Source organism: Denticeps clupeoides, unplaced genomic scaffold, assembly GCF_900700375.1.
Source record: "Denticeps clupeoides unplaced genomic scaffold, fDenClu1.1, whole genome shotgun sequence".
NCBI classification, from domain to species: Eukaryota; Metazoa; Chordata; class Actinopteri; order Clupeiformes; family Denticipitidae; genus Denticeps; species Denticeps clupeoides.
Genome location: NW_021629737.1, coordinates 1 through 126,135, shown reverse-complemented (window position 1 = coordinate 126,135; position 126,135 = coordinate 1). Strand labels below are relative to the sequence as shown.

At 47.9% G+C, this 126,135-nt stretch overlaps 2 protein-coding genes across 3 annotated transcripts; both read left to right on the top strand.

The window, feature by feature from the left end:
* Positions 1-11,865: 11,865 nt before the first annotated feature.
* On the top strand, positions 11,866-88,885 carry LOC114773136 (carbohydrate sulfotransferase 8-like). The gene is made up of 3 exons (XM_028965667.1): positions 11,866-12,054; positions 84,401-84,438; positions 86,258-88,885. Exons 1-3 carry the CDS (start codon positions 11,889-11,891, stop codon positions 87,350-87,352), a joined length of 1,299 nt encoding a protein of 432 aa, XP_028821500.1. The 5' UTR covers positions 11,866-11,888; the 3' UTR covers positions 87,353-88,885.
* Positions 88,886-100,827: 11,942 nt separating this feature from the next.
* LOC114773137 (BTB/POZ domain-containing protein kctd15) lies at positions 100,828-114,028 on the top strand. Of its 2 annotated transcripts, none has more exons than XM_028965669.1 (5): positions 100,828-101,433; positions 102,620-102,795; positions 105,540-105,684; positions 110,455-110,760; positions 113,284-114,028. In XM_028965669.1, exons 1-5 carry the CDS (start codon positions 101,425-101,427, stop codon positions 113,440-113,442), a joined length of 795 nt encoding a protein of 264 aa, XP_028821502.1. In that variant the 5' UTR covers positions 100,828-101,424; the 3' UTR covers positions 113,443-114,028. The 2 variants fall into 2 exon arrangements, with proteins under 2 accessions (XP_028821502.1, XP_028821501.1); XM_028965668.1 differs by lacking the exon at positions 100,828-101,433 and adding an exon at positions 101,494-101,574.
* The last annotated feature ends 12,107 nt before the right edge of the window (positions 114,029-126,135 follow it).

Genomic DNA, 126,135 nt, shown 5'->3' with positions numbered 1-126,135 from the left:
TATATATATATATATATATATATATGAATATATATATATATATATATATATATATATATATATGAATATAATTTAATAATAAATATTATAAATAATAAATATATAAATAAATGTATTATCTTGCTTAATTGACCTCTTAATTCATAGCCAAACAGCTCTTTCTAGGGGTGCTTCCTTATTTGACAGTGACAGTATTTGCATGGGGAGTATAAATAATATAATAATGTCAGCTTTTGATATTTATTTACATAAATTCCAAGCACAGATTAAATTTCATTTATCATCCTCTAGGTCAATGGCACTTGTGACAGCTTCTCCTTTTACTTAGACCTTCCACTGATAACAAGATTTACTGTTGCGACAACAAGAAGTCCGTCCAAACCCCCCACTCTCTGTTCCAAGAGACGCACAGCCAGAGACGGCCGTCCTATAGAGGAAGAGGAGACGGGACCCCCTGCAGAATTCACCTTCAAACATCTCACCTCACTGATATTATTATTTTCACTGCCAAGCGTGCAGCGATCATTAAATCACAGACGCTTCACAAATTCCACTGTTTCATTTTTCAAAACAATTAAACGGAATGTTCCGCCAGGGAGTAAGAAACGGCAATAACCCGCGGTTCCGAGCATCTGCAGGCAGAACAAAACACGCTGTAATTGTTTAAACTGCGCCGGCGGACCCCGATGTCCCCGGCCTGAATTTATTATCTGTAGCAGCTGAGATCAGCACATCATCAAAGGCTCGTGACCTTTCAGCCCGAGTAGATCCGGACCGTGAATGCTGGCAGTGGTGGAAAACGATCCGGAACGCGTTCTTCCCTGAAATGGAGAAAAAAAAAAAAAAAAAAAAAAGAGTTCCCAGAATGTTAAACTCGTCCGAAATCCTCACGAGAGGAGCAGATGATCCGACGTCCCAATTACACCTCATATCGCTGCCAATGTCACTTCACACGGGCAGATGCGCAACAGTCGGTACGACGTGAGTTCCTGTACACATCCAGGAGATCCGGCGACCTACGTAAACGATGGTACGGAAGTCCTGGAGGTTCGCGGCCTTCAGCTGCTTGGATGGCGGCGTGCATCTCCTTAGAGAAGCGCGGAGAACAGAAGCACCATTTGAAAAGCACACAAAGGAGCTTTTGGAATGGGGTCTTTTCTTCGAGCACCTCCATTAGTGGCAGGTCTGTGCGCTATTATGAGCGGAATAAGACGGCCTTTCTGCAATGAAGTGAGATAAAAACATAACCAGGAAAAGAAACATTCTAAAACGGCATACTGTACCCAAATCACCCGAGGAAGGCCTTAAACGTAATTTCCCTTTTCCTGTTTCCTATGCAGTGTCCTGGAAATGCACTCCAAGTAGCCTCAGTAGACCCAATGACCAATAAGTTGTATTTTTTAAATCCTGCGTAGAGAAACGTCCTGTTAACGTCTCCTGGATCTGGTCAGTTGAAATGTACGGGAAAACGAGACACTTTTAAATTGGAGCTCAAACATGAGCCCGAGAAAAAGGGTGCAGAAACGATGATGGGCCACAGGGAACATTAAGGAGAAAGATTTTTTTATTTTTTTAAAGGTGAATGCGTGGAAGCGAATTCAGACTCCGTCTGCATTTTAACACCCGTCCGTTCCCGCGGCTTATCTAGAGACGCATTAAGCCCACTTACATCCCCACAGGAAATCAATTAAATGCAAATAGGAAATGGAATTCTCAATATCTGCTGTTAAAATAGTGTTTCTAAGACCACAGGATGCCAATCAAACAGTCGTCTAACCCGTCAAGAGAATATGACTCACTGGAAAAACTTTACATTTTAGAAGTTATTGTGTGGTTAAACTCTAAGCTCAAATTTTGGACCAATGCTGCCGCTGCATCATATTTCTTTTCTTAATCTCTTTATGACGCAAGATCCCATGCCAGTGTCCATCCTCACACCGTACGTGACAGTCGTGTAGCTCAGCGCTTGTGCTAATTGTTTTTTCATTTTTGGGATTCATCACTTGTTTTGTGAACGTCCTGATTGTCATCTAAGTGTGACAATCGTAAATCAGAGTAGGATGTTCATTACAGTGAAAGAGGTCAAATTCTAACGTGCACGTGACAGTTTAATAAAGCTGTTATGATCATGACTGCATGAGTTTGCATGTGATCTTATCACCAGTTGATGAAGACAGCATCAGAATTGTCCTGAATTGCGGATAATTCTAGAATCGTTCTCGTGCTTCTGCTGGTCCACTGGATTTTAAAACCTCAGAGCTGCAAAGGTTTCCAATCTATTACCATGTCCAATAAATAATAACCACTGTTCATCCTTTCGATATATAGTTCATTTCATTCCTGTTATGAAAAGCACAAAAGGATGTGCCTTCTTACAGAGCGAAGAATGCTAGTTTGTGAGGACCGTCCTTAACCTTGCCCTCTCACACACTTCCCGTCCTGAAAGCAGCAGCAGCGTCGTTCCCGACTCGTGGCGTCTCGCGATTGGACGGGCCGGGGTCCAGCGGTTCATCATTTAGGAATCCGCGGGCCGGCTGCGACTCGGAGACTATTTATATCAGCCTGGAAATGCCACGTTCACACGGAGCGTCTGCACGTGCCATCATCAACAGAATCATTCATAAAGGAAGGGAAATTGGATTCAGCGCGTTCACGCAATCACGTTTCATTACAGTCGATTAATGTGGAGAGCAACAGCCACCGTCATGGCACCATCAGGACATTTCCATGTAATGTTACAATACAATATTTTATACATTACATACATAACTTACATACAACTTTTCAGCATTATTATTTATATTGATTATATAAATTCTTCCTTTATATGGAATAATGGGTGTTTGCTGTAGGGAATTTAACTTGAATTAAAGTTGGCCTCAATTTTCGCTTGAAGCGTACTGTTTCCTGTTAAAATGCTCGAGTTTGTCCGGCCTACGATCGCCCTTGATTGGTCCGATTAGCTTTTATTTCCACCTGGAAGGGAAGCCAAAATAAGAAACTGATCTGTGAAGAGCTGTAATCAGCGCAGCAGAAAATGAGTGTGTGCTCGGCCAGACGGGTCAAGGGCATCCAATCTAGTCCAGTAATCCCAGGTCGAAGGTCCATACACTTGTTCCCGCGCTTTGTTATAAAGCCAGGCGTCGGGCCTGTCAACGTGCCAGATTGCTCCATAAAAAAGCAGGAGTGAGAATCCCGTCACGTCGGGGTGTGGACACCGTCTGAATCGGAATGCCAGACTTGCTTCCTCTGACGCTTGACATTCTTCTCGCTCCTTCTGCACCCCCCCCCAGGATCCGTGCACTTTAACACCACAGCCGTTGCTTTTGCCCCGGCATTGTCGATTACACCGTGTGTTGCTTTCCCCTCTGTTTTCCCAACCTTCAAATTATCCTTTAAAGAAAGAAATACTAAATAATGTAAAGGCTAATTTGGTCTGTCGAGAGGTTTAAAATACAACAGACTGGATCTGTGCATCCTGTAGGAATTCAAAATAGTACCTAATATAGCCCTAATGCATATCAGCATATCATAAATACCAAGAATAAGGAGCTTGCTGAAGTGAAAAAGCCCCGTCCACAGCAGACTGGGGAGGCGTTTGCTTGTTTGTCCACATTCTGTTTGAGAGAGACTTTGATACGTCGACCGAGGTATTGATTCTTCGTGAGCTTTTCCCCATCTGTCATGCTAATCCGCGGCAACGCCAGACACCCAGCCGTATCTTGTCCAGACAATTCTCATGCACGATTGTGGCACATTTATTTAAGAAGAGCTCATAAAGAAATTACACTCTATCAATTTAAGAGTTCATTAAAGTGACTTTTCTATAAAAAAAAAAGTGTGATCTGTGGTATCTGTTTTCATTCAAAAATACAGATTTCTAATAAACCAGAGATATTAAACAAAGCGAAAAATGGAATAAAAAAAAAAAAGTGTGAATGTGATCCCTGTGCAATCCCATTTAAGTCCTAAATTTATAAGCGGTGGCCTAGTGGTTAAGGAAGCTGCCCCATAATCAGAATATCAAGCTGAGGTCCCCTTGATAAAGGTCCCGTCCCCACACACTGCTCTCCGGGCGCCTGTCATGGCACCCACTGCTCACCAAGGGTGATGGTTAAATACAGAGGACACATTTCGTTGTGTCATTGTGTACTGTGCTGCAGTGTTTCGCAATGACAATCACATCACTTTCACTTCACTTTAAACGGTTAATTTCACATATTCAGTCTTAAATAAATCTTAATTAGGCTGAAAACCACAGGATTGTAGATTGTTAGAACTTAAGTAGGTTCACACGGTCATGGAAGGTTTCTACAGAAATAAGTCTAGTCTGTCATTCAGGGCACTTCAATGCACGCTTTAATGAAAAAACTGTCCAACTTGGCCATTTAATCTGGCTAATGTCCTTGTCCTGGTATACATGGACCAGAGGGAAATCTATTTATTGACTGGTTTACACTCGATTGACAGGCGACGATTGGTTTGTGAATTACACCACAGACAAGCAGGTGAACTATTCTTTTTACAGCTGGTGAAATGCAGAGGACACATTTCATTGTGTCACCGTGTGCTGTGCTTGAATCCCAACGACAATCACTTTGCCTTCACTTTCATATGATGCAAGTTATTGTTTATGGTTTTATTATAAGGGGAATACTAACGCTTCCAGGTTTCAGTCAAAAATAATAATAATAGGTTTCCTCTACTGGTCACCAGGAGTATGGCACTGTCATGGAATTATTTTTTTTAAATCCTTTTAGCGCTTTTGTTATTTAGGCTCTTATATGATGTATATTAATAGATAGTGTACAAAACAAATAGAAGAAGTCTGAATGTGGTTGGTGAGTGGAGCCGTAATAATGGAGCCCATCATTTCATATGGTTAATTGGCCATGAGCAGAATATCTGCATGAAATTTTATTCTAATACTTACGTCCCACTTGTCAGTTTTCTGTGCGGCAATCGTCAATATTCTTGGCCAATTTGTTCTGTTGGACGTCTGAGACAGCCATTTACAGACACCCAGTGAGCGTGACGCACCGCAGGTACCAGAATCCTTTCGGATTTGCTGCTGCATTATGCATCGTGAGTTCATTAGGTCCTTGTGGCTTCTATCACGGCACAACAGAACAAAACAAAGCATCAAAGAAAGCGTTTCCCCCTCGCAGGACGCAACTCCATGTCTTTGGCCTTGTTTGATAATTGGCTTTGGATGCAGTTCCTTCATCTTTCGGCGAAGGACGCGCGTTCTGAACAACATCTGCCGTACGTACGAGGGCTCCATCTGCGTCAGTCCACGCGCAGAAAGAAGGGGAATGAACCGCCGGGCCGTGTGATCAGCGGCAGAGACTCGCATTACACCACCAGATTAAATGGGGCTGTGAAAGAAATTTAATTAAAGTCTAATTAAGATTATTATGTTCGTGTGCTGCCATTATTTTATTGAATATGGATTGCGTAATTCTTTCCTGGACACAATGGAGAACCAGGGCCTCGGGACTCCCTCCCCTTTAATGCTGCCTTGTTTGTGTGGAAATGAACAGCTTTATCCAACACTGACCCAGGGACAGAGAGCTCACATCCGCTCCTGCCCTGTCAGGTTCGGTCTCTTGACCGTGAATGAAAATGGAAAAGTGCATTTAACAGCAGGTACAGCCCCGACCATTTCTCTCCTCCAGACACACAGCTTAAAAGTACGACACGACCATCAGGTCACACTAACACTGGTGATTTGGTGGTGCTGAAACTGTAAAACCGCAGCCAGCCAGCAGAGGCGCTAGACCTGAAGAGGCGTCACACAGTCCCTATTCAACGTCACTAAAAAAAACATCGTATTTTGCTGGAATTTTAAACGCTGCCCCAGTTTTGGCTCCAAAATGTTTCAAGGGCAAAAAGTTGAATGGAAGTTTAAAAAAAACAAGTCTGAATAACTCAATCTTGAGAGAGAAGTGATGACAGACAGACTTGCACAGGCGGGGGGAGGATAAAGCGGGAACGAGGTGTTCAGAGAGATGAATGTCAGGATCACCGCTGGCAAGGTTGCAGGTAGACGTACAGTATCGTATGAACGGGGCGGCACGTGCCACGGAAACGGCCGTTAATTGGCAGCTCACCTGACGTACGTCTGCTTTGATCAAACGATGCTAGTGCTTTTGCATATTATTTGTATGCTGATTTTTTCCTTCTTTTAATCGGTTTGGAGCTGTAAAACCTGACCCGTTGGTTTTGGTAGTCAGGCTCGGCTCTGCTCGACCTCGTGCGGAAATCGTGGTGTGATCGGTCAGCAAACATAAACTTCTGGTCTATAGTATCTATATTTTTATGATTGGTAAAATGTTTGTTTAAATGCTATTTTTCTAAGGAAATGGTTAATTCAATTTGCAATTCTTTGCCTCTTTCATCAGGTGATGCATTAAAATGATGTATAAATTCGCTCATTGCACCGTACATTTCCTTTCCCTCTTACCAATGCAAAGAGAGCTTTACATGTCGGGTCAGGTCGGCTCTAGTTTAGTTCATGCTCTGCTTTTTCTCTATTCTCTGTCCCTTGTTCTTCATGAAATAATGTTTCTCCTGAAAGGCCAAGCTCTGAAAAACAACATGTCCCCTAGCCGTGCCATTCAGCCTGCAGACCCGCAGAGTAGATGGGAAGGTAGAGGACCCGGTTTGTGTGGGTGGTGGTTCTCACCGAGGAGTGTGAGAGACACTGACCAGCCCATCAGAACATCTTTTAAGAACATCTTCATTCCTCCCACTAAGTGTGCTAAAGCGAGGGATCCCTCTCATCTCTTACTCCCTTCACCCCGATTGTTAGAGGTGATTATTATGTTATTATGTGATTATTATATTATGTTATATTATATTTCACTGGAATTGAAGTGCTTTTGTTCAGTCCTGGAGCTCATGAATCGCCCTCTACATAAACAACACAATTATACCATATCCCATAGTCCCTATACATGTCTCTAGTCAAGGAGAAATGTTCAGACTGCTGTCCTGGAGGGACTGGTAGATAAACCAGGATCCCCCAGGTATAATAACCCACCGTCCGTGCCGTGCAACATGTCCCCCAAGACTCCGGTGATACTGTGGCAAGCCACTTGCCCCTTCGGTGCCATGCGACATCTCTATGGCAACCTGCGCAGCCATGACTTGTGTGCGTAGCGTTCTTTGAAGAACCTTGGCTGCCGGAGTGTAGGACTTGCCTTTCCCTCGGCCGCATGCTTCATGGGAAAAGCAGCTCATGTTTGTGACACTGTAAGTGACCTTAACCCCTGTGGGCAAACTGAATGCATAATAAATATCAAACTGTGTGTGTGTGTGTGTGTGTGTGTTTGGATGTGTCTTGGTTCTCAACACTCAGCAGTCCTTCCCTTTATATCCCTTTATTATGATATTATGAATATATAGAAATGCCTTATACGTGAACAAGTTAACCAAGCAACCAATGCAGCTAATAAATATGAGTATTGTGAATATGGTCATTTGTAGTAATTATTTAATGGGTCATTATTTATTCTGTGTCTCCTAATTGAGTGAAATATTAGCTACGATCGATCATTAAAGGATTCCTAATGTAAAAAATTAAACTGACAATCAGTCTATGATGCTGCATGTTGACCTGGTTGCAGTACTCTTTGACTGAACAAGAATAAATGGAACAGTGGCTTTGCAGTGCAGTTGTGCATCTGTGCATTAAACAGCTCATTGTGCATTATCATCCTGCTTATGATGATATGAGAAATTGTATAATGCACAACATTACACCCTGTTAAAGTACCTTCAGCACTACCAGCATTTGGGTCTCTGAATCCCCAAGGGAGTCAGTCAGTCTGGAGGGTTATATTCTCCAGGAAAAGGAGGAAAAGCTTGAGATTTATCAATAAGATCTTCAAAATGACAGTTTCCAGCATGCGGCATGCAAAAATCTTTTGCAGCTCTTTTAAGTTGTTGTATCGTATTTGGGCGGGAATCTTTCAGCGGCGCTGCACGCCTGTCACCATGCTGAGGGGCTGGAATGACAAGGCGGCAGATAAAACGTCGGGCGGAGCAGCTACTGGAGCCACAACGCCGCATTGTTCCCCGGCTTTTTGTTGCATTTTGTATTGCTGCAGACTCTTACCCACAATGCCCTCTGTGTCCGTCTGAGGATAAAGGCGGCGGATTTCGCAAGGCCGGCGGTGTTGCTGTTTATAGCTCCTTTTGCCTCAATTTCATCGTTCAATAAGGTCTCTGAATTAATTGACAGCTCATGATGCGACACGTTCATTAATGAGCTCCCGGTCGTTAATGAAATTTGGCCTTTGCTTGAATACCAATAAACAGAACTAATAGAATTCTGCACCATGCAGCAAAACATTCTGCATTCTAACATCGTACTATATCTGCCACAAGCAGCTACCTTCTGCTGTTTAGGGTGTTTTACATTCTAAAGACTTTACAATATCTAAAAAAGCCCAGCTGAGGAACGCCCGTCTCTTCCTCCAGCAATCACCTTCCTCATGTTGTCACGGGTAACATGGGTTGAATTAAATCACTACAATCAACTAATAACCACTCTCCTCATAATAAACCTCTCCTCCATCGTGGTTCCACAGCTGCTTCACAGCTGCTCTGTGTCTATTGGTTGTTTATTTCTACTTTGAACCGCAGTGTGTGGTTCTTCAGAGCTTCTGGCTTTATCATTTCTATCATTTTACACAAACTCACACGGTAAATGCAGGGGTGTTAGTAGGCTAGTGTGTAACACACTCGCCTGTGAACCAGAAGACCCAGGTTCAAGCCCCACTTACTACCATCATGTCCCCAAGCAAGACACTTAACCCTGAGGGTCTCCAGGGGGGGACTGTTCCTGTAACTACTGATTGTAAGACGCTCTGGATAAGGGCGTCTGGTAAATGCTGTAAATGTAAATGTAAATTAGTGATGTGAAAACAGATGCTGAGAAGGTGAAACTGGACGTGGTTCAGGTAGTGAGGGCAACAATTATGGTTTTTCCTCGCATCATGCATTTTCCATCTCCAAACACACGGAACACACTTCCTTAAAAACACGCCCCTCCCGTCAGCAACGCCGCATGGTAAATGCTTCCCCCTCCCTTCTTAAGTGAGAAAATAAAACGTATGTAATTTGCAGGCGTTTCCCTGCCTGCAGGGTGAAGTAACACATGGGGGCTTGCCTATGACAACTTCAACACTGATAACACACACTAGATTCAAGAATCATCCAGATCCATTAAATAACTCATGAGTCATGAATCTGAGGTATCCAATGAACCGAATCTTTTGAGTCCTAACTACACCATGTCTAAATAATAATCATTAAAACATCAATTACTACCACAAAAAATCGCGGCCCCGGTCTGGTTTGCCTTGCGGCGTTACCTGCCGGCTGGAGGAAATCTGGCTGGAGGTCCGCTTGGCGTTTCACATGTAAACTGACGTTCGGTTTTGGTTAGACAGGACTAGAGTTCCAGTGGCTTTCGACTTTCCTGACGACATTCTTTTGCATTCGTTTTCTGGCGAAAATGGGTAAACGAATCATTTTTCTTCTCCTGCTACGTTCTTTCAGGGGTTCATCTACTGGCTTTTCGGATAGATATCGAATATAAAGAGTGTTTTGGAGGTTGGAATCGGGGTTGGTCCTCTCATACTGAGTCCAAATTCGTCTGAATTAGAGTTTTTCCTCCTTACCTCACCTTAGAACAAGGGTCAGATTATGACGCCGTGAAAATGCGATTCTTGACGCATATGAGTTGGTTCCTGCGAGAATGGCGTCCTTGCTGGAAGAAGGACTGTTGCGTCCAGTTTAAGGTGAAAACCTTGTTCCACTTCTTCGAACCCGAACCGGGACCAGCGGCGCTTTTCTTGTCGCCTTATCACTGTTTGTCCGGGTCCTGTCCTGTTGGCGAGTCGCTGTCCCACCGCCGGCGGTGCTGATCCAGTCCCACAGGAACGAGGGTTCCGACGAGGTGATGCTGTTCAGGCCAGAATTTTGACGGTTCAGTCCACTTACTTTAAGGGCTCAGACTGACAGATGGAATTAATTCATGAGCCACCAAATAATGGCATAATTAAATAATAATGAAAGGGGCAGCGGTGGCCTAGCGGTTAAGGAAGCGGCCCCGTAATCAGAAGGTTGCCGGTTTTGAGTCCTGATCCGCCAAGGTGCCACTGAGGGTGCCACTGAGCCAAAGCACCGTCCCCACACACTGCTCTGCTCACCATGGGTGATGGTTAAAAGCAGAGGACACATTTTGGTGTGTGCACCGTGTGCTGTGCTGCTGTGTGTCGCAAATGACAATCACTTCACTTTAAGATAAGAACACTGTTTCAACTTCCAGTTTTTAAAATTCATGTCGTATTGAGCTTTAATTTCCCATAAGGCACTTTTAGCACTAAAACATCATTTTTAGTCATGTTGCAGGGATTGAAACGGTTTTGTTTGTTGTGGTGGGGATGCTACGTCCCCGTACATCTCGGCCCGGTACGTTACCTTTTTTGAGAAAGTGAAGTGATATGTCATTATGAAACACCGCAGCACAGCATTTCTTTTATATTTCCATTACAGATGAAGCCGCTGTCAGCAGAGAGCACATTTCATGTTGAGCTTTTGAAGAAAGTCTGAAGGCCAAGCGCTGTTCGGAGCGATCTGTGGCAGGACGGATGTAAAAGTGTAAGATCTCACGCCGGGCAGATGTGTTAACAGCTCGGCATTGTGTGGTGCTGTGACTGTTTCGCCCCAAAATGGAAGCCAGCTGGAGGTGATGAACACAATGTGTTGAGGCGTGTTCTGGTGTGGGCCGCTGTGTATTGACTGTGTGTGTGTGTGTGTGTGTGTGTGTGTGAGAGTTTTGGGGTCAGAATCAGGGTCTGATGTCTAATCTAGTAGGGTGGTAGTAGCCTAGTGGGTAACACACTCGCCTATGAACCAGAAGACCCGGGTTCGAATCCCACTTACTACCATTGTGTCCCTGAGCAAGACACTTAACCCTGAGTTGCTCCAGGGGGACTGTCCCTGTAACTACTGATTGTAAGTCGCTCTGGATAAGGGCGTCTGATAAATGCTGTAAATGTAAATGTAAATGTAATCTGCTCCAGGAGAAACAATGGCAGTTAACAGCAGAATGGCTGGCATCCGAGCGGCCACGGCGACGTTTACTGCCCCCAAACATGTACAATTCAACACAAGGGCCTCTGGCTCTGTGCTCCAATGCGAACGTGATCGCAGGGCGGGCTCTTCACACTAGAGGAAGGAGTGAATATGGCTCGCCGGAATGATTTATTCAAAGCGCCCCGCCGTTGGCTGGCTTCGCTGGCGTACTTCCCTTTATCTGTGGTCGTGCCAGGGTGGCTTTATGCTCCATGACAACAGGAAAGGCAATAATCATTCCAGCAATACTGTATAATCAAGGAGCAAATATTTACCGCGGTGCAGTCGTCATGTGGCGAACACACACTTTTCATCAAGTGCCTTTCCCAGTTTATCCTGTGTCCCATACGGCTAAATATTGGCAATCAGTCTCATTAGGGGCGGTACAATAATATGCACAACATTTTCCAAACATTTCCACAGCCCCGTCGCTACATCTCTGGTACAGTAATTGTCTTATCAATCAGGTTCTTTCAATCAATCAGTTACATTAAGGTCATGGACTTTAAAAGAATTCCTAACAAAACAGGCGGTTTGTCCCCATATCGTGTAGCCCATGGCGATTTCTGGGGTTTATTGTTAAATAATGGGGAGAACTTGGTTGGCAATATTGTCCATAGTGGATCGATTCTCTGTTGACTGGTGATAACTAGGTTTGAACATTTCTGATCTGCACTGATCATGATGATATGATATTGATGATGATTCCGCAGGTGACCCTCCCAGGCCGACCCAGCATGCCCTGGGTGGAGTGCAGGGTGATGGACGTACTCCGGCGGAGGAGGCGGCTGAGGGCGAACCTGCCCTGCTCCTTCTGGTTCCTGCTGCTGTTCGCGGCCGGGGGGCTGGTGCTCTTCGTCCACCTGCAGGACCTGTCCGAGATGGTGCAGCAACAGGTCCCAGGTCAGTTTAAAAAAAACGCTCCTGCAGAAGTTTCATTATAGAGTAAAACCACTAAAAGGTTTTTTTTTTTTGCCCTCCTCGTTGCTTTTGCACCGTGAAGAGATATTTTTACTTCCGCCAGCCATGCAAAACACTCCAAAAATGGTGACTCACTTTTTCCGTAAGTCGCCAGCGAAACGCAATTACTGCCAGTGACCCAGTTAAGATACCGGAGTATCATGGAGAAATAATCCTCGCGTCGGTTGACGATCGCGAGAACTGCGAGGGAGGGAGGCGAGTGGCGCCTGTCACGTGTCACCGGCGCGGTGGCAGCCTCTCCATCAATAAGAGGCACTTACGGGGAATGGGATCTCTCCGGGCCCTAATATTCCCCTGATTGCTCAGGCGGTCTGGGGGATACCGTCACTCTGAAGAGCTCGGTGGTGGCTGGAGATGAGCGCCGTTATTATTCCGATAATAAAGTGCCTCAAGTTGCGGCCGCGAAAACTTTGTGGCGGTTTCTCAAGTCACTGGCGCTGGTGGGTGCATTTGAGAAACAAAAGGGAGCGCGATGGCTTATTTCTTCCGGTCCAATCCTGCTTAAAGGACGGTCGATCTGCCAGGGCGCCCTGCAGAGCTCATCCGATTTATTCGGGCCCGACGGTGAAGACTTGCACTTTCCAACAGCCGAGATAACGGCTCACAAAAGCGGCGTCTTTTCTTAGACCCAGCCGAGGCTGCGGCGAAGTGAGAGCTCTCGCGTTAACCCGGGCCGGCCGCGCCGGAGTCCGGCAGGCCCCCTGTCCCCAGATCTGCCGGGCCTCGGAATCTGGAGCAGCGCTCCCGCTGACTGATTGGGACCTTTATTTACCCACGGCAGGGACGCCGAGCAGCGGCTGATACCTCTTGACCGATCTGGGTCCCCGGAAGCCCCCCCCCCGTGCAGGGTTCTCGCGTTACCGTCCATAATTGAACAGAACTAATCCATCTCTTTATCCTGTTTCCGTCCCGGCTAATCATTGCATGCAGGGGGACCATATTGACGCTCCTTAGTCACAGCGTGTAATCCACCCCGATTCCGCGTTTACTTCTAAAATGGCACAAATTGGACAAAAGGCAAGACAACCATGCAAGACAAATCCTATCAGAGTGCTCCTGACATATCTTAATGATCCATCGCCTGGCGCCGGGAGCGGGCGGGAGAGCCGGAAAGCCACCTGCCCGGTACCGGCGCGGCACGCCGTGACACGAGCGGGGAACTGTTTAGATTTCATCGTACCGTGGATCTAAAGCCGAGCCGAGGTCCAGTCCGGGTTTTCACTTCTCCCGAGCTCGGGCCGGTGCCCGTAACTGTGGCGACCAGTGCATATTGTTTCCAGCTGGAATGCAGAATTTGATCTTTTCCGCGCAGGGCTCCGGTAATCCCTTAAGCCACCTCTGTTTGCACAGTCTAATTTAGCCGTCTCTTAATGTAATTAAATTGTGCCGATGACCCGGGGCTCGGGGAATCGGTAATGCCACCGTGCGCATCCGCCCGACGCCCCCACCTCTCGTCAAGCCCTGAACTGTGAAATGAAACAACGGCTATTTGTCTTGTCTTGCTTCAGAGCCGATCTGGAGTTTCCTGTGTTTCAGCTTCCTGGCCTGACCACTGAGCTACGTTCCGTAGGATTTTTTTCTCCGTAGGGATTGTCAGTAGGTCCCACCACGTTCCCACTCCTGGATTTGTAAAGTCCGAACTCCAAAACGCAAATAATTACGTTGCTATGATCGGTTCTCCATTCGCCCGCAAATAACGTTGCGTTCCACTAACATCCCTGCAATCTGCCGGCCACCGTAAGTGACCTTTGACTTCCGAAATCCATTTAATTCACCCAGACAGCCCAAGTAAAACGATTCTTGAGAAAAGAACGGGACAGACGGATGGCTTATCATGAACTAATCTTGTGTAAATATCTCATGGACACGATCGTCAGGCTCTGTAGGGTTTTCACCGCATAGAGCAAAATGTTTCATTCGGCGTGTGACCTCTGAAGTCTTCAAAAAAAAAAAACCAGGAGCTAAAATCTGTGCTTCTGTTCAACTGGACTCAGATTAAAAGCGAGGGATCCCATAGCAACGGATTTTCATTTTTTTTATGCCTAACCTTGGTTGCTCAGCACCTTTTGTTCGGTAATTCACTGGCCTCATTTCTGTGCTCTTGCTTCGTCCATCTATTCATCCATCACAACATGGACAGTAATGTTGTGTTAATCATATTAACGGCTCCATCACATCAGATCAGACGGGGGGGGTGAACCTGAAACAATCGGCATCGAATCACGTGGCGACGGGCTGGTCTAATTTCTAAAGTCACAATAACTCTCCTTCATACCATTTGTGGTCTCACAGACTGAAAGAAAAAAAAAAAGCCCTCATCTGATCCGGTGTCACCTTCCGAGCCACCGAATAAAAAGTTCTTTCAAGATGCAGCATGAAAACGGCCAGAGATTATTTAACAGAGAGCTGGAGGACGGTGGGAGGCAGCGGGGGACGTTCTGATCTCCCCCTCTCCGCCATCTGCAGAGGTGAAATAAAAGGATCATCTCTGCCCGTCATACAGGCGCGGTGACCTGGTCGGGGTGGGCCGTGTCTGAGATGACCCCAGCGTGGGTGCCGAGGGCCCAGAGGGCCAGTGCCGGGTTGCGCAAAGAATGAAAAGAGGACGCGGGCGGGACTGGCGGGCGGATCCAGCTGGGAGGCGGCCCTTTGAAAAGCCCCTTTTGAAGCGGAGCTCCCGCGCCTAGCGCCGCTGGCCTCGTCCAATCTGCCCCACGCTGAGGAAGATGCTCTAGCGTCCCTCAGGCCGACGGCCGCCATCCAAATCCATCCTCCACCCCCTCCCCCAAGCATTTGTCCTCACTTTTATTTTACAGCCTTACTCCAAAATGGATTTAAATGGATTAATATTCTTCCTCAGAATTGTACACACAACCCCGCGTAATGACAACATTTTGCCAAATTTACACATGTACATGAGTATTCGCAGCTTTTACTCAGTACTTTGTCGATGCACCTTTGGCTGCAATTATGGCCTCAGGTCTTTTTGAATATGATGCACCGATCCTTGGCCAGTTTGGCCCGATCCACTTTGCAGCGCCTCTCAAGCTCCATCAGGTTGGATGGGAAGCGTTGGAGAGGCCATTTTAAAATCTCTGATGGTTGCCCTTCTAGAAGGTTCCTTCCCCAGATTGTCTCGGAGGTCTACAGACAATTCCTTTGACTCCAGCTTGGTTTGTGCTCTGACATGAACTGTCAACTGTGGGACGGTATGTAGACAGGTGGCGTGTCTTTCCAAATCATGTCCAGTCAACAGTTTTTTTTCCATTGGTGGACTACAATTAAGCTGCAGAAACATCTCAAGGATGATCAGGGGAAAGATTAGCACCTGAGCTCAATTCTGAGTTTCATTGCAAAGGCTGTAAATACTTAAATTCATTTGATTTCTCCATTATTTCATGTTATTAATGGTTGTTGTATGTCGAATTCTGAGGGGAAAAAATGTAATCAATTTTGGCATAAGTGGAAAATTGACAAAACGTGGAAAATGTGATGCCCTGTTAACGCTGAGGGGGATGATGGGAATCGCACACAAAACACCCGAGGGCTCTTCCCTCCCGGTCACCCCGCCTCTTTTCACGTCACCTACGGAAACGCATAACAGCCACCTCCACCGAAGAGCTCAGGCGCATCAGTTCATACACGCTGGAGTCTGTAGGAGGGTGAAGGACGGGGAGATGCGCCACAGCCTTTCAGTGCAGGATGAAACACTGCGCACAGGCACTGGACGGTTGCCATGGTGCACCAAACTGACAGGAAGTGGAGAGGAGGAGGAGGAGGAGGAGACGTATCAGTGGGTCAGTCTCTCTGTCTTATCAGGCTACTATCGCCATGGTGCAGGATGTGATCTCAGCCACTGCTCCACTGTTATCTTACGTACTGGCTGGAATCGCCTATAGCCGTGATTCGCATTGTTCCGATAAGAAACGATAAGCAAAGTTGTGCTCCTTTCAAGTCCTGAGTTGTTGTTTTTTTTCTTGCATTTTTCACCAAGATCTTGTGTTGAAGCACGCCGCCTCCCGAAGGTTTTCTGTAGGGTTAAGGTCAGGGCACGACTGCTGTTGTCATTTTGAGATATACCCGTGTCAGCGAGAAGATGCAATGATGGATAAATGTGGTCAGACCTGACATAGTTGAAGAGACGCCCCCCCATGACCCTGACCTCCTTCTTATCCTGATGGTCCATCACTCTGGAACAGGGTCAGTTTGACGTAATCAGACCTCATGACCTTCTCCATTTCATCCCAAGTCCAACCCTTCTGCGTCCTAGTAAAGGTGATAAAGTGAAGTGATTGTCACATGTGATACACAGCAGCACAGCACCGGTGCACACAGTGAAACGTGTCCTCTGCATTTAACCCGTCACCCTGAGTGAGCAGTGGGCACCATGACAGGTGCCCGGGGAGCAGTGTGTGGGGACAGTGCTTTGCTCAGTGACACCTTAGTGGGACCTTGGCGGATCGGGATTCGAACCGCCAACCTTTTGATTAACCGCTAGGCTTCCTTAACCGCTAGGCCACCACTTAAAGCGGTGTAAATCAAAGCATTTTTTACAATTAAGTTTAGTTGTTGAGTCACTATCCTCCAGTTCTGGTTGCATAGTGCTTGTAGAAAAGCTTTTATTGTCAATATTTCTACAAATCAGACTGATTGTTAAAGTTCACAAAGCCAATTGTTCAGATTGTCGTCATTTTTTCCAATGCAAAAAAAAGCTCCTACCACCAAGGTCTTCACCGCATCTGTAAAGATTAAAACACAATAAATGATCTGTTTAACCACGTTCATCATCAGGCCAGTGAACCCGTGTGCGTGACTGCAGCCTCAGTGGAGCTAACATGGGCAGCGATCAATACAGCGATCCTACAGCCAGGTGCGACGGTGAAGTAACCAACCCTGTCGCATCTGGAGGGATTACAGAGAGAAACGTTCCGCTTATTGAACATGACAGGATTCCGGGCGTCGTTTCCGCCCGACGGCCAGTTATATTCGGCCACACGGGGAGCGCCGATTCACCTGCGCTGGATTGGCTATGAACGGCCTTCCAGCAGGTTGCAGAGCGGATTGTGCGCTTCTCCTCCGCAACGGCTGCAGTGCGAGAGAAGAGTGAGGAGAGGGAGAAAAACCGCCATTTGGAGGCGAAGCGGCATCCGCTGGTCACGCAGAGCCGCCATCAGAGTTCCCGTCCTGTCACAGAGCCCGTCGTCGGCACGCTTGGGCGTGGCGCCGTAGCCGGCATCTCCCAGCAGGCTGGAGACAGCCGAGCGTGAGAGATGTCTTACATAAGCACCTTTCGCCGCCGCCGAGCGATGCCGGAGTAAGAACGGTGACGAGGGAGAAGGAGGAAGAGGAGAAGAACATGCAGAATTATTCATGGAAAAAAACAACAGCAGGACATTTTAATTGGAGATGGTTTCGCGTTGTTCCATACCGTAGAACGCGGTGGGCCACAAATCAAGCTTTATACGGCAGGTAAAGCGGTATGCTTGATGCTCCATGCGTCCGTACACGGGTCTCGTAAATCCACCTCGGCCGGCGAGGTCAGACGTGACCCCTCGGCCTCCCTCCGGAGACAATGGCGCACTGCAGCGCCGGGGATCGGGATAATCCCCGAGCAAGACGCTCTCAAAGGTGGCCGGGTACGCGAGGCCTCCGCGGAGAGGGAGAACAAGAGATGAAGCCCTCCTGCCATCTTGAGTGATAACAAGCTGTCAGCCTCTAAAACGTAATCTGCTGACTGCGGGAGGAAGTGGCCGTGTCACTGGAGTGGGCCGACTGATGCTTATCTCCTGAATGACGGAGAGGAGACAGCTGGGAGGCAGAGAGAGAGAGAGAGAGAGAGTTCCCCATCCACAGTCCACAGTCCACTCCTAAACGGCCGAGTCACAACGCGGACTCTGTCACACACCCACTTTCGTGTTCGCGAAGCCACCACACTCAGTCATAGATGGGGGGACAGGAAGTGATATAATATCCGGTGAGGGATGGACACCAACACATATTAAGCTTAGGGTCATTTACGAATGTCCTTGTTCGGGCCATTAAAAAGTCATCAAATGGGTGGAAAGCATGCAAAGATGAACTTTATCAGAAACTACTGGTCACGAGTTCCAATGCAGTGGTGCTGTGTTCGTTTCTGTAAAGGCTTCATTTATTAATAGAAATAGAATCCTATTTAATGATTTTAGAAGCAATAAAAACCAGATACTCTTCACACTCCTAAAGTATCTAGTCCATCAGCAAATCATTCTTTTAAACTTTGCCAATGGTGTTTTTTCACTTTTCTTTCTATTTTCTTTCTATTTTCTTGGAAAACCAAGGACATTTCTGAACAGCCCTACACTTTTGCATTCTAATGGCACGAGGAAGGAGGCAAGGAGCCAAGGGCAAGCAACAGGAGAAGGGCTCGCCCCAAAAATGACAACAAAAAATTCCTCTTTGCATCAGCGCTCTGACGTGAACCGTGTAAGACCGGACCCTGATGGGTAAAAAAGGGGCAGTGTTGGCCTAGCGGTTCAGGAAGCGGCCCCGTAACCAGAAGGTGCCACTGAGGTCCCCTTGATGAACACTGCTCGCCGGGCCCCTTTGCAAATGTGCGGTGTATCAGTAGGCTGGTAGGAGGTGACTGACTGGCGTGATGTAGCTGTGGATATCCATTTTATCATCTGTTTAAATTATTATTGCAGTCTATTCGAAACGCAGAGAGAAGGAAAGAGGAAGGAAATTGCTTTTTGGCATTTAAAAAATATATATACATGCATTTAATTTATAACAATGCAGCACTGAAATCTTTTTGCATCGACCAATTTTCATCTTTATTAGTTTATTTATTGCGTGTGCTTTCCCAGAAAATAATCTAGCATCTACCTACTTACTGCCAACTGGGCATAATTGATTTCTAAAAAATATTGAATGGTTTCTAAAGGGGCTCTGGCTCCATGGTCATGCTTTTCGGTCGGCCTTGACATGGAACAGTTAGTGAACTGCTGTCCTACACAGAAAGCTGTGCTGCTCGGCCAGACCGACATGATCAGAACAATCTCAGCAATCCCGGGGGGGGCGCTTTCGGAAGACCTGAATGTGTAAATCACGCCAGCCTAGCTTTTAGCCAGTCTATAACAAAAGGGACTGTCACCAGGCTTAATTGGTCCCACCTCTCTTTCACACTGATGCCCTCACAGCTCTTTGTTTCTCCAAAATGAAAGAGGGCTGGAAATTGCTCGAAATGACCCATGCGTGGTAGGTAGGCGGTTAATAAATTGTGCAAAGCCGCGTTTGATCACATTCTTTAATAGCATCCAGAAGCATGCATTTCAGCCCTGTGTGTGTATGTGTGTGTGTGTGTCTATCACTGAGCGAGTGTGTGTGTTGCTGTATGAGGTTATGTTTCTAACAGGGTAGAGGAATCTAATTTTCTGGTCCCCTCAAAAAATGCTACTTAGGGTCTCAGCAGTGCGGGCATGGAGGATGAATTATTCACGGCGTTCACACACAGGTCGGCCCAGTGCTCGCTGTTTTATTTCTGTCTGGAGCCAGAGCGGTTCCCCCGAGGATCTCAAGCTATCGATCCATAAGCAGCGGTCGTAAGAAATGAAAGCGATACGTTGCCAGCACTGGGCAGATTCTCTCCGACTCTTCACGTTGGGCGCGATGAAGGGTTGTCATGCTGTGAAGTGTGAGGAGAGGCTCCTCCCACCTTGCTTGAGCGCCGCCGTTGAGGGCCGCTGACGGCATGGTGAGGCAGCTTAGCGCGGTCCCGTTTCATGGTTCCTATCGGAAATCTGGTGAATTATAACTGGTGGTTTCCTCAGGCCGCACCGCTGTAGTTTCACCGCTCGTAATTGAAAACTAGGACTGTTTTTTTATATTATTATTATAGACACAGCACTGATTTCAGAGGACCTGGTCAATGAGTGTTTTTACCGTAATAGCCGCATGGGACCAATTACGGCGCGCTGGCCGTGCAGTGAATGCCTGCGATCGTTTTTTAACTTTGCACTCAGCTTCCTCTTTTTAACTGCAACATTTGCTTAAAGGAGCCCTGCTGAGCAACGCTATAGAGCAAAAGTGCAGCGGAATGTTTATCATTTCAAATCCGATAAAAGAAACATGACACACGAAACACAAGCGCGCCTCCAATTTCTCCCCGTGTTTAGCAGTTGGAAGTGCCGGGCTGGGCCTCCCTTGCGTGGCACAAGTATTTTATGGACTTTTGCAGCAGTGTGGGTGTGTCACCGATGAACAAAGTCACATCTGCTGTGCTGTTTTTCTTTTTAAAGAGAAAGTTGTGCCGTTGTGCATACGTGAGAATGCATCTTTGTGTGTGCATGCCTGTCTCTGTAAGCGTGTGTGTCACAACCATGGTGGCATGACGAGGCAGGTGAATGGAGATGATGATGATGAGGAAGACGAGGAAGAAGGACGCATTCACACGACGTCAGGAAACCAGGGTTTAATGAGTAAAGAACGGGACACGGTAAACATACATTATAAACATACATTTATACATTAGACACAGGTGAAAACGATTAGGGAACATTACACATGACTGACGGATCCCGGACCGGAGTAACCCCTCCCGGACCGGATCATGACACTGTGTATGTGCATGTGTGTCAATAAGCGTGTATGTATACATCTCAGTGTATGCATACGTCTCAGTGTATGCATGTATGCATGTGTGTGTTTCACACAAATCTGGTGGTAGTAGCCCAGTGGGTAAAGCACCTGTCTATAAACCTATGAACTAGGTTCAAATCCCACAAATCTCCCTCAGTGAGTATATTTGCATGTGTGTATATGCATATATATATATATGCACGTAATGCAGCGACAGTAGCTGCTTATTCATCAAGCACCCGCACTGGCCGAAACAGGCGAGCTTCCCACCGCCATTCCTACCTACAACCTCCGTAAACAGGGAGGAATTACAGGGCAAACTAACTTCAGCATTTTAAATCCGATATACCAGCGCTGCCCGATCCCAGCGTGCCATGCAACGTTTAGATTCAGGCTGCACACACAAAGTTTATTCTATTTTACACTCGCCGCTGCCTGTGCGAGTATCTCCGGCGCCGTTTTAACCTGTAAAATCTGTACCAGCTACACCGGGTTCATCATAAACTCACCTCACTATAGACCACAATCAGCCACAGGGACGATTTTATACAAATTACAGCGCGATTTAGCGTGTTTAATTTAAGACACAAAGGTTCTGCTAACTTTAAAAAGTGCAGATTACATTCATGTATAAAATAGAATAGAATAAACTTTGTGTGCAGCCTGAATCTAAATGTTGCATGGCGCGCTGGGATCAGGCAGCGCTGGTATATCGGATTTAAAATGCTGAAGTTAGTTTGCCCTGTAATTCCTCCCTGTTTACGGAGGTTGTAGGTAGGAATGGCGGTGGGAAGCTCGCCTGTTTAGGCCATTGCGGGTGCTTGATGAATAAGCAGCTACTGTCGCTGCATTAAGTCTTCCACGGTGAAACATAAAATAAATCTCCATGCTGGTAGAATTGTTAGAAGTGTTACTGCAAGCATTAGCCAGAGCGTTTATTATGTCGTCTGTGCTTAAAACTGCTGCCACTGGGTTTGGTGCAGAATCACTCGTGTGAGGAACAATTCACCTGTTTACCGAACTAACATTCTCAAAATGGCACCAATGGCTTGGTGACGTCAGATTTCATTCCATATATTCAGACTTTCATTCCATATATTCAGAATTTCATTCCATATATTCAGACTTTCATTCCATATATTCAGACTTTCATTCCATATATTCAGACTTTCATTCCATATATTCGGATTTCCTTCCATATATTCAGACTTTCATTCCATATATTCAGAATTTCATTCCATATATTCGTGTTTCATTCCATATATTTGGGTTTCATTCCATATATTCAGTTCCCTGTCAATATATATATATTATTTATTTCCTGTTTGGCTTGCCATAATATATATATATACACACACACACACACACACACACACACACACATATATATATAAATATGTGTGTGTGCATGCATGTGTCCATGTGTCAGTGTATGCATGGCCATGTGTATCAGTAAGCATGCATGTCCCAGTAAGTACATGTCTGTGCATATATGCATATGTTTGCACGTATGTACGTGATTGTGTGTGCGCAGCTATGCATGTGTGTAAACATGTCTCACTATGTGTGTGGGCGCGGCTGGCTGAGAGAGGGAGAGCTGCTGTTGCTGCCGCTGCTGCTATTGTTTAGCAGTCTGGATGACAGCAGCAGAAGGAGAAAATGAAGCTCATCAGCCCATCCAGCATGACTCCCTGTTTAAGATTGGGAATTGTAAATTGCTCACTCTGTATTTGGAGCCATAACTGCGCTACGCCCCCTCCCCTCATTGCACTCTTGGCCCTGCCTTATTTAACCAAATATAAAGAAGAGGGGGGAAAGGCCCGGGGAGACTGAGAGGATGTCTGGGGTACGGCACCTGTCACGAATTCACTCAAGTGCAACTGAGCAATTAGAGAGCATGTGTTGTGTACTCACACACACATACGAATACTACGTGAAAGGCAGCGTGGAGGGCTGCCCTGCGAGGCGACGTACGCTTGCTGAGATTTGACTCCTAATATCTTTGCGTGCACCACCGTTCCTGTATTCTGACATGGATACCGGCACCGGGCGTTTAGGGCCGCGCATCTTTAATGTTTGATGAGGCAGCTGTGGTTTATGGGCAGCTTCTCCCAGCTCGTGGTTTTCAGGGCAATCTTAAAAGCTTTCCAGCTGCTGTGTCCTCAGCTTGAAAGTGGGTCCACAGGAGAATAGAACCCATAGAAGGCGTGGTGTTCAGTAATGTCACAGCATGCATGTCCTCTGGATTTACAGAAATAGCCAGATAGAAACAAGAAGTAGCTGCCTGCTGGTCATCTGTATGTTGGAGAAGGGGAATTATTTCTGACTACCCATTAGATGAAATTTAATGATGCTTTTATAAACAAAGTTTTAAAAGGGGAGGAGCCTGTAGACATGATTGACAGCTCTGACACACACCCTACCTCCTCATTCTGGACGATGTAAACCCGATGATGCCAACACGTGACACGCCCAGGTCTAGTGCAGCGTCCATCTCCTCTCTTTCCCTCCATTCTCTATGCTTTAAATACCCCATGTACACAAACATGGCCACGCCCACTACCAACACCTACATGCAGGTTATCGGCACCTTAATTCCAGCGTTCTGATGGAAGAATTAGTGAATGAGATCTGTGAACATTTTATTTAGTGCTTTGAAATTATGGTCCTGGACACGAATCCTCTTGAATCTGCATGCATCTGACCCGGCGTGCACTTTTCAACACATCTTACTGAAAATGCCTCATGTAGTTGTGTTGTGCTTGGACCATCTTTCGTTGGGAAGGAGGCACCCGGAGGCAATTTCACACTCGCTCGCTAACAAGCATCCAGAGCAGCAGATTTTCATGCACCTCACCAGCAACGTATTCCACTCATTCAGCAGTAACCCCCTCCCGCAGTTTATCAATTACGCATAAATACACTTTAGAGAGACGTATAGAAGCAAACTTATTGGAGTAGAACTCCAATGTGGGTGTTTATGTGCAAAGCGGATTGTGAAGGATCCATTGGAAGGAGAGGAGCGGACTTGAGAATTAAGCCCACTTCAATGGAGGGATTTGTAAAAGCCCACTTGGACGTGGGAGGGAGTTCTTCAAATCCACCCCTTCTCCGCGGCAGCAGTGCGCTGCGCGCCCACAGAACCCCCCCGGTTCAGCGGTCTGACACACTCTCCTCCACTGCAGAGCCGGGGTTTCATTTCGCTTTCTCACGGGGAGGGGGCGGGGCTGCTTTGTACCTGGATGAGGCCAGCTCAGGGCCGCATCTCACCATGGGCTCCTGCAAGACGCGGCGAGAACGTTGTTCTGGATAAAAGTTACAGATTGAAATTCCAGACAGATTTTAAAAAAAAGAATCCCGTCTTTTATAGTGAACTCGTCACCATATGGTTGACCCCTAAAATGGCACTTCCATCAATTGCGTGCTGGCCCCGGCGACGCCCCGGATCAACATGGAAGTGATGCGGCATTAATTAGCCATCGCAGAGCTGAGAGCGACAGCTAATCTTTGCCGTTTGGCTCCCTGGGACACGGCGCATATGCCACCCGGTCCGCAGCCGGGCCGCAGCTCTTGACCCCGGGCGGGCGATGTAAATTCCGGTCACGGCGACGGCGCAGGACTTCACATGTGCGCTCACGGAGGAGGGCAGGGTGCCCCGGTGGAGAATGGGGCGGGCTGGGAATCGATCAGCAGGAAGGGGGGGCGGAGGCTGCGCACCACACCCCCAGCCATGCATCGGCACGTTAGGGCCGGGCTAATGTTTCAGCTAATGCTTAATGATGCGTCTCCTTGTCCCTCTGCTGCCGAACATAAATTGCAGCTGATATCACTTAGCGTCAGTGGTGCAGTGATATTTTCACATGAGCCGATTGCCGCTGGCGCTGTCGGGGAGACAGAAATGACTCGCTAATTATTTGGAATTGGTATTAGTGTTTAAATGACACCTGCTTGTTTTATCATGTGCCATCGTTGCCAAAAACATAATAAAGTGCAGTGTTCTTGAACCCGGAGTCAGGAAATGGGCTTGAGATTTAAAATATATATATATATATATATGGCCATTTATTCACACACACACACACACACACACACACACACACACATACATTTAGCAGTTTATGCTTATGCAGTCATTTTATTTTGTTTTCATGTAATATCCTATCCAATAAAAAATTTAACTTAACTTAAACTTAACTTGTAACTAGAACTTGCTATACATATATAATCTGTATCATATCATATTAAGGGCAGCAAATATATTCTGTCATTAAATTCCACAAATTGAGCTGTTCTCAGGAGACCTTCTACTGGCCTTCAAGAACACTCTGAGGTTACTGGGCTCCAGTGAGACCGGCCTGGGCCTGTATTTACCCCTTCTGCACATTCACAAGGGCTGATGGATTCACACCGCAGCCAGGCGACAAAGCAGAGCGGGCGCGCAGTAACAAACGCGGCTTCACTCAGCGCGTTCTGACAGAACTGGGCCACGGACTCCGAGACGGATCCTAACCTCGATTAAGAACGGTGACCTTGCAGCACACCAGCAAACGGCATCGGTTCAAAATCAAGGATGCATCACACCTCCACCAAACTCGCTAAGCAGATGCATTCTTTCCACAATCCATATTGCATGAAGCTATGCAAATGAAGCGGGTCTCTGCATGGCGTACATTTGCACCAGCATATCTGTTGTAAACGATGCCGTCACAGGCAACACAGACAGCCAGAGTTCCTCTGAAAAGGATGCAATATTTACAACATTACACATAAAAAGAAAGATGCAAGGTCACACGTCAACGCTTTGCATCTGACGGTCAGTTTCTTGCATGCACAGTGTCCTTTTTCGAATCAATTAATTCCGATTAAAAGTATTTAAAAAATCCCGGCACTTGCTGCTGCATTTTAATGCCGCGTTGTTGAGTTGTACGTGACGAGCGGCAGAGTAATGATTTATGAGGCAGGCAGTGTACGGGACACACCTGCCTGGGGTTGCAGCATGTCTGGGCGGGGATTGAGGGCTGCGGGATGCCCCCGGTGAGTGGCGTCCGTGGCCCCGTGATTAAGCGACCAACGTCGGGGAGGAGGTGTCGGCTGGGTGGAGTTCAAAGCCGGAGCCTAGATCCGCCGCGCTCAGCGGGAGAAGCCCAACAGCTGCACCATCTGGAAGCCCTGCGCTTGCCGCAGTCTCCACGGCAACGCCCTGGGAGTGGCACAGCGGGCGAAATCACAATGATGAGAGAGGAGAGGGACTGTATGTGCCATTGTTATCACAGAAATGCTCCAAATCGGTCATCAGGTAACTCTAGAAACTCTGCTGTAATAAAAAACAATACAATTATAAAAATGCACATGAAACAGTTACAAAAGCCTTTTACACATTTATATCTATTACTGTACAGGTTATTCTTTACTATCCAGGTCTCTGCAAGGTAACAAAAGTTTGCAAATGTACACGTTCTGCATTAAATTGCTTCAAAATTATTACCACTAATTTAAAAATAAAAATTCAATGCTCTCTAAGAATCATTTTATAGTAATACATTAAGGAAATGAACGTGGATGTTTTACTGTATTGTTTGTGAGATACATCGTGGACCTGCACTTTAGTTTTGGCTTTTACTGCATAGTGAAAAAGATTTTAGGTTCTAATTTCTGTCCGTTTCCAAATGCATCTTTTTTCTTACTTAGCCAGCAAATAAACACCGAAACAATTTAACATTCTGTTGCATTAAATTGCATAAAGAACTGTCTGTCGCTCCGTCATCTGCGTTAAACAGGATGGCGGAGGCTCCGTGCGGCATCCACTCACTCAGCTGCTGTCTAGTGTTTGAACAGCAAGAGCCAATACCGGCAGATGTGCCTCCTTCTCGACCATGAATTATCTGTGAGTGGAGTGACACCGGAAGCCGCTTTGTGGTCTTCGGCGTGTTTGACGTGTCATGACCCCTCCGGAGGGATTAATGGCGCATTACCACCTGAACGTGGTGGTGGCGCTGTCCAAATTTAAACGGGCGATTGCGCTGACGTGGCTATTTGCACTTGTGCTAATGAGGGGTACAGAAAATCCCTCCCACCGTGGCTGGTCGAATCGGAAGCTGGTCGAATCGGACGGTTCTAGCTAGTGTTAAATCGAAGCCACTCAGTAGGACCAGACCTCACCCACCTCGTCTGCAGGTCACCCACATCGCAAAGAAAGAAATATTTGATATGTGATGTGATATTGCTTCAAATCAGAAAGTTAGCTTGTGTAAATATATGTGTGTTTTCACCGTTATGAACTACTGTGATGGTTAAATACAGAGGACACGTTTCACTGTGTCACCGTGAGCTGTGCTGCAGTGTTTCACAATGACAATCACTTCACTTTACTTTATAAGGGTGATGGTTAAATACAGAGGACACATTTCGCCATGTCACCAAGTGCTGTGCTGCAGCGTTTCACGATGACAATCACTTCACTTTACTTTATAAGGGTGATGGTTAAATACAGAGGACACATTTCACCGTGTCACCATGAGCTGTGCTGCAGTGTTTCACAATGACAATTACTTCACTTTACTTTATAAGGGTGATGGTTAAATACAGAGGACACATTTCACCGTGTCACCAAGTGCTGTGCTGCAGCGTTTCACGATGACAATTACTTCACTTTACTTTATAAGGGGGATGGTTAAATACAGAGGACACATTTCACCGTGTCACCATGAGCTGTGCTGCAGTGTTTCACAATGGCAAGGAACAATCTCTTAAATTTTTTTTCCACTTCAAATGAATTCCATGAAAAGCTGAAGAATACATCATGTGTCTGGATATTTGTGCTTTATTTCATGTTAGGCAGTTTAAGGAAAAAATCATCATTTGTCTCTGATGCATCCATGTGGCAGATTGGCCTCCTCTGCTTGCATTATTGCTCCATGGTGACATTTCTGAATTGCAACAAAGGTGATCTTGTGTGTCGGAAAGAAACAAGCACATCATTGCCCAATGCATTATGGGTAATGTTGTGAGACCGAGTTGCTGACAGTTTGTTTTCTTGCATTCTTGATCTAGACAGTCTTGATGTACACAATACTGTATCTGAAGTCTCAGCCTTGGTGCAGAATTACAGCCACTTGGATCCAGTCCCACAATGAGATTTCCCAGGACGCAACGTTTCGGTGTCTGTAGCTAAAATGCTAATGAGAAGGAGAGAGGCGGGACGAGGAGGAGAGTGGCCTATAGAAGTGAGTGGGCATTTGCAGAAATGGCATCATCAATACTTCCTCTTTGCCGCAAACAAGTCGTGTCGGTGTTTTTACAGAAAATGAACCCGTTGGTTCCTCAGTCTCATGTGACAATCACTGAGCAACTGCAATGCTTCACACGTTTGGAAGCCATGACGGTCGGTGGAGATAATGTTTTAGGGGCGGGGCAGGAAATTCTCTGGGCAAAGCAAGAGAAACAGGAGGTAACCTTTCCCCTTATGACATCACAAGGGGACAAATTCCATATCGGACCGTCTGAGCTGCTGCTCTCTGAACGGTGAAGCAGAATGACCAAAACACTCTTTACACCGATCGCCATCTCTAGCCACTGCAGGACCATAAACAGGCTCAGGGAACGCCTATTAAATGTTAAATAATCTCACTAAGTGACATTTTTATGATAGGGGACCTTTAAAATAACACTGGGTGCCCAGTATTGCCCTCATGCACACAATAAAAGACCTCCGCCTTACACCTGTCCCCACACGGAACAGGATGTGCACACCTTACACAGCCCGATGGAGGGCGTGGTCATGAGTGACACTGTGCAACATGGCACATGACAGCCTTGCAAGTCTGTAGCAGCTGTAAAAGGCGCCTTTATTCCCTTCATCCACAGGATAGGCGGTTTTTAAAAGACGTGAGCTGCAGTACGCGAGACTAGTGAACCCCGTCTCCCATTTTTCACCACCAGGTTTAACAGAACAGAATGGAACTGATTCATCTTCCAAAGCCGCTTATCTGGGTCACGGTATATCTTGCACAGGGAGGAGATGCCAGCTCCATGCGACTGGAGCCCAGGTCTCCGTGTAGCACGGCAGCAGCGCAAACCACAGTGGCAGTGCGAGTACTGCGGAAAAAAAGAAATGACTTAACGTTACGTTCTTTTCCAGAATGACGAACAATCAAGATTTAAGGCAGTTTTACTGGCAATAAAACCACATTTGAAACAGCATTTCGATGAGGCTATAAATACGGCCCGTTTGTGCAGCAACTCGGGGTCTAGTGCACTACTCAGGAACTCAAAGGTAGTAAACGGGGCTCGAACCTGCAGTCAAACCTGCAGATCTACTGTCCCCCATGTGGGAAACTTGTCCCACTCCTGGACAAGGAGAGGAACTCTTACCAAATGAAAGTCTTTTCAGCTCCTCCACGTCTTTTTCAGATGAAAGGGAAACCACCAGCCCGAGCACTTCCCCTCACAAACACTTTAAGCCTGATTAGGAGCGGCCTGAATAATGTATGAAGACGGAGAACCGCCCCTCGCCTTACCCCATCACTCCCCACCCGGCTCTCCTGGGGACAAGTTGTGTCTGTTGGCCGGTGATAAATTATCAGTCGGGTGAAAGTAAAGGAGGCGATAAGTAATGCGCCTCCGAGACAATGATGTATATGCGTGCCCGGTGATCGGGCGTGGTGGCGCGGCCGGGTGGGCGGGGTCGGATTGCTCCCACCCTCGGCGGCTGCTTTTTGACATTTGGATTATTGATCCTCGGTTGTTTGAGGTTGCATGACTGCTTTCAGGTCCGATTTTTTTTTTGCTTTTTGCACTCCGGCTGTTAAGGGATATTGGGTGCTTTTTAAAGGTAAAACACTCCCTTTAATAACTCCCAAAGGTCCTAAAGGCTTCTTAGTGGATAAATAGATGGACGTCTTGTTTAAAGTTGAACTCCTGGCCCAGCAGCGCGAGCCGTGACAGTGACGAAAGCCCTTAAAAATAGATTTCACATCGTCGCACCTACAGTCATCACAGGGGGCGAAGCGCAGCTGTCTGGAATGAGTGAGCTCCGTCCGGCACGTTTATCTTCTACCGTGCGGAGGAGAGCAGCCATCGCGGAGATGCGGCAGCCGCCGTCCCCGAAGAGACGCTTTGCTGAAATCCTCTCCGGTCCGCTCCGCTGGAGGTTTGACGTGATTAATATTGTCACGGACGGTATTAATGAAAGTCTATTTTTAAAACCTGGGCAAACGCGGCGCTCCTTCCCGCACAAATAAACCAGGAACATCTGCTTTTTGTCCGGATCAAGCGAGACGTGCAAAGAATTTCTGCATCAATGTTAAATGAGTTTTGCAATAATGCCTCTGCATAAATATTTACCTGCCTGGAACACGCCTGTGTGCTTTCAGAGGCAAAGAGTGGGACATTTCTTGAATGATGAATGCCATGTTGCTGCTACCACTGGGACAAGAGGAGGAATATTTTACATACAAGTTCTTCTTATTTCACCAATAAAGCAACTTTATTGGTGATATTTAACATTATTAAACAGTCTTTATTTTCGTGACCATTTACGTTGGTAGATTCTCACTGAAGGCATCAAATCTATGAATGAACACATGTGGAGTTCTGTACTTAACAAAAAAGGTGAAATAAGTGAAAACATGTTTTATATTCTAGTTTCTTTGCTCTGATTACTGCTTTACACACTCTTGGCATTCTCTCGATGAGCTTCAAGAGGTCGTCACCTGAAATGCTTCTCCAACAGTCTTGAAGGAGTTCCCAGAGGTGTTTAGCACTTGTTGGTCCAGCTCACCCCAAACCATCTGGACTGGGTTCAGGTCCGGTGACTGTGGAGGTCAGGTCTCCACTTTTTGTTAAGTACAGAACTCCACATGTGTTCATTCATAGTTTTGATGCCTTCAGTGAGAATCTACCAACGTAAATGGTCATGAAGATAAAGAAAACACGTTGAATGAGAAGGTGTCCAGACTTTTGGCCTGTAATGTACATTTTACACACCTGTATTTCAATTACATTAAAACATCAATATTTATAATCAGTAATACGCCTTTTAATAATTAGCATTCTGCGGCTGAGTTCCTAAACCTAAACCTTAGACAGCTAGAGGCATTTATGGACGAGCGCCGGTGTCACTTCCGGTTAAACAGTGTGGTAAAACAGCTTCATAAAGCAACCACCTTCACTAGCAATTCATCTGCAATTACCGCCAGCCTGTTTCCCGCGTTCCCCTGAACACAGTAATCACGCGCGATCCCTGACTGACAGGCCCGGCTGCTGAACACCACCCACGACCACCCCGCCCGCCCCCCTCCGCCAGCATGCATGGTTAGCTGTGCAACCGTCCGTTCAAGTGGACACTCACTTGCAATGCATGGTCAGCTTTTCAAAGAGGGAAGCGTAATGGGGGCTGTGGAAGTCGAACTAACGCGCGCTTCATGACTCCAGGGGCGTCAGACGAGACCCGTGAGATCTGTAGATTACATGTGATTGTCATCAGCGGAGATAAGGGGAGTGATGGATGAAGAGATCCAGAGGGGGCGTCGGATGTAACGCATCATGGTGTAGCCAAGCGAGACAGTCCAAGCGGGGCGGTCCAAGCGGGGCGGTCCAAGCGGGGCGGTCCAAGCGGGGCGGTCCAAACGGGACCGCAAACACGCCCCCCCCCCCTTCCTCCAAACAGCTGCGGTTCAAAAAATTAATTAGTTCTACACACTCCGTGGAGGTTCATTAATGTTCATTTTCCCAACTGCCATGCTAGGGCTCACTGGCATGTCCTGTAATGAGGTCTTCATGATAATTACAGTTTGCATGATGTCTGCTACTTCTTAAAGTAAATCTGTAGAACATTTATTTTCCTTGGTTCCATGTAAGATGTTGAGCATGGGGCGTGTTCACTAATGTCACAGTGTTGATGCATCAGAAATTTACAAGAATAAAGAGAAACAAGAAGTGACTGCTTGTCGCTAGTTATCAGTATGTTGGAGAGGAGGAATTTTTGTTGGTGTGTAATTAGACAAGGAACTTTAATCATGGTTTTATAAACAATGTTTAAAAGGGGGAGGAGCCTGTATGCATGACTGACAGGTCTCATACCCCCTACTTCCTCATTCTGGATGATTTAAACACCTCCTGTCAACACGTAACATGTCAAGGTGTAATGCATCTCCTCCCTTTCTCCTCTATTTCTCTCTGTTCTCTACACTCATCATACCCCTTAAACATAAACGTGACCACGCCCACCACCAACACCAACATGCAGGTTATTAGGCGCTTTAATTCCAGTCAACGTGACCACGCCCACTACCAACACCAACATGCAGGTTATCAGGCGCTTTAATTCCAGTCAACATGACCACGCCCACTACCAACACCAACATGCAGGTTATCAGGCACTTTAATTCCAGTCAACGTGACCACGCCCACTACCAACACCAACATGCAGGTTATCAGGCACTTTAATTCCAGTCAACGTGACCACGCCCACTACCAACACCAACATGCAGGTTATCAGGCACTTTAATTCCTAGTCAACATGACCACGCCCACCACCAACATGCAGGTTATCAGGTGCTTTAATTCCAGTCAACGTGACCACGCCCACTACCGACACCATCATGCAGGTTATCAGGCGCTTTAATTCCAGTCAACGTGACCACGACCACTACCAACACCATCATGCAGGTTATCAGGCGCTTTAATTCCAGTCAACGTGACCACGACCACTACCAACACCAACATGCAGGTTATCAGGCGCTTTAATTCCCAGTGAACGTGACCACGCCCACTACCAACACCATCATGCAGGTTATCAGGCGCTTTAATTCCAATCAACGTGACCACGGCCACTACCAACACCAACATGCAGGTTATCAGGCGCTTTAATTCCAGTCAACGTGACCACGCCCACTACCGACACCATCATGCAGGTTATCAGGCGCTTTAATTCCAGTCAACGTGACCACGCCCACCACCAACACCAACATGCAGGTTATTAGGCGCTTTAATTCCAGTCAACGTGACCACGCCCACTACCAACACCAACATGCAGGTTATCAGGCGCTTTAATTCCAGTCAACATGACCACGCCCACTACCAACACCAACATGCAGGTTATCAGGCACTTTAATTCCAGTCAACGTGACCACGCCCACTACCAACACCAACATGCAGGTTATCAGGCACTTTAATTCCTAGTCAACATGACCACGCCCACCACCAACATGCAGGTTATCAGGTGCTTTAATTCCAGTCAACGTGACCACGCCCACTACCGACACCATCATGCAGGTTATCAGGCGCTTTAATTCAAGCGAACGTGACCACGCCCACTACCAACACCATCATGCAGGTTATCAGGCGCTTTAATTCCAGTCAACGTGACCACGACCACTACCAACACCAACATGCAGGTTATCAGGCGCTTTAATTCCCAGTGAACGTGACCACGCCCACTACCAACACCATCATGCAGGTTATCAGGCGCTTTAATTCCAATCAACGTGACCACGGCCACTACCAACACCAACATGCAGGTTATCAGGCGCTTTAATTCCAGTCAACGTGACCACGCCCACTACCGACACCATCATGCAGGTTATCAGGCGCTTTAATTCAAGCGAACGTGACCACGCCCACTACCAACACCATCATGCAGGTTATCAGGCGCTTTAATTCCAGTCAACGTGACCACGCCCACTACCGACACCAACATGCAGGTTATCAGGTGCTTTAATTCTAGCTAACGTGACCACGCCCACTACCAACACCAACATGCAGGTTATTAGGTGCTTTAATTCGAGTCAATGTGACCACGTCCACTACCGACATGCAGGTTATCAGGCGCTTTAATACCAGTGAACGTGACCACGCCCACTACCAACACCGACATGCAGGTTATCAGGCGCTTTAATTCCAGTCAACGTGACCACGCCCACTACCGACACCATCATGCAGGTTATCAGGCGCTTTAATTCAAGCGAACGTGACCACGCCCACTACCAACACCATCATGCAGGTTATCAGGCGCTTTAATTCCAATCAACGTGACCACGGCCACTACCAACACCAACATGCAGGTTATCAGGCGCTTTAATTCCAGTCAACGTGACCACGCCCACTACCGACACCATCATGCAGGTTATCAGGCGCTTTAATTCAAGCGAACGTGACCACGCCCACTACCAACACCATCATGCAGGTTATCAGGCGCTTTAATTCCAGTCAACGTGACCACGCCCACTACCAACACCGACATGCAGGTTATCAGGCGCTTTAATTCCAGTGAATGTGACCACGCCCACTACCAACACCAACATGCAGGTTATCAGGCGCTTTAATTCCAGTCAACGTGACCACGCCCACTACCAACACCGACATGCAGATTATCAGGCGCTTTAATTCTAGTCAACGTGACCACGCCCACTACCGACACCAACATGCAGGTTATCAGGTGCTTTAATTCTAGCTAACGTGACCACGCCCACTACCAACACCAACATGCAGGTTATTAGGTGCTTTAATTCGAGTCAATGTGACCACGTCCACTACCGACATGCAGGTTATCAGGCGCTTTAATACCAGTGAACGTGACCACGCCCACTACCAACACCGACATGCAGGTTATCAGGCGCTTTAACTCACGAACATGCAGTTTATCAGTGCTTTAATTTTAGTATTTGATGGGAAAATAACAGTTTTGCTGTTATTTTGAACATTGTTCCCCAACAAGTCTAAGCTGCCTCAGACAGCCATTTTTTCCCCTTGTCTTTATAAAATTCAGAGTGGCTCATTACGTGCTGACCTCATGCTCTTCTCCGCGGCGAAATCTCCCTTGCGTGATTCTGACAGTCGTGACTTTGACTGACAGCCAGGCCGGCCGCGGCTCGCAGAGCCTCTCGTTTCCCCGCCCGGCAACCACTGGCATGGCAACGGCAGGTAGACTGGCGTGGAGCTTGCTAATGAGCCCTGTGGGTCTTGGGTTTGAGTAGACGACTCGTCGCTCTCGACCACCTTCCCCTTCAGCCACGTCTCCGAGTTCCGCGAGCGGCGGAGGACGTTTCTAATGAGGACGCCTGGCCCAGCCTGACTGAGCAGGTCACCGGATCAGATTAGCATTTTAATGGGGGGACGCGGGGGAGCGCGGCAGGCCGACCTCGCAGGTGACAGGCAGTGTTTGTAAATGATTAATTACGTCGAATGCATTAGGATTGCGACCTGTTGGACTGAAAGATATGATATATTGATAACATCGCGCAGCGCTGTACAGGTCTGTCAGAACAGGGGCCTTTGGCAATTAAAGAGGAATTAATGGGATTTTCTCAGGTTGACGTTGAAGAACAAAGAACACCGAGTAATTCTATTAAGAGGCGTCGTCCTGTAACAGGAAGGCGTAATATATGACGCCGTTAAACCCCATTGCAGCTCCTGTAGTGCGCGTTGCACCACGGGTTCCCGTTCCCCCAGAAATTCATATTCCCTTCATCTGCATGCTTGGCAGGCGGCGGCGGGGATGTTCTTACAACATATAATTACGCCCATTCGCCACTCCGCGCCGCCACACGTGTTGCCATACAAAAGGGTCCCTTTTAATTGATGGGGAAATTAACATGATCATCTCGCGAAATGGAGAACTGTAATCAACCAGTCACGGCGCTGAACGACGGACATTTAAGGGGACAGCTGTTAAGGAACACAACTGCCGGATCACGGCGTGGAAATGCACTCCAGACAGCGAGGGATGAAAGAGCTCATTAGTGCGCCACTAGACGAACGCGCATTTATTCCATACGGCCCGTTTATAGCGATGCGCGCTGCATCATGAATATTTCACCAAACTCATGAAGCAACCATGATTGACTTAGCTTCGTTGTTTACGTGTGTCTGACCGTCTCAGTCCGGTCCGTGGCATATCATGCATAAGGTTCATGATGAAAAGGACTTTCTATAATTTATTTAATCTCTGTGGAAAAGTTGCAGTGAAAACTGTCCTGATTCCCCCCCCCGCCAGTGTTAGATTATGCGTGAAATATATTAGCTATCACTTTCCACGGAAGTGAATACTTGCAGAAAACAGTTCCAGGATGCTTTCGTACGATATTGCATAATTTCCCTCTTGGTTCGGTTCCTTTCACGCAGGGAACGGTCCAATAGACTTCATGAACACCTGATCATGATGGGAGGGGTTAACTGATGTTTAGTGTGTGAAAGGTGCATTTAAGATTTGACACGTCACTGACGGTGCGCGGCAAAGGCGAGACGTTTTAACCGAACAGGCCCAAAATGCTTTATTATTTAAAGTGTGCACGACGGGAATGTAAAGTGGACGTTACTGGAGTATTCCTCAGCAAAGCACAAAATGTCATTTCAATAACGATGAGGTTATTACTGTTCAAGGAAACTATGCCACACATACTAGACCTTAATTTAGCAATGGAAGAGACATACGATTATATTTTCCTTTATTAATCGGACTTTTGGACTATATCCGCTTTTTCACCCAGATGCCATCATGTGTCTAATGATATGTACCAGCTAATGGGTAATGCAATTTGTTGCAGCTTTTATTTGAAAGTTGCAATTATTCTGTATTTTTTGGCATGTGAGTTTAAAAGAAACATTCCACAACCATAATACTGCCAGTTATAATTAGCATTACAGTTATTTTTAGGGTGAAATAGCCACCAGCCTCACTTTCTGCTTGGCGCGCGAGCCAATTAGTAGAAATAGATCCACGGCCAACGTGTCCTGCAGGTAGGAGGAAGGCCATTGCGCCTCACATCCAGAGACGATTAAAAGTGTGACGTGAAAGTGAAGTGATTGTCACATGTGATACACAGCAGCACAGCACACGGTGCACACAGTGAAATTTGTCCTCTGCATTTAACCATCACCCTGAGTGAGCAGTGGGCAGCCATGACAGGCGCCTGGGGAGCAGTGTGTGGGGACGGTGCTTTGCTCAGTGACACCTCAGTGGTACCTTGGCAGATCGGGATTCGAACCGGCAACCTTCTGAATACGGGGCCGCTTCCTTAACCGCTAGGCCACCACTGCCCCGCTAGGCCACCACTGCCCCTGACGTGGCGTAGTCACATCGGAAAGTGCATCCCCTCCTTCCGATACGTGTACATATGGAATTACCGCCCAGGGACGGCGCTTTCTTAATTTGCACTAATTACACTTTTGATTACTCACTCGGAGAGCGAGCCAGTGGGAGACGAGCGTGATTTATAGGGGTTTTACCAAAGAAGTGTCCCATGAACAAAGTCCTGGAAGCGAGCAGGAAGCAGTGTCCTGTGTCCCACGATCGGCTGGATCAGGAGATCCAAAATTCGGAGGTAAATGTATGCCTCTCTCCAACACCCAGAAGCGCGGGATCTGTTCCAGAGCGGCAGCTGATTAGAAATGACTGCCTAACGAGTAAAAGGTGGTATTTAAACGAGCCTCAGTGATGGAGCGACATAAATACAGACATCTGGGCCCTGTTCTCTCCATGCCCAGGGTGTGAGGCGGAGCACGTTCTGGATATCCGCTTGCATGGGGACGGGATAATAAGCTCAGACCGGAAGATAACAGGACATCTGCCAAACGCGCTCTGGTTGCTTCTCCAGATTGCTGTAATAGGACAGTGCATCGCTCACCGGGGACCAGGGACTGGAAGGAGCCAAATCATCTAATTAACTCTGGGTCTAATCTAACTGTCTGCAAGACAAAAGAAGGGAAACGCAGTGAGACTTTTGCACTACGCTTACTCCCCTCCTCACATATCTTTTGAGTAGCCTATACTTAAATGGAATAAGAGTGGACTCCATTTCTCACAGATTTATTCAAAGTGAAATTGGCGTGGTCATGTTCGCTGGAATTAAAGCGCCTGATAACCTGCATGTTGGTGTTGGTAGTGGGCGTGGTCACATTTATTTACAAGGCATGTTAGGAGTGTAGATTACTGGAAAACAGGGGCAAAATGGAGGAGATGGATGCTGTGCTAAACCTGGGCGTGTCACGCATTGACAGGAGGGGTTTAAATCATCCAGAATGAGGAAGTAGGGGGTGTAATTAAACGGCAACAAATAGGTCTGGGTGGATAGTTTGTTACCTGTGTGTGTGTTTCTATATATTGTGCCGGGAAAAGAGGTACACAGCATTTCGAAGAATAATTAATCCTGATAAATTGAGATCAATTAATTGCAAGCAAAACATGACTTTGCAAGATAGTTGCAGAAAACACATGTGAGTGTGCACCATGAACAGCACCATGAAAAGTGAGTTGTCAGGCCCCGAGCATGTGGTGGTTTCATTCACGGGCTTCGCCAGTAAATCACATGATCCCCTGGGCCGATAAGCAGCTACACGACACAACGCAGGTAGCGTGTCAGTCAAAAGCAGGCAGCTGTCACGTCGGCCCAGAGCTCCTCCACCTGCGACGCCAACCCGCGCTGATTGAATTAGTGCCGCTCTGCACCCGCCTTGTGAGGAGAACCGGTGGTGGGAGGCTCAGGCTCATTTAAATGGGCTTCCCGGTCGCCATGTGGCATCCTGCCTGTTCGCCGAAGCAGAAAATAACACCCCCTAAATAATGAAATAAGCTCATTTAATAAAAGATTCAGGCTTCTTGTGCCTTTTCCCACATTAAAATAAAAAAAAAGGGACCTGTGGAGGCAGCTGACACCGTCTTGGCAGAAGCTTCCAGCAGCATCCGCTGACAAGGAGCGGGTGAAATGAAAAAAAAAAAATGTAAAAAATGCCCTTCTCTCCCTCTCCTCTTTAAACTCTCCACATTTCAGCGGTAGTTCCGCGCCCATGCGCGGGTTCATTAAGAGCCGGGATCCCCCGGGGAGACAGAAACAGTCATTAACACTAAAACCTTATTACAGAAGCTCCGCTTTGTTGCCCTCGTTATTTCCGGACGCCTTTGTTTTGTGCACTTCAGTCTGAGGGGGGGGGGGGGGGGGGGGATGCTTTCGAGCCGACTCTGTCTCTGGCGTCCCACGCGTAATGTGATTTAACCAGCGACGACATAGGTGAGCGCCATGGCAACCGCCTGGGCTCCCTCGCCGGCTGTCCTTACGCGGAGCCATCAAATGGCCACGGATGGTCTGTGCGCTCGGCGGCGTCCCGGATCCGTGAGGAGTGTCTGGAGGTTGGCTGCAGCTCTACATATTGAACATGTATTATATACAATAGCGTATTTACATATAACCTGGATCTTTGCAATGTACCGTGCACGGTGGGGCCTGGTGAAGCCCCAGTAGGCTCCCACCCATGCAGGGTCACGTTCTTCCGTGGGGGATCGGTATTGTCTTAATACTCATATTACTCATAACGAAACAGCAAGCCACATTTTAAATACCTTTTACATTCATTTCATTTTAATTAACAACATTTTGAAGATAAGCTAATGCACCCCCTACAATTTGGCTTGAATTACGCAAGGCAAAAAAATATTGTGAAACAAACTTTGGGTGTCAGGGAGCATTCATGTATTCACATAGGCAAATAATTTAATGCGTTTAATTGGTTGAGTTACCAAAAAGTCTGGATTGTAAACAGGTTACAGATTATTAATTCTGTGGCACATCCCACACTCTGCAGAGGTTCCTTCGGGGCGAAAAATGAAATTTCACTTCTGTTTGGATTCTTTCATCTGTGTGTGTTCAGCCTTCCCAGACACCCCCTCACGGATGTTGCCAGGTGGGATTGTTTTCAGTGGGTGGTGCAGGTGTAGAGTGCTTGCTGCGTGTGCAGTTGTGATTGGGTGAATGAGGCCAGGGGGCGTGGCCATTTGATAAAAATGTTATAAATTCACAATGTGTATTCATTAGGGAATCCACTGAGATCGACCATTCTGCAAGTTTTGCATTTTAGAAAGCCCCCTATTTAATCTCTATGTAAATGAAATGTAATTAGTTGAAATAGGAAGCATTCAAAAACCAAGTAAAATGCAGAGTTCTTTCTTTAAAGATGGGCACAGGCTGCAATGAAACCTGCGGCCGGGTGGGCAGTGGTGATACTGAAACGCCCTCCCACACCCATTACACCCACCCCCCTGCAGCCACAGGCGGGGATATAAAGCAACGCGGCTCTTCAGCGCTGCTCACTGAGCAAACGAAGACGGCGCGCATCAAGCAGGAAAAACAGAGACGGCTTCAGACATAAAAAAGGAATGGAAATCGCATCCCTCCAAATGGAGGTCAGATATCCTGAGACTGCAGCACACTCGGCTGATTGGATTAGCCCTCCATTCAAGCAAGAGCACTTCTTGGCACACGAGTGCAATGCGAGCGAATGCAGAGCGGAGCGCCAGAGGAGGCGCGGCGACTGCATCAGACAGGCTGAGCAAAGGCACAAGGAGAGAAGAAGCGGTGATGTGGGGTCTGGACACAGAGGACCCTCTGTAAGCCCCCCACCTGCCCGCCCTGCACGTGGGGAGCCCCGGCAACCCCAACAGCGCGCCCGGTAGTCGGAACAGTGGCGCGTCTGTTATCCGCGCCCACACACCTGCAGTAATGGCCGCTTCTCCCAGAGCCACTTCTCAATATCAAACTTTAATTGGGCGATGGAAGCAAAGCCCTTTTCATCCCATGAATAGCTGCTCCCCGCAATAAATTAAACTGTCAATCAAAGCCTCATGCCCAACACTATCCCATTTCCCACCGCTGCTGATTAATGGGATGAAGTGCGTTTATCAACGTGCCATATGCAGAGCGGAATTAATTAAACAGCCGCATATCTGGCGTGTCGGGAAGCGACGCCCGTCCCTGTTAGCATGCTAATGTAAATATGACTCCGGCGCTGTGATGTTTGCTAAATATTTGGCCCCGGAAACCAAACACCAGCACCGCAGATGACAGGCCCCGGGGACGAATTCCGGCCCAGCCATTAATCAAGTGGTGCAGGAGAAACCGAGCCACCTCTCACCGTGACGCCAGGGACGGGAATGGAATCGTTTCATCCGGCTATGGCGGCCGCTGCTCTACACTGACAGCAGATTAACACAAGTGGTGTGTTTTGCCGTATGGACGCCCATACCCGTTAGGCCACAGCTGCCCCTATTTGTATGGACAGATGTACATTTTAGCCAGTCATGTGTTGCTTTTATGCTTAAAGTAGTCCATAAGACGGTGATCTAAAATTTATAGGCCTCACTTACGTATCACGAATTTCTAAAGGGCGAACCTTCATAAATTCCGAATGTGCAAAAGGGCTTTTTGCTCAATTTTGCATGTAGGTTTTTCTGAACCAAACTGAAATGTGACTAAACAGGATAAAGAGGCAACATTTACATAATAACTTTTTTCATGTTAAAAGAGTAAATTATTATTATTTAAAAAATCATATATCCAAGATTGAAGAAGATATTTGTCATGTGCATAGTTATTCCAGTACAACAAGCAGTGAAATGCATCCCATTCTGTAAAATTTATACCATTTTAACTGTTAGTAAAGTCAATGGCTTACCTAAAATGCATTTTATTGCTTTTTATGTTTATTTAAGGTTGATGATTTTACCTTTAAATATACAATTGCCTTTTTCAATTAAATTACTAAAACAAATGACCATCTGTGTTCACTTTCAGGAAGCACCCTCTAGTGGTGCTTCCGTATAACACTGAAAGGTCTGTGCAGGTTAAAGTGAGAGAAAACAAATACTTTAATTCCAAGCCTACACCCTTCACCTTTAAACAGCAACAAGAACAGAAAATATCACAAAGGTGCAGGGAAAGTTTTAAAAAACAATTCTGCGTCCACTCAGACCGGGTGAGTAAGAGTTTGAGTGAGATTCACTACCAGGCAGTGAATCTCAGTTTCTCCCGGAACGTATCCAGGATCGTCACGGTGAACGTGGGTTTAACAGGAGAAGCTCTGTCAGTGTTCTCTGGATTGGGCTCTTGAGGCCTTGCTCTGTGTTGGCCTGCCTGACGCCCCGAGGAGGAGGAGGGGAGTCGTTGTAGAATCCACGCCGCTAATGCAGAGACACTACCGTCATACGGGAACACGCGGTATGGAACCCGTAGAAATGAGGTCCATTTATTTTCCTCGGCAAGGGAACATACAACAGAGCATTACATGAGGGAAATTACTTCCGATTACAAACCGCCGTTTCTCAAATAAGTGCCCAAGCGCGTGCCTCATTATTGTCAGAATGAGGTTGGTGATCTCTGGTGATCTCTGCAGCACCAGCTATTACTTCTTAATCAATTTGCATGCAAAATGAACGGGGGGCATTTATTCATTCGGGGAGGGGTGGAGAAGTGTGCAGGTTTGTTTCTTTCCTTTCCTTCTTTCCGCAGCAGGCCGAGCCGTGCCTTCGCATTCATTTACGCTCGGCCACGGAATGTAGACGCCAGGAGAATTGCTTCACTTGGTGAGATCAGGAACAGGACACACAGGGAAATATCATGCGGAAAATGACAGAGAAAAACATCCATTGCGAAAGGTTAAAATATAATCATGTTTTGAATACATGGAATGCATGAATTTCTGTTCTGGGCTGTGTGTGTGTGTGTGTGTGTGTGTGTGTGTATGTGTGTGTGAGTGTGTGTGTGTGTGTGCCAGCCGGCCATTTTTGCCTGGCAGGAGCAGGAGTGATAGAGAGATGTCCAGGGGAGGATCAATAAAAGACGCCTTCAAATGATGAATCCATCTGCAGAATGCATTTAGAACCCCCCTGACATTAACAGTCTAGTGTTTTTAAGACTCCAGACCCACGAATCGAAACGTTCAGACGTAAAGTGTAAATGCATGAGGGCCACCATCTGGCGAGCGGGCGTGGCGGAAAGTGCACAGTCAGGTGTGCAGGTGGAGGAGGGCGCAAGAGTGTGCGTTTCCTCTCAGACGCAGCACGTCTACGTAGCACCCGGGGAACAATGAGCGGATTCCACCTCACTGTGCACCATCAGCAAAAGCTCAGATCTTCTCAGAACTCTCGTAGCCGTCGATGGTCGGGCCAGCAGTGATTGTCTGGGGTCTGGCAGACATGCAGAGGTCTTCAGAGATCTTCGAGTACAAGAACAAACTGGGGTGAGGACGGTACAGTGCTCACATTCTACATACGCCCCTGATTAATGATGAGGAGGAGGAGGAGATCCCTTTATTGCTGCTGCAATATACCATGTCAATAGTAACAAGTCCTACGGAAAAGCATGACCATATTATACCCAACACAAGGTGGACAGGTCAGGAAGATGGGGGATAAGACCAGAAAAGCAGGCAGGGTTACACGAGGAGAGAGGTGGAGACGAGCCTGGACTCCAACGGGGAGTATATTGTGCATCACGCGGCGGGGGGTACGAAGCAGGCGGAGGGGGGCGGGGGGTGCATATCAGTACGCGTGTATACGTGAGTGTGAATCCAAGTGTCCTTGGCTTGGGGAAGGAGTGGGAGAGTTAAGCTGCCCCAACCCTGACAGGGAGATAATGCAATAATGCAATTTCAACCAATTAACTAAGACAAAGTCAAGCAACAATATTCATTGGCTTCAGCTTACTTTGCATTTACAGAATTACCTTCATTCAAAATGTACGTCGCTCTGGATAAGGGCGTCTGCCAAATGCCTTAAATGTAAATGTAAATGTAAATCAGTTCTGGTGGACTGACCAGGAAGATCAGCATTCCAGAATTAATACTGGGTTCTAACTATAGAACCCCCTGTTTTTATAGAAATAACTCTTGTTTGTCGGTCCATGCCACGACCCTTAACACTGATCCTCTGATGCACACATTTCTCATGTTAATAACACAACTGAAGAGAGCAGCTCGTGGTTTTCGAGAATTGAATCTGCTGACAAGAGTCTCCCGGTGATCCAGCAGACTAATAACTGTCATACATGACAGTATAATACTAATAACTGCCATACATGACAGTATAATACTAATAACTGTCATACATGACCAGCACAATCTGAAGAATTTGACTTTCTTATGTAAAATTGTTCTGGTAAAATGCACGCATGCCCTCTAACATTTCCATATAAGTGTGTGGGTGCCCCACCCCTGAAACCTTATACCATGTTTAAAGTACGTATCAATATTGCCCATTACCCCCAGCCAGAAAGTGGCAGCAATTTTGCTGCCAGACTCCTGGAACTCTATCAAAATAACTTCTGGAGCAAAGTCGTAAGTCACGCCACCCGGATGGCTTATATAAACTGACCCCTCTGCGCTGTGATTGGCTGCTCCTGTCAAAAGCCCGTCTCAGCGGAGCGCTTTTTACGAGACAGACTCTGAGTCAATGTTTGATTTTATGACAGCCTCCCTTCAAATAAAACCGTAAGAAGCCCCGTTTGCTTTTTTTTGCAAAACGCTGCGCTGGAAATGGAGGCCTGCGAGCACCGCGGCCTTCCCCCTCGCTTGGACGTCAGTGGAACGGCGACAGATGCGTCGTGGCAGAGCTAATTTCACATGCTGACCACTGCCCGCTTTTCTGCAGAAATTGATTTTAGTTCCACTGCTGTAATTTTTTTATACTAGGACAAATGCTCTGTTTCACTAAACGTTGTGGGTAAAAATAGGTTATGGATGAAATAAAAAATGAAACGTGACTTTTCCAGCCTCACGGGCCCCTAGAGAGGCGAGCGAGATCCACCTTCACACACCTCAGCAGACGGCTCAGAAACGTCCGTACGTATCCGGATCTGTTCTGTTCTCTGTTGCTCAAGATTCTTCATACAGCGAAACGTATCCTGAAAAATGATGGAAACAAGTAGGTGAATATATTAGGGCTGTAAATCATTTCAAAACATGGCAGACACACCCACCCTCAAGCGTCGATGCATGTGACCAATTTATGGGGGGGTTAGAGAGGTCGTGACCCCCACAAACATCAGATCCACTTAATATATCCACCCCCCAATGTAATCACTTTATTTCGATTAATAAATAGATGAATTATCTGCCATTGATAACTTGTTGGTTTTCTTTTTTCGTGTCATTTGCAGGCAAAATAATAGCATGTTTAATCAGCTGGTTATGTTGCTCACCCCCCTGCCGAATACTTGGTATTTCCCAACTCCTCTTATTTTTTAGGTGATTAAACATTCTCCACATCATGGGCTTCCTGATCGTACTCGTGGATTTTTTACACAAAAATGCCGTCCTGGCATTTATGGTATTTTATTGTTAAAAAAATAAAAAAATTGAATGGCGCTGTTTTCGAAAACGCACTTCATAAGTTACGCCTTTGCATGTGACATACTGCAAACAAAGTCCAGCCGCATTAACAATATTCATTTATTTTTACATGTTAAATATTTAAAACGAACCTCAGCAATTAGAGCCCAGATAAATAATGAAATCCAGAAATAATATGTAAAAATATGAAGTATGTCACATGTATATTAAATAGTAAAAATTGAAATTGCCCTGCGTAACCTGCCCTTCCCCAGGCCCTTCCCACCTGACGTGGGGCGCCGTAATGAAGAAATATCATGGCGGCGGCAGCAGGTCCCGTGACAGCTCCGTCCCGCTATAAAAAGCTTAAAAGGAGACAAAGTGAAGGCGGGAGCGGCGGATTAAAAATAGTACGAGCCAGAGTGTGGACACGCGGCAGTTGTGTGCTGATGGAGACTCGAAAGGGATCAGAGGCCCTGGCAGAAATTCATTCCCGTCGGGCTCGGATCGCTGCTGGGGGGTCAGGGGACGCTTTGTGATACGACCAGTTTTGCTGATTACGGGTCAACACGCCTCATTTTTGCCCTCGCGCAGAAAACACCGATAGCGCACACGCGCCGAGAGGAGGAAATACTGCGAGACGCCCTTTGGTGTTGTGTTGCCATAACAACGCGGAGGATGAAGGGTGGTCAGCATCCGCGGGAAGAGGCTCTCCAGAAAACTGGGGGTACCGTCACCACTGATATCATTCAGAGAATAGAGCGCCACTTAAAGCGGCAACTGGATCTGACATCAAAAGGTGCTTCTCTTCAACCGAGACATAAAAAAAAAAACCTCACAGCGCGATCCTGCGGGTAACAAACAGAAAATTGCGGCCTAAAACACCCGAGTAAATACATGTTGTGGTGAATTCAGCTGGTTTCAGTCGGTCGCATGTAAACCACTGGCTCAGAGAAGAAACATTTCACGATCATGTGCATTTACATATCCAGAGCGTCTTACAATCAGCAGTTACAGGGACTGTCCCCCTGGAGACACTCAGGGTTAAGTGAGTGGGGTTCGAACCTGGGACTTAGGGGCAGAATAGAAAAGGGGCAGTGGTGGTCTAGCGGTTAAGGAAGCGGCCCCGTAATCAGAAGGTTGCCGGTTCGAATCCCGATCCGCCAAGGTGCCACTGAGCAAAGCACCGTCCCCACACACTGCTCCCCGGGCGCCTGTCAGGGTGATGGGATAAATGCAGAGGACAATTTTCACTGTGTGCACTGTGTGCTGTGCTGCTGTGTATCACACGTGACAATCCCTTCACTTTAGATGAGTGTGTTCCGGGATGCTCCGGGCCACGCAGACTCCGTTTCGCTTGAATCAGGGGACGTAATTGTTCTGACCATTGCATCCAAATCCAAGTGCTCGGACATTTTCACCGTCTGTTCCTGTCATGTGACAGTTTTTTGGCAGTGTCCCCAGTGACTGGCCACCCTGCTCGCCTGTAAATTCTCCCGGAAGCCATGGTGCAGTTCGACCTTTTTCTGAAGCCCTGCTGTTCAGGCAAATTTGAACACGTCGCATAAAGAGCCCTCCGTGACGTGTGATATTTGGACAATATTTTTATGCAAAATAAATGTTTGCACCAAGAACAGCTGCTACTGTGAACAGAGGGGCGCGGTATTCGCCTTAAAATAGGGAGAGATTTGGTGTCAAAATTAATGCAGGAATTAGTCATGTCCTCAGATAGAGAAACATATCAAAAGCAGGACCATGTCCCAAAAACTTCACACACGAGACACGCTTTTTCTATTTTCTATTCTGCAATTAAAGACCTGACTCTCACACCGGCAATAAGAATAGGTGGTAGTAGCCTAGTGGGTAACACACTCGCCAATGAACCTGAAGACCCAGGTTCAAACCCCACTTACTACCATCGTGTCCCTGAGCAGGACACTTAACCCTGAGTGTCTCCAGGGGGGGACTGTCCCTGTAACTACTGATTGTAAGTCGCTCTGGATAAGGCCGTCTTTATTCACAATAAATGATGAAACGTGGAAAGTCTCCCCATGCGAGGAGCCGCTCCGCCGGAGCCGCATCACATGCACTCGGCCGCAGAAATCCGACCCGCCGAACCGGAGGGCCGGAGCGTCAGGCCTCGTGCTCCGACAGGGGAGAAGGGAACCCGCTCCGCTCCCGCGTGGACCGTGCTTTTCACTCGTAATCAGCCTGCTTATGTTTTAATGAGTGGGCTGCAATGCCGGAGAGGATATGCGTCCGTTTAATCAATTTCCCTCCGCTTTCTCTCTCTATCTCTCCGTTTTTTGGGTTTTTTTTTTTTAAACCTAATTGCTTGATAACTTCAGCCGGCTTTGGTTTCAGGTAATTGGCAGGCTGCTCTGCATCAGGGCACACAAAGGCCTCCTCCGGCAGCGGGGTGACTCGAGCAGATTCCCGCTCATTACCTCGCTCCCGCCATTCACTGGCGCCCGCGACGCCAATCAGTTTCCCGGCGTCGCGGCGGGCTCAGAAGATACCGCGCTCCGTAATATGACACCTAATTATTCCCCCCGAATCTGCCAGTTGGTATTCCGGAAGCTTGGCGCACAACAAGGGGAGAAACGGGACGCCGTGGCGGCGGTGACGTGGCCGATCGAGGCTCGCCTGCAGCTAGTTGGCGGCGCAACAGGTGTGATGGAGAGAGAAGGTGGCGTTTAATGCCCCCCCGGCCTGTAAGGTCACACCGCCGTGCCCCCGCATTCGTCCGGTACCCGGGCGCAGAGGACGCCACGATCTCCGAGATCATGCGAGGCAGCGACCTTTACGTGGATGGTTAATAAGATAATCAGGTCGTACGTAGCGCTGCAGCCGCTCGGAAACTCGATTAAGCGTAATTAGCAGCCGAGCCCCTCCACATGCGCCGCCGGTTGCGAATTAACGCATTACATTTCTATTAGGGCGAACGCAGCTGCACATGTTCCTGCTGGCGTCGCTGCTGTTATGGGAAATATGGTTTATTTCATGTGAATATCGTGAGATATTTATAGTTGCAGATTCAATACTTCCAGAAGTGTGGGACACCGTCAAGGTTGAAGGCCTGAATACGTCGCTCCCACAAAACGCCTCTAAAAGCTCCGAGCCCAGAAATCGAGCTCAACAGGTCAACAGCGCAAACCCGGCTTATATCTACAATTCATAAGACGTCGGGAAACGTCAGCCTTAAATAATGAAAACCTACTCTACATTCAATCAAGGCTCACCTTCTCAAGGAGGAGACCACAGCCTTGCTTCTAAAGCCCCTTTAAAGGATACAGGATATGACTTTTTAATGGCTTCATGTTTTATGGAGGCTTTCATGAGATATAGATATATTCGTCTCCACCGGCCATCATTTATGCATGAAGCCCATCCCGTCCCTGCTTTCGATTGGTCACTGGGGCTTTAATTAGTCTTTGGTTAAACACAGAGTTGTTCCTGTGCTCAGGTGGACTTTGAATTATTAACTCTTTTGCTGCCCTCCTTGTATCCCTCTTAGGGAACACGAATGAATCATTAGCATGGCTTAACTGAGCAGCCCGCAAAGTCACAACTTTCTAACACCACATAACAACTTTATAATTCATCCTTTTGTTCGGTTCTTATTTATATGAGTCGGTTTTTATTACATTTTTTATGGTATAATAGGTTTGTATGGCCTTTGGCTAGAATTTCATTATCAGCAAAAATGGAAATAAATGTGTAGAAAAGTGGTAATGCTGCTTAATGGTTTGAAAAATGAGAATTTTTGAATTTTTCCATGAAGACTTTCAGTAGCAGAATTTTTAGAAGGTCTTGGGAAATGTCCGACATACGTTCTGCTGTATTTGTAGTTGTGAGCTTGGTGTAGAAACATGCTGCAATGATTTAAATCTCTCAGCGGGGTTTGGATTTAGCGTTTCCAGCTCGGCTGCATTTCCACTGCGGTGAAACAGGGCCATTCGTTTAAGTGCCCGGGGCTAATTTGCTGGTTTTACTCCACGGAGATAATTCCACTTGGGTTTGAACAAAAAGCACCAGTCAGAAATGCACACAGATACATTACTCTGTCTGGCCCAAATTAATGGGTCCACACCAGCACCTTACAAGATATTCAGACACCATTCAATGCTCCAATGTGGGTCTGAATGGACTTAGTGGTTAAGCGAAAAGCATTAGAATGGTTATATCATCTGCGTCTTCATTCATATGCTTGTCTTATTGGGAAAAACACTTATAATATAAAACAATAACTAAAAAAGCATCTAGCTGGTTTCATACAGGGTTTCTTACTTTATCTATTTTTGTGGCACGTGCCTAGAACTTGTCTTCCAGGGTTTAGTGCAGTTCTGTTTTAGTTCGGTTCAAAATTGCTCGAATGGCCTGGTGGTCCATTCTGGTGACCTGGGCCTGGACAGGGGTCAGCCACATTCAGGTTCAAGCTCAGTTATAAACGTCCAGGCTTATTGTGGGACATTTGCTATTATAAGTATGGCAGAAAGCAGCTAAATAAGTTTTTGGTGTTATGTGTGTATGTTTTCCCTCTAACAGAATTTTTCTCTCTTTCCCACCATGCATCTGGACCAAATGACGTACATCTGACAGGTAAGCAGCAAGTTTTTTTCTTTTTTTACCTTGAAATAATTCAGGATCACATAGAAATGAATGAGAAGAAATCCAGGCCTCGGCAGGAGAATGTAACTTTGAGAGTCTGAACACTGTTATCGTGGCCTTGACTCCTCTCTGAATGAAACGGCTGAAAGCGTGACCGGATTCGCTGTGTTATTCCAATGTGATTTTCTGTGTTTGCGTCAGGTTTAGAAAGTCATGATCGCTCTGCGCTGACGTTCTTAACACACTAAACATATAATAAAAAGTAGCTGTGAAAGAAGAACGTTCTTCTGGTGGTGAGATGGATACACACAGTGCCCACCTAACGGCAGAGATTATTTGAAATCTTCTGAAGCTCTTTGCTTGTGGAAATGGAGAGAAATGCATAAGAAATTGGAATAATAGATCCCACTGTATCCCAGCATGTTTGAAGACATCAAGGCAATTACTTCACTTCCCCTGGAGAAATCCCGCTTGTTTGAAGAGGACACTGCTTCTGCATTGTGGCATCATCTTGTATTTGTACTTCTTTTTTTCGGCACCAGATGGAAATGCATAAATTCAGCAAGCAGCACTGGTAAATAAGACAGAAAAAATGCATTCTCTGCAAAAAAACGAGACGCTATCAGCACAGCAGTGAATGCAATGAAAGTAACCATGCATATATCTGATTAATAAAACAGCGCCTTGCCTCCGACATTATTCAGCTCTGCAAGGGCCATGCAAGTTTATACATCTCAATAATGTGCAGTCATAAAGCGCAGTGCCGCAGGAATAGGCCATTATTTGTTCTGATGAGACTGCCGGACACCCAAATGTAAATAGGAAATGGTATCATGCCTGATTGGAGCTCCAGTCAGTCTCGGCTGCAGCCCTGCTCCAGGTTTGGGGGAGTTTGGCCATCCCGGCCGGTATAATTGCGAGCAACACAGCGAGATCGTCGCTACAAAACATGGCCGCGCAGCCCCACTCCCAGAGGAGATTTATCGGGGTCAGCCTCCCACGGTTCTTAGGATGATCAGCATCTTCGTCCTGGTTACAGTCGCCTTCAAGGTCAGCATGCAGATGGAAGGTGGATTAGAGTTGTAAATCTTGGCCCGGGCCAAGGTTGAGTTCAGGCTCAATTTCGATCGTTTTTGTCAGGTCAGGTTGGCATGGGTGGGGTCGCGCTCGTTCTGTAGTAACTATCCTTTCCATATGATTCAGGGCTTGTAAATTTATTTCAGTGATTAGTAAAAGTGTTTTGCATGTTGTAAAATTGTTTTATTAAATATAATTCTTTTAATGAAATGTTTTTAATGAATTTGTTTTGGCCACCGTCGTCAAGTGATGTGAAAATGGATGCTGAGGAGGTGAAACGGAGGCTTTTAAAAAGCTGCTCAGGTTGGGCTGGGTTGTTAGACCCGATTATAGGTCTAAGGTGGATGCCGTGTTTGTGTTCACGGCTCAATGGCAGGTGACAAGGCAGCGTCTTTGTGAGCCATTACATGCATGGGAATCTTTGAAATGATGACATGCAGTCTGAGGGAGTGGCCGTTTCAGGTTCCATTGGTAGTTGACAATGAGATGCGGCATGAAACATTTATGTGCTGTTATACCATCTTCAAACAGAACCTCTGCAGCAGCTGTAATGTGTCTCTGTGGTGCTGTTTTGATACGGACTAGAACAAGACCATGTTCTTCGTTGTTGTCTCTAACAGTTTTCGTACTTCTGTTCAACGATTTTTGGCCTCATTTCTCTAACCAGGGACCAGTGAGGAACAACCTGAGCCTAGCCATGACCTTGTGAAACAATAGAGGAAATATGGAAATGAATAAACATATGTTCTGCAGAACCTTTCCAAGAGTTCAGGGGCTTAGGCAGACTGATCTCATTCTTCAAAAGGATACGTACTGTGGTCTCGAACAAACCCTTCGCAGGCCTGGATTAGGTGCGGGAACATCCCAAGCTGTCGCCCGGGTCATTCCTCAGCCGAGATGCTTTCAACAAATCGTTAGTTACGTAGACATGGCCGCACGGAAAGTTAAAAAATGAGCTTAAGCTCCAACAGTGTGGTTTGGTTTAGAATCGAACTGAATTATGAATTCATTTTTAAGTGTTGTCTACATGGATAACTGTTATCTTGTACTTTGTCAATGTTGCACACGGTTATTTTACGTCAGGATGTAACGTTGTTTAAATGTCACATGTAGCGGCAGCTTCCGGGGAAACGCTGTTTCGTTGGCAATAAAGCTCAACTTGAAGACGCTTCCAGCTGACCCGGCCACGCTGCTCCAGGCTTTTACATCAATATTAGGTTTTGCCTTGATGAACTCAAACCGAATGCTGAAATGAATCTTTTTCTGTCATTGATTCAGTTCAAGAATCAAAGTGAATGCACCATAATTAATCGAGAAAAGTTACATTCGAATGACATGATTTAGTTTGTTTTCAATAAACCACCAGTGCAGTTTGTGATGAGATTAACATTTGACGGCGACTTCAGCCAAATGTGAAAAAATAAAATGATATTATATAATGGTACAGGACTGAATTGGGAATTGTAATCTATCCATTTGCCCCAACTTTGGGTTTAAGATGCAGCAACAAGAGCAACTTTTATGGCACCTTTTTCTAAGAGGATTGATTTGCGGCGAGAAAGTGAGAGTAGATGTGAAGTGATACAGTGGATATTGTATTCCTTTATGGTTCTGCTGGCGTTGATTAGTTCCCATCAACATAATCCCCCCATGGAGAGGCCTGGCTAACACTCCGAACGCATCGCATCTCATATCACTTCCCAATTAGCGGCAGACCGAATCCCTTCTGTTTTAGATTGGGGGCTGCATTCATCCAAAGAACTATTCTTCTTCTACTCTCCGTCCGATCCCATTTATTTGTGCTCTTGCATGTAATGTATGAGAAGCTTGTAGACCTGTGGACTCATTAATAGGAAAAGCTCTCAGGGTGACTTAAGGAGTTGACTAATTAAAAGAAAGAATGCTATGAATGCATACTGGCTTCTTTCTGAGTTAGCACCGCGCCCCCACAGTATTAGTTTTCTGCTGGTGATTGATGCTTTCATGCACTGAAGAACATCAGGCACCACCGGTAATGCTGAAAGTCTGCAGAGTCGAGCACAGCAGGTCCTCTCAGGAATATTGCCCCGCCCGTTCGAGAGAGCATTGTTAAATCACGCCGTGCTTGCAGGACGCGGCACGGGTGTGTTTTTCGCTGTTTTATCAGACATCTCTCTCGCGATGTGGCAACAGCTCAGTGGTGGCCTGTCAGATGAAACGAAACTCAAGGCATCCCTTGAGAGGCTAATTTGCCATATAAATAATAAAAAAAAACACACACACACACACAACAAAGATCTGCAGAGGATTTCTGGAGCGTGTTGCTCTATTTTTGTCGTCTTGCGCAGACAAGATTTTTATTTTGGGAGATTTCACACTCACACGCTGCAAATACACACACACTAACACCCACATCCACGAAAATGTAATAAGTGTTATATCGATCTAATAATATTTCTCCAAGTCAGGACAAGTAGTTTATAGATGTTGGCTTAATAACATGTACATTTTATCTCTTATGGTGAATTTGATTGTCCCCCAGCCGCCAGACGCATGCGGGGCAGGTTAACTGCGGCAAAATCAACTAAAAAGTTCCTGGGAACCCGTGGCTGAGCTCCGGTTTGATGCAGCAACCGGTCAGCCCGCCTCAGGCCACAACCCAGCGGCCCGCCTCACAAACTGGAACCCCCACACCAACCTGCCTGAGGGCAGCGCTGAAGGTCACTAGCCACCGGTGATCAGCGGAATTGAGTCTTTATCCCACAGATACATGGGAAAAAGCAGACCTCGGTGACACATTTACTACATGATGCAACCAAATGTAAAACTGTCACCTCAGAAAAAAAAAAAAAGTTCCTTTTTTTGCTCCAGTCAGTAAGACAAAGACATATTTCCCAGCAGCTATATAAAATGCGGCGTGCAGGGTTCAAGCAATGTCACACTCACAAGTCCCCCATCTGGACGCTTGTACTGAAGCGTGAATTATGAACGTGGGCGTGGCCACATTCGTGTACAAGGGGTATGAGGGGTGTCGAGCATTGAGGGGAATGGAGGGGAAACGGAGGAGATGGATGCCGCGTTACGCCTGGGCGTGTCACGTATTGACAGGAGGGGTTTAAATCATCCAGAATGAGGAAGTAGGATGTGTGAGAGCTGTCGATCACGCCTACAGGCTCCTCCCCTTTTATAAAAACATCATTAAGGTGCTAAAGCACTAGCAACCGGAAAAAAAAAAGACCAAAAAAAACATAAAGATGCTCTACCATGAGGGAAGTGGTACAATCAGTTGTAAATCTTAAGGTGGATCTTATCATGATGCATCTGCTGTGTAGGACTCTTTGTTTGATTAATGTCTCCTTGCGGCTTCTGCGCTCAGATGCTTAGCAACCATGCGGCTGGTGGACGGAATTCGTCCAACCAGCAGCAGCAGCAGCGCTGACATTTGCTGGTAACTACCGGTGCCTTTGGAGGATAGAAAGCACCGTGAGAGGATCGGGAAAAGATTCTAAATGGGTGGGTGGGGGGTGGAAAACACTTTATATGCAAAGGAGGGCTTTAAAAATGGCCTTAAAAGATCGGCCGTGTCAGTGGAAGAGATCTGCTGTTCACATTGTTCATTAATCTCTGCTGTCATTGCAGACGAGTTTTCGTCTCTTTCTTACGTTCATGCGCGTGTCTCTGCTTTAAAGCCTCCTCAACTGATTGACGATCAGCCAGATTTCAACACATATGATGGCAATATACGATGATAATTAAGATTACTGGAGAGGTGAAAATGTGTGGCCTTGATAAACCTACTTGAATGAAATGAATTAAAATGGTTTAAATGTAGTAAAAATGAGACGAGCATCACGCGAGTCGAGGCTTCAAGGAGAGGAGACGGGGTGAGTCTGGAGCCGGTGCTTCATTCGTCATCCAGCGCCTCTGTGGTTCCTGATTAAACGAGGGGAATTAATAACAGGTGTCTGGCGGGGGGGGGGGGGGGGGGGGGGGTCCTCCTCGCCGGGGACGGCCAATCTGCGGCTCGGCGAGACCTTGGCCTGTCGCGCTCGCCGCCCCTGTGATGCATCGCGTGCTTTATGCAGCTTCTGGGCCGCAGAGCGTGCCGCTGGCTTTCCCCATCAATCTGTCTTTGCGCGCAAAAACAAAACCCGTCTTTTTATGGCCGCGCCAGGACAGTGTCCCCGGCGTGACGTTTAAAAAGGTCCTGCGGTAAATATGATTAAACGCGTGAGGCGTGACTGGCACGTCCGGGAAGAGGAATCAATTTCGTTCGCCTCAACGGGAACTCGGCTCCATATTAAACCCCACAAATGAGCAAAGGACAACACAGCAGCGTCAGTCTCCGTCATGCGGGGGGACGATGTCTCTGGGCACCGTCCCCGCCCTGCAGGCATCTCTGATTGCCCCTAACGCGGTTACCCGTAATGGCGACCTGTCCTTTGAGAAGGCCGCTCCGGCCAAAATTATATTTGAAATCCATTAAAAAGTGCTACTCCGGATCGGCGAGACCTTTTCCGTGCGGCTGGAGTGGAGGCCGCGGGGTAATTGAATCTGAAGCCAGGGGGAGGAAATGGATCGGCCCGCGAGCTAATTCCTCGGCGCGAGGCGGAATACGGTTAGGGTCTGAGTAATGCCTCGTCGCCGGCTGATGGGAGCCGGCCCGAAGCGGCCGCTCGGTGGGGCCACACCGGCAGATTGCATGGAACGCATTACGGATAGAGTGACAGATAAATAGTAATTACCGAATTAGGGTCTATTTTTAGCGCGGCACGGCGGCGCAGCCTCGCCATGGAAGCCTGAGAGGATAATTACAGTCGCAGGAGAGACGCTGAGCCATCGGCGCAGTCACAGACGAGGCTGAAAGCTGCTATTATTAATAAGCCACTCATCACATGTAAATGATATGGCATTCGGAATACGCCGATAGTCCACCTATGACCTCAAAACACCACTAGCTATATATACGACCTACGTTTACAGTACAGTACAGTAATAAATCATATGGGGTCCTGGGCTGCGTCAGGGGCGCAATGGGTTCCAGATCCACCACGAGGGGAACCGGGTGGTCGGGTTCTGCGTTGGGTTCTGGTTCTGGTGGTTGGAGCGATCCAGTGCAGGGATCCGTCTCGGCGGGACCCGCCGGCGTCACTCCCTCTATTTAAAGGCATCCGTCACTCCGGCGCGCGGGCGACAGCTCGATACCTGATCAATCGCCGCACCAATTTACCAATTAGTCTCATTATTCTCTAGAAATAGACACGCCCCTCGCCGGGCCGGGACTCGGGCTCGTTCCGCTAACGGGAATAGAAGCTGCCGGCGGATAAAATGCGGCCTGGAAATGTTTGATCAACTCGGATGTAGATGAGAGGCCGTTTCATTTCGTACCGGAACCAACGTGTAATGCACTCTCGCTTCGCTGACAAATCGGCCGCCGTGAATGATGCCGTTTGGAGGCCGCTGCATTTCGGCGAATCGCCGCGCGGCGGAGGCCTGGGAGCCCATCAGGGCGGCGGCTTCCTCAGGTGACCGGAGTGCGGGAGTTAACATTTCAAGGCGCCCTCCATTATTCATGGTAAAAGGGAAAGACGCGTAATGAGCCGACCGCGGCTGCCTGCGCCGCTTAGCTCCTCCAGGCCGCGGCGTTCCGTGAAAATCGCTCCAACCGCTCTGGCTCTTTCCTTCCTTCACCCTTTTTGCCTCGTTATTCGCCGCTTTGGCCGTCTGTGGCGAGAAAAGGGACGTACACAGGCCGTTTGTTCCTGGCGAGGTCCTGCGCGGCCGTCGAGTTTCAGAGAAACGGCGACACCGCCATGATTCGCCATATTCCAGCATCGTGTGGTGGTTTTGGATGTATCTTTGTTAAACAGGGTTTGTGGAGTCCATTAAGAAGCTCGCGTGATCCGACGAGTCAGGGAACCTCCGAGAACTGCAAGCCCAGAGGCACTGAAGTCAGAATATGAAAATCGGTGCACATTTATTACACAATGCAATTGATAAAACAAGCTTATGATATTTATTGCATTTATTTTTAACCTTTGTATTGAATACTGCAGCATTCTCCATTCTACCAGACGCTGTATAGTCAACAAAAAAGGGGAAAAATAAAAAAGAACCACCGCCCGCCACCGGGGGCGCCAGACCAGTGCTCATTTCACCGCAGCGGTGATGCAGGATGCATGTTTTTGTCAGATGAAATTAGAGCATTTCCCTTTAGATCTATGTTCATCTAAAAGGTTTAAAGCGGTTTCTATTGTAGCATCCCATAATACATCTGACTGGAGGTCAATATCCATAAAAGGATTATCAGGCATATTTTACAGCATAAAAAGATGAACAGACTTTTTCAAGGGCAGAATTGAGTCTTACATTCATCTCCATTTGTGCAAGAAAAAAAAAATCCCCCTTCCCCTCAGAGGAAGTCCGGCACATTTCAGGATCCTCGCCTTTGGCTGGAGAAGGCGAAAGCTATTAAAGTTAATCCATTTCCAGCCGGGCGCGGATTATAATTCAGGCCCCGTTCTTACTGTACATCAGATCACGAAGTGCGCTGGAAAGGAGCGGAGGATGCTGGGAGGTCCGCTGGGACGCCTTCGCCTTTCCGAACTCGATATTAATATTCTTTTCCTGCTTATTCCGGGAATATGTGTATGTTGGAATATTCCCATGCAGCCTGCGCTGTTGCTTGTGGAAATGCACCGAGGGTTTGCCTTGCGATGACTAAGCGGAACGTCCAGCATGACCGAGGCAGCGGAGAAATTGATCGCGATTGACATCAAACTCATTATACAAGCCGGCATTGTCCTCTGGTGGGTTTATCAGCCCTTTTTATTGAGTTTAAGGGTCAGGAGGCAAGAAAACAGCGGGCAGCTGGTAATTCAGTCTGGAGTAACCGAGGACGACGGCCTGGGAAAACATGCATCTTTTCCAGCGACAGCGCAGTAAATCTGCATCTATCGGCCCCAAAAAAACAAACTCGCTCTGATTGTAATTGATTTTTCCCTCCCGCGCACGGACTGATTAATTCTCCCGGGCAGGGAAACTGTAACTCGAAGGTTCTGAGGAGACAGAGGGACCGGAGTGGGACCTCAGAATCCTGCTCTGGCAACCTTGGCTCTCATTCAGAGAAGCTCCAACTTCGGTCTCGGCCCTGCAAAATGATTAAAGGTGCTGAATTTTGTCTAGTCATTTGCAACAACGTGATCCTTTTATGTCATCTTGAAGTGAAGTGAAGTGATTGTCACATGTGATACACAGCAGCACAGCACACGGTGCACACTGTGAAATTTGGCCTCTGCATTTAACCATCACCCTGAGTGAGCAGTGGGCAGCCATGACCGGCGCCCGGGGAGCAGTGTGTGGGGACGGTGCTTTGCTCAGTGACACCTCAGTGGTACCTTGGCGGGTCGGGATTCGAACCGACAACCTTCTGATTACGGCGCCGCTTCCTTAACCGCTAGGCCACCACTGCCCCATCTTTTATGAAGCTTTTCAATTACGATATACAATTCTTACCTTAGCCAGGAAAAACACCCAAGTTGAAATGATTATTAATTTAATGCTTTACACAGGCTTCTACACATAAAATAAACTATTAAAATATTGTTTAATAGTTTATGCTTATTTCAAAGATTATGTATTTTGAGCTGACACACCTACAGGGAAAAGGAAAATGAAGCCATGTGGAGGTGTGAGCTGGCCACTGAAATATAAAGGTCACCAGAAGGTCGTACCTTCCTGCTTTACCCAGATGCACCAAGGCGGGGCTCTTGTAGGATCGGTGTCCACTAGGCACCAGATGTCAGTCCGGCGCACGCCGCCGCAGCTCCGATCGGGCCGCTCTGGCCATCTGCTTCGTGCACAGTCGTCAATATTTATCCTTCGGGACACACCCTGCCAAGCGGCTCCCGGGTAAAAAAGCGCGTATCCCCGGAAACCCGAGTCGGGCGAGAGCTCATCAAGTTGCATCTAAATCGGTCCCCGACTCTGGCGCAATGAGTCAGCGCTGATTCACGGGCAAAATGTCCGTCCCCGTCTGCATCGTTACAGAACCTGAGCGGTTCTACCTCACTAATGACCGTCTGTGTCCCTGCTTCTACGTCTCTGGACGAGATGCTGGATGAATTCGCCTGCGCTTGCCGGTTACGGAACTCTTTGCCCGTCTTCGCACAACCCCGTGGAGGTGAAAATTGCCTTCTGTGCCGTCGCTGTTATTCAGATGCGATTTCTCCCACGACTTACAAGAGACACTTTAATGGCACATCAGTCGAGTTTACGTTACAGCAAAGATGCGTTTATTGCTGTAGGTCATTCCCACTGATCTCTGCATCTACATGTTGTTTTCACCCCCACATTGAGGGAAGTGAGTGAAAGTGAAGTGATTGTCACATGTGATACACAGCAGCACAGCACACGGTGCACACAGTGAAATGTGTCCTCTGCATTTAACCATCACCCTTGAAGAGACGTGGGCAGCCATGACAGGCGCCCGGGGAGCAGTGTGTGGGGACGGTGCTTTGCTCAGTGGCACCTCAGTGGTACCTTGGCAGATCGGGATTCGAACCGGCAACCTTCTGATTTAAAATGAGAACGTTTTGAGCTTGATTGAAACCCCGCAGCCCCGCCTCTCCACTGCGCCCTGCACCCTGGGCCGGTTCTGCTGGTGATGCACCTCGGCCTGCCGGCGACAGCTCCTGAGGAGCGCGGGAAGCCTCGCTTCAGACGGGCGTGCCGCTGCACGTGGATGCATATTCATACTCCGGCGCCGAGCTTGGCTCTCATCTCGGCAGCATGAAAGTGACTTTCTGCTCTCTGTGAACATTCCTGGTGCGCAGCGGGGGTTTTAAACAGCTGTAATGGCAGCAAAAAGCACCTCCCAAAAATGGGAAAAAGACAGAAAGAAAGTTCCATCTAAAGGTTTAAATTGCTGCCGCAGCAAAATCCGTGTCTTTGATCAAACTCTGAAGCACGTTTTTTACTAATGACCACCGTCTAATTAAGTTCCACCGTAAAAGTTAGTTGAAGAGATAAAAGGGAAGGTGGACCATGGAAGCGTTGTAGAAGCAGGAATATGACGTTTATGGCATCTGATATCATGTTAAAATATGAACACCACGGGCCAGGATCAGGAACCCTTCAGAAGAACCACTGTGATGTAGGATTGTAATCAGGAGGCCTGAGAATTGCAAATCAAACTAACATTTCAGTAAAAAATTCCCATTTAAAAACACAAATTTACAAAATGCGAAACACTTTTACCATCACGAAACAATTTCACAAGCAGCGAATCGTACAGAAAGGATAGGTAATAGTAATTTACCATGTAAACTCGACTCGACGGGTCAGGCTTGGGCCAAGATTTACAGCTTTATTGTGATGTATGTCAGTCAGAGAAAACGCTAATACGTGTTAAGAAACCCGTATGTGTTTTATTTATTTATTTCCCACTCGGTGTAAAACCAGTCTCGGTGTAAACCAGTCAGTGCGCAACCCTCCACCAGTACAGATCTACTCTCTACTTAAACGATGGGTAAAGGAAGAAGATTCTGCAGAAGAGACAATGATCTCGCAGCTCGACCAGAATTGTTCTGTGATGGTGTCTGTTTTAGAGTGGGGGTCTCTGCATGTTTCTTTCAGGTCTTGTGAAAATCACATTTACCAAATTAATTGCCATTACCACAGACATTTTTGTTCTGCCTTTACTTTAAAACAAGGTGCACATTTAAAAGGTTTTTATCATTTAATGCAAAGGCCTGGAAGCACCCAACACAAAGCAGAACCTCTACAAAGTAGAGTAGAGGTATGCTTATACCATACATCTGCTATAACTAAAATCATTCATTCGTTTGTTAATAAAAATCAGAGTAATAAGTTCTCAGGCTGAAGACTTTCAGAGGTAAACACAAACAGGGTCATAAGCAGGACGATACAAGGCACAGCTGACCACGGTCAAGGTCAAAGGGTCATGGGGCAGGAGCACCAGCCCAACAGGGTGTGGCCAGACTGAATACAGGCATCTGGTCTGCAGATCGGAATCAACATGCAACCAAATAAATTATACGAAACATTAATATCAAGAAAATAATGCTAAATGATGATGTTTCTTTATACATTACAGTCCCCAATAAGGCATTTCCTTTTACTCGGGCTGATGCAATAAGCTGAAGGGAATTAAACCGAACTGGTTACAGTCTGGAGCCCCCAATTAAAAACTGCGCTAACGGGGTTTTCTGCCAGCGTGGCTGATTGTTTGTGATGAGCGAGCATTTCTGCCGTTTCGCTGCGACAGGGGAGGGCCGAGAGAAACAGATGTTGTTTACAGGGGCTCTGTTGGTAAAGGCTCTCTCTTCAGTTTGAGATGAAGATCATCCATTATCGCCCGTCCTCTGACTCCCCTGACTGCGTCCTCCGTGCCCACCATCAGGAAGTAGAAGGTGACTCGGGAGGAGATATGAAATATTTCACACGTGCTTTTTGTCTAGTGGTCGCCAGAAAGGGGGAATCTCTGCGCTGTTCGCCTCCACGGTCCCACTAAGGACAAAAAGATGTGTGACGAGTGGCTCTGCGATCAATCCACGACAGGAACTTCCCAGCACTCCTCTCGCAAAGGCCGCATGAATCACGGCGTGCAGAACGTGCCCCAATTAGCCCTTCACCATTCATCATCTACATATCATAACCAACATTCGGTCTCTGCAACAATATTGCATGAATTATCCAATTGGTGGGAAATCATCCGGACAGTGCACAAGAAATCCTTCTCGTAACAAGCTGTGCACTCGGCAGACTTGAAAAAGGAGCCAGAAGGGTTTACAGATTCGCAGCCTCCCTCTTTTATCTTTTTCTCTTTATTTATGTTGAAGCCTCAGTTTATTACAACGTGTCCACCACAAGGGGGCAACACAAAATCTACAGGCCGTATTGTCTGCTGTGCACCATGGACTTCCCTCGTCACATTTTGAGTTAAGAGGATCGTGAACACTCCTCTCACGGTATTGCATTTTTGGCTTTTCCACTCCGCGACTCTACTGCTCCGTCTTATAATCGATAAGCACTTTTTTTTTATTCCTAAACGATTTTATTTATATAGAAAAATTAGCTGATACGTAATAACAGCTTTCGTCCATCGTAAGTCTCCTGAACACTGTTAACACGGTTTCAAAATACACTGGCATCTTCGGAGGAACCAGATTTTCACACGAACAAGCGTGAAAAGGTAAAAAAAAAAAGGAATAAAAACTCAACACTGATGCCACAGCACAAACAGACGCAGTGTTGGGTTGTTAAATGAATTAGTACGGACGCTTGAAGGGTTTGGATTTATTATTTTTTTGCCATAACTTGCCCTGTTCTCTCGTTCTCAGAGAACGTCCACCGCACCAAAAAACAATTTCTCCGAAAAACAAAAAAAAAGAGGCGACGCACCTTGATCAAAGCGGCAAGCTCCTCCGCCGCTCCACCCTAATTGTTCCATCAGCGGCCCGTCGGGGGTCCTACAGCCCAGAAGCTGCTGGGGGGGTTGTTGTGAACAATCGGCAGCGTTCAGCTGAGGAAAACAAGGTGTGTGTGTGTGTGTCTGTACTAAATTAGTTTAAGGTCAAGACCACTGCAGGGCCTTGAGAGAACAGCCTGCGAGCGAACGGGGGGCTTTATCCAGCGTGGTTTTAGAAAATCGATATTGTGCACGTTGGAGGGGGAGGCCGGCTGGGATATTTTTACCTGGAAAACGACACCGGAGCGCTGCACCCTCACCATCCCTGTGGGGAATGGGGGTCTTTATTTCCCACGGACACACGGCGAGTTCCCATGAGTGACCGGCTCTGATCGGCTGCGCGGCGAATGAGTTTTTCACGCGCTCGGCGAGGCCAATCCCAAACTGTGATATTACCATCATGCGGTGCGGAAGACTGCATAATCAATTAGGCACGCAGCAAATTGCATGGTGATTTTCCGAGAAACTCCGGCCTGGCGTTGAGCATCAGATGGGCCCTGACCCACACCATTTCCTTGCTCTATATACAGTACAAGCCAAAAGTTAGGACACCTTCTCATTCAGTATGTTTTCTTTATCTTCATGACCATTTACGTTGGTAGATTCTCACTGAAGGCATCAAAACTATGAATGAACATGTGGAGTTCTGTACTTAACAAAAAAAGGTGAAATAAGTTAAAACATGTTTTATATTCTAGTTTCTTTGCTCTGATTACTGTTTTGTACACTCTTGGCATTCTCTCGATGAGCTTCAAGAGGTCGTCACCTGAAATGCTTCTCCAACAGTCTTGAAGGAGTTCCCAGAGGTGTTTAGCACTTGTTGGGGTCCAGCTCACCCCAAACCATCTGGATTGGGTTCAGGTCCGGTGACTGTGGAGGCCAGGTCTCCACTTTTTGTTAAGTACAGAACTCCACATGTGTTCATTCATAGTTTTGATGCCTTCAGTGAGAATCTACCAACGTAAATGGGCCCTATATAAACGCTTGTGGCATTGGAAATACAGGCAAATGCTAAGGTTATCCATCCAGGTGGTGCCACAAATGGAGAAAAGTTGGTATTAATGTGTCTTGCTATGAAAAGGTCAAGTACACATGAATTTACCTGCAAAGCCTATTAAGTAATAGTAGTAATAATAATTATATTCCACATCGGCAAGCCGACAGGGCCTATAATCGGCAGGTTCACGACGCCGTGCTTGTTGCAAGAAAAAAAAGTGTAAAAAATGACATTCAAGCCTCCACAACGCTGTTTTTTTTTAACGCTGCTTAGTTGTAAAATGCCCTTCGGTGTTCGTGTGCAAGCACCGTAAAAAGTGGTGTTGAGGGCGTATCCAGAACGGCGTTTTTTTATCGCCGCTTGCACCCTGTGTCACGCCGTTCTCGTGGCGCCGCCTAAAACCTTGCTTAGGGCTCCCAGTTTGTAGAATATTTTTTATCTTGGCCGGTATTAAAAGGGTGACCACAGACGTGGTTAATTGGTCAGAATTGCGCCCGAAACCCCAACGACTGGTGAAGAGTTTCTTTTTGTGTGTTCCCACCGCGGTGCTGCAGCCGCCGGCAGGGAGAGAGTCGCCCAGACGTTTATTTCAACAGATTAATTCCTTCATGCTGTATTATTCATCAGACTCTCCTCCAAGCCGACTCAGTCTTGCTTATAATATTGCTTGTCGGTCCCTTCAATTGACTGGAGCACGACTAAATTGTCATGAATAATACAGCGGGCGGGTAAATAAAACGGCAGGCCGCGGCGTTCGGCGTTGGGCGCACCGCGTTGCCATGCCCCGTCCCCGTCCCTCGCAGGTGGAGGAGAGCAGACGGGCTGCGCGTTATTTAACTCCTCGGGACCGGGCCCGCGTCCAGCGCGGACGAGAACAGAAGGCGCGGCGCAGCATGGTGGAGCGGGTGCAGGGGCGCGGTGGACTGGCAGCAGCCGCCATCACCATCGTCGGACGTCACCACTGCCGTCACAATAATGTCACAGTTTTATAATTAACGTCTAACGTGTGTGATCATGTGACATGATTATGACTCCATAGTCAGGTAGGAGGCTGTTTATATAGGGTGCTAGTAGCTTAGCGGGTACCACACTCGCCTGTGAACCAGAAGACCCGGGTTCGAACCCCACTTACTACCATCGTGTCCCTGAGCAAGACACTTAACCCTGAGTGTCCCATGGGGGGGGACTGTCCCTGTAACTCCTGATTGAAAGTCACCCTGGATAAGGGCGTCTGGTAAATGCTGTAAATGTACAAGCACAAGAGGGACCATCTACAAACTGCAAGCTGATCTTACGCAGGTTTTTTTTTGTCTTTAAGGAGTAAAATGGAAGCATGTGACCATGGTGGTGTCCACCCAATTAAAATATACAATACATTTATTTTCCTCAAAAGCCAGCTCTGGGTGCAGGCCTGCTTCGGTTTGATGTAGGGCCCTCCAGGTCTCTTGAAGCGTCTCTGGTTAAGTGTCTACAAGATGGACGGGATATCTGGGACATAATGTTGTCAATAAGGTGCCACTTAAACGTATTGATATTCCAGGCGGATATGGAATACAGGTCGTGGATGGAATGGGATTAAAAACAAGCGGCGGGCTCCTGACTCAACACTCACCTTGTCGCTCCGCACCCCGGCTCAAGGGCGCTGGAGGTGTGACAAGCTGACAGAGTAATGAGTAGCAGTGACAGCCCCATCCCGGCCGCCACCTTGTCCTCTTCAGACGCCGAAGCCTCGCCAGAAAGGGTCACCCAGGTGCCAGATTGACAGATGCCACGGATCCGTGCGTTTCCCCCCGCGGCCACGCCCACCTGCCCCTGATGTGATAAGTAACAGCGGCAGTGGTGGGTGGTCAGGATGAGGGCCACATGTCTACACCAATATGCACATTTTCATTCTGAAAATATACAACTTCATATTATCCAGAATACAAATTAATTTATTGAAACATAACACAACATAGAACTAAAACTGGGAATAGAAAATTGACTCTAGATTCATTTACAAACAGTCAGGAATAAAATGGTCAAGTTAAAATTCCAACGCGTGCATTTTTACACTTTTTAATAAAGACACTTTCTGACGAACTGTCACTTGCAGGACGGAATTTGCATTAAAAATAATATATTGGGAAAGCAGGTACAATGATTTAAAAAAAAAAAAAAACTGTGACACCTTGCTCATTAAAAATCTCACCCCATAATCATTTTCATGTAATAATTTTTTAATAAAATTATTACATGAGTGAGCTCAACCCTCTAAACCGCATCACGAGGCTTTGGCCACGTTATTTAGGCGAATAGCGCTTTCAACACGTTTTCTCGAAGGACAGCTCCTGTGGGGAAGTGCGGCTTCATTACGCCGCCTCGGGAATGAACTCTGGACGATGACGAAGTGAGGAGGGTGTTTCATTAACAGCGCTGTGCAATCGACGCGATCCCAGTAGAATTCTCTCCAGCCACCGCTGCCAGAAGCAAAGTAGCAGCAAACCACATATACACACCCTTCATGCTCCCTGTTACCTGCTCCCTGCTGACAACATACACACGTTCATCTGCCACCCACCATTACTCCGCCCACTCATGGGTTGCAGTGTTGCCCCTCTATTAATGGACTGGCTGCTGTGGCGCAATGCTGGATCTACCCGGACGCAGCGGGCTGCTTCACTGGCCGCCTTATTGGCCCCACGGTGTCGGGAGCAGCATTTACTGGTCCACGGTGTAATCTAATGAGACTGGGGGGACTAACACGCCCTGAATGATAATGTTGCTGCCTAATGAAGCTCAGAGATCAGCCCAATAATATGGCAGGCACCGTATAAGAGGGGCGTGTTCACTAGTCAATAGTGTTGTCAGGTTCCCCATCAGAATGGCGGAATTAAAGCGCCTGATAACCTGCATGTTGGTGTTGGTAGTGGGCGTGGTCACATTGACTGGAATTAAAGGGCCTGATAACCTGCATGTTGATGTTGGTAGTGGGCGTGGTCACGATGACTGGAATTAAAGTGCCTGACAACCTGCATGTTGGTGTCGGTAGTGGGCGTGGTCACGTTTGCTTGAATTAAAGCGCCTGATAACCTGCATGTCGGTGTTGGTAGTGGGCGTGGTCACGTTCCCTGGAATTAAAGCGTCTGATAACCTGCATGTTGGTAGTGGGCGTGGTCATGTTGACTGGAATTAAAGTGCCTGATAACCTGCATGTTGATGTTGGTAGTGGGCGTGGTCACGATGACTGGAATTAAAGTGCCTGACAAGCTGCATGTTGGTGTTGGTAGTGGGCGTGGTCACGTTCACTGGAATTAAAGCGCCTGATAACCAGCATGTTGGTGTCGGTAGTGGGCATGGTCACATTGACTGGAATTAAAGCGCCTGATAACCTGCATGTTGGTGTCGGTAGTGGGCGTGGTCACGTTTGCTTGAATTAAAGTGCCTGATAACCTGCATGTTGGTGTTGGTAGTGGGTGTGGTCACATTGACTTAAAGCGCCTGATAACCAGCATGTTGGTGTTGGTAGTGGGTGTGGTCACATTGACTGGAATTAAAGGGCCTGATAACCTGCATGTTGGTGTTGGTAGTGGGTGTGGTCACATTGACTTAAAGCGCCTGATAACCAGCATGTTGGTGTTGGTATTGGGCGTGGTCACATTGACTGGAATTAAAGGGCCTGATAACCTGCATGTTGGTGTTGGTAGTGGGCGTGGTCACATTGACTGGAATTAAAGTGCCTGATAACCTGCATGTTGGTGTTGGTAGTGGGCGTGGTCACGTTCACTGGTATTAAAGCGCCTGATAACCTGCATGTTGGTAGTGGGCGTGGTCACGTTGACTGGAATTAAAGCGCCTGATAACCTGCATGTTGGTGTTGGTAGTGGGCGTGGTCACGTTCACTGGTATTAAAGCGCCTGATAACCTGCATGTTGGTAGTGGGCGTGGTCACGTTGACTGGAATTAAAGCGCCTGATAACCTGCATGTTTGTGTTGGTAGTGGGCGTGGTCACGTTGACTGGAATTAAAGCGCCTGATAACCTGCATGTTGGTGTCGGTAGTGGGCGTGGTCACGTTCACTGGTATTAAAGCGCCTGATAACCTGCATGTTGGTGTTGGTAGTGGGCGTGGTCACGTTGACTGGAATTAAAGCACCTGATAACCTGCATGTTGGTGTTGGTAGTGGGCGTGGTCACGTTGACTGGAATTAAAGCACCTGATAACCTGCATGTTGGTGTTGGTAGTGGGTGTGGTCACGTTGACTGGAATTAAAGCGCCTGATATCCTGCATATTGGTATCCGTAGTGGGCGTGGTCACGTTCACTGGAATTAAAGTGTATGAGTATAGAGAATGGAGGGAAACAGAGGAGAAAAAACGCTGCACTACAACTACGCGGGTGCCGTATTGAGAGATGGGGGTTAAATTGTCTCGAATCATGATGTGAGAGCTGCCAATCATGCATTCAGGCTCCTCCCCTTTTTAAACATTGTTTATAAAAACATTTCATCTTCTGGGGGCAAGAAATAATTGCACACCAACTTCCACACTCTTAAAAATCTTTCTGCATGTTGAAGATGTGCTGTAGGCATTTCTTGTGATGCCGTCCAGATAAGAGCAAGAACGTCTCCTTCTCTATAAGGGAGAAGGTTGGGAGCTGCAGTATATTAAACAGGAGGCGGGACGAAGCTGCCAGGACTCCATTGTTCTCCAGAGACGTGCTGCCATCTCCGCCCGTGTCCCTACTGAGCCGTTTAAATGATGTCAAAAGGATGAATGCGGGTCTCGTCCGCCGCGATAATGACCCTGACTCCGCACCTTGGCACATAGTCCCCAGTGCTGGAGTATGACATGGGACAACTAATTCAGTCTAGTCCTGTTCGCGCAATGTCCTAAACCTTGTGTGCAGAGGGTTTCAATGAAAAATTATACATCATTTTTCATAATACACACAGCACTTAACTAAACATGTTATTTGTCACCATTACAACCAGCGTTTTGTTAATCAGAGCGCTATATATAAATTTTATTACTTAAAAATCTATCTAAAAAAAGTTTTTTTTACACAACATGACATTATTGATAATCAAGACATTTAATGCAGCAATGGCGACTTGGGATCCATGGCCATTGTAAAAAAAAAAAACAATAATAATTTAAATTTGGGTGGCAGTAGCCTAGTGGGTAACACACTCGCCTACGAACCAGAAGACCCGGGTTCGAATCCCACTTACTACCATTGTGTCCCTGAGCAAGACACTTAACCCTGAGTGTCTCCAGGGGGGACTGTCCCTGTAACTACTGATTGTAAGTCGCTCTGGATAAGGGCGTCTGGTAAATGCTGTAAATGTAAATTTATTGCTTACTGTTAATATGACCTAGTACCCTCAAAAATGTGTAACAAGTCGCTTGCTGATTGTAAATCCCGGTGTAGCAGCTGCACGTGCCACACGACGCCTTTATAAACCAGACAAGAGCGTAATATCAGGCAGATGTGTGTTTTCCAGACGTCACAATTCAAAGTCTTGAAGGACAATCTGCACCTGAGGCGTTGAAGGTGTGTGTGTGTGTGTGTGTCTGTGTTGGTTCAGCCCGCCTGCCCCGGCTGCTTTAATATTGATGCGGTGTGGCTGAGGGCCTGTCACACCGCATTGAGATAAACACAGACTCCCGCTCAGACACCCTTGGGGGCTATCTGCCATCTCCCGGCCCTGCCGAGATGAGACGCCTGGTCGCCGGGCCCGCTGCAGCGCCACCTTGGTTTTTCCACCGCCTCGCGTCCACACGCTCCTCAGGGACCATAGCAACAAGTCTCGACAAAGAGCAGGGATCGGCAGGCCTCGGTGCATTTCCTGGTATCCAGGGGTAACATACGGCTAAACAACCTAAAAATAATCTCTTCCCCCATGAAGAGCGCGTACTTTCCAATCGATCTGCATTAAACCGTCCTGCTCGTACGTCTCATTATCGGCATATTAAAGTAGACACCGTACAGCCGCAGAGCACGCGGTGCGGATTTTAATAACAATAACCGGACAGTTTTAATAAACTTTTATTCGTCGCGGCCCCTGAAGGTTCCATTCAATCAAAGAATTATTTATTGCTTTTCCTCCGCTCTGCTTTATGAGTGTTTCGCCGTGCCAGAAGAACCCGGCGGTGGCCTAGCGGTTAAGGAAACGGCCCCGTAATCAGAGGGTTGCCGGTTCGAATCCCGATTCGCCAAGGTGCCACTGAGCAAAGCACCGCCCCCGCGCACTGCTCCCCGGCCGCCGGTCATGGTTCCCACTGCTCACTCAGGGTGATGGTTAAATGCAGAGGACAAATCTCACTGTGTGCACCGTGTGCTGTGCTGCTGTGTATCAGAGGTGACAATCACTTCACTTTCTTGGCCACGGGAGCCACAGGCGGCGCTGTCCCCACCGACGGGAGGCCTCTCGGGCCCTTTTCACCTCGGCTAATACGGGTAATTTTCTCCCCGGGGGAGGCGGTGTCATCCATCTCCTGCTAACCGGGCAGAGGCGATTTATTGCACCGCGCGGCGAGGCGCGGCACCTACACGCGCGACCAATGCGGCGCCCAAATAAGATGGAGCGATCAGATTAGGCCCCGGTGTCAAATGAATTGCGCGCCGCGGCGGCGACGTGCCGTTATAAAACAATCTCTTCCTTTATCAGATCGGCCCGAGTCTCGGCGTGACGGGGAATAAACGAGTCCGACCGGCGGAAAGCTCCGGAACTCGCGCCTTCGTGCGGCCTGGGCCTGTCGCGCTTCCATGGCCATTTCACGGCGTCGGCTTTTTAAAATGGAACCCAGCGCACGCTGGGAACTCCGCGATGCGCCGATACATACATACGCCGAGATGTTTGCTCCACTCGGCAACTCCATCTCATAATGGCAAATGATTTTAACCAAAGCTTTTAATTTCACGCCTTTTCAAGTGCGTTTTTCTCCGTCTGCGCAGCGCGTATTTCCGCTTGTCTGTGAAATTCATATCCTCGTATGAAATGTCTCATTTTCCGCATGGCAGCCATGTTGCCTCCGAATTTATGTTTCCTCCTCGGAAATGGAAATGTTTAGAACATTAATTCTCTAATGCGAGCGGCGGGGACGCGCCACGTCTCCGTTAATGTCCCGTAAAGGGAGACAATAGTTGTGTTCGCGCCGCGGACGCGAGGAGGGTGTCGGCGGACTGATGAAATATTGGATTCTTCCCCGGAAGAGATTACGGCCGCTATCTGCGGCGACTCCGACGCGCCGGGGCCCTAAATGAAATCGCTCGGAAATCCCTTCCTTCTGTTGACCCTTGAGATCTATCGATTTGACGGCCCACGCGGCCTCCTTTAATCGCTTAATCACGCTGTCCCGCTCCGAAGACGGCCGGTTGAATAAACGACGTGGGGACTGAGCGGGGGACGGGAAAGCCGCCGGTGTCGGGGAGAATTGATGGGAATCGATGGCGGGATTTGGGAAGAGCCCATTCTCCGCAGATTGAGACCGGAGCGCCATTACCCGTCCTGGCTGGGTCCACTGATGGAAAAGGGCCCCTCCGCCCCGCATGAAAGGAGATGGAACTTCTGCTTCTTCTCCTTTTTGTTTTTTTTTCTTTTTTTTTCGTGGCATTTTTGTTGCGTCGCCGCCTCTAAAAGCCATTTAGAAGAGCCGAGTCTGGCAGGCCGTTGGGATGGAGACGATCCCGCTGCTCGCCGGCGAAATGTCACCAGCGCCCAGGGCGCCCGCAGCAGCCAGACGCCGAGGACACGGTGGCGGCGTTCGGCTTTCAGCGGCGCTCCCGAGAGCCGAGCTCACCAGAGATTCGCGACAGGTCCTAATGACGAATGGCCCGGCCTTGATGTTGCTGTTCCCTCCAGTGGAGAAGATCTCCTCGCTCTGCAGTTTCAGAGCAAAGACGATCGTTCTCCATGCCTCGGCCCGAGTTGGCAGCAGAACAAAGGCCCCTCCACGGCAGAGCTCGGTTTTCACAGCATGGGTCGTACTCACTAATATAACAGAGAGCAGATACGTAACTGAAAGGTTCGAATCCCGAACCACCGAGGTGCCACCGAGGTCCCCTTGATGAAGGTACCGTCCCCACACGCTGCTCCCCGGGCGCCTGTCAAAAAAGTTAAAGTCAAGTGATTGTTACATGTGATACACAGCAGAACAACACATGGTGCACACAGTGCAATTTGTCCTCTGCATTTAACCATCACCCTGAGTGAGCAGTGGGCAGCCATGATTTCGGGGCCGCTTCCTTAACCGCTAGGCCTCCTCTGCCCTGTCATGGTGCCCACTGCTCACCAAGGGTGGCGGTTAAATGCAGAGGACACATTTCACAGTGTCACCGTGTGCTGCGCAGCAGTGTTTCACAATGACAATCGCGTCACTTTCATCAAGTACATGATCAAGAGAGAAATCATCCCAGTAATCCTGGCGAATCCGAGAACTTATCCGACGCGCCGTACCATGTGGAGTTTCTCAGGAACCAGTCCTCGGTCCCCCCCGTTTCGCTTTTAACAGCTCAACAGTCACCCCAAGGTGGCATGGGCTTTGTGTTCAGGGGAATAACATCTGAGAATGAAAAACGGTGGCGATTTGATTCTCAGTGAGAGGTTGCCGTATATATACGTGCATGAAATATACATGCATTACATGCACACGAAGTTGAGCATCGATAACAATGAAATTACCTTCAGCACAGCAACTTGAATATTCTGTACAGGTCCAGGAGCCAACACATGTCCCCAGCATGCATTTCACCAGTGGCTTCACCAGAGGCGCTGCCAAACTCTTCATCTCCCCTAAAATGCACGGCTGACCTTTTCCCGCTGCGAGTCTGCATGATATAAACTCGGAAAGGCCAGACTATCCAGGATCTTTCTCCTTATTGATTTCTCTCCTCTTTTTCACTACTTCCTCCTTTTTATTTCGCAGAGGAGGAACATAAACAGCCGCCAATCACCGGAACGGCGTCGGCATTTCAAGCGCAGCGGCGGTACAAGCTTCCTTTTGTTATATTTCGCCGCGACCTCCTCAACTCTTGATCTACGGCCCCCGTGGCTGTGATGAAGTTTTATTTTTAGATTCGATATTGAGTGAAATTTGATGTAGCTCAAGCCACGTCAATAGTACAAGACAGAGGAACTTTGGCTTCATAAAACAATAGCATTTCTGTCTGTGTGTGTGTGTGTGTGTGTGTGTTTATATTCAATTTCCGAGAATAACCTCATCATTCGAAGACAGAGAAAAATCTTCCAAATAACATTAAACCACGGCACAGGCCAACGTCAACGTGCTCCGGCATATTAACCCCCGGGTGAAAGGTCACGCAAGAAAAGGCATATTTCTCGGCCCATGCCACCCACAGACATGGCGGCCCCCAGGCTTTATGTGTAATGAAGGTTAATGAACGGCTGCAGAGGATCGTTCACTCAGCCATTGGTCCGGTTATAACAGAAGGACGCCGAACACACATTGGAGAGGCGCTGGTGGTAATTAGCTCTTGTTCAGCCTCGGTTTGTGCAGCCAGGCCACCCGCGCAGCGGTCGGAAGGCAACGCGAACATCGAGCGCGCACAAAGTCCAAGAGTCCGCTTCCGTTTTCCTCTGAAGCGCGGCTTTGCGCCAAATCTGTGGGATTTGGAGGGGAGCTGCTGGTCGAACATGAACATGGCGCGTGCAGCATTTATATTCCCTTTTCTGTGCTTCTCCCAGAACAAAACATCAGTTCCTCCTCAAACCGCATCAGAACTCTGCTAATGCACATTTCATTTAAGGATCATTTTGTGGGTCAATTTTTAAATTATAATCGACATAAAAAGATTTTTTCTGGTGCTATATGAGAGCATTTGCTCACACCATAGTATTTATATCTTCAGAATTTACAGAAATAAGCTAATAGGACCTAGAAAGGATGGTTTGGTAGTTATCCCTATATATATACTAGAGGTGTGAACCTTCACTGGTCTCATGATTCGATTCGATTATGATTGTCAGTGCCTTGATTGTCGATTAATCATGAATCATAGTATTTATATCTTCAGGATTTACAGAAATAAGCTAATAGGACCTAGAAAGGATGGCTTGATATTTATCCCTATATATACTAGAGGTGTGAACCTTCACTGGTCTCATGATTCGATTTGATTATGATTGTCAGTGCCTTGGTTGTCGATTAATCATGATTTATAGCATTTATATCTTCAGGATTTACAGCAATAAGCTAATAGGACCTAGAAAGGATGGTTTGGTAGTTATCCCTATATATACTAGAGGTGTGAACCTTCACTTGTCTCATGATTCGATTCGATTATGATTGTCCCTGCCTTGGTTGTCGATTAATCATGATTCATAGCAATTATATCTTCAGGATTTACAGAAATAAGCTAATATGACATAGAAAGGATGGTTTGGTAGTTATCCCTATATATACTAGAGGTGTGAACCTTCACTGGTCTCATGATTCGATTTGATTATGATTGTCAGTGCCTTGGTTGTCGATTAATCATGATTCATAGTATTTATATCTTCAGGATTTACAGAAATAAGTTAATAGGACATAGAAAGGATGGCTTGGTATTTATCCCTATATATACTAGAGGTGTGAACCTTCAGTGGTCTCATGATTCGATTTGATTATGATTGTCAGTGCCTTGGTTGTCGATTAATCATGATTCATAGCATTTATATCTTCAGGATTTACAGCAATAAGCTAATAGGACCTAGAAAGGATGGTTTGGTAGTTATCCCTATATATACTAGAGGTGTGAACCTTCACTGGTCACATGACCCGATTGTGCGTTCCATCAGTTTTTCTAAAAATATGTTTTTAAATATGTTTTTCAGTGATGCCAGCATCGATTACGAGATTAATTTCAACACCCCTCATCCCTACCCATGCAACCTTTCTTGTTTGATGCTCTGCACCATTTCAGCACCTTCTGATCTTGTCACAATCCGGTGTCACAAATGTGGTTATTTACTGGCCTTGTCTTTGGCTCATTAAACCTATTTGCTCCAGTTTATCATCAAACCTTTTTTTCTGATTTAGGTTTAAACACTTTTAGTGATTAGATGGGTCCCATTAGGCCCTCTGTGCCAACATACAACATTCTTAAAAGCTCCACAAATGAAGATGTATTGCGTGATGGATTGATAAGTGACCAAGAAATTGTTAGTAAATCATCATTTTGCATGTCTAGGTGTGTATGTTATTATTGTGGTGATCCTGAGACCCTTTTTATCTCTGCTTATTTCAGCCATGGGCCACTTCCCCTCCGTCTCGCAATTTCGGACCACAATTTATTTGATTTGAGTCGTTCAGTAGCAGCACGTGGCTCAGAATGAAGGCGCCACCATCACAATAATTCAAAAGGACAGGATCAATGAGCTGGCGTATTATGGAGTGCGCCCGACTCAAGCGAGGCTTCACTCCCCGAATAGGAAGGAACATCGCGTTTCTGGAAGAGCGGCGGTGTTTGGCAAATACTCTCCACCCCGTCCGGCTATTCTTGGCACGGGGTATTAGGCAGCCGACAGACACTGTGGGTGTTTCCTCATGCCGACATTCATCCATAAAAGGGCCGCGCTGCTTTTCCGAGCCACACCAAACACGCCGCCATTAAATCTGTGAGCACCCTGCCATAAAGTCGGGCTATAAAAGGGACTCCAGGGCTACATTAGCACATTAAACGCCTCCCATTCATATCCGGCCTGTCACGCCGCGCAGCGGCCCCGCCCGCCTTTCATTATCTAAACCGAGGTGCCAACCGGCCCGTCAATCACACCTCTGACAGCTTGTCCACCAGGCGCCGGACTTTAACTCTCCCAGTCGGTTCAGAAATTTCCAGCGCAGCGAGACGGGTGGCGTGTTTTGGGGGCGGAGCGTAAGAGACCTGCGATGCCATGAGGAGGAGAAATACTCCCAAGAGCAACAGCATGGGGCGGAGCCTCCAGTCACTTCCCTCATAACTCCTCAGGTCCTCTGGAGTGACCGGTGGCGGACAGCATCACTATTTCAATTTAGATGACTTCTTCACCCTTCGTGAGCAGTGGGCGGCCATGACAGGCGCCCGGGGAGCAGTGTGTGGGGACGGTGCTTTGCTCAGTGGCACCTCAGTGGCGCCTTGGCGATTCGGGGTTCGAACCGGCAACCTTCTGATTACGGGGCCGCTTCCTTAACCGCTAGGCCACCCAGGCCCTCTAGAGAGCTGGGTTCTTCCTTCACTGCCACAGAGGCATGAAATATATATATATATTATTGCACTAGATAGTTTATGCTTCAAACACCCAGACGGTAGCCCATCACAGGAATCTGAAAGTGCAGAAAAAGGCTGTTATCTCCCTGTTGCTTTACAAAAGGCATAAAATGACTTAGGCGACAACAAAAGAGAGGCTACTATAGTGCCAGGAGCCGAGAAGAATGATATAAAACACTGTTTCAGAGTGTTTTAGAAAAGAAAAGTCCTCAGCTTCTCAGAGATCATTAACTGAAATCCAAATGGTGATTATTACATGGTGAATTGCATCAGTGCTCTTGGTTCCAAGCCACTCCGTACTAGTCTTGACTGGTGCACGGGGAGGAACTGATTGGTCTTTTGTAATCTAAAGGACAATTAGCACATTAATGAGTAATTAGTAACAAATGTTTCATTTTTTAAAGAATCTCCATGGTTTCCAAAGATTTGTTTGCATTTATAATTGCATTTGAGCTGGTTATTTTAGATTTTTTTTGGATCATCTGCCCTCAAACGTAAACCAGTTGTCGAACTGCATGTCCGTATAAATTGCTTCAATCATGCAGTACTGGAAATCCAATTCACTACGGGACAACATCTGAGAGTGCTCATCAACAAAGGGACATGTGCAGGAGTGTTTTGTGCTCGTGCAGTAGACAGTTGGTGGGGGGTCAATAACAGAGTCCCGCTCTCGCGGCAACAGCCTCATAACCAACTGACAAGCTCCACTTTACAGCACGCTGCTTTTCATGCAACATCAGAGCTGTCAGATAACCAGAGGAAGGAGATGTTTTCAACGCGAGTCCTGCATCGCCATCTCCGTATCTCAGACACATGAAACGCAAATCCCGATCGTACAGGCAATCAGATTCCCCGCTTTCAATTTACCTGGAGATTTACAGAATTCTGAGGGAAGCGACGAAGCTGTCTGATAAAAGGGAGCGTTAGAGGCTTCTGCTTGAGTGAAAGTTTCATCAGTGCTTGTTCCATGGCTGCACAGCTGCTGGACTGGGGCAGGGGGGGGCGCAGATGGCCGGAGACCCACCGTGGCCTCAGGTAAACACTCCGATCTGACATACGGACAGGGAGCACACACACCTCCGAAGCAGACACACACCTCTGCTGTGGTCCAACTGCTGGCCCGACTGCCTTCCAGAAGCTTCTCTTGGATGGCTGCCATCCTGCGGGCCCCGGGACCCTGGGGGGCGATGACCAATCGGGTACAGAGGGACAGACTGAAACGTAACATTTCACCCTATGCATTTTAATATATGAAAACAGGTTGTCTCATGATTGCAGCGCAAATCCTGTAAAATCCTGGGAGATTATACAATATCATTATTGGAAATGAGCCTCCCCATACTTTAAATATTCTAAATTTAGTTCTTTGAAGTATTTATTGGACAATTGCATTATTAAATTCAGTTTATTTTATGCAAATGTAGCATTACAAAAAGAAAAGGAAACATTGCAATAAAAAACAACACCATTTGTTGATATATAACATGTTTCAATACAATTATTGACAAATAATATGCAACGGCTCACCAATCAAATTGAAAGAATATCATAATTAATATCCTTATAGTAATAATTTCATGTATACCCAGTGCCGCATGTTAGGAACAAGCCAGGTTTTTGTTGTAAGGCATGAATTCACTTGCCTCGAAATCATTGAAAGTCTTTCTGGGCGAGGCTACGGGTGACAGTGGGGTCACAGCTGTCCGGGTCCTGAACCCATAAACGGAGACGTGACGGCCTCGCATGCCTGTCAGCTTAGTGGACGCCCAATGGCAATTCTCTCAATTTAGCCCCGCCTTTGTGGACCTCACGTACCAATCCTCTGGGTCTCAAAGAGCCTTGCCTTCTAATTACAGTATTACGGTATACCGCCACGGGACTCCTGAAAGGAGCGGTGGGGGTGGGCGTCGCCACTTTCCATCAAGCGGCTTCGCTTTGATCAGGCTGGCCCGCGTTCGTGGTCCAACATGCCTGCGCTGGTGCTGAGAACAAAACAACGCCACCGCCGGGAAATCAAAGTATTATTAGAAAATCACAGCGGCCCTCTCGACTGCGAATGCCGGGGAAAACATAATCACACGCTTCTGAGTAATATCCAGGTCAGATCGGCGCCTTCCCTCTGCAGCTTCTGAACATCAGAAGGCCATGCTGTTCCTGTCTATTAAGCAGTTTATCTGTAGCATGTGCATCATTAGAACTGTAATCATCTCTACAGCCAACAATACAAACTAGTGCATCTCCAAAAGTGTACGAATGTGGTTAAAATGGCGAATGGGGAATGCTTTTCTGTTTTGCATTTAACAATGATGAGACTACAGCTCATCTCTTGAAATACGTTATCGCCGATTATTACCAATTTATACAAAATCATCCAACGTCTGATGAGTATTTTAATTTATACACCCAAGGCCTTTTCGTTTTTTCGTTAAATGCAATAGTAATTTCACCAATCTGCTGATTATTAAGTTAAAAAGTTGAGGCATCACAGTAATTCTGACTTGGGGTGCAGAACACGTTATTTTTTCCCATTAAGTTGGTTATCCTTTTGTCTTAATGTGGCCTAGCCACGTATATGCACAATCACATGATAATGTCAGTCTTCTCGGTCTGGTCGAAGCTACATACTGGCTGATAAGCCCTCACAGATGAGAGATCGAATGAAAATTCAAATGAACCTGACAGCTGAAGGAAATAATGTGAAATGTCAGTTAAAATGTCTGTGGAAAACACACCTATTGGCCATTTTTCCACGAGTGCTTGAAGCTGCAGTGGCCCATATTCCTCTGTAGCTACAAGCTCCTCTCTGGCCAGCAAATCATTACATTTGCAGCGGACACCCAAAGCAGCTAACTGAGCATGTTCTCTGCAGAAAAACAATCTAGCCCCACGGTGTGTGATGTTCTCCACAGCGGCGCAGTCCCTGGCTCGCTGATACAAACAGATCTGACAAAAGGCCAGATGTCTGCTTTGCATGAGAAGCCTTACATTCCTCTTGCAGGACTTTGCGAACCGGAAACATACCCTGCCGCTCAAGTAACGTTTCAACAGGAAACAATTGGTTTGTCCAACATCGAATTGATCAAAACTACACTGAATTGAACAAAACGCTCCAGACATCGTTGTTGTTGCAGATGCCTGTGGTAGCGGGACGGAATATCTGCATACAAGTAGGGAGCAAAATTTCAGACTAGTGGACCATCTGGTGCACCATCAAATGGGAGTTCATTCGTTATTTTATTGTCAATCACAATTTCTTAATATTTTAGTAAAAAATCTCAAGGAAAACAACACAAAAACAAATTTAATTAGCAAAGAACGAAGTGTGAAGCTTCGATAAAAATCTTTCTGATTATAATGTGTCTGTAGTGATTATGGTTCATTTTACAGGGGAGGGTCCGGGCGCCGTGATCAGGGCGAGGCAGACAGGGGGACGGGAATCGTGACAATGCTGCATTTTTTCTGGCAGGAACGTGGTCGTGTCGATCAGACACTTCTGTTTTTTTTTTATCCTGATTCAGAATGTCGGGTCAGCCTTTCACGTCCCTCCGTGTGACTCAGTCAGTGTAAAATCTCAAGTAACCTGAGATAAGGGGACAGCGGACAGAGGCGGACAGGGAGAAGGACAGGATGGTGAATCTGTCAGTGACAATGTGTGTGTGTGTGTGTGTGTGTGTGTGGATGGAAATGGCTCAGCTCTCATTAGCAAACAGAGCTCTGGGGGCACAGAGTAAACGCCTCTGGGCTACAGAGACTTACTGCCACAACAAGAAGAGGATCGAGGGCTATGTTGTCTATAAAAGCCACAGTGCACGGATCATGTTCACTAATTTTACACTATTTATATCTTCATGGCTTACTAGTTATTGTGTGTATGAGAGGCGGAGCTTTTTGCTGGTGTGTAATTATTTCTGACACCCAGAAGATACCGTTAATGGTATTATTATAAGAAATTCAAAAGGGGAGGAGCCTGTACGCAAGATCGACAACTCTCACACACCCTACTTCCTCGTTTTGGACAATTTAACCCCCCTCCTGTAAATATGTGACGTGCCAGGTGTCCCTCTCCTCTCTTTCTCCTCTGTTTCCTTTCAATCTCTATACTCCTGGTACCCCTTATACACCAACGTGCAGGTTATCAGTGCTTTAATTCCATTGGGTGTGGCCCCGCCCACTTCCAACACCAAAATGCAGGTTATCGGCACTTTAATACAGCGTTCTGATGCAGGAAGGTGAATACAGCCTGTAAAGAGTTGGTGGAGGTGGACATATGGAGGGAGAAAGGAAGGGTAGAGCAGCAGTAATAAGGAGGAGAGAAAGCTGGTGGAGTGATGAAGCAGTGGGAGGTGAGGCAGAGGCTGGGAGAAGTTGCTGAGCTTCAGGCTAAAGAACGGAGTGTGGAGGCAGCAGGGTGGCAGGATGAAAGCCTGTCAGGCCGCAAGGTGCATAACGGAGGCTTTGCCCTGCACGACCACCGAACGGGACGCCGTCTAAACGGCCGCGTCTGACAGACGTGATCTCCCGGGGCGTTTCTGGTTCCTCGCGGCGCTCGGTGTGTAGAGGCCGCGGCCGACTCGGGCTACAATCCCAACTGCAGCCCGGCGCCGATCGGTGTCAAGGAGCAATCCAATCACCGAAAACCAGGCCCGATACTGAGACCCCGAGTTGTAGTTCATCGTCAGCAGCAGCGTTGGAAAGATGGAGGAAAGCAGTGGCAGCGCCTCACTGTAATCTCACAAACTGTCACGTGACCTCCCCAGCAAATGACATTTATTTGGACTCCCCAGCTCTCTGTCGGCGAGCAAAAGGCGAACTAAATATGTGCACCTCAGACTAAGCATATCACAATAATTATGCAAATTTTAGTGGCAACCAGAAGTAGAGCTGTAATTGGGTGTGAAAAGTCAGGCCTTACCCGGCCCGGGCCGGACCGGACCCAACCCCACAAGTACAGCTTTTTTATAACTACTAGTGCTAGACTAAGAGTAAAAAAGTTTCCCCTCCTCACCATCCATTTTTGCATCTCTCTCGCAATAATTAAAACACCTCACCTGACGATCATGGCCGAGAGTTGCAAATCAAGCCAACATTTCATTAAAAAATGTACATTTAATTAAACAACATCACACTTTTTACCTAATCATGCAGATAGAACAGGTACTATAGACCGGACGTTTGTGTTTGCCGCCTGACCTGGGTTGACAGCTCTCGGATTTACAGCTCTAACGAGAAGAGTGCTGGCCACTGTGAGAAGAACTGCATGAAGGCCAGTTCATTCTGATATAGAGGACATGGGTTTCTGCCCATCCCTGCCAAGAGTGGAAATGGTGTTTTCTATGGGCAAGTGGGAGGTTTGGTACAAGTGCATTTTCCGGTGTGTGGATGAGTCTGCTGGACCGCCATATGTTAATTCGTTTTCTTAAGATGTCGTAGGAGTAAGTAAGAAGTTCACCAATCACAGGATGCGTCCCGTCTTATGTCTCAACTATGTAGGAAAAAGCGGATGGTTGGGTGGATGAAAGTCATAGTAATACTATTGGTTTTAGGTCCATCCGTCATTCTGAGAACATGATCCCAGTCATAAGTGCCTCAACCCGTCACATTTCCGTCACATGACCGTTTTTAGTTTTTCCAACCAGAAACTGCACCCGGTGCTGGAGCTCTGCTCGGGTAATAAGGCATTGGCTTGCACAACAACGTCAGCAAAGCTTGTCCAGGGACGGCAATGAGTTTGGCTCCATTAAGCATTCAAAGTGGCGTCCTGGCTGCCTGCTGACACTTCCCCCGTCCGTGGTGACCAATCACGCATTCGCCACTCAGTTGGCAGGGACGCGGCGCAAGTGCAGAGCAAGTGGCCATGCTTAACAGCGCGGCTGGGTAAACACTGACACTGGCAATCCATGTTCCATCTCCTCAGGCAAATCGGGTGGTTCTCACTGCCACGGCGGCGTAACGGTCCCCCCCCTCACTGTCCTTCACACACACCTGCTGCCCTTGCACCTGCCAGCCCGGGAAATTTGCACAAGTGTTAAGTGCACTTTTTTTCAAACCCCCACCCGCTGCTCACCACCCCGCCGCACCAGCGTGCTGAGGAAGACTCCTGATAGGTCAACAGCACTCCCGCATCTTAATAAGATCAGGCCGTCTCAGCTGCCATGATCCTGTTACCCCCCCTGACCGGAGCCAGGAATTAACCGGCCTCCCCTATTCACACATCCCTCTCAAACGCCCCGACCACGCCCATTACTCACCTCGTGGCCATGCGGAGACAGTGCTTCAGGGGACCCAGAACGAATTTCCACGTGGATGGAAAAGCAGCCAACGTATAAGCCAACGTGCTGCAGCAGGTGCAATAAGTCGTGAGAATTTCTATTGAAAAGTATACGCCAAACAAGGAGAACGGGGAGTTACAGCGCCACCTACAGGTGTGGAGGGGGGGACGTTCTCTGCGTCTCCGTGTGGATGACAACGTTGCAGATAATGCATCTGTGTGGACGCAGGTGTGGATGGGACATAAATATTGAGCTGGTGTGTTCTGTGTTTTTCTTTACAGTTTAGAGTCAGTCCTGCAACACATGACGCGGGTTAGTTAGTTAGTTGGTCTAGTTAGATAAAGTTCAACGCTTACCGATCCGGTGTTTTAAACAGGAAAACCAAGAGCTGTTTATACACATGGCGAAAAAATTCCATTCCATTTAAGGTCATGCAGGAAGCACGGTGCAACAGTGCCAGGTACCAAATCGTCCATAAATTTCAGCAAAACACACAAAATATCTATGGAGTCAATAACTTGAAGATCTATAGCCTGTGAAGGCCTGTTGATCTCCCACCCTATGAACTTCTGACCCTAATTGTGTCTGCATGCATTTAAGAAAACAGCATTTTGGGTTTTTATTGCTTAAGAACTAATTAAATTAACTGTTATTATTGTCATATCACAATAATATTGTGCCCAAGCACCAAATCTTTATTATTATTATTGTTTTTTTTTTTTTAATAAAATTGTATTATTATTATTACACCATGTGTTCGAGGGCCCATTCATCACCATGTTGTCTTGATTTGCTTCTGAGTCTTAATCTTAAGTTGAGGTCAGAGGTCAAGCACGAGGCACAACCCTGAGACCATGATTGCGCCTGAACTCCTGGGACCAGACTGTGATTAATGACGGCCCGTTATTCAGGCCAGAGCAGGTTTTTTAAAAGGTCAAAGATCCGAAAATCCCTTATTCTTCAGAAAGTGCGGATAGACGGTGGGCTCATCGACTTCAGCGACAGACCACGTTGTCATTTGTCTCCAATTTCACTCCTGCCTTCTGCCCAGTGACTCAGGGCAGGATGAACTCCTGAAGCCACAGGAATCTTTTTGAGCTGAGAGCAGGGACCCTGGAGGGGGGCATGTGGTCTCGGCCATGATGGCAGCAGGGGTCATTGGCTGGTGGAGGAGAATCACTAATGAAGGTCCTGTTTCCTCTCTGGACGTGGTGGAACTGTCACCATCTGACAACTCTGTCCGGCGTTGTCTCCATGTGCGCTTTTCCCCTGAGAGCAGAACGCCAGACCTGCCGTTAACAGCCTCATTACGTCAGGACCGCGTTCTCCTGCGGCCTCGGTGCGCCCTGACTCAGGGAAGGAGGTGGAGGCGGGGCCAAGCTGCTAATGATGCCGCCTCCTCTTTCAAGGCCTCGACAATAACATTTAGGGGCGACGCATGAATATTCATCAACGATACATGAAAGAAGCCCAAGGACAAGGCCAGAGGAAACCCAAAGTTTTCAGTGAAAGTGAACGGCCCACAATGCACCTGGGCCTTTTATGATATCTGATTAAATGTAATATAAAAAAAATAAAAAAAAAAGGAATTCTAGTTTCTTTATACCAGAATTACAGGAAAGACAGACTTGATGCATGGGGGCTAATCGCGGGAAATGTAACCGTTCATTAGAATTTGTTTAATCCAAACACTCTTATTAACGCATCAATCATGGCGTAATTCTATGTGCAGCGGTGTCACAGCAGGGCTACGCTCATTAAACTTCTTACCTGCAGTCGTCCCGGATGACTTAGTGGGGAGAAAATGAAGACACGCCCACCACAGACATCCAGAACGTGGCCTTCACACTAACAGGCGGTGCACTTTACTCCCAACATTAAAACCAACCATCTCAAATCCAGATGAGGCGCCTGCCGTTGCTCCGGTTCCATGTTGTCCAGTTTTTGTCCTTGTTTGTCCACCTTGGGCCATGTGTGTGTGTGTGTGTGTGTGTGTTGTTGTGCCTGTTTTTTACAAAGATTCAGGCGTGTGATTCCAACTTTCCATTTTCAAACTAACTGGGGGATGCTGAAGAGAAAATATATTCTGCATATGTATTTATGACAAATCTTCAAACTCTTTAGGGTTGTTCATGTTTACCCCCACTGAACAACTAGGCTGAATGAGGTGGGCTCCTTCTTGGACCTCCTGAAATCGTTGTCCAGATCGATGGCCGGGAACGTGTCTTCATGAGCCTGGAGGGCTCTGAAGGTTCTCCAGTTTACACATCCGTGTGCTTCGATTGGCTCATTGTTCCTCCTTCCCTCGGACGGGGAACTGTGGATGTGAGAGACGTCCTCTGCAGATAGAGATTGGAGATTGGAAGGGGGGTGTCATGGCCTGCATCTGAGCCCCCCCCTCTCTCTGCAGGTTCGCATCACTTCCTGTCTGAGATTGGAAGTGACAGGCCACTCAGACAGAGGTGTCTCGGCGCAGCCGTCACGGGCGAAAGGGACGCCAGTCCAGCTGTCCACCTGATTTATCCATCGGCAGACAAGCTCAGGACCCTCGTCCCCACAGTCACGTGACATAAATGCGCATTCCTCCAAAATCCAATCGTAGCAATGGACTGTTACAAATAACGTCCATTACCAGACTTCTCATCATGGCATGTGGACTCTTCATCGCCACGCTCCATCACCGGGATCCCGGTGCAATATGAGGGCCGATAAAATGCAATTCCGATCCATATACCGATGTGTCCTTAATGGACGCAACATTAAAATGTAGAAAATAATGTTGCTCTCCAATCCATTTCTTTGGATGTTTTTCCTCTTTGCAGAAAGCGATAGAATACTTATTTTCTCTCTCTCTCTCTCTCTCTCTCTCTCTCCCTCTATTTCTCTTTGTCTGTCTTTGTCTCTCAAGGGGTGAAGTTCAGCGGCGCGACCAAACAGACAAGCGAGGTGAGCGTCTTCTGGATCCTGCATTCAGACAGGCCGTCTGAAGAAACGACAGCCAGATATATATTTAAAACAGGCCTGTCGGGCGGAGTCGGTCTGTTTTTTCCCCCGCTGCCTCGCTCTGAGCGCCAGTCGAGACGAGGGTCTCACCTGAGTGGGGACGTCCGATGTTCCTCAGTAAAAAGGACTCTGTCCTGCACCCCACGCCAACCAACCCGGTCTGCTTACGGGCTAATGGCCTTATTAATGGAGGAATTTTGATATTTAATTCCACCTAAAATAATCAGGCTGCCCGTGGCAACGCCGTGTCGTAATCCGGTCTTGGGTTTTCCAACTGTAAATTTGCCTGAAATGGACTTTCCTAATAAATCGCGGTGAAGTTAATGAGCTGCTCGCCGCAGTCTTGCAGCCGAGCAGGTGGCACGAGCAGCGGGCGGGACCGGTGGGTTGTGGAACAGCGCCATCAAGTGGCAGGCCTGGAACGGCAGCAGCACCACCTGATTACTGTTAGTCTGAGGATGGGAAATTGAAGAAGAACGTGCACGCTGGTAGCAGCAAGAGAGACGGGGACGTTGTTACAGGACAGTAGTGAGACCAGGTGACGTGGTTCGGGGACGGTGGGGCGATTGGGTTTAAGGTGGCAGAGATTTTGGGGTGAAGGGTCCACTCTTGAAGGTCTTTTATGACTCTGTGGTGGCCTCAGCCGTCTTTAATGGTGTGGTCTGCTGGGGAGGTGGCATCTCTGCTGGGGACAGGAAGAGACTGAACAGGCCTCTGGACCCAGTGGAGGTGGTGAGTGACAGGAGGATGGTGGCTAAGCCGTCATCCCTGCTGGACAGCACCTCCCACCCCGTGCAGGAGACCCTGACAGAACCGAGCAGCTCCTTCAGTGGCAGGCTGCTGCACCCACGATGTGGGACGGAGACGCTCAGAAGGTCTTTCCCGCCAACCGCTGTCAGGCTCTACAACAGCTGACCACACATACACACACATCAGTACACCATCTCCACTTCTCTTATATCTACTCACTCTGCACATATGTAAAATCTCACAAATATATATATCCTAAATGTAAATACCGACATATTTTTTCCTTTTTACAACTCACATTCACTGTTTTATTTAGCTATTCTAAGACTATTTATTTGCTTATTTGTACAGTGAAATGTTATATTATATATTCGACATTGTATTGTCTTATCTTGTACTGTCCACTTCCTGCCGTGACAATGTAAATTTCCCAGTTGTGGGACATTATCTTATCTTATCTTATCTTAAAGATGCTGAGATTTGGGGTGATACGGATGGACAGGACTGAGTGCATCAGGGAGCTTTAGTGTTGGGTATTTCGGAGACGTCCTCAGATTGTGTTGGTTGAGGAGGGACCCTGAGTACGCTGCTGAGCATGGAGATACGAGGCAGGAGGAAAAGGTGGAAAACCTACTGGGAGGTTTATGGTCATGGTGAGAGGACAGTAGCTGATGTAGAAGAGCGGCTGGAAGAAGTAGAATGGACATTGAAAACAAACACAGAAAAGTGATATTTAGGTGACTGGCCATGTCATAAATCCAGGAATGGCCTGGACTCCAGCATGGAGACCCGAGAAGGTCAGTCAACTCAGCCACAGCAGCTCAAATTACAATGAAAGAAAGCCGGTTTAGTTCCACTCAGCGAGTGGATGTCCCCTTGTGACATCACTGAAGATGTGACCCTTTGGTACAATGTAGAGTAGTCAGTGTAAAGCTCAGACATTAATGTCTAAACCGCCGGCAACAGACGTCAGTACACCCCTGTGTTTCTTCTTCTTGTCTCCTCGCTTCAGGAACTGTGTGCTCAGTTTAGCGAAGCCCAGAGGGCTCGGCAGGACCAGAGATCTTTGGAGGAGACCCTCACCAGCCCCATTCCTCCCATGCAGTTCCCGGCATTCGCCGCCACGCCAGGCTCCCGGGAACAAGAGCCGAGCTCCCCGCGCCTCACCCAGCGCCACAGGAAGCTCTTGAAGACCAGCCCTGTGGTGAGGTCTCCAAACATGTCCACGCCGGTGTCGTCCTCCTCCACCTCCAGGACCTCGCACCGGACGTGGGCCCGGCTCTCCCACGTCCAGGAGGCCCGGCAGAGGCTGATGAAGGAGGTCTGCGCCAAGTACAAGAGCAACATCTCCCGAACCATCACTCCGCACCACGTGTCTCGCATCTACGTCGAGGACAAGTACAAACTCCTGTACTGCGAGGTGCCCAAGGCCGGCTGCTCCAACTGGAAGAGGGTCCTGATGGTCCTGGCGGGTCTGGCCTCCTCCGCCAGCGAGATAAACCACGACGCCGTCCACTACGGCAACCACATCAAGCGGCTGGACAGCTTCGACCGGCAGGGCATCACCCAGCGCCTGGAGACCTACACCAAAGTCCTCTTTGTCAGGGAGCCGCTAGAACGGCTGGTGTCCGCCTTCCGGGACAAGTTCGAAAGCCCCAACTCGTATTACCACCCGGTGTTCGGGAAGGCCATCATCTCCAAGTACCGCGCCAACGCGTCCAGGGCCGCGCTGAGGACCGGCAGCGGCGTGACCTTCCAGGAGTTCATGCAGTACCTGCTGGACGTGCACAGGCCCGTGGGCATGGACATCCACTGGGAGCCGGTCCACCAGCTCTGCAGCCCCTGTCTGCTGAGCTACGACTTCATCGGCAAGTTCGAGACCATGGAGCAGGAGGCCAACGTCCTCCTGGAACGGACAGGCGCCCCGCGCAACCTCACCTTCCCCCGGTTCAAGGACAGGAACCCCGGGGCGGAGAGGACTTCCACCGGCCTCATGCAGCGCTACGTGGCACAGCTCAGCGCCGCCGAGAGGCAGCGGGCCTACGACTTCTACTACATGGACTACCTGATGTTCAACTACTCCAAACCGTTCCAGGACCTGTACTGAGCCGCCGCACACCACCACCACCCTCGGGCCTCTTCCTTTAAACGTATACTTCTGTTACTACAGTACACATCGGAGCGCCACGGCGTCGTTTCCGGTCGTATTACCTTCACCCGCTGGACCGGCGTCCCGTCTGTAGATGAACCCTTTAGCAAGCACTGTCATACAGCCTTTACTGACAAATATTTTCATGAAATCTATTTAAAAAGTTGTAAAAAGGGCATTCAAAGGACTATATATTTTTATATATATACACACACACACACACACACACACATATACGTATACGTATTTGTATAATGGGTTCCTGCATTTGTCTGTGGGCATTTCTTGATTTTTCCGCTCGTTGGTTGTCCTTTCAGTAACGCCACTCGAAACGTCCCGTGTCTGTCCGGTTCCCGTTCTGCATTTAAAATGAAAGCATCGTGCCGACAGCTTTACAGGGTCCCGTCCAACTGCTCTCTAGCATCCAAGTAGTTCAAACAACAGCATTATAAGAACGAGACACCCGGGGACCGTCCCCAAAAACCAATTATCACCGTCAACAACAACAGTAAGTATTAAAAAGGCTGTGCTTTTAATAATGGACGACTTGCATTCGGCACATGAACAACCACAAAACCATATTGATGGGTGAGAACCATATGGGCAAAAACTAAAATAGTCACACGCAACTTTTTGGCACCAACTGCTTGTGTGTGATCAGTGTGAGGTCATTAGATTTTTCATTTTTTTATAAATGATCCTCACCCCTCGATAAATACTAGTGGCGACCTTTAAACGATTAACTGACTGTTTAATGACACCAACTTGATAAATTCTCCACATGGCCACCCGATCACATGGACGTATGGCAGATCGTGAAGGTTTATACCAAAGTTCTATGCCACTGTTAAATCTCCACGGCGACAGGAGCGTGTTCGGTTTCTGTCCATCGGCGCCACAGAAGGATCTCAGGAGGACCTGACCTCAGAGAGAACACCCGGACCAACTGTCCAGACCTTTAGCTTTCTACCCATCACGGCGGGGTGACAACGTGGCCATATCCAGGTGAGACCGAGCGGCCAGAGCGGCAAACTCCATTCCAGACAAATGAACATCATTCTGGTTTTATTATCTTCACATTTAAATCTATTTTTGGGATGAGAAGAAGATGACAAAGTATTAGAAGCTGTATATTATGACAATATATATATATGAGATTCTGTTAGTGTGGTGCGTTATGCCATTGGCCCTCAATCATTTCTCCAAGACTGATTATGTTCGGGTGGTCAGGTGACCTTCCTGTCCGTGATGAGAACATGTGTTAATAAGCTATGTTATATATTAAAGCTCTATAAGGTAATACAAGTGAATGTATTCTCTATCGTGGGTGCAGAAGTGTACAGAGTCCCGGTCTCGAACCCCTTGCCTTATTTTACACTGCCAATCAACAAGTGTATTTTCAGGAAGACATTCTTCAGGTGGAAGATTCCTGTGGAAGATTCCTGTCTGCTGAGCGTCTATGAATAAATGTTTTTTGTCTTTTAAGCTCAACCGCCTTGTTTTTTTTTATGCCCATGCCTGCTGAGCAGATTCATGGTCATTGTCACAGAACCGGAGGACGTTCTGCAGGGACTTGGGTGGAGAACATCAGTGTGCATTTCAATAAAATGAAATGTTGCAGTGGTTAATGGGACCAAAGTCATGAAAAGGTCGCCATCTAGTGGCCAAAAATAGGGAATTTTAATTCAGAATTATGGCCATGTATATTTTTGATAAAACTGCTTTCAGACACTAATGTACCAACACAAACAGTAACAGAATATATAATCACTGCAGTATCTCATAAAGTACATTTCAAACATGAAACATAATTAAATAAAATACTGACGCATCAGTAGATGTAGCTTCTGAATTAATAATTTAATATCTTGGGAGCTCTTTAGTACAAAATGTACGAAATGAGCTGTGAGTGACATCATTCCACGTCTGGCGTAATGAAATTCGGAGCCTTGTCTAATGAAACTCCGACCATGTCTTTATTTAAAAAAGCGGCCGTGATTGACAGGTGGCTGGTTTTAATTAGATCTGAAGCCGAGTGGAGAGCGACTTGAGTTAATTGACAGAGTCGGGAGGCTTTCTCTCCGAATCTTTCTAGTTTAATCGAGTTTAATGTCAGCCTGCTTTTTTTTTTTAAACTTGGCTCATGTAGTGGTAATATTTTGCGTGCATTATGAAATGATCTTTCATCCAGCCGACATGTGCTGGTGTCAGATTATGTGTTATTAAGCATCGTTCCAGTAATGATGACCATGTGGGAAGATCTGTGCATCTTTTTATGTCGCATACATCAATATTTTCAATAGCTGATGTGTGATCCTCCATCCTAAAATCAAGAGTGATTATAAAATGAATACTTGTGCTAACCACAATCAATCATATTGCGCCTTGCCCACTTAAACGTGCTTATGAAATATAATTAAAGACTTTTTTTTCCCCAAAAATTACACATTTGTCAGCATCTGGCAGTGTCTTGTGTTTAAGTCATGAGGGTTTCAGCTTAAATTAATTTTTCTCATTAGCAGCGGTGAATTGGTGCTGTTCAGACGTATATTTTGTGATATATTTTTGCAGCTCCTGACCTGTGTACCCTCTACACTGCCACAGTGTGCCACAGGGGCCAGGAGCCGCCCTCCAGGGCCCTTCACATGCAGGGCAACGTGTTTTTTTTTAAAAAGTGTATGAATTATGAATCAAAGTCCTTCCTCTAATCATGCTTCCTATAATATAATACTGACTGATCCTTTGTTGGCACGCACCAGCTACAGCAGAACATTCTGGAAGGGAGAGAACGCCTCTTAAAATAATTAATCAAAATCCCGACTTCACCTGTTCAGACAGACCTGGAATAAATGCACATTGTTAGTAATAATCATATCTCTGTCATAACTCACCAATTTCCCTGACCTGAAAATAAGCAGCTTATTGTAATACGGTACCAGATGGTAAATTATATTTTAAATATATATTAATTATCAGGCATGGCCAGTTGTATTGATTTGTATAATTAACTTTCCTACTCACCCACTGAGACACTCAGCCGGCAATAGTTGAAAATGCTAATTATACAACTGATAAAGGTTTATATTCTATTAATTATATTCTATCTTTTACAACTCATGCTTGAATTTTTTCTTATTAAAGGAAAAATATGTCTTCTACAATCACAGCATATATCAATAGACTAATGGACCGTTGTTTGCTTTAATTCTGTCCTACGGCCACAAGGTGGCAGCACAATTTTTTTTTAATAAAGAAAGAAACGAAGTAAAGAATAGACTGTTGTGGCTTAACCCCTTCCTGGAAATGATGACCTTACATGCTTCTCTGAGTCAACTGTCCATCACTAAGAACCCCTCTCCTGTCACCTACACTGCGTGCGGGGACAATGGTGACATGCTGTACTGATGCGCGTACTGAAGCTAAACAACATCTTCATTACAGTCGGCCTGGAAAGGCTTTTACCGCATCGTGCTGAATGTCACACAGCATAAAAACAACAAAGAAACGGAATTAAACTGCATTCTGCAGTGACCATTAATTATGCAGCATGATTAATAAGATCAATGCGAAGACGGGATCGATGGTTAGGCCCCCTACGTGAGTGAGGAGCTTCTTCTGCCTGTTTGTCCCCACCAGCTAGGACATGACGATCACTTTCTGACGGGGGGACGAGAGGAGGTCCTTTTAATATTTGAAAAATCACTAGAGCAGCTGAGTTCATTATGCAAAAATGAATTCGAACCCTAACAAAAATAACAATGCATACTTGCTTGCGCATTTTTAGAAATTGAGCCGAAGGTGACATTTATTTTTGAGCCGATGTGCCTGGAGAGGGGGGCCGCTGCAGTGCCTGATGGGAGAGTCGCGGGGCCCGGCACCATCGTTTATGCTGACAGGTGGGGTGGCGGGGTGGCGTCCTATTACCCCGGCCGAGGGAAAGGCCCTCAGTGCAGCGCGGGCCGCCCAGGATGGATGAGTCTCTCTCCCGGGACTAAATTAATACTGTGGAGTTGAGCGAATTGCTTTTGGAACAATGTCCTCCTAATCAGAGGACGCCCGTGGCCAGTCGGCTGCCGTACGGAAGACAGGTGCACCACCAGCACCGCGAGGCTCAATCACTGGTCGGCTGGAGGCGGGGTGGGGTTGCAGATTGGTAAAGTGTGACTGTCACACTGAGCTGAAGTTGTTGGGGTTGTTTTTCCCCCCGCTGGTTTAAGTCCAACTCCTCCTGTGACCTTCCCATCAGAAATATTTCCGTGATGTCGGCGTTGTCACGTGTGCGTGCGGGTTCAAATCCTAAATCCTGCCCACTAGGGGTCAAATGCGGAGGACACATTCCGTTGTGTCACAATGACAATCACTTCACTCTCACCTTAAGATGAGTTGATGTGAGTGACGTGAGCTGAGATGCCGACCTGCCAGGTGCCACCGAGGTCCCCTTCAGTGAGGCGGTGTCCCCGGGTGACGTGATTGACAGCCTGCATCGTGGGGCATCGTCTACTGCACAGACTCGGGTTCCAAATTTTCCAAATTCTCGGCAAATGCAGCTCTGCTTGTCCAGTGGTGGCCTATCGGTTAAGGAAGCGGCCCCGTAATCAGAAGGTTGCCGGTTCGAATCCCGATCATGCCAAGGTGCCACTGAGCAAAGCACCGTCCTCAGGGTGACGGGATAAACGCAGAGGACAAATTTCACTTCACTTTTAAAATTTGGCAACTGCCGTTTCAGTAGATTTGCTGCACTGGATTATATCGAATGCAGCAGGAGCGGATTTACAGGCGGCGGCGGCGCCGGGCCACTTAGACAGGGAGCCCGGGCCCGCGGGGCGAGAGGGGGGGAGATTAGACACCCACCCGCCCTCTCTTCCTCTGACCCCGGTGATTCACCGCGCAGAGGCGATGCCGGGTCACAACGAGGTGGCGATATTAAAAATACAGACACCGAGCAGGACTCTAGATTCCAGAAATTCCAATAAACGCGCCGGAGAACTCCGGACACCAGGAGTCACGATTACACGGCGTGGCCATAAAATGTCATCAGCTGGGAGCGCGGCGCCGACCGGCAGCCATGGCTGGGGAATGAAGAGAAGGGGAGAGGGAGGGAGGGAGGGAGGGTTCCTCTCCTCTCGCCGTGGGCACCGGGCACACGCCACCCCCCCCCCCTCCCACACCAGACCCCCACAGCCCCTCCTCCAGCGCCCCGGGGGTCCGGCGCTGACAAAGCAGGCGGCCTTCAGAAGACACATCAAACCTCGGCCCGCCGAACAAAGGGAGAGAGGGGCCGGGTGTCACTCACAGGCCACCGCGGCCCTTTAATGGCCACGGCGGTGACACGCGGTCGGAGGGAAAAAGAAGCGCAAGACCGACATGATTCGAGCGGCGGCGAATGTCCCCGACGTGCAGCCGCATTACAGCGAAGGCTGCTGGAGAGCCTCGTCCCCGAGGCACCTTCGCAATACCGAATACGCGCCGAGACAGCCGCATATGGGGCATTAATAATGACAAACCGCGGTGACATCACACCCTGACGTAAACCAACGTACAGAGGACGGCAACAAAGGCCACATGAAATACACCGTAGGATTGTGAATATTCCAGATCTTTATTTCATTTGTATTTTAGTTTATTCCCACTGTACTGGTATCGTGACAATAAAGAATTGATCCACTTAAATCCACTCGATGTCAATCTTCTGACTCCAGCCCAACTGGACCATTTCTACCCCAAAAATGTGGAATGGTAATTGGAAAATGTGGAAATGTGTTGAAAAGCAGCGCCTCTGTTTGCCGGCTCTCTGGGACCGTAATAACTCTGCTGAGAGGCGATGGCATGCAGGCCCCTGGGACACGTAAACACCAAAAACGTCATTTGACACGAGGCAAAAAATAGGCCCGCATTAGCCTAGTTACTGCGGGGGGGAAAAAAAACCATCTCGTAATGAACACCAGATCTGCAATTTCATCTCTTTCCAAGACAAAGCGTCGCGAGCGAGCGAGAGCGGCGCCGCGGGCCAGGCCGAGGGCCCGCCTCTGAAGCGAGGGCGCCGAGAACTTTCTCCTTAAACCAACAGAACCACATGAGAGGTTCCCCAGAAACTCGGCGGCGGCGCAGGCAGGTTAGCGCCTTCATCTGCGCCTTCGTCGAACTTCACTGCGCACATTAAGCACTTGAGGGACTCGCTGTGCTTGTTAAGGCGGCTCCTGTCGCCGTTCTAATAATAAACAGGCGCCCTGGCGCACTTTCCAACATAACGAACGATACCCATCGCTGCTGCATGGCACGCATCAAACGGAATGGCAAATGGCGGGGAAAATGGGGCGACTGACAGCAGCGGGACAAAATGGCAACTTCTCGGGAAAAGAGCCCCCTCGCAACCAGCGTGGTCCCCACGTTTTAAACAGAGACAACCCATTCGTACATTTATACGATGATATTTTCAATACGAAAGTCTCTTCACTCTGGCTGCCATGAAGATGCACAAGCAGCATCCGAGACCTGTTGGCATATTAAAAATGCAGATGCAAAAAATGCGACTAAATGCCTCATGCGTATAACTAAGCGTATTTTTGAATGTTCTTTTTTTTTATTTATCCCACTGAATTACGTTTCTTCTGAACACTAGCAATGGTTCTGATGGCGCAATTTCTATAACTATTACTAGTTGTAGGAAAATCACTCGCTGAGCACAAACATTCACAAACACACAATCCGCTGCACGGCACAACTACAACCACAATTCACAGCTTTACACACAACTTGCGAACGAGCAACTCGCTCCTGGTGAATCTGCGCACGTTGCAGGATATTATCTGCACCGTGTCGCCAACGAGAAAATGAGTTCACCTTCCAATCAGCACGGGAAGCCGCAGAATAACAGCCGCATAACAGAGGGAAGAGGAGAAGGACGAAGATGAGGGGGTGAAGATGGAGGAGGAAGAGCTCGTGTGATGGACCCCTGGACTGACCCCGGGGGAGCCTGGCCAACGCGTTCCGCCTGAACCTGAGCCGCTACGCTGTGGCCAGCGGCAAGTTACGTAGTAGGTACCAACAATCTAATGACAAAACTGACATTGTTCCTCTACAGAGTCCGGGACAGAACGTTCACTGAAGGACAAGACACCCTTATAATCAATAGGGTGATCCGAAATAATTCCTTTTGGCTACACGGATGACACCACATTCCGAAACATCAGCAATTTATGATTCTTGCTGATTCTTGTGGATGAGGCAGGTGTTGAATTCACTAAAACAAGGAGACGTGGCAGGAACGTTCCTGCCATAAACGCCGCGATGGCAGCGTAACTATGTGTGTTGGCCCATGTTATTACGCACCATATAACACCCTCGCCCTCTCTTGCAGTGAAATTGTCCGTTTGAATGTGTGCGAATAAACATTCATACTTTTTATTTGAATCTTTGTTTGAAACTTTTTATGACAACTATGACCTCAAATTGACACACCCTGTGCACAGGGCCACATGTGGTTTCCATTCATACAATCAGTGTGTTGTGTGCTTATTAATATGATCGATTTTAATAAGTAGATTCATTGGCTTTTGCAGGAGACACACAATGTTTTTATTTGTGTGGAGACTTTTTCAAAAATAGCCAATAGTTACAAAAAATGTGCTTAAGCTATCAGACAAAAAAAACTGTAATATATTAAAATGTTGCATGTAGATATGAAATGAAATATGAAACAGGGCTCTCCGGGGGGTTTTATTGATATGCCCACCACTGCATGTGTGCCGGAGTCGTATGTGGAAGGAGGAGAATCGATTTAAAATGATCCACTAGGTGGTGCAATTAGGCCTTTTATGAATATAATGTAATTACAGTTTTTCTGAAGTGCTAAAGTGCATTTCCTAAAAAAAAAAAAAAAAACCTACAAACACAAACCATAAAATTCAAGCTGTGCTCACAAAATCGTTGACCTGTCTTGCAAAATCAAACAGTTGAACCCGAAGCATTTCAACTCAAAATCAAGCACGACTGTCAGAAAAGATATAAAACAGCCGACGTAAAAACACTCAGCAACTGTGGCATTAGCATCACAAAACGGGATAAAATCTTTATTTAGGATATTTGCACATTGCTGTACTTACGAATGTACTAATTAACATCCAAATAAAGAAATCTGAACCAGTCATCCTGATCACACGTCATCCAATTCCGGCATGCTGAGAAAAATCCTTCAATCCTTCAATTAAAAAGGCAGAGTGTGGTGGAGCATTTAGAAGGTGCTGGTTATTCTTGGACCACGGTGACAGCTCACGTTGTCCCGAACGACAGCCAAAACGGGATGCTCGGCCTGCTCATTGCCTCTTCTACTCACGTCTGAGACCATCGAGGGGTGGTAGAAGAAGGTCAGTGCTGACCTTCCAGTGTGGTGGACCACCTCACAGTTGCTGATTATGGTCACATCTCCTCCATGCTGGCCAGGCCCTTCCATAATGGCACGTTGCGACCTCTCGTCTCGTTCTCCTTGTTGCCAGATTGAATCCAGCGTAATCCATGAAGATGAAGAACGAGTTTACGAACCTGCACATATGGATACCGCTGCTCTTTCAGAGTTCTGCTCAAATGGAACCCTCCAGGCCGGTTCCACCATTATCTGGTTGCGTTGCAGGTCAGTTGTTGGATTACTCACATGGTTTATTCCATCAAAAGGCCTAATCCGCCGCTGTATTCCGTGCAGTCGTATTGCGTTGTTTGAAGGACCATCCCAACGTTTAGTGGCTCTTATTCATATCTGAGAACATGCGTACTGTCACGTTTCGGGGTCACAGGGAGAAGAGGGCACAGCAGCAAAAAATGAAAACCAGAATGGCACGAGGGCCGAAACAAAGAAAAACAAGGGAGCGACAGGAAGTGACCCGACACGGGTGGCGACAAGGCCAGAAACTGGAACAAACAGGGGTTCGGTTCAGGCTCCACGCCGTGCTGGGCAATCACGCTCAACTTGCTGCAGACCCTGTGATTCGGTGCCTTATTTACCTTATTTAGTTCGCTTTTTTTCTTTCCTTATGTATGTAGCACTGTCATTTATTTCAGAAATTTCTGGCACCTTATTGAATGATTATTGTTATGGATGTATGTGTTATTTTCTACATGCATATCTGCATGTAAGGAGTTGCTCTTAATCTCATTGTGCATGCGTAATAACGGCATTTTATCTTGTCTATTCTGTCTATTCTGCGCGGCAATAAATAAAGCAGATGTCTTCTCCCACCACCTGACGGGAAACACACCTTCAGTGCCTCCTGTGTGTGTGTGTGTGTGTGTGTGTGTGCAGATTAAAGAGCAAACGGGACAAGCGGAATCAGCTTTTAATACGCGTCCGACTGCGTGCGCTGCGTAATTTCACACGGAACAAACGAAGGTGGTTATTGGTACACAGCGCGCTTCCTCCTGAAATAAAGACGAGCGGCAGGAATCCAGAAGTCGTGACCATAATGACACCTGCCTCTGGGGCTGCAGGCGCAGTTATTATTCTGATGGGGGTCATGCATTAATGCAAAGCCCGTCATTAACAGACATGCGCTCGCCTTGCACCACACAGCGTCCTTCAAACACATGAAGCCATTTCCGCGCAAAGGACCGGGCGCGACGCAACATTACCGACTGAGCTCAGAAAAACGATACCGGCTCCGTGCAACCGACCAGTCATTTCCACGTCGATAACCGGTGGTAACTGGTGACGATGACTGGTGCCACGGCCGCCTGTCCGGTAGAAGTTGCAGGGCGCCCCGCACCAGGCCTGCACAGATCCCGGTGCTGACCTACTTCTCCGTCTCCCCTTCACATCCGACACGCCGCTAAAATCCATAAATTAAGGAAATTAACTGATGGGGCCTGCGGCAACTTTGTAAGCTATTTAAATCTTTAAATTTACAACATCTTCTGCATAGTTCATGTAATTGAACTAACTCGGGGCTTGTTACTTTAATGAGAAAAAATACCCGTCCCCGTCCCCCCCCTCCAGTTTGTTCTCCCGAAGACAACAAATTCCCGCCCCAGGGGCGAGTTCCCTGCCCGCCTCGGCGAGGGGGGCGCCACGCAGCCCCAGGACACGTCCGGGACAGTCCCTGTCTGGACACCCTGCATCTGCCAGGACACGTTGGGACAAAGAAGGATTCCTGACAAACTGGGGTCTGGTGCAGACGTGATACGATATACTGTATTTATTATTATTATTATTATTATTTATCGTTGTATACTCATATATTATCTATTGTTCTTCTGGCAGTTCACAAATAAAAAGAGCAGAATTGTTACCACCTCACTGAGAAGCATCTAAAATACTTGTGTAGTATTTTGTATTGTTAGTATTTTGTATTTTTGTGTATAGGATTGTACTGTGTTGTGTAGTATTTTGTATTGTTAGTATTTTGTATTGTTGTGTATAGGATTGTACTGTGTTGTGTAGTATTTTGTATTGTTGTGTATAGGATTGTACTGTGTTGTGTAGTATTTTGTATTGTTAGTATTTTGTATTGTTGTGTATAGGATTGTACTGTGTTGTGTAGTATTTTGTATTGTTAGTATTTTGTATTGTTGTGTATAGGATTGTACTCTGTTGTGTATTATTTTGTATTGTTGTGTATAGGATTGTACTGTGTTGTGTAGTATTTTGTATTGTAAGTATTTTGTATTGTTGTGTATAGGATTGTACTGTGTTGTGTAGTATTTTGTATTGTTAGTATTTTGTATTGTTGTGTATAGGATTGTACTCTGTTGTGTAGTATTTTGTATTGTTGTGTATAGGATTGTACTGTGTTGTGTAGTATTTTGTATTTTTGTGTATAGGGTTGTACTGTTTTGTGTAGTATTTTGTATTGTTAGTATTTTGTATTGTTGTGTATAGGATTGTACTGTGTTGTGTAGTATTTTGTATTGTAAGTATTTTGTATTGTTGTGTATAGGATTGTACTGTGTTGTGTAGTATTTTGTATTGTTAGTATTTTGTATTGTTGTGTATAGGATTGTACTCTGTTGTGTAGTATTTTGTATTGTTAGTATTTTGTATTGTTGTGTATAGGATTGTACTCTGTTGTGTAGTATTTTGTATTGTTGTGTATAGGATTGTACTCTGTTGTGTATTATTTTGTATTGTTGTGTATAGGATTGTACTCTGTTGTGTATTATTTTGTATTGTTGTGTATAGGATTGTACTGTGTTGTGTAGTATTTTGTATTGTAAGTATTTTGTATTGTTGTGTATAGGATTGTACTGTGTTGTGTAGTATTTTGTATTGTTAGTATTTTGTATTGTTGTGTATAGGATTGTACTCTGTTGTGTAGTATTTTGTATTGTTGTGTATAGGATTGTACTGTGTTGTGTAGTATTTTGTATTTTTGTGTATAGGGTTGTACTGTTTTGTGTAGTATTTTGTATTGTTAGTATTTTGTATTGTTGTGTATAGGATTGTACTGTGTTGTGTAGTATTTTGTATTGTAAGTATTTTGTATTGTTGTGTATAGGATTGTACTGTGTTGTGTAGTATTTTGTATTGTTAGTATTTTGTATTGTTGTGTATAGGATTGTACTCTGTTGTGTAGTATTTTGTATTGTTGTGTATAGGATTGTACTGTGTTGTGTAGTATTTTGTATTTTTGTGTATAGGGTTGTACTGTTTTGTGTAGTATTTTGTATTGTTAGTATTTTGTATTGTTGTGTATAGGATTGTACTGTGTTGTGTAGTATTTTGTATTGTTAGTATTTTGTATTGTTGTGTATAGGATTGTACTCTGTTGTGTAGTATTTTGTATTTTTGTGTATAGGGTTGTACTGTTTTGTGTAGTATTTTGTATTGTTAGTATTTTGTATTGTTGTGTATAGGATTGTACTCTGTTGTGTAGTATTTTGTATTGTTGTGTATAGGATTGTACTGTGTTGTGTAGTATTTTGTATTTTTGTGTATAGGATTGTACTGTTTTGTGTAGTATTTTGTATTGTTGTGTATAGGATTGTACTCTGTTGTGTATTATTTTGTATTGTTGTGTATAAGATTGTACTGTGTTGTGTAGTATTTTGTATTGTTAGTATTTTGTATTTTTGTGTATAGGGTTGTACTGTTTTGTGTAGTATTTTGTATTGTTAGTATTTTGTATTTTTGTGTATAGGGTTGTACTGTTTTGTGTAGTATTTTGTATTGTTAGTATTTTGTATTGTTGTGTATAGGATTGTACTGTGTTGTGTAGTATTTTGTATTGTTAGTATTTTGTATTGTTGTGTATAGGATTGTACTCTGTTGTGTAGTATTTTGTATTTTTGTGTATAGGGTTGTACTGTTTTGTGTAGTATTTTGTATTGTTAGTATTTTGTATTGTTGTGTATAGGATTGTACTCTGTTGTGTAGTATTTTGTATTGTTGTGTATAGGATTGTACTGTGTTGTGTAGTATTTTGTATTTTTGTGTAAAGGATTGTACTGTTTTGTGTAGTATTTTGTATTGTTAGTATTTTGTATTGTTGTGTATAGGATTGTACTCTGTTGTGTATTATTTTGTATTGTTGTGTATAGGATTGTACTGTGTTGTGTAGTATTTTGTATTTTTGTGTATAGGATTGTACTGTTTTGTGTAGTATTTTGTATTGTTGTGTATAGGATTGTACTCTGTTGTGTATTATTTTGTATTGTTGTGTATAAGATTGTACTGTGTTGTGTAGTATTTTGTATTGTTAGTATTTTGTATTGTTGTGTATAGGATTGTACTCTGTTGTGTAGTATTTTGTATTGTTGTGTATAGGATTGTACTCTGTTGTGTATTATTTTGTATTGTTGTGTATAGGATTGTACTGTGTTGTGTAGTACTTTGTATTGTTAGTATTTTGTATTGTTGTGTATAGGATTGTACTCTGTTGTGTAGTATTTTGTATTGTTAGTATTTTGTATTGTTGTGTATAGGATTGTACTCTGTTGTGTAGTATTTTGTATTGTTGTGTATAGGATTGTACTCTGTTGTGTATTATTTTGTATTGTTGTGTATAGGATTGTACTGTGTTGTGTAGTATTGTGTATTGTTAGTATTTTGTATTGTTGTGTATAGGGTTGTAGAACTTTCCTTGATTTATTGTCACCTGATGTGACTGTGGCCCCGCCCCTCACCTGCTCCTGTGACGTCAGCATGAAGTCGAACCTTGTGCAGGGCGGCTCGGACCCTTCATCTCTTCTCACGCTGGTTGGCGCCAAACGTCAAGAAACCGATGGCGGGAAACAGCTGCGCGGACGCGCGGATCCGCTCGTTATTTACAAACAAACAGACAAACGTGCGGGTGAATAAACAAGTAACGAGCGTCGCGTGTGCGTGATTATCACCGCTGAACGGGAAAGTGAAACAAAAAAAAAAACAAAAAAAAAAAAAAAACGAGACGCGGGGACGCGGCGTGGGCGGCGCGTGCACGAGCAATGCGCGCTCCCGACGTCTCCGTCTCTGAGCGCGTCTAATTGAAATGGCGCGCTGGGCCGCGGGCAGGTGCTGATGGCGCTTTCCGCAGAGCGCGCGCACGCGCGCACCCACGCGGGCGCGCGTTTTAATGTCCCGCGGGGAATCCGGCGTTACACTTCCACACATTAGCGGGACGGCAGGCGGCAGGACGCGGGGAGAAGCGGCCGGCGTGTCCGTGCGCGGAGGGACACTTTTTCTCAACAAGTTCCGCTCCACTTTCTGTCCAGCGACGGCGGGAGGTCCACATCTGATCTATATTCATATTTACGCGCGACAGTGAACCGTTACTCGCCCCCCCCCCCGAGATTATTGTTCTTATTCTCGGTGTATATACGTGTATTGGGGGCAGGACGGAGAGAAGATCGTGTTCGGAATGAGCTCGGCAGCCGGTAGAGCTGAGCTAACTGCAGCCTAATCCTCCGCCCCAGAGGCGCCCCGGCGGCCCGGAGCTCCGGGGACGGATTACGGGGCTCCTTCTCCTCCTCCGCCGCCGCCGCCGCGGAACGCAGCCGGCTCGCCCAGTCCGCCCGGGAGCCGAGGAGGCACGACGCGGCGACGCCGGGGAAGCGCGGGGCTCCGCTCCATGTCCAAGGTAAGGGAGCGACGCGGAGACCCCGCGGTGGACGGGTGGGCGGGCGGGGGTCCGGAGGAATGCGCCGGTTCCCCCCCAAACTTGGGGCGTCCGTGGGGGGAGACGCCACGCAACCGAGGAGCTGCGACCATGTTCGAGACGGTACGGCTGCGCTCTGGTCGGGTTCCGAGGCTGCTGCTGCTGATGATGATGATGATGAGGAAGAGGGTTATTTTTCCCGGTTATTATCGATTTTACGCGCGGATCGGGTCGCGGGTTCCGGGTCCGGACGCCATGTTGTGTAATTTCGGCGCGGCCGGGGGGGAAGTTGGACGCCGACGCTGCGCGGACGCAGGTGGAGACCCGACCCCCCCCCCCCCCCCCCCGTGACCCCCCGCGACCCCCTCAGCCGGTGGTTGACCGCTCCGCTTACAGACGGACACTTCCGGCCGTTTTTACTCACCTTTCGGGCCCCTCCCACGAGCCGAGGGAGAGAGGGAGAGAGGGAGGAGAAGAAAGAAACTCTTCTCCATTCCCCCTACTTTCATATCAGCAGGCTATTGGTTACTGAGGCCGGCGGCGGTACGAAGAGCCCCCAAACTTGCCCCCGCCCCCCCCATTTCTCCGCGATCCGACACCCGTCGTCCAGGGCGCGTATTAAACGAACGTTGTTCCTGAAGACTCTTTCGGGGGCCCCGAACGCCGAGCCGCCGCCCGCTTACGCTCCTCGGGCCCGGTAACAGGCTCCTGCAGACGAGGGCACCTGGGGCGCGCGGGGCCCCCCATAACACTACGCGCCGGGACACCCTAAAAAAGGCAGGAAGAGTGGGGTCGTTCTCTGGTTCGAACCCCTCCGCCTCCGTGAAGTCACCGCGAACGTAGGACAGCCCCCCCCCCCCCCCCCCCTCGCCGGGAATGTCACGCCTGACGCCGAACGGGACCTTTAATTGGAATGCTGCAGTTTGTTTCTGATCCCCCCCAGAGGCCGACGCCCAGCGTTCCTCCCCCCGCGCCGCTAACGAGCGTCCTCCCATCGTCCCCCCCGGCCACGCCGAACCCCGACATGCAGACGTACTTAATTAGCGGCGCGCCGGAGACCTGGGAGCCGCGCGCGGCAGCCGGCAGAGGTGGGAGCGGTCCGGTCGGAGTCGGGGGCGCGGCGCGTCACTCACCCCTCCCCATGGCTTCCACATTCGCTCTGTTCCAGGAAGGAAGAAGCATGTCCCGCCTGTCCCTGACCCGGTCCCCGGTCTCCCCGCTGGCGGCGCAGGGGATCCCGCTGCCGGCGCAGCTCACCAAGGCCAACGCGCCGGTGCACATCGACGTCGGGGGACACATGTACACCAGCAGCCTGGCCACGCTCACCAAGTACCCCGACTCCAGGTAGGCGCGCCCTCGTCCCAATGTTTCCGATAAACCAACGTCCGGGACCTCGGAAGGAGGGAACCGTATTTGGGGTGTCGTGCCGGTGGGGACCTCCTCCGCAGGTCAGCCGGTTCAGGGTCGGACCAATACGGTATTATTATAACAGGTGTTATATAGGGTTCGAACCCCACTTACTACCATCGTGTCCCTGAGCAGGACACTTAACCCTGAGTGTCTCCAGGGGGGACCGTCCCTGCCACTCTGGATAAGGACGTCTGGTAAACGCCGTAAATGTAACGGCCTGTTTTATTCGTCTTTACACTTTTTTTCTGCTCCGATGCTCGTATCGGCGCGGGGACCGGGGACCGGGGCCTCGCGGTGGGACGCGCACAGACCGGCCCGGCTAATGACAGGATGCGGGCGTCGGCGCCGGGGCTCCTCCTCTTTCCTCCGCAGGAAAACGGATTACGGAGCGACGGGCCGCGACCCCCCGCCGGAACATTTCTTTTAATAGATTGCCGTCTGAATAATGCAGCGGTGGAGAAGAAAGTTAGTCTAGTAACTAATGTGGGGACATCCGTCTTCGTCCACGCCGCCTGCGCGTGGGGACAGGGGTCATGCAACATTGATGCGCACTCTGCGCGCTGATGGCTGCTTAACAGCCCGGCGTGGTCGTCCCGGCGACAGCGGTAATGAACGCGCCCGGCCATCCCTCATCCGCCAAAAGTTCCCAGGTCTGCGGCAAAAGTTGGCTCCTAGAACTTTCTCCAGGACGCAAAACCGGGCAACGTGACCACTGAGCCGGCGTGGAGACGGTATTCCGTGACGGTACTCCAATCGTGCATGAAAACGGACAATTGTGGATGGGATCCTGTGATGATTGACAGGCGGTTAGAACCGCGGTTTTACCGCACTGAACTATATCCTGAGCAGTCTGGAATATGAGGGATTTCAGTCGTATCGCCAGTATGCGGTAGTATCGGTGTGGTGTCACCGCCCCAGAGGCCCATTTTGCCGGGTATGGTGGATTCCGGTGGGTATGACGTGAGCGTCGAGCGCGTGCAAATTAGCCCGAGAGGGAGGCCACGCCCCCCTGGCCAGGCCTGTGACGGGCGCCTGGTGCGTGGCGGGCCGCGACGAGCCGACCTACCGGCCCGCCGCCTCCCCTAATACCGACAGGTCGGGAGATCAGAGAACGTCTCTCTCTCTCGCTCTCTCTCGCTCTCTCTCTCTCCCCGATGCAACAGCGTGGTCGGGCGAGCAGCTCTACCTGTCAGACGTGACGGAGACAAAGCGCGGCGAGGGGGGGGGGGGTGCCGTACGACTGCTGCTGAGGGGCTGAAAGTGGTGATTTACAGAAAAGGAGGGAGGGAGCGAGAGAGAGAGAGAGAGAGAGAGAGAGAGCGAGCGAGCGAGGGAGGGGGAAGAAAGAAAAGAAAAACAGGCAGCATTTTAATTGCTTTTTAAAAAAGTGGAGATGAAAAACAGAGGTAGCCCGGGGCGGTATGGTGAAATTCTAGCTGGAAGAATTGCAAGACCATATGAGAAAGGAACACCCCGGGCACAACAGGGAGATGAGTATTGGTTTTTTATAAAGCATTTTGCATCGATTTCCAGAGCAAAAAAAAAGAAGAAGAAGAAGAAGAAGAAGAGGAGGGGTGGGAAAGAGCAAGGAAAGGAGAGATTGATAGAGAGAGATAGGAAGGAGCAGGAAGAGGGGAGGAAGGAAGGAAGGGAGATGTAGGGAGAGGAACAATGAGACAGCGAGTGGACGTGTCGGCGAGAGACGAGTTAAAATAGTTAAATCTACACAGTCCGCGGCGGCGATTCCGTACAGGGTGGAATGAAAGTTCCCAGGTCCGAGCCCCCGTCACCCCGTTCCATCACTAACCACTCATTACCTCCACATTTAGCCGGAAATTCCAGTTCTGCCGTTTGACCGTAATCAGATTGAATGAAGTATGGCGTCATATCAACTAAAGTCAACAAGTAAAACGCAAACAGGAGCAACTTTTCTTAGTGAATTTACAGCATTTACCAGACGCCCTTATCCAGAGCAACTGACAGTCAGTAGTTACAGGGACAGTCCCCCCCCGGAGACACTCGGGGTTAAGTGTCTTGCTCAGGGACACAATGGTAGTAAGTGAGGTTTGAACCTGGGTCTTCTGGTTTATAGGCGAGTGTCTTACCCACTAGGCTTCTCCCACCCAAACTTACAGTCAGTAGTTACAGGGACAGTCCCCCCCTGGAGACACTCAGGGTTAAGTGTCTTGCTCAGGGACACGATGGTAGTAAGTGGGGTTTGAACCTGGGTCTTCCAGAACACCATAAGGAAAGTCATTTGTTTTTTGTAATTTAATACAAAAAGACCATATCGATGAAGATACTTTTGGGAAGTTTGATCGGAAGTTCTTTTTTGGGAAATATTTCATGCTACATGTTATAAATACGGAGTGCATGTAGATGTGTTACGCGTTTCGGTGAAATGAAACGATATCCTCGTCTTTGGTGATCCATCCCGGCGCACCTCCGGTAACGGAGTCCCCGGCCACCCCGGCCTGCCGCGCCGAGCGGGACACTTCAAACGGGATTCGGCGGGGGCAGAAATGCGCCCTGAGCTCCCGAGCTTCCGTCCGGGATGCTAATGCGTTTCAGGCCTGGCGCTAATAAAATTGAAAAAGTAAATGGAGGGTAATTGTTTCATGCGAGCGAGAGAAGCCGCCTTCATTCCATTACGCGCGTGTGTTCGTTTTAATTTCCAGAATCAGCCGCCTGTTTAATGGCACCGAGCCCATCGTGTTGGACAGCTTGAAGCAGCACTACTTCATTGACCGGGACGGGGAGATATTCCGCTACATTCTCAGCTTCCTCAGGACCTGCAAACTGCTGCTGCCGGACGACTTCAAGGTAAATGAGGGAACCGCCGCCTTTTTAAAAGGGAAATGTATATATGTATATATAGTTAACATGCAGACCGAGCTGCTGTCCAGGAGTGGAATAGAGTGACTGGCATTTCACCATTTGGGTTTAGTTATGCTGGGAAATAATTTGCCAGGGCGGGAATATGATGGAATATGATCTGGAGCTGTGTGTTTATGTATACAGTTCAGGATTTTTTATTTTTGACATATAAATGTATTCCCAGTCACTCTTAGGACATTGCACCGAATAAATCTTAATGCAACATATAAACAACAAAAAAGTCATTTACAATAATAAAGGCAGAGTGAAATCTCACCCGTATTATGTTACTTCATCAGAACACTGGAATTAAAGCGCCCGATAACCTGCATGTTGGTGTTGGTAGTGGGCGTGGTCACGTTCACTATAATTAAAGTGCCTGATAACCTGCATGTTGGTGTCGGTAGTGGGCGTGGTCAAGATGACTGGAATTAAAGTGCCTGATAACCTGCATGTTGGTGTTGGTAGTGGGCGTGGTCAAGATGACTGGAATTAAAGTGCCTGATAACCTGCATGTTGGTGTTGGTAGTGGGCGTGGTCAAGATGACTGGAATTAAAGTGCCTGATAACCTGCATGTTGGTGTCGGTAGTGGGCGTGGTCACGTTAGCTGGAATTAAAGCGCCTGATAACCTGCATGTTGGTGTTGGTAGTGGGCGTGGTCACGTTCACTATAATTAAAGTGCCTGATAACCTGCATGTTGGTGTTGGTAGTGGGCGTGGTCAAGTTGACTGGAATTAAAGCGCCTGATAACCTGCATGTTGGTGTTGGTAGTGGGCGTGGTCACGTTGACTAGAATTAAAGCACCTGATATCCTGCATGTTGGTGTTGGTAGTGGGCGTGGCCACGTTCACTATAATTAAAGCGTCTGATAACCTGCTTGTTGGTGTTGGTAGTGGGCGTGGTCAAGTTGACTGGAATTAAAGTGCCTGATAACCTGCATGATGGTGTTGGTAGTGGGCGTGGCCACGTTGACTGGAATTAAAGCGCCTGATAACCTGCATGTTGGTGTTGGTAGTGGGCGTGGTCACGTTCACTATAATTAAAGTGCCTGATAACCTGCATGTTGGTGTTGGTAGTGGGCGTGGCCACGTTGACTGGAATTAAAGCGCCTGATAACCTGCATGTTGGTGTTGGTAGTGGGCGTGGTCACGTTCACTATAATTAAAGTGCCTGATAACCTGCATGTTGGTGTTGGTAGTGGGCGTGGCCACGTTGACTGGAATTAAAGCGCCTGATAACCTGCATGTTGGTGTTGGTAGTGGGCGTGGTCACGTTGACTGGAATTAAAGCGCCTGATAACCTGCATGTTGGTGTTGGTAGTGGTCGTGGTCACGTTTGTGTTCAAGGCGTATTATGAGCGTAGAGACCGGAGGAGTATTAGGGGGGTTTAAATCGTCCACAGTAACAAAGTAGCGTGTGTGAGAGCTGTCAATCATGCCCCTTTTAAACTTTGTTTCTAAAAACACCATTAAAGTTGTCAGAAATAACAGATAACTAGCGACTAGCAGTCACTTCCTGTTTTTATTTATTCTTGTAAAGATTTAAATGGTGAGATGATAGAGAACACACCCCACGCTCTGCATCTTTTATTGCCCTAAGTCTTAATTATGCTGAAATTCACATTATAATAACAGGTACAGTGATGGAGTAGCGTCCCATATCAGATACGTACAAGTCTGCGGATGAGTATTGCGATGTTGTAATTGAATTATGTGAATGAGAAAACAGGACAGTTTTAATTACGGTCTCCTGGCGTGTGCGGTGACAGGCGAGTGGCGTAAAAAGTCGTAACGTGTGCCCAGCCCCCAACACCGACCACAGGCAGGGCGTCAGGGGAGGCTTGAACGATGGGGTCCGAGGAGGCACACAACACAGGACACACACACACACACACACACGTTCCAGTTCTGTAAATGGGCCACGGCAGCAGCTCCCGTGGTCCAGATTAAACAGCCATGGCTGCACACACCTGGCTCCTGCTTCCGGAAACCTCCACCCGGGACTCTGCAGAGGAGCGATGCATGCTGGGAAGGCGCTCTCGCCCGTTGCATTCCGGCCCTCGCGGCCCGCCGGCCTTCGCACCTTCCGATTTGCATGGCGGTGGGGGAGAAATGCAAATGGCGTCTGGTGGAATGGAGCGCGTCCTTATCCGCAGACAATCGCGGCCGCGCTCGCCTCAGGACCAGATCTGTTCTGCTGGCAGCCGCGGCGGTGTGGGTTTTGCTAAATCGATGTGAAAGTCGGGGTGGAGGAGGATGCACCGGAGCAGGCTGATTCGTTTGTTCTACGTTCGCGTTTTTTTGGCTAAGCGCATTGCGAACGCACGCGGGAATGTTGGTCGTTTTGAGAAGTGTGTGTCGGGGGACTGAGTTAAGGTCGTTGGACCTTTCCTGATTCCGGGAACCACGTCCTCCACTGTCGAGTGGGTCATTTCCGCATGGATTCCAGGTTTCCGTCGTCTTCTGTGGCACGCATGACACTTGTGACACACAACAGCACCGCACACAGTGAAATTTATCCTCTGTATTTAACCCATCACCCTTGGTGAGCAGTGTGTGGGGACGGCGCTTTGCTCAGTGGTAGCTTGGCGGATCGGGATTCGAACCGGCAACCTTCTGATTACGGGGCCGCTTCCTTAACCGCTAGGCCACCACTGCCCCCTGGTGAACGGTGAATGTTGCTTTCGGCAACGGCGTAGAACTATCACGCGATGCCCATAGACCAACCTTTCAGTTTGTTTACTGAAATAATTACAATCGGCATTATTAGGGTGGAGCTCGGTATGGGCGTTAGCCACGCCTACTTTTGGAGCCCGCAACACGAAGAAATCGTCATTCAGACGATTTCTTTTGCTTCAATCCACGCCTCTGATCCTGCTGTTCCTCAGCAACGCCTCGCAGCAGCGGCTGGTCATGTGACCTAATAATATGGCCAATAAGAATGCCGGGTTGGGGCCGAGTGAAAATATGGAAGTATGGAGCGCCCAGACACCGATCGATATGAATTGAATCTTTACGTTTTCATAATAACGACCATGCTGTATATCTATATGTGAAGATCCTTAACAACTTATTCAGCTTATGCACGTTACGACATCATTCATTAAGGTGTAAATTGGAAGAATGATGGTTTATAGGCATAAAAACAACATTTCACCAACGTTCTAGTAACATTCTAGTAACATGGTGGGGCAGTGGTGGCCTAGCAGTTAAGGAAGCGGCCCCGTAATCACTTGAACTTCTGGAAGATAGTGAAGTAATTGATCAATCGCCCGGCCTGATACCAGCGTGGCCGATACGGAACCGCAAGCCACGCGGCCTGGACAACACGACTGTCATCACGGTGGAATAAAGCGGAATGAAGATCCTGACGGGTCTAGTCGGATGTCCGTCACGGTCGGGCCGCACCGTTATGCCGGCGCTCGGCTCCAGAGCTGCACTTTGATACGGAGAGCGGCCCGGGGCGCCGCAGCGATGGAAACCGACACAGGCGCCGCCGTCGCATGCCGCAATCCGACATGTCGCAACGTTTTTCGGGGCGCCGGCCCGCCCGCCCCGCGCGAGAGGGGGAAGGAAGATGGCCGCTAATGAAGGCAGCGAGCGGAGGCCCCGGCTCCTGCGTGGTGGGCCTCGCGGCCCCCGGAGCTCCTGATGATGCAGTCCAACCGAAACACCCACGCAACTTCCACTCGGGGCTCCGGCTGTAAAGATCTCACGCAACTCGCTAACGTAAAAAAAAAAAAAAAAACGGTGCTGTTGGTTGCCGTGGTAGTGGGCGCGAGGACGTGATGCGGTACCTTGCACACATTTCACTTTTTCACTTTATACTTTGACTGCGCTCATTTGCACACCGTCACCCTACCTGTTACACATATTTTATGTTTTATGTGGCCTAGCGGTTAAGGAAGCGGCCCCGCGATCAGAAGGTTGCCGGTTCGAAATCCCGATCCGCCAAGGTACCACTGAGGTGCCACTGAGCAAAGCACCGTCCCCACACACTGCTCCCCGGGCGCCTGTCATGGTGCCCACTGCTCACTCAGGGTGATGGGTTAAATGCAGAGGACAAATTTCACTGTGTGCACCGTGTGCTGTGCTGCTGTGTTTCACATGTGACAATCACTTCACTTCATAAAAGTGTAATATTTGGTTATGTTTGCAAAATTTGCATATTGGTTTTTCATTGTTTACTTGCAATATTTGCAATATTGAGGTCTATATCAGTCGCTAAAGCATTTCACCGCATATCATGCCGTGTATGACCGTGAACGTGACAAATAAAGTTTGAATTTGAATTAAATGCAAAACAATTAGTATCGTAATTGGCAGCATCTCTGCAGGTGTCACTTACCTTAAAGCTCCAGGTCACATGATGCTGTGAATGTGAACGATGCAACGAGGAGGAACGGCATTTAACAGGAAACCGGGACGCCCGGTGCACCGACAGGTCAGAGGTCAAAATCCTCCGAATGTCCTGGCTAGTCACGGGTTAATCTGCAACAAACGGGCGGTATATATCTTTTATTGTCATGCATTCCCCGCAGCGCTTCGTGGTATTTTTCGAGGTACGTTGGTGCCATCTGGTCTTGTGGGAAATTAAGAGGCGGGAGCGAGGGGCGCACGGCCCGCGGCGAGCTCCGCCCGGGGGGGAACCAGCCAATCTGCCGTCGCGTGGAGGAATGCGGCGTCCCAGGTTCTAATCTGCTCTTCACGCGCAGGACTTCCACCTGCTGTACGAGGAGGCGCGGTACTACCAGCTGACGCCCATGGTGAAGGAGCTGGAGCGCTGGAAGCAGGAGCGGGAGTGCCGGCGGCTGGCGCGGCCCTGCGACTGCCTGGTGGTGCGCGTGACCCCCGACCTCGGCGAGAGGATCGCCCTGAGCGGCGAGAAGGTGCTGATCGAGGAGATCTTCCCCGAGACCGGCGACGTCATGTGCAACTCGGTCAACGCCGGCTGGAACCAGGACCCCACGCACGTCATCCGCTTCCCGCTCAACGGCTACTGCCGACTCAACTCGGTGCAGGTGGGCCCATTACTACTGACCATTCAGGGGTGTCCTCCAGGACCCCGGTTGGTGACCCCTGCCTCAATTAATTCTGTATTGTTTAACATAATATGTTTAACATGTTTTATATACCGGGGTTGCGGTGCCCTTTGACCCCGGATTCTTGTGTGGAGTCCCGCGGTAAATGGCGTGGTAAACGTGCGGCTGGAGCCAGGCGAGCCAGACGGGACGTCAGGACGTACATGTGCCGTTTTTTTGGGGTTTTTTTTTCGAGACTGTAACCGTAGTAACCACCGTCTGCCCCCCCCCCAGCTCACATTTATTCCAAGGTGCGTGTGCGCGCTCGGGAGGTTTCTAGAACGCCGCGTCCTCACACCCTCCGTCACACACACACTGCGCCCCGACACCTCCGCCGCCCCGGCGCCGACGCGAGAGACCACCTCCGGGGGTGTCAGGAGCGGGACGGAGCGCGTCTCGGCCGCGGCCATGTCTTTTTTTTTTTTTTTTTTGCCAGAAATGAAAGGAAGGAGCGGTGGGGGGGGGGATGATATGCATAATTTACGCGTTGCTCCTTTTTAAGACGCAGCTCCAATATAACACGGCCCGCAGCGGTTGAAACACACGTATTGCATTTTTTAATACCGTACTTACAATTTCTCAAACAGCCTAAACCGGTTTATACTTCTTTTATAGATTTTTAAATGGCTTGCAATATAATTAATTGGCCGCATCAACTAGCACAACACTTTCCCACTCTGTTTACCGCCAAAACCCGGGCTGTTTCCCCGAAGCTTCCGGAACGGCACCGAGGCGAAGGCGAGTCCCCCCTCGTCCTCTCCGACCGGCCCTTTAAGCGGCGGGCCGTCCGGAGCCCTTCCCAGGAGATCTGGGACGCGTGTGTGTCTGTGTGTGAGTTAATACATGTTACTACACGTTAATACACACATGACATGTCACTACATTCTTCACTCGAGTACAAATACAGATATCAGCCTTAAAAAAGGCTCAACGCGAATCTCTCCAAACTGGAACGACGAGTGTAGAAGTGAAGAGTTGGCAGGCAAGTGGACCTGAGGACTTCCCCTAAATAGAGTATCGTGTACGGTTACGGTATTTCTACGAATGGAAATGTGGCGCAAGGTTCTGTGTTGTGTTTATCACCTGTCCTGTGAAGGAGCGCCAAGGAGAACATACACACACACACACACCCACACACATTCCCACAGCTGGAGCCACTGCGGTCGCAACATGCATCACGGTGATGGAGCGCCGCGATCCGTCCGGATCGTCACCACGACACGGGCAGGTCCCGGCTGTCACTCACACACACACACACACACATACACATACACACACACACACACACACACACATTCCCACAGCTGGAGCCACTGCGGTCGCAACATGCATCACGGTGATGGAGCGCCGCGATCCGTCCGGATCGTCACCACGACACGGGCAGGTCCCGGCTGTCACTCACACACACACACACACACATACACATACACACACACACACACACACACACACACACATTCCCACAGCTGGAGCCACTGCGGTCGCAACATGCATCACGGTGATGGAGCGCCGCGATCCGTCCGGATCGTCACCACGACACGGGCAGGTCCCGGCTGTCACTCTCACACACACACACACACACACACACACACTCTCTCTCACTCGATCAATTCTGGGTCAGGAGCCACCGGTGTTACAGCAGCGCCGCTCTCCAGCCGGACAACTGGGTCACGGCGACGTCATCGGAGGCCAGACGGGGCGCGTCTGCGGCTCCCTCGGTGGGGTGAAACTATGCCGGGCGGCGGCCCGGCGCGGCACAGCGGCGACTGTCCCCTCAACTCCTTCAGGAGAGCCGCTAATCGCGGTTTTAGGCGTAAAAAAACGCCCGTAATGTTGCTCCGGAGGTTTATATTTAAAAAAATGGCTGCCGCGTCGACGCCGGGAGAGCAGGGGACCCCACTATCGTACCCCATGGCGAGGACCCGGCGGAGATCGGGGCGTCAAAAATCACCTTCTCCACCGCGGTCCGGCCTCGGCAGCAGTTGTCCTTCGTAGTCGTTAACGTGCCGCGCCGATCGAAGTCGGCCGCGTAAGATCATCTCCGTAACCGCCTGTCGCTTGATGCTCGGCCGGGTCTGGTAATTTGTACCCCGATTAAACCCACAAATGAGAGTCCCGTCACCCCCACTCTGAGCACGCAGTCCCCTTCGCACCCGGTCCCACCGACGGGGGTCCCCCGGTGAGGGCCCGGCAGCCCGGGGCCGGGCCTTTCATTTTTAAGTAAACACGCGGCCGCTCGTCTGGTCGGGATTTTGAAAAAACCTTCAAATAAAAACCCCACAACACACACCGGCGGCAGGAGAAGTTATCTGTTCTCCAAACGTCTCCCTCCGGCGCCGCTCCGGCTCGTCCTCATTCCCCGCACGTCCCCGCGCCGAGACGTAGAGACCCTGACCGACGGTCGTCGCGGTTGCCGCGGTGAGCGTTATAATAACCCGCTTGACCGTCTCTGCCTCCCCGCAGGTTCTGGAGCGGCTGTTCCAGAAGGGCTTCAGCGTGGCGGCGTCGTGCGGCGGCGGCGTGGACTCGTCCCAGTTCAGCGAGTACGTCCTGTGCCGCGAGGACCGGCGGAGTCAGTCCATCAACACCCCCATCAGAATAAAGCAGGAACCCCTGGACTAGAGCACGCTGGGAAACAGGACGGGCGCCCCACTCCCCCAGTCCCCCCCGGTCCCCCGGACCCTTCGCCCAGCCAGGAACCCGAGAGCGGGGAATGTAGTCTCGCCAACGACGACGAAATCACGACCTGTCACTCCAACAAGAAGATCCCAAAGAACGTAGGCGTGATGAAGAACCACGGCCGGAACGCTCCGGAACCCCTTTTTTTCCGCCTCCTCGTGGCCGCGGCGCGGGGTGCGTTGTCCAGTCCTGTTGGGGTGTTTTTGGGAACGGGGGACTCCCAGCGTCCCTCAGCGGGGCGGACGCGCGGCGCCGCGGCCAGGCGTACAGCGTCCCTCTTTCTTTTTTCCTTCTTTCCTCGCCGTTTTATTGTCCTTTATACGAAACGTCTTATCACGCCATGATGTATACGGTTGTTGATGCTCGCAGTCTGTACTTTGTGTTGTTTCCTCCCGTCTCTTCTCGCTATTATTTCGTATATGAAGGATGTACGGGAGTCGTATTCAGAAGTCATTACGTCCGGAAGCTTCCGAGCGAGCTTCCTGGCAATGAAAAAAAAAAAAAAAAAAAAAACGATTACGTCTGGAGGCTACGTGGCGAAAGCCGTCTGGCCGATAATGCGTTCTGAGCTGGAGAGGGCCCTTTGTTTAAAAGGAGCCGCACAGGATTCTGGGTATTTTGAAGTCTTTCATAGTAAAACGATGTAAGAAGAATTAGTCGCTGTTGTCATGATTAGCCTTAAAACATATCGGTAAAAAGTCCCATCTCGCCGGCGGAGCGCTTTTGCGCGTGATGAAATTGTACATACGGCTCTTTAATGTATTGGCAGGCGATGGCGATGGTCGGAATGTGAGGAGAAATATCTTTAAAAGATTGTGTTGAAATGTGACTATTTATGATCCTCTGTACCTAGTTTTGCACTTACGCCGGCGCACGACGTTCCGGTGACGTGGCCACGTTGGCTTGATCCAACATCAACCGCGCCGGGCCGCACCGCACCGCCCCCCCCCCCGGGGGCCGCGGAGTTCACTTGAAGAGTCTCGCGATCGACGTGGAGAACACGCCGCACCTGTCCGCTCGCGCTGCGCGTTGATCTTCTTCTTCCGTCTTCGGCCGTTTCAAAGACGCGGTTGGTGCAATAGTTGGTGAACTAGTGCGGTGAAGAACCGGATCAAAGACCCGGACTAGAAAGGGCCGCGTTCTGCATTCTTACAGATGCTGTTTCTTCCAGTCCAACAGACTCGATCGAATGGGGGCCATTCTGATCTTGCGGGGTCGTTACTCGCAATTCTGCAGAACGGCTCTGCCACGGACGCCCCGTCAAGGCTCAGAAGGTCTTCATTATCTTGGCCGGTAGTTGGGGCCGACGCCGACTCTCCCTAATCTGCTCCCCGCCCCTGTCCGCCGATTAAACCAACACAAAGAGCCCCCAAATCCTGCTAAGACCTCCCAGGGGGGGCGGTCCCCTAATCAGCACCCCGCCTTTGTTCCGCGCCGAATCTGGACGGGCCCCTCACATCACGTCCCCACAAAGGGAATGGCCAACCAGCCCTTTTCATGTGCTGACGGGTGTGTGTGGAGGGGGGGGGGGTCTTCAGAGCCGACCCCAGAGGCTCCAGTGCCGGTGGAGCCGCAGTCGGGGCCCCCTGCTGAGTCACCCTCACACACACACACACACACACACACACACACACACTGTCCTGCTGGTCCCCCAGAGCAGTGACGTTTGACATGGTGGGCCGCCAGTTCAGAAACCCATAATGCACCTGGTGTTGCCGGGGTCGGTGTTGAGTCCAGTGGCTGGTATGATGTACAGTTGTTTGTATATTACAATCTATCGGGACCGTGGGTTTCCACTGAGCCCTGGAGCGTAGAAAAAGAAAAAAGAAAAAAAAAAGAAAAAGAGAAATACAAGAAAAATTATTACGAAGTCCTAATAAAAAAAATGTAAAAAAAAGGAAATTTCAAATTTGCAAGCAATATTTTGTGTACATAAAAAGGACAAAAAAAAAATTCCAAAAGGTGCAAATGTTAATTATTTAATATGTTTTAATAACTAGACTGTGGTATTAAAAGGGCATGTGTTTATTTGCAGTGTCTTCTTCTTCACCTCTCGATTTTACCTACATATTTGCGATAATAAACGGATGTACTGTTTATCGGACCCCGGCTCTGCTCTTTTATTCTGGAAGAAGGAACGTCGGCGCTTAATTAGCGCCAGAGTCCTTGGGGGGGGGGGGGGGGGGGGGGGTTCCGAGTCGGTGTAGCTGCTCAACTCCCGACCGCTCCGCCCGAGAAGCAACATTAATCAGTCTCGTTGCACGTCACCACCAATATCGCTGCTGCTGCTGCTGCTGCAGATTAATTATTTTACATCCAGGGATTAATTGTAATTAAGAATTCCCTTAAACACAACCGGGTTCGAAGCCACGCGTTGAAGCGCGTTGTTCGTGGCTAAAACGAAAAAGGTTGCTTTTTACGATTTTTCTTCATTGTTGTTCTTCATCCTGGTGTGCTGTTGTACCGTAAAACAACTTAAGAACTTTTTAAAAACTATACATTTCAAAGCTACTTGAAATAAAATGGACAAAGGGCAAAAATGATTGTTCTTTTTCTTTCATGTGGAGCTTTCTGAAATGACGTTTATGAGCAGTGTTTCGTTGTGAACAGGAGCTTAATGCATTGAACAATTATGGTAGTAGCCTAGTGGGTAACACACTCGCCTATGAACCAGAAGACTAGAGTCACAGGTTCAAATCCCACTTACTACCATTGTGTCCCTGAGCAGGACACTTAACCCTGAGTGTCTCCAGGGGGGGACTGTCCCTGTAAATACTGATTGTAAGTCGCTCTGGATAAGGGCGTCTGATAAATGCTGTAAATGTAAATTATGAGTTTGGTAGCTACATACTAAAGCTAACTTTTAATGGGTCAGTGGATGAACGCTAAAAAGTTATTGTTCATTTGTTTTCGAATCTTCGTCATACGGAGAAAAGAGAAAACTCAACCACATATTTTGTTCGTAGTTTAGTAAACAGCTGATTTATTCCTTTACAAAATAGGTACAAATACAGAAGTATGTTTTTTTTTTTTATCACACAAACCAGAAATCTTCAATATATGTACAGAGTTTTACCAAAATAACGTAGTTCTAATAAACACATGGTTTTGTAAACAATATTTACAAATTATCCATACATTAAAACATTAAATTTCCAACTGTGTACATCAGTAATACCGTCCTAATAATATTTTGGCTAAAAAGCTGAAGTAGAAAGGTCGTCCTGCTGACTTATCAGAAACAATAAAAATAATTATTAAAATTGTTTTTTTAAACTGGACAAATAGGTCTATTTGTGCTTGTTTTAAAATTACTTTACTATGGAATTTTGAGATAAAATTGCTTTGCCTGAAATATGGCGAAAATAAAAGATCGAAATGGAAGGAGGGGGGGCAAAAAAAAGAAAGAAAAAAGAAATAAATAGTTAAAAAATAAAAAATTCCCTTTAACAATACTGCTGGATGCTAAAAACGAACACGGGATTTGAAACTAAGCTATACATTAGTAACACAGCGTTCTGTTTATAGTCATAAAAACAGTATAGTGCTGTTAAAATAAAATAATAAAAAAACCTTCAATACACATGAATGTAATCAGTTATTATCTTTTTTTTTTTTTCCATCATTGAACATACAAATTACAAAGCAACACGTTTCGGACAAAGCAGGTGCATAGAAGCCAGGGACTCCACTTTAAATAGCAAAACCAAACCAAAAGGCCATGAAAAGTAGGGTTGGTCAAGATATCACTGAGGAGGACACTGAAGCCAGAGAGCACGGTCTCTGATGACATCATTTCGTAGCCGGGGTGACCCTGGGTCAAAAACCGGGTCCAGTGATCTGAAGTGAGGCTGAGGGCCACCCCGGCGGTCCGGTGGGTCAGGGAGGAAAGCATCCACACACTCGCGAGGTTCCCTTTAAGCCAAGTAAGTTATGAGATGAAGCACAAGAGATTCTGCAGGAGAGGAGGTTAGTGTTACTGGCCACGGCTACAGATCTGAGATCAGTCGTTTGCTTACAATGTTGAGGAGCCTGATCCAGGACCAGCCAGCATTCAGACAAGTAAACTATCGAAATGGTACGCATGGCCACGAAATAAGGTCAGAAGTCGGGTAACTTGAGGAGGGGCCATCTGTAACCATGATAAATCTGCAGAGAGGTTATTGAGGTACAACATTTCAAACACGCGTAGCGAAAATAGTCATGTGGGAATAATGTACAGGCCAAAGGGTAAAAAATAAATGTCTTTTAAAAAAAAAAAAAAAAAAAAAAAGTATTTACATTATAATGGATTCAGACTGTATTTCAATTCATTCCGGTCTTGTGGACTTTGGGTTCGTTACTGATTGTAATGCACCGGAGTTCTGTGAATAACTGTTCAGCATGTCTGCGGCGTCAGAATTATGATGTGTAAAAAAATAAAAATAAAAACAGTACATGAGGTTCACCATCGATTTAAGATGGCTGGTCATAACTAGAGTCGCTACAGTTTTTTTTTTTTTTTGTTTTGTTTTTAATATATATATATAATATATATATTTACAGAAAACATCTTTTAAAATGAGATCTGGCTCTATGGCCAACACACACACACACACACACACAGTCTTCACAATCGAACCTTGACTCAAACCCAGAGTTTGCATGGCCTTATCATCAACATCTTAAATACACTTTTTTTTTTTTTTTTCCATTTCATAATGGAGGAAAAACAGTGGTAACATACAGCATCTTTTTTTTTTTTTTTTTTTTTTTTTTTTTTTTTTAAAAAGGTTTTTCTATTTAAAAGCTACGATAACGTCACGACAGACACTGAGCTGAGACACTAGACCCGGTTTGAAGGCACGTTTGCAGGGGGGCTGGAAAGCGCTGAGGGCCGGTGCTCCGCGCGTGTAAGGGGCGTGTGCTACTTGAGCAGGGCGCGGTACAGTAAGAGCGAGCGGGCCGTTTCGCGCTCCTGCTCCATGTAGAAGATGAAGTCCCTGAGGTTGACGCGGGTGATCCGTTGCCGGGCGTACTGCCGCGACGACGAGGCCGCTGTGGACAAGGCGGCCGGCGAGTCCGCCGAGCTCCCCGATACCTGAGGAGAAGAGCAGGAGAAACGGTCAGGAGCGCCATCAAACATCCAATCTCACCAATCTTACCGGAGGCATGAAACAAACCAATCAGATGTGAACGTTCTTGGGGGCGGGGCCAGGAATATTTAGGCACATCACTTGATTCGATTACACCGGATTATGCCTTTGACTACTTGGAACTTTTAATGTAAAGTATTCGTAACGGCCCATAACGAATTTACTTTGAAAGGGACGTAGAAATTCGCCTGGAAGTGCACACACCAAAATGGCAAAGGACCATTGGGACAACATGGTAGTAGTCTAGTGGGTAACACACTCGCCTGTGAACCAGAAGACCCAGGTTCAAACCCCACTTACTACCATCGTGTCCCTGAGCAGGACACTTAACCCCGAGTGTCTTCAGGGGGGGACTGTCCCCGTAACTACTGACTGTAAGTCGCTCTGGATAAGGACATCGGATAATTACTGTAGTAAATTAATACAAAGTTCAGCAGGTTCCACATAAACTGACAACAAAAAAAGTGAGTCCACGTCTTCACACTACGAAGACGGATCTCCTTCACCCCCATCTTAGAGCACCGAACATGTTCAGTCAGCATTAGAACAACCAGAACTGGCCCCACAATCAACTAAAAAAGGAGTCCTCGTCCACACGAGTCCCTCAGGACCTCCTCGATGTCCTCGAGTTGACTGGCGTCCTCCCCTCCTCCTCGGCGCGCCCACGGATCGAAGCTGCGCCGCCAACCGAGGACAGAGGGACGGGCGCGTTGACGTCGGCGTTTTGCCGGACTCTCCGCCACGAGACTGGCGTGGGTCGTTTGCGTTGAGACGCGCGCAGGAAGGGGCGGGACACCCGCGCGCAATTACGCTGATTGCGCTCTGTAAACAGGCGGCGCAGACGCAGGGCCGTAATTGCCACCATGTGGCGCGAGCGGGGGGATAAGGAGAACCCGCGCGGTACCGGCTTCGCCGCCATGTTTACCGCCTGTCACCGCCTGCGACGGGCACGGCGGCTGATTGGCGCGGCGTGAGGTACATCTGGGCCCCGGCCACTGTCACCCGGGGCGTCGCGGGCCCCATGCCTCATCACGCCCAATGAGAGCTGACCCCCGGGTGAAAGACGGGCCTGCCCGCCGCCCTGCCAATTACTGCCAATCACGCGCCGCCACTCGCGCCCACAGCCAATCGAACGCACAGGTTCACCTGGACGGTGGCGGAGGCGGGCCGTTGGCGTGCGTGTGTGAGAGAGGGGGGGGGAGGAGATGGTGGGCTGAATACGCAGATTGGCCCAGTGCCTTGGGGCCCCCGTGGATTGTGGGTAAGTGATCCAAATACGTGGGGAAAGGTCAGCGCTCTGCCAGGGATTCCGCTTAATTCGCTCTGGCTGCGTGCAGTTTAATGGGCTCCTCGTCCTCCGCCAATCGTCCAAACACTCGCCTGTTGTGGTCGGCGTCCATGGAGACGCCCGCGTCTCACACACTCAGGTTTTGGCCCAGAGAGAGAGGACGGAAAGCAAAACGGCGAAAAACTTCCGAAGCGGCGAGATGCACGGACGGGACGCCATTTTTCTCCGACATCAGCAACGACGGGCCAATTACCTCTGAACTAAAATGGAGGGCAGAGCAGCAGGCTCTGTAAGGTCAGAGCAGGAATGAGACGAGCATGCAAGCACACAGAGAAGAAGAGAGAGAATAAAAAATAAAGTAAAAAAAAGCAAGCTCTGAAATTGTCTTTGTTGGGGAAGATCCATGAGGCACAAAACAGCATCTGTCATTTTATCTGTGACGGACGCTCGGAGGCATGATGTCATATGACATATCCATCCCACAACACACACACACACACACACACACACACACACCCTGTTACCTCAATACATCTCTACAGACGTTTCAGACAATTCCAGAGACGGCCCAAACATGGGACGTCTCTGGACACAATATATAGTCACACAAGCCAACGGAGAAGATAAAATACATTTACGACGTTTTATCTGACTTACAGTCAGTAGTTACAGGGACAGTCCCCCAGGAGACACTCAGGGTTAAGTGTCCTGCTCAGGGACACCATGGTAGTAAGTGGGGTTTGAACCTGGGACTTTGTGGTCTTACCCACTCGGCTCTTACCAGATAGATATATACCTTCCTATATCAACACAGTCTTTATTAAGTATAAATCTTAATATTATTCATTTTTACATTTTTTCCCCTTTTCACACTGCATCTACCATATTTGTTTGCTATTTATTGTATATTTTATGAACGCCTTATTTTTTGCCATTTTATTCTACTTTTGCACTAGTACTGAAAGTGAAGTGATTGTCATTGTGAAACACTGTGACACAACAAAATGTGTCCTCTGTATTTAACCGTCACCCTTGGTGAGAAGCGGGCGGCCATGACAGGCGCCCGGGGAGCAGCGTGTGGGGACGGTGCCTTCATCACGGGGACCTCGGAGTTGCGCCTCTAAAACTAGCGTTTAACTAGCGTAGACCTACAAATCTATAAAAACCGCATTACCAGCAACCAAGCGACAGGTGTTACTTTTACCGGTGATCCAAAAAATATAAACAGGATTATTGTAGGTCTGGTTTTCGTGAGTTATGGGACAACCATCGATTATGATCAAGACTACTTGGTGAAACAAAGTATTTGTAGTATTTGTAATGACCCATAATGAATTTACTTACTTTGTTAATGAGACAAGTGCACGGGTAACAGTGCAAGTAAAATCAATTAGCATTGTACTTAAACTAGTGTTCCGTAATCACCACGATCATGGCGGCTTTTCATGGCCATGTTGCCGTTTCGGCTCATGCCGCTGGGACCTGAAGGCTTTCTGCACGACAGAATACGATGGTATCGATTACGCGTCCGGCTGCGTCTTCGTTTGCATGCGCGCCGGGGAGTTCTCTCTCCTCTCACACGGGTTCACGCGGTCTGCCGCCTTCAGCGGTGGTCTAGCGGTGGTCTAGCGGCCCCATAATCAGACGGTTGCCGGTTCGAATCCCGATCCGCTGAGGTGCCGTCCCCACACGCTGCTCCCCGGACGCCTGTCATGGCTGCCCACTGCTCACCAGGGGTGACGGTTAAATACAGAGGACACGTTTCACTGTGTGCACCGTGTGCTGTGCTGCTGTGTATCACTTCTATTACGCGGACGTGCGTGGGGGGACTGAGGCGCGTCCTCTTTTGTGTTCTCCACCTGCTTTAATTGGGCGCCTATCGTAAAACCTGGAGAGCAGAAGGCCAAGATTAGTCCCCACTTTGCTAAATTTACTTTTGATTAATAATGAATGTTTTTGCCCTCCCCCCCGCTTCCTCTGCTCCTCCGTAATTGTCTCTTGACAGCCGGGCTCCAAGGTGTCTTGAGGAATTTGCATAGTGGTCTTTCCACCGTCCGCCGGCCCCCTTTCTTGCTGATCAGCCACTTTGAACTTGACTGGCACCGGCCCTTGATGCCGGAGCCAATATTGACTTTGGCTGGGGTCACACCTGGGGGGCTGGGGGGGTTAATGGCCCACTTTGCCAAACACACACACAGACAGATCTGGGCCGAGCCAAGCCGTCCTGCTGCCTCAGCACATCGAGGTGGGGAGAGGAGGATGAGCGCCGCGCCCACGGAGAACCGCGGAAGGACGAACCGCTCTCTGCTGGTCCCAGTCTGATGGCGAGGACAAGCTGAACCCAGTTCCGCAGGAGGTTGCCGGTTCGAGTCCCGAAGCGCCAAGGTGCCACTGAGCACAGCACCGTCCCCACACGCTGCTCCCCGGGTGCCTGTCATGGTGCCCGCTGCTCACCAAGGGCGACGGTTAAATACAGAGGACACATTTCACTGTGTCACCATGTGCTGTGCATCACAATGACAATCACTTCACTTTATTTAGTACACTACCATCATTAATGTACAAAAAAACGACTAAGGGACAGTCAGCAAACTACCGCAATGTGTGGAAAATGTTTACCTCCCTAGCGGGTAAGGAAGCGGACCCGTAATCGAAGGGTTGCGGGTTCGAACTGCCATGGTGCCACCGAGGGCCCCTTGATCAAGGTGCTGTTCCCACACACTGGCTGCCCACTGCTCACTCGATGTGATGCAGAAGACACAATTCATTTACATTTACAGCATTTATCAGACGCCCTTATCCAGAGCGACTTACAATCAGTAGTTACAGGGACAGTCCCCCCCTGGAGACACTCAGGGTGAAGTGTCTTGCTCAGGGACACAATGGTAGTAAGCGGGATTTGAACCTGGGTCTTCTGGTTCATTGGCGAGTGTGTTACCCACTAGGCTACTACCACGGCAATTCATTGTGTGTCAGTGTTATTTCTGCAAAATAATATTCTATAAAGTATCATATAAATTATCTTAAACACGATGCTGTTTTTTAGACATTCTAATTTAGATTATTTGATTACATTACAAATAAATTTGACACAAAATCATATCATATCGGGACATATCAAGCCACGTATGATGGTTTGGTTTGGTTTGATGTAGGGCCCCTTCAGGTCGTTTCTGCCATGAAAGAGCCCTGCCGGTGAGGACCGCTATGTTTCTGGCTAAAATTTGCTGACAGTCTAGAGCCAACGCTGAAGATCGGAAGCTCAGGCCTGAACCGGGAGCCTGTTTCTACACGGCGGCCACCGAATGGCTGGTGGATTCCGGAAATCGGAAAACGTTCCACTTCACCGCGTTTACCCAAAAAAAAAAAAAAAAGCAGAAGGACTCAAAACAGCGGAAGCGGTCGGTTTTGCCCTGAGCTCGATCTCATTGAAATGTTGTGATGGAGCTTCTTCCGAACCATTCCAAAAAAAAAAAAAGGTATCAAGTGTTGAATCATGAAATAAGACAGGGTGCAGCGGATGTGCATTTATCAGATTACACTTCAACACATTACTCTATGTTAGCTGCTGGAAGCTAGAGGACATGCCCTCCTCCACCACGGGAGAAGGTGAGAAGGAAAGGTGGAGATGGGGGCTGAATGCATCGTGGCATCCATGGCTGCAAGCACCTAAGAGGAAAAGGTGATTGTTGCGGTGGATTTTTGCCCCGGAGCTCCGGTCACGGGAGCGGAGCGGCTCGGCTGCAGCTACAGTGAATCCAGCGCTGAGATCAATCCACTCCACTCCACTCACCATCAAGCAAACACTTCACTACTCCTCATCCAGAGATCTAAATACCGCTATGAGATACAACCTCTCAGCCAGAAACAAAGACATTCAACCTGGTCTTAGACAGACAATCCATTACATGCCTTATAATAATAATATAATATTTAATGATCAAACCGGTATGATGATCCAGTCTGCATATACAATACAGTTATATACTTAACAAAAAGTGGAGACCTGGCCTCCACAGTCACCGGACCTGAACCCAGTCCAGATGGTTTGGGGTGAGCTGGACCAACAAGTGCTAAACACCTCTGGGAACTCCTTCAAGACTGTTGGAGAAGCATTTCAGGTGACGACCTCTTGAAGCTCATCGAGAGAATGCCAAGAGTGTGTAAGCAGTAATCAGAGCAAAGAAACTAGAATATAAAACATGTTTTCACTTATTTCACCTTTTTTTGTTAAGTACAGAACTCCACATGTGTTCATTCATAGTTTTGATGCCTTCAGTGAGAATGGTCAAACTGAATGAGATGGTGTGTCCAGACTTTTGGCCTGTAATGTACCACAAATACTAACTATTCTTTTTTCAAATTAGTTCAGAAGTTATTACAGAATACAGAGCTGGGTGGTGGCTCTCCAAAATACAGATAACTCGCAAGCAAGAACTTCTTGTTTTGGACTTTTTATTAAACCTTGAAGACACTCACCTATGAACCAGAAGAGCACAGGGTCCCAGGTTCAAACCCCACTTACTACCACTGTGTCCCTACTGTGTAAGTACTGATTGTACGGAGTCTGAAGCCATCGCAGAGAAACCATCATATTCTCGGCACTTGTGGGTTTGACTGCAGGGCCCGTGGAGTAGTTGAGTGGGTTTTGGGCGAATCTGATGTAAGCGCGACTTCGTTCGACTCCGTGACCGACTGGCTGACTGGATGCCAGGAAAGAGAGTGCGGGCGAGAGAGGAAGCGCCAGAGAGGAAAAACGAGCCGCGGCGTCTCCTCCGTCCGTCCACTGGCAGAGCTCGGAGTCGGGCGTGGGAGTGCTGGCCTCCCGCTCGCAACTCAGCCCCCACCGCCGCCGCCATTAAATAACAACGGGGGGAGGTTAAACCGAGAGGAGCAGATAAGAGACGGGAGACGAGGAGAGAAGAAAAAGAGAGGGAGAGAGGGCGAGGCAGCGAGCGGCGGACGTTTCGAAAGAGTTAACAGATGATTGGCCCCGGGCGCTTTTCGACATCGCCCCAGCGATGTATTTGATGTGGAGTTTATTCAGCTCTAATAAACGTATAAAGCATTAGAATAATAATTTGCAGATGTACATGTGCGGATTATATGCCAGAGCCCGTCTTTGAACCAAATGAGCTGGGCCAAGATTAACAAAGGCAGGATGAGGAGGAATTCATTTGATTTTTTTACTCCTCCATCTGCATAGGTTAAAGAAAGGTTCGCCAATCTGGCCCATTTCTTTTAGTTCTTTCTCTCTTTATTTTCTCCTCGGGTCTGAGGACCAAAGTGAACCCCCCCCCCCCCCACACACACACACCCACACACACACACACACATTCTGTCACACGCAAGTGGCAGGGAAGCCGAATTCTGATCACGGTGACGAGGGAGGGGATTACGGCCAAAACAAACAACTTCAATTCGGCGCCCGGGCTGAAGCACAACAAATCTCCAAAATGGCCGTCCGCAGAGCCGCCTTAATGCCCCACATAAAACATAAAAACGGCTACAACGGGGCGCCGTGGCGATGCATAGCAATGGTGCAGAATTTCAGTCAAGGAGAAAGAAGGCAAAAAGAAAAAAAAGAAAAAAAAAAGGAGAGGAGAAAAAAAAAAAAAAAAAGAGGAAGAAGGAAAGAGAGCGAGAGAGAAAAAAAAAAAGCACCTTATTACTTCTAACTCCTGCAAGCCATTTTGGTCTCCAAAGGTTTCAGAGCGCCGCGGGCCATGTGTCTGCAGTGTTTCGGGAAATGACTTGCCTTCTCACGAACGCTGCTATGTTCTGCAGCACTGCTGCCCCCCAGCATCCCCGCTCAATTTCGGCTTAACCCTTTACTGCCTCCCTCCCTCCATCCTCCATCCCTCCCTGCAGTGAGTCACAGGCGGTTCGCTGGCACTCAACGCGGCCCTGTCACATTGTTCAGCCTGGCGACCCCGCGCGCCGACACCGGGGCCACCGCGGCCCTCGCGCCTGCCTTATTTAGGCATTTAGCCGGCGTCTAATTTGCCCGCGTGCGTGCGCGGGGGCCCGAGAACGAGGCGCGACGCGGCGTGCAACGCGGGCGTGTGTGTCGAGCGCGGGATTAAATCTGCAAACTCGTTGACACAACACATAATTAAAACATCGCGCTCCGGGTCAGGAATTTTCTAATTAGCGGCACACACTGACAAAGCTGCAGTTCCACCGCCTTGAGTTCCAACGTCCACAGGTTGG

Coding starts and splice junctions, on each gene's coding strand:
- LOC114773137 (XM_028965668.1), top strand. Junction 105,685..110,454: donor TGCTGCCGGACGACTTCAAG/GTAAATGAGGGA, acceptor CTTCACGCGCAG/GACTTCCACCTGCTGTACGA. Junction 110,761..113,283: donor GCCGACTCAACTCGGTGCAG/GTGGGCCCATTA, acceptor GCCTCCCCGCAG/GTTCTGGAGCGGCTGTTCCA.
- LOC114773136 (XM_028965667.1), top strand. CDS start 11,889: ATGCCCTGGGTGGAGTGCAGGGTGATGGACGTACTCCGGCGGAGGAGG. Junction 12,055..84,400: donor GGTGCAGCAACAGGTCCCAG/GTCAGTTTAAAA, acceptor TTGTCTCTCAAG/GGGTGAAGTTCAGCGGCGCG. Junction 84,439..86,257: donor CGACCAAACAGACAAGCGAG/GTGAGCGTCTTC, acceptor TCCTCGCTTCAG/GAACTGTGTGCTCAGTTTAG.